Raw genomic sequence first — 144,179 nt, 5'->3', positions numbered from 1 at the left:
GATTTTATCACAGTACGGTTTTCAGGTTTTAAAATCATCAAGCTAAAAAGGAGAAAAAGGCTTCATGTTTTTACTGCTTTCTTTATTTGGCAGTGCATTACAAATTCTGAACAAGTGTATTAATGAATTCATCTGCCAACACAAGGTTGGGCAACAGACAGTTTAAAAATAAATACAAAATATCTTAGCACTTCCTATATTGATTACCAGGAAAACAATGACATCAGACTGAGCGGTATTAAAGGAAATGCACTTCACTTCAGAAGATGAGGGGGAGGCATCCCCACTTTCGGCTCTTAAAATAAATGTCTTATTGATTTTGATAGTTTGCATTGTCTTCAGGTTTCTTGTAAGTCTAGAAAAATACTCTAAGGCATTACAAAGTGCCTCCATATTGAACCACAGAATAATCTAGTTTCAGTACAAAGCTTCCTGTTAGTATGGTGTCAATAACATTAATAGCCACAGGCTAACAATTCCAACAAAAAGTATATTCTCCAATTGACTTTTTCTCTTTAGAGACACAGTGGAAGTATCAAAATACTTTCACATAGACAAAACTGATTGTGCTAGAGGATGAATTTAACACTAACTAAATATGCCATGTGTATTTTCTAATAATACATTGAGCATATGCAGTATAAATAAAAATTCATATACAGAATTCTAGACCAATTGTCCATGATCTGAATGGAGAAATCTTCTTTAGATGACTTTTTGATAGCCAAATGCCTTCATGACACTGAATAGATGAAGCACAGGTATAGATTAATAAGCTAGATAGAACACCTATGTGATGCAGGGTGGACAAAGATGAGCCTAGAACTAAATTCCCCCATGAGAAATACATGCAATGCAATGATGATGGTTGTTCAAATTTACAAGCCACGGGCTACCCTGATGTACCTGGATATCATACAAGTACAAAAGTGGAGTCCCATTGCACCTCCACAGCAAACTGCATCTTAGTACTGGGCTAACAGTCCTTGTAGAAGAGCAGAAGCTCCAAAACCAGTTTTGACAGATGCCATATTTGCAAAAGAACATAGCTGTCACCTTCAGAAAAATTGTTTTCCACAAATTATCTTCATGTAAGTAAACAAAACTGGAAAGCATTCTGTCATCATGAACAAAGACCATGGAAATGTTTTACTGTGATGTCAGGTATTAAGAAGCATACTGTGCAGATATTATGGGCATAAGCGATAGCACAAATGTTATTCACATAGGATAAGTTTACATCCATTTTTTATCCATTTTCTTCCAAATAGATTTTCTACTTATAGGAAAATAAATGTCGTTTGTGATTGGTGTGCTCTGGAAGCCATCACAGAAGCAAGACAGCATTTTTAGACACAAAGAAACAGCCACAGAGTGCTGCTAAGCAGAATGTTGTGCTGGACTAAATTGCTCTTGCATTCTCAGACTTCTGAAAATACAGGAGCTGAGAGTACACTCCAGAGTAAATAGTGTGCTAGCGAAGTACCTCAGGGTCATTTGTCAGCCCTGTGTAAATTAACCATTGGCGAGAAAGAATAGATAGAAGGTCAGGAACCACTCTGTTCCTAAGCCAGGTCAGAATAATATTTGATTACAGGCATCTTTTGACAGGAAACGAATTATTGGGCTACTTCTCCTTAGATATAAATTAGTGTTCTCAACCTTCCTAATGCCGCGACCCTTTAATACAGTTCCTCATGTTGTGGTGACCCCCAACCATAAAATTATTTGTGTCTTGGTTCCTAAGACCATCAGAAATACGTGTTTTCCGATGGTCTTAGGCGACCCCTGTGAAAGGGTCATTCGACCCTTGAAGGGGTCACGAACCGCTGATATAAATAATAGCAAATAATTGTTATCAGTCCAGTTCCCTTTGATGACAAGAAGAGCACACAAAGCAGTGTAATAAGTCATTGGTTAGATAGTAGGGCATTTGTGTAATAAACATACAGTAAGCTGTGCTAAAAATGGCATCACAAAATCAATAATGGCACGACTATAGGAAAACCGGGAAACAGTGGTGCATCTATGGGGGGGGGGGGGCTATGGAAGGTCAGGTGGGGACAGATTTTGGTCCTCCTCCTCACTCTGACCCTACCCAGCCAGCACAGTGGAAGTTGCAGGGCTGCGCCTCTTGTGCATTCCTTCCCTTCTGGTCCCGCACCCCTCACCTGTGGTGCAACTGTGGGAGTGGGGGTCAGGCTGCCAGCAAGAGGCTGAGCAAGGCCAGCAGTAGCACCCCTCGCTGAACTCCCCTCCACTGCCATACCGCCATGCTGCCACTCCTGCAACCACCTGCAACCACCAGCACTGCTTGGATAGAGTGGAGGAGAAGGTTTGTTGGGATTGGTTTGCCGGGGCAATGGTGTGGTGGGGGGCAGTTCAGCAGGGTGTGGGGGGAGTTCAGCAGGTGTTGGGCACAGTGTTTTATTTCCAGCCTCCAAACATTTTATCTGCATCCTCTACTTCAGTGGTGGCGAACCTTTGGCACTCCAGATGTTATGGACTACAATTCCCATCAGCCCCTGCCAGTGTGGCCAATTGGCCACGCTGGCAGGGGCTGATGGGCCAATCCTGTAGTCCATAACAGCCTAGGTCTCAGAGTGCCCACCAATGCCTCTAGCTCTATATGCATCCTCTATTTTTGTAAAAACATTTTCAAAATGTTTTACTGTGTGGAGGTCTTTAAACATTTCCCGTCACTCTCTGCAGTTCCCAGACTTCCTCCTCAGCACCATTTTCTCACCTCACTCCACTATCTCACCTGTTTACTTCTGTCATTTGGGGGGGGGGTATACTTTTGAAGGTACAAAGATGCAACCTACGAAGAATTGCAGCATGAATTGCAGTTTTGTAGCAGCGAAGCTATGAATCCATGGAGACATTAAAATAAAATGGGAGAATCACAAAATGGCAGCCAGGAAGTTTTTTCAAGGGGGTGAGTGTGGACATCAGGGGAAATTGAAAATGTTTTCCAAACCTTTTTTAGTGACTTATGCAGAAAGGGTCACTTGTCCGACCCCGCCCTTTTTAAACTATATGCTTTCTCTCATCATTGGTGTCAGGCATTAATATATCCTGTATTACATATCTAAGCTTCAGTTCTGTCATAAGCTCGCAACATAGCTGGCAAAAAAGCTTGAACGTGATGCTGGGCACGTAGAAACTCAACTGGCATAAAATTTAAACTAGCCCTTAAACACATCACTTAATGTACTATACTAGTTCCAGCACTACATTATTAGTGGGTGGGTGTGTAAAATGTCAAGTCTCAGCTGATCTGTGGCAGCCCCAGCAAGGGGTTTTCAAGGTAAGTGATCAAGCAGATGTGGTTTGCCATTGTCTTCCTGTGCAAAGTCCTCCATGTTATCTCTCATGCAAGTACCAACCCTGCTTAGCTGCTGAGATATTATGAGGTTGGGCTATACTGTGCAATTCCACATATCTGCTACATTATTACTAGGCAGTGCAAATGCAAGAATGTCTCACAACTGTGTATCCTTGCTCATAAAATTACCACCAGAATTGCTGGCACAAAAAAGGTTTTTTTTAGATGTTGCCATTATTCAGATTTATTTCCAGTAATGATCTCTGTGAACATATTTCTGTCTAGGAGTAAGATCCACATGCTAGGATTTGGTTTGCACAAGAATACAAAAGCTTAAGCACATTTCAGCAATGTCAGCTAATAATATAACATCCAAATTGGCCCTAGGTTCCACTGGAACTGGCATTTACACTTTCAGAACGGGAAGGGTATAAGGGCTCACTCAGACATGCTCAAAGGCTTCTCCCATTTCTGCTCTTCCCCACAATTATGCATCTTGTGTTATAATGGATGTCATGAATGAAGCTGACTCAAATTTCAGGGGAAGATTGTTGGATCATGCAGGATATGTGTGTTGCTGCAAAAAAAGAGAGAATTTCAAAGCTCTGCTAGTTTGCAGACAATGAATGTTAGGACAGTCTTTGTCTGAATAAAAGAATGCCATAATAAGAACAACCCTTTGTTCTGCATAACTACCCACAAGTGGATTCTCATTAATGATGATCTCCTTGGCCTTGTGCTTTAGCCTTTTGGGAATGAGTCTATTCAAGAAAGATGAATGACACAGCTTTTATTGCCCTTCAAACTCCATGCATGTTTGTCTATAGATTAGGAAGTTGAACCAAGCATAGTAAGGGTCCTTGACTGTTACGCTTATTCCATAGAGCTAAATACAAATTGCAGGCTGAGCCAGGAGTTGAGCAAATGTGAGTCAGAGCCAAGAAAGGACCTTTCATCAGCCCAACCATGTAGCTTAGCCAAAAGATCTAAGCCTGGAAGTATTACAAGATTGGCTGCTAGACATGAGACCAGGGAACTAGCAAGAAGCTGTTTATCCTTGGGCAGAGATTGGTCCTGTAATGTGCCAGTTCCAAAACACAATAACAGTTACACCCTCAGTAATCAGGGGACTTGCTTAAGAATCGAACAACAAAGTTTCAAAATCTCATAGAGAGGAAATCTCATTTGCTTCAACCCTTGTGCTTAGTTGGAGAAACACAGTTCTGAATGTTCTAAAGGTTTGGGAAATCTGTGGCGTCAGAATATGAAAGCTGAGTTCTCAAATGGACAATCCAAGTCAGGGCAAAACATTATTTACACTTAAAATGACATTGGTGAAAGTTTCATTTGATTTAATGCAACTTTAATTCAAAAGTGGATCTGAACATGGCCCTACCAAAGCAAACTCTGATTTTATTTTTATGACATGTGTGATGCTAACATGCAAGGTGCTATCAATTTATTTAATTCCCCCAAATGGCCAAATCTGTGGATACTTCAAGAGACTGGAGTCATGAGCAGAGCAGGCAGATTGTTCTACAAACAGGTGAACGCTCCAGTTAGCATAAAAAAATCTGAATCTTTAAAACAAAACCTGAATCTTTAAAAAGACAAGTACGTGGGAGTTTAACCCTGTCCCCAAAAATAACAGAAGCAGCTCCTACAGCTTTAAAAAAATGAATACAACCCTTCTGAGTGGCTGCTGAGCTTATTGCTAGGGCCATTTCCTTGCACTGGCTGACGAGAATGGCTGGGTTGAAACATTCCGTTGCCCGACCCAGAAAACGCTAGGACCAGTCCAGCATGGGCTGGTTCTGGGAAGAGGCGCTGTGGAGCACCGGCGCCCCGCTGACCCGGCTTGTCCCTGGGCCTCCGGCACGTCGCCGAGGCCTGGGGACACACCCCCTGGCCCTGCGTGCCTGCCGAGGTGAAACAGGCCCAGAAGGCGTCCCCAGAGCCTGTGGCCCCATTGAAACCCAAGGGACAAGGTAAGTGTCAACCAGTGGGGAGGCGGCGTGAAACGCTGCTGTTGTTAAGCTTCGGCAAGCGGACTTCACTTGGCCAGTATTCCGAAAAGAGCAGCTTCCCAAGCGTTCTGGGAATCACGCTCCGGCTTCAGGCTGCGAGGGAAGCTGACCTGGAGGCGGACATTTACCGTCTCCAGGCCATGTCATTTTCTGCCCATCTTGAGGCGGCCTAGGAATTTACCACGAAAAGCGGATACTGGCAGAGGGGGTTCCAAGCACTTTGGTTCCCTGTTGGTAAAAGGCAGGAAAAGAAGGGGGGGGAGGGGCAAGAAAGAGGTTCCTTTCCTGGGCTGATTTTGTTTTTGAGAGAGGATTCTTTGAGGCTAGGCCTAGCAGCAACCACTAGGCTACAGTACTTGATACCTCTCAGCTAGCATGATTCTGTCAGGACTGTCTACTTGCCACTGTTCAACAGCAGCCACCCCAAGAAAGCCAGTGTAGGGCAGTGGTTACTGTTTCAGACTATAATCTGGGAGACCATGATTCCACCATGAAAGCTCCACCATGATTCCCCATTCCACCATGAAAGCTCATTGGTGACTTTGGGCCAATCATTTATTCTCAGCCTAACCTATCTTACAGAATTGCTGCAAGAATAGAATGGGGGAGAGGAAAATGATATAGGCTGTGTGGGTGCCCGTAGTGGAGAAAAACAGAGTAAAAGTGAAGAAAACAACAATAAATGTAGCTAAAGATGGGCACATATAAAAGATAGGTTGGTTGGTAGGTGAGAGAAGCACGCAAGGAAAATTACATGGGTGTTGCCAGATGGAGGAAGGAAATAGTGAGAGGATGTAGATACAGAAGAAAGTCTTCCATAAGTCTTTGTGGGTTTTCTGCTGTGGGTTTTCTACGACTGGGACCGTGCAACTCAACCATAGTTTTCCTGGGCTGAGGCTTTCAGGAGAAGGGAAAAGAGGGACGGGGAATATGGTGAGGGAGCAGACTTTGCCCTTTCCCTGTCTGCTGCATCTTCACTGTGAATGCTCACTCACCCACACACAGTGCTGCTAAGGATATTGAACAGAATTCTCTATTGGTAACAATTTTTGACAAATGAGAGCAATGGTGAGAAAGAAAAACTGCTGGTGATAATGACAAATAGTAGTCTTGTGGATTGTCTGCCAGATTAGGATATGTGTTCAAATACTTGGTCTTCCATGAAATTTGCTACTGTGACTTAGGGCTCGTCAAACTCATTGAGTTCCAAAATGGAGGAAGGAAGAAACAAGCTGAGCTCCTTAGGTGAAACATGGGATAAAGTATACTAAACTGAAAGAATAAGAGCAAGAGGAAAATGTTTTGATTCAGAAGAAGTGATAGAAAGAACTTTAGCTTTTAACAAGCTTGAGAAACTCATCTCCCCCTCATAGGGGAATCTCATCTCTCTCTCATGGGAGCGGGGAGTCCTTCAGCCAGGCCTGGATCTCTGCAGCAGTAGCTGCCATTAGAATGGCCCAAAGTGACCATTGTGGCAGGGGTGCAGCCTGGGAGTACTGCCAGCATCTGCTGCCTCCATGACCTTCCATAATCACATTGTAAAAACATTGTCTGTGCGCATGCAGACAACGCTCTTTCAAAAATTTGGGGGGATTTAACCCTCTTTTTTCAAATTTCAGATTTTTCTCTAGATTCAGTGGTCCCCTAAATCTTTAGAAGAACCTGTTGGGGGATTAATGTGCCCCCTATCTTGTCATTATTTGTGGGCTTAAGTATCCACAGGCAAGAGGAACTTTTCAGAATTATATAAATATACTGCAAAGTAGCCCTATTAAAGTCAGTGGTATTGGTCCTTAGAAAGTGGACAAACAAGTAACCATCAACATATGTGTGAAAATGTTTCCTACTGGCCCATATTATGCCAGAACTGTGTGTAGTTTTGTTTTTAATAAATCTCTAGGCTGTTTTTCTATCTCCTTATTTAACTGAAGTCAACTAAGGTGAGTGTTACAGATCAAGTAATATCACATTCCATGATCTTTATCAGGGCTCAGAGCTCCAGACTTTGAGGAAATGAACTGTTTATGTGTATTATGAAGTGAAAGTTACCCAAAGTGTACCATTCACTAAAATATGTCACTGGTGTTTTTATTATCTGCATTAGACAGATGCCAGAGACATAAGGGCAATAGATTTCTATGCCTCCCTTCTACCCCAGTATTTCCTCTCTTTATTGCAAAGGGTTTTTCTTTCTTCTCCCACCCTCCTTCTACTCACCATATACAGTCAAACTTACATTCTCATAATATTTTGACTAGAAGGATGAACTTATTTCAATATATCCCATTAAGTTTGTGTGTTTTGTGGCTTTTGTACACATGTGATTTCCTCTACAGACTTTCACCACAATTCTGCTTACAGGAACTGAAGCTCTTGTGGGTTATCTTGTGCAATATTCTGAGCCCATTTCTGAGTTTCTAAATTCTTTTAAACAGTGATATCTCAATCCAACTAGTATCCTATGCATACTATGTAGGTATTTACTGTTTTTGGCTCACTGGAGTTGTGGTGATCAGAGCAGTGCGTGCAGCAGGCCTGGGAAGGAGACATGCCTTAAATCTTTGTCCTGGATCCACCAGAGAATTTCTGCACATACAGGGAGTGATTTCTGCCCTCTCTCTGCTGTTCATAGGGGTTCCATGAGTATAATTTCAGTGGTTATTGTGAATTGGATGATGTGTGTGTGTGTGTGGGGGGGGAGTTGTACTCCTTGGACGGAAAGACTTCTCTCTGTGGAAACCTTCCAGCTGATTGAAATCCATAAGCCTGATCCTAACTTCCATTATTCTGGTCAATGATGAGGGTAAAAATATTGTGATAACTAATAATCAATTGTTCTTGTTCTTTTTAATTGAATTCAAATTAAATATTAAATGTATTTACCAAATGCAACAATTTTCATTTCAATGTATTAGATAGCTTAGTTTCTTTTCTCTACCTGGTTTCAATGCAATGAAGAAAGCAGATATCTGCAGATCCTTTGCAAATGCGTCTCTGCCCACTCACAGAAGAGCATACATGGACTCTGGATCTAATCATTTGTATTTTGAAAGCAAGGCTTTTGTGGTTCATAGATGAAAACATTTGCTCCAAATTGAGATATTGTTGAATTTCTTTGCTGTGTGAAAAGTTAACATGATTCTTCTAATTCTTTCTCAAGCATATGCTGCAACCAGCAGTGCTGTAGGAATAGTAGATAAATATAAAACACCCTACATTCCACTATAAAAGGGAGAACAGAACTCTTTTTTTGATCAAAGGCATGCTAAAGTGGAACAATAGTCCAGTTACCTTTGGAACCACAGGGTGTCGCTGTTGATCCATGTCAAGCAGGTTTCAAATTTATAAAAGAAAAACAACTTGAGAAGTAAAGGTCCCAAAGTTGTTACCAACCAGAAAAAATATGATGTTCCTTTAAGCTTAAAGGGATATTATATATCATGTGATGCTGTTTATCTCCAAGCCATGAAGACTTCTTGTGCACATTTCCACATCTTAAGCTTCTATTTTTTTTCCCTACCAGGTTGCTGGCAACCCTAGACATACCACTTTTATTAATGACATAGTTTCTAAGGTATTTGCAATGCTTGTTTGAAGCTCTTGTAATCTGCCATTTTGTCATTCAGAATTTCTATTAGGGCATACGAACAAATATTTAATCACTGATATCAGGTCATTTCTCAGGAACAGTGCTGTGTTAGGCAAAATTTCATTTCTCCACAAAGAGATACCTAACCTACAGATGATAAAACCATGTTGATTAGAATACAGTTGTCTGCTAACAAGACGAACAGTGGTGGGCTGGTGCCAGGGATGGACTAGGAAGTTAAAATTACCCAAGAGCAAGCCCAGCTGAGCACTGAAGGAACCACTCACCTCCAATCTGGCCAGCAACACTGACAAAGGTTGGGACTCACACAGTGCCCCTCCCACAATGCTGCCAACCAGCTGGGCTGCAAGAAGAGACAACCTGAATGGACTCAGATCATTGTTGGCACTGAAGATTCTGAGCCAAGTAACCCTCACAGTGCTGACAGAGCTGCGGGCATTTGGTTCTGCTTGCTCCTGGTTTCCAGAGGCACTCCAGGTCACTGTCTAGGGGGCACTTTCCCAGGAAAGTTAAATGGCCACTCCACCCTCAGCCAGTACTTTGTACTAGACTTGCCATCAACACAGTTTGGAAAGGTCTGCAGAAATCCCATAATCTTCTGTGCTTCCACTTAGAAGTCAGTCATTTTTATATGATTGTTATTTATTTTTAATTATTGTTATTCATTTTATATGCTTGTTATTTATTCTTGGGATGTCTATAGTCTTGTCAGAAGCCCAGGCTGCCTGCCTGCCTGCCTGAGAGACACAGTTACCATCAAGGGCAGAACTTCCATTGTCTACTCTGCCCCTCGCCTCCAAACTCTGGAAGCACTGAGGGAGGCGACCTTCTGGAGTGAAGGTAGTAAATGTTTGCCTGGGGGGAGCTCTTACCACCACCTCTGTCCCACTGACCATCCTCTAGGCTGTTGATAGCAAAAAGTGTAGTTGTTTCATTTCTTCTGATCATCTCAGGACCCAAGCCAACAATGCAATAATAGGTTTACAAAAAAAAAACCCCAACTATAATAGATATAAAGACATTTAAACCAGCCTGAGAACACTTTATGCCACTCACCCACCGGTATTCCCACTCAGGTTCAGACAACTCTAAAATATCTCCAGAATAGCTCTCTTTTACAGCCTTTCTGGAAGGCCTCTTTTGAAAGGTTATTCCATAGACATGGGGGCCAATGAAAAGGATTGAGTCTGGTCGGTTGCCAAATGTGCCGTGGGCGGGATGGGTATTGACAGTACGCCCTAGAAGGGAGAATGAAGTTACCACATGGAAACATCCAAGGAGAGGTGGTCCTTCAGGTATGTGGGCTCTGGACATTATGAACTTTAAAGATAAGCACCAGGGCCTTGATTTGGATCTCAGAATAAAAGTAACGTAGTTCCATCAGTCAGCCTGAGATAATGAGCAGGCTGCAGTATTTTGTACCAGGCAGCTGCAGTTTCCAGATGGTTTTCAAGTACAGCCCCCATAAAAAGTGTAACAGTAATCTAGTCTCAAGATTACTAATACATGAATCAGTGTAGCATCTGCAAATAGGAGGACAACTTCCTAACAAGATAGATCTGGGGGGGAAAAGCTTTCATGTGAACCCATCTCTCCAACAGAAGACCAAGATCCACCAAGATCCCCAAGATCCCTTTCAACAAAGGCTGCATACCTTTGTTGGATGGTATGAAAAACAATCAATTTGAAGTCATAGCCCTTTAAGCCACCATCACCTCCGTCTTGTGTGGATTTAGCTTAAATTGGTTCTCCCTTAACCACTTGACTGCCCCTTTCTGACACTGGACCCAACAAAGACAGCCATAGTGGGTGGCTAATTCAAAGTTGTATGACTTGAGTTTATGTTATTAATGATTTTCTGTTGCTGCTGCTTTTGATATTGTAAGGTGCTTTGACTCCACATGGAGTGCAGAAAAGTGGGCTAAAATGCGCAAATAAGCAAATCAATAGTCACTTTTAAAAATCTTTTCATATTAACTACTTGCAGAATAGCAACATGGCAATCCTTTTGTTTATAGACTCACTCATTCCAATGATGGCAGTCACATGCATGTGAGAGGACCTTTGGAAATGTCCTTTTAAAACCTAAGATTTGTGTGCCACTTTTTGGGATTAGAGGTTACTTTACATGAGGTTGTGAAGGAAAAAGTGGACAAATGGCTATGCAGTGTCTCAAGTGTCTCAAGACTCTTTGTTAATTTATTTTCTCTTACCCAGTTTACTGCAACTTCTACTCATCAATTCAGGACACACTATAGGTGCTTATTTAATATCATAGAACTGCATGTAAACAGCTTACTGATGATATCCAACCACAAAGCCATGGATGATCTCACTCAGTGATTTCATATAAACGTCAAATAATCCTGGTAATAGTACCACCACCACCGCCCACCCTGCTATGCCATGTAAAAAATCCAAGGAGGATGACTCAGAATCTTTAGTAGTGCCTTTCTGTGTCCTTCAGGACAAAAAAACTGAAGAGTGAAAATTTGTGATTTCGGCTAAATGTTCTGAAAACCTTGACAGAATTGAATAATTGACCATATCAAAAACCACTGAGAGGTCCAAAAAGATCAACATGGAATAATTCCTCGTTTTAATTTGTAGACCATCAAGAATATCAGTGAATGTCCCTCAAGCAATATAACATGAAAGTCCAAGTCACAGCAGACACTAGGCTGTGTCTGTAATATTAGTCTTTATCCTACCACACTGTTCCTATCAGCTCTTCCTAAATTGCCTTTCTCTGGTGGAAGTAAGTCTTCTGAGAGAGTAAGAGTCACTTTCATTGGAGAAGGACTGCTTAGGAAAAAGTAACTTAGGTTGTTCAAAGGCTTCAAACCTTGCCACACAAGCTGAGAGTTCTGACTGACCCAAGGTCACCCAGCAAGATTCCGTACCAGAGCAGGGAGCTGAACTTGGGTCTCCCAGATCCTAGTCTGGCACCCTCACCTCTGCACTGCACTTGGCCACAGTTTTATTCTTGTGAGTGAAACACACATGCATGAGAACTATTTAAGCAACCCAAGATCTTAAAACCCAATGTGTGGTGCATCAACAAGTGAAACACCATATGGGGTCTTTTACTGAAGTGATCAGTTGACACTTGTAAGGCATGGCAACCTAAACGGAAAAATGAAAATGTGCTGGTAGATTCTCCATAGAAATCTGCCATTTGGCTATATGAAAATGGAGTTCAGCTTGTCAATAAAATCCCCTGTGACAGAAATCACTGCATGTCCATCTTAGTCTTAATCTTCTGTTGTGTAGAACAGAAGCTACAGGATTGTTATAAAGATGAGTTCTATAATGGATATGATATACTTTGCAGTTAAACATCTTTAATAAAATTTTAAACAGAAATGATAAAATGAAATTTCAAGCAATGAAACATTATTAGTAATCTGATTTTATCTTATTAGAGTTATGTTGCTCATTCTTAATGAACTATTACTCCTTCACAGAGAAAAGGCATATGTATTGGGTAAAAAATTAGTTAGTCTTCACATGCTGGAGGAAGGGAGGCATAAAAATGGAGTAGATTGGCTGTTCCTAACGAGCTGTGATTATGCAACCCACCCATACTGAGGCCTTTTAGAAGTGAACAGGTGCATACTACCAAGGGAAATACTGGTGTAGGTCTTTCCATTATATGGGATACCAGAGAATGTTCCATCAATCTTATACCTTGACAATGGGCTGGGAGAAGGCAAGACCAGGAATAAGCTTGAGCAAAATAATAATAATAATAATAATAATAATAATAATAATAATAATAATAATAATAATAATAATAATAATAATAATAATAATAATAATAATAATAATAATAATAATAATTCAGGAAAGATTTGGGTTTCAGCCAATCAGGCACCAAAAATCTAGAGACTTGAAATATCCCAGGGAATAAAATCTTCCCTGATTATCCAAACAGTAGTGTTTGCCCTTTGCAGTTCTGCTGCTGAGGCCCAGCTTACTTCTCCCTTCCCCCCTCATGTATCTAAAGGTGCAAAAATTGGCATAGTGCTCTGCAAAAGTTCTTGGAGGGACTGGACTCAAGTCTTCATATCATCATAGCTTCTGTGAATTCTCATATGGAAGTGCACATGCATGTAGACTTGCTAGAGATTTTTCTTGAAAGCCAGCATGGTGAAGTGGTCAAGAGTGGTGGACTCTAATCTGGAAAATTGGGTTTGTTTCCCCACTCCTCCATAGGAAATGTGCTGGGTGACCTTGGGCCAGTTACAGTTTTCTCAGAACTCTCTCAGCCCCATTTACCTCACAGGGTGTCTGTTGTGGGGAGAGGAAGGGAAGGAGTTTGTAAGCTGCTTTGAGACTCCTTACAGTTGAGAAAAGCAGGGTAAACATCTAGCCTGCTCCTCTTCCTCTCTCCTCCTCTTCTTCTTTTGTAGCACTTTCTAAAATACTAGGAGTGTTGCCTTTCCCCTTCTAGGCCAGACTTTCTGGTCTCTTTTTCTAACATCATACTTTGACCTGAGATTTACATCACAACATCAGTTGGACCACTGGTTGAGCCTGAATTCAGGGTTTTTGGGAACATCAAATGTGTCCTGTAATAGGAATGTCTGTACGTTCCACTTCAATGATTTGATGCAACTGCATTTCAGCACCAAACAGTTGAAAGAAACCCTGAACTATTTAGTCCTTCTCATAGGGCTGTTAATATATAATCCATAAACAAACCCCTTCAGAGTCAGGCTCCCTTACTGTGACAACTTTTAATTACACATCTCCCAATAACCCTGCAGACAAAATTATTCTGACTTTAAAGGCTGAGCAGGTTATCCTTTTTCATGCTGGGCACCATGAACCATCTGATACTTCAGCATTTGGGAAGATTTCAGCCCATAGAGATTCAATTAATTTTTCATATGCCCAGAAACAGATTCAAGATGTTCTCTCTCAACTCGGACCAACAGATCTATGCTCCTATCTAAGTTCTAGATCTGCAAGCAGCTGACTTTAAATGTGCCAAAGGCATAATTGCAGTCATATGTGTTCACTAACACAGATGTGTTGGAATCCAGCAAAACAATCCCTGGAACACTCAGCATGTGAGTTTCAAATGCATATTGACCTGCATTTGGAAAGGGTCTTCAGATTATTCCTGCATCCTTGTTACAATATCTTGTAAAAGAAAGAGGGTTGGAGCTGTTCTATTTTGTATGCAATCTCAAGATGTTGCAATCTCTGGCAGTCTTTTTAACTGCAAGTATAAGTGTAAAGTACACCTACTATTAGTGAAGGTGGGCTATTGCAGTCTTAAACACTGTTACATTCTACCTACTGTCAATTGAAGTCAATGGGATTCGGAGGATGTAAATGCATTTAGGATTGCACTGTCTTTTACTACAGTCATTGTGACCAAGAAAGCTGCATTGGGAACTTCTGTATGGACTAGATGGTTTCAAAGGATCGCCATTTCTAATTGTTGTCCGCTTTCCCCACTGTCCTGAAAACCATTCCTAAAATGTTTTTTTAAAAGGAAGCAATTTCATTCTAATGTGGTCAGAAAAGGAATCATGTACATGAAGGAAGTGTGACTCTTGGGTAGAGGTCCCTGACATCCCATGGGAAATTGAGTTTATCCCTGACATCCCATGGGAAATGTTGGGGGGGGGGGGTGTTTCTTTGCCTAGGATGGTGAAGAGTTGTGTGATTCAGAATAGACAGTATCAAACTAGGCCCGCTTTTGTACATGCAGAATAATGCGCTTTCAATCCACTTTCAATGCACTTTGCAGCTGGATTTAACTGTGCTGAATAGCAAAATACACTTTCAAACAATTGTGAAAGTGGATTGAAAGTGCATTATTCTGCATGTGCAGAAGGGGCCTCAGTAGATCAAGGATCACACCTGGTATGAGGCAGCTTCATATATTCATGCTTATTGTCAACCTTGGTGAAGGTACCATAAACTCATGTTCCATGAACCTCAGCAGGCAACCCCCAATGGCCTATACACAAGAGATAGGCTGTATGTGTACTCCCAGGTTTTTTGGGGGGTGGGGTGGGGGCAGTTAGTCTTGGTGGCAGTTTTTTTAAATATCACTTTATAATATAACACTTTTTACTTTTTACTTTATGCTTTTTCTTTCTCTTTTCCTTTCTCACATCCAGTCAGGAGACACAGTGATGGTGTCTGGTCATCTGGGCATTTTCCAGGAGATCCTTGGTCTAAGGAAGTTTCCTAGCAAAGAAAGACACCATCCCATCTTCCAATGGAAACAGTGCTTTGGGGTTTTTTTTTTTGGGGGGGGGGTTGCATGCTTATTTCATACTTCCTTGTACAAATGGTCATGTGATAGTCATCAGAGTATTGGTTTTCAAGCATGGTACACAAATGTAGACCATTGGCCATTGGTATTATATACTCTGACTGGCATTAATTCTTCATGGCAGAAAAAAGTCTAGTTTTGGAAACCTTCAATCAAATTTCAGTTTTCTCTGATGTTTGAATGTGGGCACCAGGACAAATTGAGATTTCTTTCTTTCCTACAAACCAGGATTCTGAAGTGGACCAGGATTAAACTCTGATCAGCTGCTAACATTTACATTTTCAAAGGGAGAATGGCCAATTCTAGCTGCTCTGTTATAGAGCTGTTGGTTCACCTTGAAACATTTTTGCACCCAATGCCCTGTAATCCAATCATGTCTGCAATACATCATGTACTCCATGTTTAAGACTGTACAGGATACTTTCTTCTCGTGCGTTAAATAATTTTTTCTCCTCACCCCTACTGTTTCTTTGTACTGTATTTCATGGGGTAGTGTGTATATGTGTTACATGTTTGAATGGGTTTTCCCATTGTAATGACCATCAAGCTGATTAAAAAAACCCTTCAAATCTGTAACATAACAAGATTAAAGAATGCAAACACAGGTTTAACCAATCAAGTTGATCCAAATACAAATCCCAATTGAAATTCTGTGAATAGCTGTAATTCCCAGTTTAGTTGGATTCAAGTGTGATTGGATGATGCTTCTTTTCCTACCCTTCCTCTGGACACATTTTGACCCTGAGAGGGTAGGTAGTGCCATGGAATATACATTCCACACTGATTTTACAGAAAACCTTACTTGTAACGAAAAACTGGAGAAGTTCTGCCCTTAGGGAACTTGGCCAGGATGCCTGATCAGTAGCAATGTAGGGGTTAATTACTCTTATTCCTCCCTCCCTGTTTTTGTGAACAGGTACAAAATAACAATCCTAATTCAAGTTTCCTATTCCTATATCACTGTGATCCATAGCAAAATTTCAGCCTCCCATAACTCCTCCCACCTTGTTCTTATTTCTTTGGTTGTAAATTTGCCTTTTCCGTGACTTCTCTTTACACATGATGCGAAAGCTTTGAACTCATCCATGCAAGGACTGATGGTTATTGTCGGCAACAGCATCGAACCTTTCAAAACACTACTCATCTACTTTAGTGTGCCTGAATACTTACCATCCTTGGATAAATTTCTGTTCGTAACTTAATGAAAAACTTTACCTTAGGGGTTCTCTTTGAATCTTGACTGCATGAAGTTACCATTTTTGATGTATATATTCAAATTCAATGTGCTAGGAAGTTGCTCACTAGAGTTATTTAAAGCTGACTAACTTTAAACTGGAGAGGGCTGTCCTGTTAAACAAACTGTTGGAACCTCGTCTTGTTGTGTTCTGCAGTTTTCCAAAACAAACATGTCTGAAAGCCGACTGCTTCATGACTGCACTGCTGACTTCAGACAGCTTTAAATCAAATTTGCAAAATCATGATACACACTGCTTTCAAAATGCACACTGCTTTTCTTCTAATGGATAGAGAGGGCTTAGTTCAAAAAAATAAAGTGGTATACGAGAGGTAGATGTCTAAGGCCCCTTCCACACATGTAAAATAATGCACTTTCAACCCACTTTCAATGCACTTTGCAGTTGAATTTTACTGTGTGGAATCGCAAAATCCACTTGCAAACAGTTGTGAAAGTAGATTGAAAATGCATTATTCTGCGTGTGTGGAAGAGGCCTAATTGAACTAGTCTGCTCTGGACCTTCAAAATAGTTCTTTATAAGCAGTTTGTTTTTAAGGACAAAGGTGTCTTAGATTGAATCTCCTTAGATTGAATCTCCTACACTCATTACACAACAATTCCTCTTAGGAGCAGCAGTGGCGTAAGAGGTTAAGAGCTCATGTATCTAATCTGGAGGAACCGGGTTTGATTCCCTGCTCTGCCGCCTGAGCTGTGGAGGCTTATCTGGGGAATTCAGATTAGCCTGTACACTCCCACACACGCCAGCTGGGTGACCTTGGGCTAGTCACAGCTTCTCGGAGCTCTCTCAGCCCCACCCACCTCACAGGGTGTTTGTTGTGAGGGGGGAAGGGCAAGGAGATTGTAAGCCCCTTTGAGTCTCCTGCAGGAGAGAAAGGGGGGGGGATATAAATCCAAACTCTTCTTCTTCTTCTCTTCTTAGAAAATACATTTTATGATTGAGGGTTTCATTTTTCTTTTATTTTTTTTTCAAAAAAAGAGGATGCCATTGAAATCAATGTCACATTAGTTAAAAGGACTATAAAGCTTTACTTCCGTTGCTACAGGAAATTATGTTGCCAAATATATTTGACATATAGTGCAAATCTGTCTAATTTGTCTTCAGTGGTCCACTGTGATAAGGGAAAAGGGGATGGAAGAGGCAAGAGGATCTTGCTAATTTGTTTGGCTTCATAGCCTAAATCTCCTTAAACTTACTAGACTTTAAGTAATCTCCATTGAACACATTTTTGATGTTTGATGAGACTGAGGTTTTTTTCCCTACTGTGTGTGATTTTGCCATTTTATTTATTTATTTATTATTAGTTTTAATATACCGCCCTCCCCCTGAGGGCTCGGGTTAGGGTTAAAACATACATTAAAACATAATTTAAATACCAAATAAAAACAGAACCCATTTAAAAATGTGGATGGCATCTGGCTACCCCCCTCCCTCCTTGTGCCCACGAAAGGCCAGATGACACGGTAGATGTATTTTTAATCAGGCTGGCCAAACATCTGGTGGAACAGGTCCGTCTTGCAGGCCCTGTGGGAACTCTATAAGTCCCGCAGGGCCCTGATCTCCCTAGGGAGCCTGTTCCACCAGGTAGGGGCCAGGGCTGAAAAGGCCCTGCCCCTCGTTGAGGCCAGCCTGATCATTTTTGGGCCAGGGATCACGAGTAGGTCCTCCTCCGAGGAGCAGAAGGGTCTACCGGGGCAATATGGGGAGAGGCGGTCCCTCAGGTATGCAGGTCCGAGACCGTGAACGGCTTTGAAGGTCAAAACCAACACTTTAAACATAATCCAGAACTCATTCGGCAGCCAGTGCAGATGGTATAGGATCAGTGTAATTTGATCCCTGCTCGAACTGCCAGTAAGCAGCCTGGCTGCTGCATTCTGAATGAGTTTTAATTTCCGGATCATGGCTAAAGGCAAGCCCGCGTAGAGCGAGTTACAGTAGTCTAACCTGGAGGTGACCGTTGCATGGATCACCGTTGCTAGATCAGAACGGGAGAGGTACGGGACCAGTTGCCGTGCCTGCCGCAGATGGTAAAAAAGCAGTCTGGGCCAACCAGGTGACCTGGGCCTTTAGCGACAAAGCCGGATCCAGGATCACCCCTAGGCTTTTGGCCGATGAGGCAAGCTGAAGCGCCTCACCATGCAGCATAGGCAGGCCAAAGGACTCCAGACACTCTCCTCGACCCAGCTACAGGACCTCTGTCTCTGTAGGATTTAACTTCAGCCAACTCGCACTCAACCAACCAGCAACAGCGTCTAAACAATGCTGGAGAGCATCAGGGGCCGAAGACGGGTGGCCCTCCACCATGAACATGCGCAGAAGGGGCCTGAGTGAAATTTATTTCTGTTACAGCAACTAAACTGTTGGTAATAGCTTGCATAATCATATGACTAGATTTGAAATCTGAACGTATGATGATTTACATAAATGTCAAACTTGGATAGTCCTACAAGAAAGAAACTATGAAGTTTCTAGTCTTGCAGGCTGATCTGGCAGTAGAGCTAATTGAATGGTTTGATCAAAGGATGGATGGATAAAAGGAAGATGGAAGGAGTACTTCTTATAAGCCAGTCTTGTTATATTGTTATAGTTTTTAAATATGCTACTGCTGCCTCTATAAATGTGTCTTGTTTCTGTGCTATTAGTATGCTCATGCACTCTCATCAGATCAGAGAATAATCACTTGAAAATGGAGGAGAGAAGCAAATGTGCAAAAAGTATGATACAACTGCATCTTATGCTATGCTGGAGCAGTCATAGGATAAATGAAATCCACATTTCCCTTCCATCTCTGTGGACCAGCACTTATGCATGAACCACACGTCAGACAGGCCCAGTGGAAGGGAAGAACAACAAGGATCCTGGTTGGGGCTCTGTGATTTTGCACAGCAGGCCCAAATGTTAGATAGTGCCTTTTTGGCACTGTTGAAGTAAACTGTCATTATTTAACTACTGGCTGAACTTAAAAACAATGCTTTCCAGAGGTCTATTTTAAGGTGTTTTGGCATGCAGCTGCGTCCTCCCCACTGCACCCAGCCAAAAAAACCCCCCTTATTATGTTCTCAGTACTTAACATGAAATGTACCTATTTTCGTTTCTGTTCACCATTGGAAGATATGAGGCTTCTGGTGGTTCAGTGTAGACATCAGCAGTGGATGTTAAACACAATGTAGCACTGGAGCTAAGTAGAAATAATTTTCAGGTCAATGGATGGATTCAAATGGAAGGCCCCAAATAAAAATCTAGTTCCACATTCTAGTTCACTGTATTAATTAATTTGATGTTCAAGTTATTCCTAGAATAATCTGAGCAATCAAAACAGTGTTTTTACACATTTTTTTCAATGCTTTCAATAAAAGCAGACCATTTTCTCAAGTGGAAGCATTTCAATTTATTTCTTGTGGTGGTTTGTCCTCAAACTCTGACACACAAGAAAAAAATATAAACCTCTAAGAGAGCAGTGGTGGGTTCTAATTTGAGCCATTGTCAGAAGAATGCATTGGTAACCTGAACTCAAAGCCAGGAAACTGAATATGTTGAAATCAACATCCTTATCTCATTATGGAAAAACAATTTCCATGTCAGTCAACGATCCCGTACATTCAAAAACACAGACAAAGACAAACCGACAACAACTCTTGGATTCAGGTGTGAACAAGGTTGCTGCCTTACTTTGGGAAAAGCAATTACTTTGATTTGAACCAGAAGAATAGAATCCAGTTCTACATTCCAAGTTTCAAACTCACAGGCTTCATCTGCTCTCCTACTGCAGAATCTGAAGAAATACCTCTCACTCTGTGTGTTTGTTTGGGCTGAATATTACAGTAGCAAAAGTTTCACATGAAAATGGAAGCTCGATTGCCCTCTGTTTCTCTTTCATTTGCTGAAGCAGCTTAAAGCAGTACATGTCCAAGGCAATTACCTTCTGCCTCCAGAAAATCCTGATGTAGAGGTATAGAAGGAGGAAGAACAGTCATTTTGCAGCTTGTGAGAGACTAGTATGACTCTGTTGGGGAGGCAAGTCAGCTGATAATTCTGATCAAAAGCAAAAGCATACATGCACCACAGTGCCTGAACATCTAAAATTGTCTTATAACAGGCCAAACTAGCTCTGTACCCTGAGGCAGCAGCATTCCTGGGTTGCAATCAGAGAAAGGCCTTTCCAAATATCTGCTGTGTAGAATTTTACCTAGAAATCAGGGATTGAATTTAGGACCTTCTGCTCTACCATTGAGTTTCTGTAGAATGTTTCCCCAGATTATCCTGTAAAAGTAGAATTTTAAGATTGGTGTACTATTGACTTAAGTACGTTTAGGATGTTGGCATGGGAAATCTCTGTAGAAATATAGACATTTTTTTAAAAGACAGGCTTTTTGCACATCTGGACCACTCTCTATAAAGCAATAAAGTATGTGCCATACTTTCCACCAGAAAATCCCATGTTCAGTCCCCAGCATCTTCAATTAAAAAGATCAGATGGCACATGATGTGAAATACAAAGACCTCTAACTGAGACCTGAGAGAGCTGCTGTCAATAAGTAGACAATACTGACCTTGACAGACCAATGATCTGGCTCAGTACAAGGCAGCTTCATTTGTCGTGTGTGGGTCCTCACTGAGTAAAAACTGCTGAATACTCTTGAGGAAAAAAACCCAAATATAGGTATCTACAGAAGTCATCAGCCTGCCACCACAATGAAACATCAAGAATCTAGTAGGCATACAATGAAAGATCAAGAATCTAGTAGGCATACAAATCTTCCAATGCTGCAAATTTAGGTATGCCATACTAGAGAATGTATTTGTTACCCAAAGTGGTGAGAGTCTGACCCTTTTAAAGTTGGAGAATTAGAGAGAGCAGGCCTTTGGTTTAGTGAGGGGTTGGTCAAGCTCAGAATTTTGGTTGCTAACTTTTATAGAGAGTTGCATAAACGAGGAATTCACAGCGAAATATAGTTTGACAATTTTATTAGAGGGGAAATAATAAATGTAAAAGCTCACAATAATCAAAGCCGCAGAACATACACAAGGCACTAGGACGTATATTAGAGTTGAGGGTATAGGTTTAGAAAAACAGAGGAATTTGAGGTGGAAGGGTTATATGACTTGTTCCTGAAGAAGGAGTCTGGAAAAGCAAAGTCCCAGAACCCATACTGAGCTTCAAGAAGGCAGGGGAGAAAGCAGATGGCACACAACACAATTGTTAGCTCAGAAGTACTGGGCACTGAGTTCTGAGGGAGGGTCTATTTTATAGAGAAAATCGGGCCCTCTAGTCATGCTAAAACACCCTTAATCTCCCAGGACAAAGGGAAGTCATGCCCTTCCAAGGAGTAACAAAAACTGGGCATCAATTTAAGTGCTAAGTCATTAATCTAATGGGTTGAGCACTTAGCTTAAGTGGCTATGCTGAAGGTGCCTGAAAGAGGGAAGGTAGCTAAGTAAATTACAGTTGTAAAACAAAGTCAATATAAATAAGGTGGTCTTTAGAAAGAAGTTAGTCAGAGGAAGAAATTAAGATTAGTGTTGTGCTGGCAGGAACACTTGGGAGTAAACACATTAGCATGTTCTTTGTTTTAGCAATAAAGGCTGGAGGTGGAAATGGCTTCCATGACCAAAGGTATCGTTTTACCTTAATCCTTTTAGGAAGGGTGCGAGGCAAATATTTTGCAAGGCAAGTCCAGGCAAGATTTCTGTCCTTGTGGGTACATTAGCCAATGCAGAGAACAGGCTCCCCATCTTGGCACTGCATTGATAGGCACCCTAAAGTGTAGGGATGAGCCGCTGACCCAGCAGAACCGTAGGCAGAGTGCTTGGCATGCCGGCCCAACTACGGCCTTCTGGTCGCACCCGCTCCCCCATCCCCCACCCCCCCGGTGAGTCACAGGTCATGAACTACCTGGCTCACAGCCACCAGGTGTCCCAGACAAAGGGATAATGGGGCCCTTGCCCCCAGGTGTGGATTAGGCCCAGACACGGAAGCTTCCTCCTGCACGTACCAGCCCGATGAGATCATGCATCACCTGATGATCTCCCGGTCTCCCGGTCTCCCGTTCTCCCGTTCTCCCGGCCTCCCGCCGATCCACCCCTTTGCCCGCCCCCAGAGAAACCCTAATAAAAGGTGCCAGGAACTAGCATGCGGCAGAGTTGCCAGGATCACGGACCCCGCGCTCCCGCTGCTGGCTCTCTCCACCAGAATGATATCTCCGCGTCTCGTCTCCGCTCCTTACGGTGACTCCGCGGGCACGACTACACAACTGGTGCCGAAAACCCGAGAATCCTCGAGAGCCTCCCACCCTACTTCTACGATGCCAGCCTGGGAAAGGGTCGCGGTACCGGCACGTCCGCTGGATCCCGGTGCATCCAGGGACCCGAGTTCTAGGACACTCTCTCGTCCGGCCGAAACAACTTGAGTAGAGTATAGGGGGGTGGGGCTTGCAAAAGCAGGGCTTGATGACAAGCACGTTAAGCTGGAAGTGGAAAGCGCCAGCGGCGCTGCAGGAGTCTCCGTATTAAAGAGAGAAGGGAGCTGCGCAAATTGGTTGAGGAGATTGAAGCTCAATGTCCCATGGTACCCAGAAAGGGGACATTGAATCTTAAGGAATTGGGAAAACGCCGGGCACACTCTGCACAGAGAGCCTCGATGCGTACCGATGTCACTGCTACTGGACGTGGAGGCAATGCTATATGTTGCCATCCCAGCCTGCAAGGTCTATGGCTCTCCTGCCATAGATGCAGCCCTCCTTCGACCCTTCAGCTTCAATTTCACCTCCCCGGAACTTTCTCCCCATCCGCTAAACTGGTCTTCGTCCCTGTCCCTCCTTCTGCCTCCCTTTGCTTCCCCGCCTCCTTCCAAATCACTCCAAGCGGCTCGGCCGCCCTCCTCCCCCCCCCCCCCCCCCCCACCTTTCATATTTCTGAAGCCACCACACCTCTGTCCAGCGCCACGTAGTGGCGCGGGTTTCAAAACCCTAGCAGAGCGGTATTAGCCCGCGATCTGCAAAGAGGAAACTCCTGATCCAGGAAGGCGATGCCGCACATCCTTCGCCATGTGCCTCGATCCATTACACTGATCATGAAGGGGAAGATGGCGTCATCTCGGCGAAGGTGTCGAATACCGCCCCCCCTAGGTTACAACATTTCTCACTGAACTCCGCAAAGGCAATGCGGGATTCTTAGGAATCACCAGCCCCTAAGTGCGTGGCCAGAGGCATGTTGGAAGCAGTCGCGAGGAATCACCTAATGGTTCCGGAGGACTGGAAAACCACCTTCGCGATGCTCTTGAACCCCGCTTTGTGTATGTGGTCTGGGAAAGCGAATTACCGCCAGCAGTGCATAAGCAGGAGGAGCAGCCTCTGGCGGCGCCTACACCCGCCAGCAAGCAGCTTGACGGCTCGCGAAGCTTTCGCTAACCCCAAATGATCAGATGCGTTCTGCCGGAGGCCACCCCTTCTGATCACCCTCTGAGGTGAAATGCCTACAAGGCGTTTGTAGAAGGTCCCCAATGCCCGGGACAGCCAACCCAAAGTTTCTCTAGCATCCTGACAAAAGCCTCAAGGAGCTCCTATGCTGAATTTGTGAACAGGCTCCAAGAGGCCCTCAAGAGGCAGGTAGATCATGAGAATGGCTCCAGAGCGAGCTCCTTTCACGCATCTCGCCAAAGAGAACGCCTCCACTGGAGTGCCGCATGAGCGATCACAGGCCTAGGGAGGGACCCCGAACTGGCAGACATGCTTAAAGCTTGCCAGGACATCGGGTTCCTCCACCCACCAAGCCAGCTCTCCCTAGCCGCAGGCACTCTCCACTACCAGGGGACAGCCCCAGGATGGAAGTGCTTCCAATTGTGGCAAGCCAGGGCACTTCCGGAGGGAATGTAGGCTGCCCCGGGCGGGGGCCACCACAACCCCGATGGAGGGGGGGTCCTCCCCCAGGAGGCTAAGACCCCCAAGACAGCTCTAGAACCAGATGCCCCCAGAGTGCCAGAGAGGCTTCCACTGGAGAAGCCGAATGCCACGTCCGGAAGCTTCAAGGCCCGGGCATCTCCCCTGTGCCCAGGACCAAGGAGGAGATTACTAGGACAGCCCCAAAAACCGAAGCCCACATCCAAAACCACCTCCCTTCTCGCATTGGCAGAGTCTCACTTTCGCCTGCACCCAGCCTATCTCCCTTTTAAGTTCCCCCACGAGATTCTCGTTGCCCCGACCCAATATAGCGATCCCATCCCCACGGGGACCATTGGGCTGGTGTTACCAAAGGCTTCCGCCGCTGAGCAGGGATTGTTCATCATCCCAGGGGTCATCAACTCCACGCACCAGGGATCCATCCCACATCCAGAGTATATGGATACAAACATCCCAAGCAGGAGCTGCCCAGCGGAACCAAGCTGGCGCACAGCTGATCCTCCTGCCCCATGCGCTTGCTCCGGCCATCGATTCAATAAAGGCCATGCGAAGGCCCAAGCAGCTACCAGGGGACGTAGCCAACACTCACCATAGCAGCAGGTGGAAACACTCCATCGCCGGAAGCTCCCTCTCATACCTGGAGCTCACCTCATAGAAGGGTGTCCGCTCAAGGGACTGGTGTGGACGCACTGGCGCCGACGTGAACTCGCCATCAGAGGCAGCCGAAAGTGGCCTGATCGAGTGGCCAACAGAGGCTTGCCCGCCGCATCTGGGAGGTGGGGAAAACAGACCGTGAGACGGAGCACCTCACGCTCACCGCTCTTACCAGCCCGGAGACTCGAGCGACAGCTCACAGTCCGCCCCCATCATCCCTGGACATCCATGTTAACCTTTGGGGAAGGAGAGACCTCATGAGCCACAGTGTGTCAGGGGACGCATCTTCCTTGGTCTGGGATGGATAAATCCACCCCCGCCACCTTCCCCCCCATCGTGAGATAGATCACTGATCCCCGGACTGTGTTTCCCTGGACCCCGCTCTCCTGATTTCTACCCAGGAGCTGTTTCCCTCTCCTCCCTCCTTCTCCGTCTATTTTTCAACCAACAAAGGCGGGAGGGCCAATTGGCTGACTGGCCCTCCCTGGGTTAAAATCTGGGCCCATCCTGGTACCGCAGCACTGCCAGGACAGGCCCCCAGTGTTAGAGGGGAGGCCGCCGCCGTCAGCACTCTACTCACAACCCGTTTGGGTTAAGCTAGATCGCCGCCAGGACTGCATGGCGTCTTATTCCAGCGCCTGGCAACTCTACCAATACCATGTTAAAGGCCAGGCAGCGAGCCTAAACCGTACTTTAAGGAGTGGTAGGTTTCCGCAAGGGCGGCATTTCCCCAAGATAAACTAATCACAATCTAGGGCACCCCTACAGCTCCTTTGTGAGCCAACCACCAAGGTCACGGTAAGTGCATTCCCCTTTGCAAGGAAACCCTCCCCTTTGTGTTGTTGAAATTTTTACTCCTAAGTGCCTGGATCGCTTTCATTCCCCTGATGCATTCCGTGATCTCCAAAAGCGCTCTCAAAAGTCCTTTTTTGTACTGCAAATTAAGTATGCATACCCACAATTCCCTAATGGTCATTTCGCCAGTCCTCCGGGGCCCAGACCTTCACCTTTGACGCGCCTCTGATGACGCTCTTGAAGCTGACCTCCCATCAGGACGCTTACCCCTTGCCCTCCCTGTCAAAAAAATTTAAAGAAAGAGGAGGTGGCCCCCGTTTGCGCCATTCACGCAGGTGGCAAACTTGAGCAAACTTGATATTAACAATCACTTTAAACTTGATCAATCCGAGACTCTGAACTTGGTCGCCCATCAAGCAGCGTGCCGAGACCTCACCCACAAGGTCAGGCTCCCTCCCATAACCTGGGAAGGGGTGTGCTTCAGTCCCCTCTTCCTACAGGTCCCTTTGTGGGATTTCGGGACTTCGCCATGTCCGGCCAGCCCATGGAATGGCAGGAAGAAACCAACCCCATCCCGGGAGATGGAGTAGCAGATCTTCTTTGGAGGATCCTGTCCCGCGGCCTCGACCGGAATCCGCCCGCCAGCTCCGGACGGGTCCAACCAGACCCGGATGACCTGGGGGGGGATGTCAAAGGCGACTCACCAGCCAAGGCTTCGAGGGAGTTGCTGCAACAGCTGCAGGCTACCCCGAGACACCGAGGATCTCTGTGCTGCCATCTTTACGATCATCACTGCGCCACAATTCTGCAGTCACCACCATCCTCTGCCACCTGTTCCTACTGCCTCCTGCACCCGGGTGACAATCGGTCACCCCCTGAAGCGAAAGCCTTGGTCAGACCAACATCTGGGAAGGCGATTCCGCTGCCGCTGCCAACGCCTCAACCTTCTTCTGCCTGGGCCAGGTACCTAGGAGTAGGAAGTTTGCTAAGCTTCCCCTGCCTGCTCCCCGCTTGCAAAGCCCCCCCGGAGATTTCCTCAGGAGGAATCTGGCCTGAGCTCCTTTATGAACACCCTTCGTCCATCACTGGTACTCCATGAGCGCTGACTGGGGACCCATCGTTTCAAACCTCCTGGCCGGGCAGCTCTCTCCCTCCTCCTCACCAAAGACGGGTCGCCAACCACAACGGTCCAACACTGGGTGTGCCACGCGATTGCCGGGCGGTATGGATCGAGAGGTCGGCCCGAGCCCATTCCACCGGGCTCGCTGGCTGGAACTGCACGCATGTAGGGAGGACATTCCCCCCGTGTACGGGAACACATCCTGCTCCCCCAAAGGCTGGTTCTTGGACTTGCGGGGAAAGAACTCTTCAACTACATCCCTGCTTGACTCTCTCTGCCGGAACCTCTTTTGCTGTCTCAGCCTGTCCTCACCATCATCCTGCCTCAGGCTCCACCCCGGGAGCCTAGAGCGCCGCCGCCGCTCCAGCTCTCTCCTTCGACCCCTGCTTAGCCGGCCGATGCGGGTGCGCCTCTCTCAGTAGGCAGAGGTTCGTCTCCCTCGCGGCTTCCCTAGTGGGGAGTCCCTGGACTTGCTTCTTATAACAGCTTAAGACTATTGGCCGACTGGCCTGTGCTCCTTAAGCGAAGTCCATTAATTCCCCTCACCTCCACCGCTCTGGATGCCCTGGCCTCCTCGAAAGCAACAGGAATTTCGCTAAGGCGACTTTAGATAATCATGCCGCTATTGGATTATTTGCTGTTACTGCATCACCAAGGTTGTGAGAATGGTACATAATATGTGCTTGTTTTAATCTCTCTGATAATTCCCATTTAATTCATATGAAAGTGCATGAGTTGCAAGACGTTGTGTCTAATCTGAAATATGATGTATTGCCTCACTGGTGGTCACCGGGCCCTTCTTTGGAGTTGGCTGCGAGGGGGGGATGGGTTAAGCATTATTGTACAGTTCTTGCATTGGTTTGATTGTGTGCCCTTATCGTCGGATCTTGCCTTTATTCCAATGTATTTCTAATATTGCTCTGTAACGATGTAAGAAACCCCTTGACTTCCCCTTACGTGATGATACAGCAATCAAGTTCTCATGTTGCACAAGCAGCTTCGACCAGCTTGGGCAGAGTGCTGAGGAGGTGGCGTCCCTTTGTGCTTCACGTCCCCAACCACCCGACTTCCCTTCCTAAAACGTGAAAAAAGGAGGGAGATGTAGGGATGAGCCGCTGACCCAGCAGAACCATAGGCAGAGTGCTTGGCATGCCGGCCCAACTACGGCCTTCTGGTCGCACCCGCTCCCCCATCCCCCACCACCCCCCGGTGTGAGTTTCACAGGTCATGACCTACCTGGCTCTCACAGCCACCGTAGGTGTCCCAGACAAAGAGGATAATGGGGCCCTTGCCCCCAGGTGGGTGTGGGATTTTTTTCAGGGCTCCAGACACGGACGCTTCCTCCTGCACGTACCAGCCCGATGAGATCATGCATCACCTGATGATCTCCCGGTCTCCCGTTCTCCCGGTCTCCCGGCCTCCCGCCGATCCACCCCTTTGCCTGCCCCCAGAGAAACCCTAATAAAAGGTGCCAGGAACTAGCATGCGGCAGAGTTGCCAGGATCACGGACCCCGCGCTCCCGCTGCTGGCTCTCTCCACCAGATGATATCTCCGCGTCTCGTCTCGTCCTTACGGTGACTCCGCGGGCACGACTACACTAAAGATTGGCAGGAAGGGTAGAGCTGGAAAACATGGCTCCCCCAACCTACCATGGGTCAGTCTGGTAATATACTATCCCACACAGAGAAGTAATTTGCTTTACCTAAGGATTTTTTAAAATCACTTTCTGTTCTCCTTTCCTATAAGAGTTACAGTTGTGACATAATAGCTTACATTTCAAGGAAGCATGCAAGCTTATTTTCAAAACAATCTATATATTTAGGCTTTGTTAAAAGGATTCTGTTTGTTATGAAGAATCCAGCAACACTCCCTTCATTTCTTTGATGACTTGACTGGAAATATGGCAGCATCACCTATATATCATATTTTCCAGAGAAGGCTAAAAAATACTTAAGATCCTGAGCAAAGGGCTTGAGATCTTAACTGCTATGGAACATTCCTTTGTTGATGGCATTAAACTGATAAAAACAATTGATTCCTTTCTCATCTCCCTTTTAGTTAACCATTCCCTTAAGTTATTAAATTCAAATACATGAGCAAACTCTCAAAATTAAATAATATGTAAAATACGTTTTTTAAAAAATCTTCAGATAATCTCTGGAAGAAAAGACATAATTAATATTTTATATTTCATTCATTCCTTTGGTTCTCCAATGATTAATAAACCAAGGCTTCAGTATCTTACTTATATGATTTTTAGCCCATTTGCAGAATAGAAAAGGCTGAGAACTGACTATAGATGGGGTAGAAATACAGTCTACTATTTATACATTGAAAATATGAAAAATAAGCAAAATCTTCCAGTGCGGAAGAGACGGCTTTACATTTTCTTTAATGTCTTTATGCTGTAAAAGGTAATGAAAACCAGGCACGCTGATAAAATCTGTAGCTATCATTTTAAGTAGATGGAATTTTTGGTTTCTCTTGACAGAAATAAATAACAGAATTTAAATTCTTCAGATTACCCTCTTTACTTATGAACTTTTTTTGGTTAATAACTACTGTAGAAAAAGTTGGAGGATCCACATTTCAGTGAAACAGAACCTGAAGACAAAACAGCATATTGAATTTAGATCAGAAAGAAACATCCACGGAGCAAAACCAGAAGGCAAGTGAAACCCACTGAGAGAAAGGCCAAAGCAGCATGCTTTCAGTTAAACAAAAATCCTTCCTGCTATTTGCCGCTTAGTATAGGAGAACACATCCAAAAGAAAAGTTCAAAGCTAGATGTAATAGTGCTGAAGAAAAAGAAAAGTGGAGGGGAAGTGGGAGAATAAAATAAATCCTAATAGGAGACACCAGATGCATCAAAAAAAGAAGAAGAAAGAAAAGGGACATTTTGTAAATGAACTAAAAAGTGTAAAATGAAACTTTGAATATTACCTTTCTATGGACTGAATCCATTTTAAGTTAAAGCAGAACTTAGACACACTAATATACAGAGATGAAATTCCCACCCTGTTGAAGCTGATCTTTAGGGAAGCCTTCCCAAATCTAAGGTTGCCAACGGATCTTGAGAGAAAAAAAAGTCCTGTTCCTTTAACAGAAGCTTAATGTATAGAACTGGCCAGATGAAGCTTTTCATGGAATGGAGGTAAATAACATCATCTGGTAAATAATATTCTAGTAAGTCTTCATTAAAGGAACAGGATAGCTTTTCTCTGAGCCTGTTGACACCCCTATTTGACTCCCTGTGATCCCCTCCATTTCCAGTGGGGGTATGGAATGAGAGATGAGGAATTGTACATAGGATATGAATATATATCATGAGCAATCACATTTGGATCCTGTGCAGAAGATGGCCATGAATTCCATATTATTATTTTTAGTAGGTTAGTCTACTCCTGGCAATCTAATTCCCCCAGGAGTATTTTATTCTGGAATTTTGTGACTCTACATTAGATCGGTCTTGATCAGAAGTAGCTAATACAGGCCAATATGCAGTACCAGTAAGGAAATGGCCAGGGTGGAACTTCCCACTTTCTGCTTTCAGCCCCCAACAGAAACAGTACCGGTGGGAAATCTAAATTACTTTTGCTGCTGACTTTTCTGATGAGATATTAAAGGAAATCGATAGAGATAAAATATTAAAATGCATGGTAGAGTCAAACCACTGAACCATAAATTACTTCTGAAAGGAAAGCAGAAATTCCTCTAATATATATAATGCAGGTTTATCAAATGTTATAATTGTCAACATAATGGAATGTACCAAATTTTTTTACCAAGCTTCTCCAATTGAAAGTAGGATAAAATAAAAATAGACCATTTGGTTTGCAGCACCTGAGTGCTGGTTAACCTAAGGATATTTATCATTCACTGTCTTGCTGCTGATGTGAGCTACCTTCACTGAAAGGGGTTGTGATGGTATTGACTGAAGAGAAACTACAGTTTTTCATGCATTCCTATTCAGGTACCTAGTGACAAACTGAAAGGTGTGAATTTTGTCATTGTAATCTGGGGTTTACTGTTTTTTTTCTATGAAGGGAATATATCTTCTTTTAAAGAACAAAACAACTCTAGGGCAGCCAGTGCATCATAACTCCACATGGCATAGTTTGGCTTGATGTGTTACATGGAGTCACGATGCAAAACTCAACAAGAGGGAAGCAATTATCATCTAGCGCCAGCTGGCAGGGAACTATCCCCTGATTTCAGTCTGAATCATGGCTGACAGAAATTTGACTGGAGGCAACAGTAGTTTGTAGAGAGGAGGGGAATAAGTACAATAGTGAGACAGAGGTAGCATGTACAACACCAGACAAGTGCACTGCTGGTGAATGACCAGCTATAGTCTGCTTGAGTATAAGTGGATGACATCACTGGATGACATCACTGGCAGTGTCAGTACTGGCCACTTACTAGCAAAATATTGGCATAATGCTGGGTGAGGCATCTTCAACCTGTACTGTCTCCCAGCTGTTGCTCCCTGTAATGACTTTTTTCACTCATCACCCAATATTAGTGGTCATTTACTATGCTCTTTTGCCCCACTACTCCACCAACACCCCTTGGTAAGAGGGAACAGAATGACATGTGTATCTGCCAGCAAATTTCCATCTCCCCACAAATTTCCATCTCCCCACTTCACAATGAAAGCCAAGCTTATAATTTCTCTCTTTGTGCATTACTGCTTTCAAACAAATACCAACTGATAACAAATACTAATACTAGTATTAGTGCTAATACTAGTATTGTCACACACGTCCCATTTCCATGAGTGGTGATAATTTACAAAGTAATGCTTACTTGGGTTGATTCTTTATTGAGGAGAGACCACAGTGAACAAATTGGGATTTGTAGGATTTGCTTTATTTACAAATATATAAGTACAGCATAGTTTGAGGCAAAAAGGCACTCCTACAGGGTATCAGATCTGCTACCCCACATCAGAACCCCAATTTGATCCTCCACTCGCCTGGTACTCCAGGCAATTTAGACAACTCATAGCAGAGTCTGCTTCTTTCTGAAACTTTCTGTTCAAACCTTTCAAAATGCTGAGGCAGGAAATAAAATGTTTCCTCCATGGTGTTCCACAATGTTTTTATCCCCAAACATTTTATTTTCAACCTCAAAATGTTTTAGATGAATCCCCGTTTAAAATGATTCTCTAATGAAACATTTTTAAAATGTCTTCAGTTGCTGTGTGATCTATTGACAAAGTTTCCCATGCTTCTCTGCTTCCCTGAATTTCTTCCTCGGCACCATTTTCTGAGCTTAATCAGTTTCCCCTCACCTGCTTATTTGTAGCATTTATCTGTTTGTTCTTTTATTTTTTTGGGGAGCCAATCTTTGAAGCATCAAAGATATGAGTAGTATAGTACACAGCAGAAGAATGTGATGCACTGAAGCATTGATTCAACACAGAACTAAAAAGGGGGCGGGATCACATAATGACAGCCAGGAATCATTTTGAGAGGGTGAGTGCAGACATACATCATTGTAAAGGGGGAGACTGAAAACATTTTAGAAACTTTTTAGGGGATTTGTCTCTATGTCTCTTCCAAAAACTATGAACAAGCCTCTATGTTTCTTCCAAAAACTAAAATTGTACTTTCTTTTCACACAGGCCCACACCTGCACCTACAGGACAGGCCTCGAAGGCATTCACCTCTTCCAAGTCCTGTTGGGTTTTGGGTCAGAACCATGTCCTAAATTTTAAAGCCCATTTTGAAGCTATCTACAATTATTAAGACACAGTACCATTCCTTGTGTCATGTAAGATATAATAATCAGAATTCAAGTCTGTAACAATATGACAGTATCTGATTATGCACAAAAATATTTTCAGTGACCTGATACAATATTGCTGAGATTATTTCTGGTACAACTGCCCTTTTTCATCTTCTAAAAGATAGACTAAATTCTAAATGTAATACCTACGTTCAGCAAAAAGCAGACAGGGGCACAGTCCTACAGGGTGCATGGTCTTTTACTCAACCAAATAGGTTTAGTCTTTGCAGCATGCATTCATGTCTTTCTTTGTTAATTTACCCGATGGTGTTGAAATAAATGCATCCATCTTGCTCTAAATTAAAACCATAGTAAATGCTTTTCTATCCCAACTGCCTGCTGATTCACTGAGTGAGATCACTGGAGATGGTTTAATCTGAAAGGAAAATCCTCTTAGCTATTTTCCTAAAGACTTGCTGAGTGGGCTAAGTGCAGGCATTCATGTAGGAAGGGATAGAGGGGCAGCCATAGGTTTTATCCAAGCAATGATTTGCTGGAGAACTGCATTTTAAAAGCTATCTTACAGGATAGACCTTTTAGAGTGGTTCCTTGCAGTTCCAATAGTGTTCATCATGCTATGTTCAGGCAAGGAAGCAATCAGACGAGACACTCCCTTGATGGCAGAGTTACTTCAGCACCCCAAACCTATTGATTACACTGGAGTAACTCTAGATAGGATTGCATTGGATGTTATCTGGTGTTTGACAAAATAGATATTGAGATCATAATGTTCCACTTGTTTTCCCCAAACATCCCTGAAGGGATAAGTGAGGGTTTCCTGCTTATTTTGTTAAGTGGAATGGCTGGGTATGTATTAATAAATCATAGTTAGTGATATCAAGTAATAATGGGATTTCTCCAAATTAGAGTTCAATAGCTGGAGATATGTGTATATAGGTATTCCTTAGGAAAAATGGTCTTTTTTGCCTCTCCTGATGGTTTGTCAGATTAAATATTAGTATTATTTGAACATTTTTCTTTGCCTGTTGACATTACGGGCAATGTGGGCAAGATAAAATATGGCCAAAATTGTTTGGTGAAGGTGTCTGGGAATGTCATGCAGCTGTTTTGGCGCACTTTTAAGAACAGAAGTTGTTCATAGTTGTTGTTGTCAATCTTTTTAATATGTCTAGCAGAGATACACATAATCACCTAATTGAAAATGAAAAAGAAAACTGGAAAACTCTACTTAATGCACAAAGCTGATACACATTGACTTGCAGCCAGTGTAGCTTAAACCATCTTTCCGCAATGCAATTTACCTGATATCTTTACTAACGTTCGAGAAAAAAGCTTCTTCACCATGTGTGTATAAAGCTAGAAAATATTAATCAAATTAGCTGAAATAATTAAAAAGCTATATCAAATCACAGCTTCCCGAAAGGTTTTATTAGAAACATTAAATATTTATTTTGAAACCAATTCATATATTATTTTACAGGCAACATCATTTGTGACAAAAGATGTCTTTTATGCTACAGCAACACACTGGATAATTTACTTCCCTAAATGAAGTGCCAGGAAATAGTGGCAAATCACTGAAACAATGTATTGTGGGATATATAGAACAAACAAATTCATTGGGTAGTAACATGACAGATGAACAACTATGGTCAGTGCAACAGCAGGAATGCACACACACAAAAATCACCCACAGTCAATGATACTACAACACTTGAGCATATATTAGAAAGAGCAAACATACAAGCATTTCCCATGTTCTATGCTGATGATAGGTCTTAGTCACAAGGTTATTCTAAAATGGAGTTGTGTTTCTTTACAGTGATGTTATACTAGTTTCATGAATGGGAAAGAATGAGTGTTTTGTAATTTAAATGAAATGTTTCTCTTAATATTTTATTATAATTGCATAGAATTAGTAGGACTTATCTACATCTATGTACTTCAGTGGCAGGATTCTTTAGGCTTAGTCCATATTAACGCATACTGTTCCAGTTTCCTTGTGATCTGGCAGCATGGGCAGCAGCTCTGTTCAGACTCCCTCTCTTTCTTTCTCACTCTCTCATACCTAAGAAACAGAATGCACCTAATTACCTAGTCTCTGTTCTCTATAATTTGTGTATTCCCAGGAGTCCATTCCTCATTTTATGGTATCTTTTCTGTTCTGTCTCTCACACTTTTTTTATGATGATGTTGTGCAAGGCCTCATTAGATTATCTGTGTAATTTGGACTGGAAGCTCCTTAGGGTAGAGACCTCATGTCTGGCCTAATGCATAATACTTCATCATGCTGTTAAGGTGTCTTCTGGGACTGCATTAAAGAGGAATGGTATATCATTAAGGGAAAGCATCTGGTAGCTTCTGACACCTGGGGTATCTTCTGTAAAGTGCATTGGTCAAGTTTGTGTCTTTAGTACGTGGCCAGTTTTCCCATAATCTGCATCCACATACTGCAGAAGCCTCAGCAGAGAACAATACCCACCATATTCTACTTATATGCACCTGCACCTGCAGATTGTTTACAGATCAATTGCTTATTTTGATCCCTCCCACATCATCCTAGGCTTTGGGAACAGCTCTAAATGAATAAAAAACAGGAAACCTAACTAAGATTAGAGTATCTCATGTCTAGTTCAGTGACTAAAATCATACATTTTTGAACTTGCGCATTAAGAAGAATCCATTTTTAAAACTGCAACTTAGGTCTTTTCTGTGCAGCACAAATAAAATGTCCTGCATACATTTTTAAAAGAAACGTTTTTGCTTTTTTTGTTTGGATAGTGTGGAAAAATAAAGTGCTGCCAGTGAAAATGAGTCTTTTCCCCACCATTTTCTGCCACTTCAGAGATCCCCTGTGCCACCCGCCATTTGCTGAAAGGTTTCCTAGGGCTGTTTCCTCTGCTTGAATCACAGCTGGCCACTATTTCAGCCTGTAAAGTACACAAATAAACGTAGTTTTCCCGGGTGATGACATACACGTGCCGTTTTTTTCCGTTTTTTTGTTTTCAGTGATGTGTCTTTGAAGCTACAAAGACATGTCATTAAAAACAAAAAATAAAAAAGACTTGTGTGCATCATTGGCATGGAAAACTAAGTTTACTTGTGTAGTTTACAGGCTGAAATAGTAGCTGGCTGTGATGCAAGCAGAGGAAACAGCCCTAGGAAACCTTTCAGAAAATGGCGGGTGGCACAGGGGATCTCTGAAGTGGCAGAAAATAGTGGAGAAAAGACTCATTTTCACTGGCAGCACTTTATTTTTCCACACTATCCAAACAAAAAAAGCAAAAACATGGCAGTTCTAGTGCTGCTGCTGCCATTTCCCCTTCAGTGGCACTTGTGGAGTAGAGGGGAGGACTGATGTTATCCCCTTGTCCTTTCTCACTCCTGCCCTATCTGAAAAACCCTTCATCTCTCCAGGTCCCATGACCTTTATATAATTTTCCAGGGCTGCAAAATGGTAGCAGGAATGGAAAAAAATGTGGGTAAACTCTGCATTCCATGCATAGATAGTTGAATACAGGCCACTGGGAACATATGATGCCATCTCTGCTTCAACCTAACTGATATCCATCATGTGAGCTCTATAACCATGTCTGGAGTTGAATGGATCTGTATATAGTAATGCTTATGAGCAAGGCAGCAGTCAAGCATCCTCCTCTTGAGATGATGGATTGAAAAGTCAATCAGCTGGTTTTCCTGTCATTCTGACAGTAACTCCTGCATACTATTTCAGTGAAAAGCCATTTCAATGAAAGGCAGTTTTATTTTGTTGAGTAGGTCAAGATGGAAGCTGTGTGTTGGTTCAAAAAAGAAATAATGCTTCTTAAACGATGTAATCACCAAGCAACATTGTAACTATAGCCACAGTAATAAGACTAAGTATGTGAGTGGCATTTGTAAAGATTTGTCTCTTGTTACATTGTTATGCCACTTCCATGCCTTTTTTCCTTGTGGCCTCTCCCCCTGTTGGACTGAAGATTTTAAACTCCCTGGAACATTGACTCAGGTGTGTGTGTGTTTTTTGGCATGCAATGCACTATGAACATACTGTTATTATTCTTTAGTAGCTGTATCATGACCATCATCTTGTATAATATAAATAATATTGGTATGAGCAAGTTCCATGCAAAAGATAATCTCACTTTTGTTTAACCTGTTGCTTGCAAACATTAATTGGTTCCATGATTACTTCCACAAATTCCTTGCAGATATATCCCAGCCTTCACACCTTGGCCCCTTCCGCACATGCAGAATAATGCACTTTCAATCCACTTTGAAACTGGATTTTACTGTGCAGAATAGCAAAATCCACTTTCAAACAATTGTGAAAGTGGACTGAATGTGCATTATTCTGCATGTGCGGAAGGGGCCCTTGACAACTTAATAGGAGAACATTTCCTCAGTAGGTTTAATGTTCCCATAAACCCTAGGACCCTTTGACATTTGAATGCTTCCAACATTTAATCAGAGAACCACTTGAGGCCATGCTTTCATCCTCTGCTGAACATCAGAAGTACCCTTGGAAACCATATTGAATGGAAACAAATTTCCCAAACCAGAAATGAAGCAGGGATGGTCACCAAGTAAATTTACTCAGTATATAATATGCCTTTCTGTGAGATCTTGGGAAAAATGGGTGCTGACCCACTTAACAGGCAGAGGCAGGTCTGGGATTGCCAACCCACACCCCTGGTAATTGATTGGCAGAATGGTCTGTCAAGGAATACAAAGTCCAAAATGCAGACAAAAGTCAGGTCAAAAGTTCCCAGCCACAAGCAGACAGTACAGTCAGGGGTTAATCCAATAAGTAGAACCCAGGTCTGGTCCAAAGTCAGGCAACAGATTTTAAGATTCAGGAGCACAGTTCCAAAGCAAGATTGTCTGCACACACTGATCTCACACTGACCTTGGTCTTAAAGCAAGCTTAATTAGCCAGTTGTAAATAGATCCACCAGTAATTAGGATAAGTGATTTTAGCTCAGATCTTTCCTCTTCCTGGATGCTGTAAAGACACATCATTGTAGTTTTCTGCTTCTTACAAGAGAAGAGAGAAGAGTAATTCTTTGCCTGCCATGGCTCTTTGCCTTCTCCTTTTCTGAGAGTCAGGGGAACTGTGGTAGGTCTGTAAGAGGGTCTGTAAGTAGGTCTACCCATACTGATAATTCCTGTCTTAAGGGTCTTACTGAAGGGCTAGTGGTAGTACTGGCGAAGGATTCATTCTGAGAGGACATTCTGCTTCACAGGGGCCTACCTTACAGAGAGTGTCAGCCAGTGTGAGTCACAGGGACAGGTTATCATCTGATGATCACTCATGCTCCCTTGCTGATTCAGGGGTGCTCACAACAGCATCCTCCCTCCCAGAACCCCTCCTAGCATGCAGATCGGAACCTGATTCCTGCAGATGCTGGTGATGAAAATGTGAAAAGGCCAAAGCATGGACATCAGCAGCAACCTCTCAAGATTGGTTCCTCAAATCTGTGAGATGTTAAAGCTGACCACAATGGAGCTGTGAGCGTAAGACTTGAACTACCTCTTATTCCTTCTCACCTACTAATACAAATAGTGCAAGAAGTGGAGGGGGGGGGGGATGAGTTGGCACTGCAAGAACCAGAAGGGAGCATTGGAACAGTGCAAAAATGAGGGAGCTGGAGGTGGACAGGGTTCAGTTGTTCCATACAGGGTTCAATATGGTAGGGGCCTGTCAAGTAGGCACCCAGTTTGTGTGATGGTCATCATTTCTGAAGATGCTGAGTTCACAGTCTTTCTTCAGTAGAGTCCCTGTGAGGTAGGTTGTTAGCCTGAGAAACAGCTCCAAGCCAGTGCAAGTGGGTATTAAGCATGTAAATCTCTCAAATGTCAGCGTCATCTCTCACAAATCACCCCCACCCCCAGCAAAACATACATGGCTTCCTCCCAGAGGCGTAGATAGGGAAAATTGAGTCTGGGGCAAAATCTGTGTTTTCTACCCCTCCCTGTATGGGTGGCCACCCCCCCCTTAACAAAAGAATGATTTTTTGCACCAAGTCATCTCAAAGCCACCATCACATAATAGAACATGCCCCAACTCACAAATCTGCACACCCAGGACTCCCTAGTTTAAACAACATTGAAAGTGATGCTGTTGGGGGGGGGGGGATCCACCCCACAAATCATGTTGTTTAAACTAGGGAGCCCAGACTCTCCTTTTAAATCCTCTATAAAGGGAGAATCCACCCCGAAACAGCATCATTCAATGTTGTTTAAACTAAGGAGCCCAGATTCTCAATGGTCAATTTATAGTAGATAGAAATTGAAGGGTAAGGCAGCAGGACAGATTAAACAGCTGAAAAAGCCATCAGTGAGAAACAACGTTCTGGAGTGTTTTGAGATATCAAATGTTTCAGTGTTTTCAAGGGATGCATACTCTAGAATTAAACCTATGCAGCTGAACCATCTGTACCAGCTACTGCTTTATTGATTTCAAAATAAGAACATTTCTAGGAACCTGAATCTTATTTTAGTTTTAATTTCCTTGTTTGGTCCTCTTCTCAGCTTCCTGATATTTTAAATTATCCAAAAGTAGGTTTTGCAGGACCAAATTGAGGGGGTGAGGTGGGTAGGAGTCCTGGGTGGGAGGGGAGAGAGTGCAGTGGCAGGAGGTGGGAGAGGCTCAATTACCCAGCAGAGATGGCTTGTTCTGCAGCTTGCACACCCTGTTCCTCCAATTAGGCTACTAGTAGGCAGAGGAGACTCAATTGCATGGAAGAGATAGCTCATTCTGCAGTTGTCATGGCTTGTTCCCTTGGTTAGGCTGCTGCTAGAAGGTGGGGGAGGCTGAATTGCCCAGCAGAGATGGCTCATTCTGAAGTGTGCCTGCTCCATTCCCCCAATTAGACTTCCATTAGTAGATAGGGAGGAAGGGAGGGGAAGACTGCAAGCTGCAGAGGGGAGTTGCAGCCTTTGGTAAGAGAATCTGCTGGGCGAGACTATAGTGGGTGAAGGGGAGGGGAAGCTTAATGTTCCTGAGATGTTCAAAGATGTCAAGTTCTATGCAGTGGGAGATATAACCCTCCCCCCTAATCTTCCTTAGCCTCACTAATCTCCCCCCTTCCCCCAATGAGGCATCTTCCACTCTTCCACCTACAGACCTTCCAATTCCTTGTCTTCCTACCACCACTTTCAAGGACCGCTAGTAGCTGTGGTAGGTTTTGGGCACACGAGATTTGGGGGAGGGGGGCTTAGGGTAAGTTCAAAACACTCATAGGGGAAGATGAGTTTGGGGGGCTAGTAGACATTAATGGTTTTAAATGTCTGATATGTCTGCCGGGGGAGGGCGGTTTATGAACCCAATAAATAAATAATAATAATAATAATAATAATAATAATAATAATAATAATAATAATAATAATAATAATAATAATAATAATAATAATAATAATAATAATAATAATTTTCCATCATTTTCTTGTGCTCTGCTGAAGCACATCAAGCCCTGAAGCTGCCTGGAATGAAATGAGCCCCTCTGATGCTTTAAAATGGAGTGCTGTGTTATGCTTGACTTTGCCAAAGGCCACCAGTAGACTTGCTCCCTCATCCAATAGGCTTGACCTTCCCCAAAGAGCCTGATTTTACACCTTGGGAAAGGAGGGGGCACAAGAACAGAGGGCGCATGTGCATTATGTGCCATTAAGTTGCTTCTGACTTATGAATCAAAGACCTCCAAAATGTCCTTTTTTGAACTATCGTGCTCAGCTCATGCACCTGAGGGCTGCAGCTTCCTTTATTGAGTCAATCCATCTGATGGTGGATCTTCCAATTTTCCTACTTTCATCAGTGTTTCCTAGCATTGTTATCTTTTCCAGTGACTACAGTATAGTAGCTTCAGTTTAGTCATTTTAGCTTCTATATCCTTTCCCAAGAGAGAGAGTACTGGGCTTCCTCAGTAGAAAATAGTCCCTTGGTGTTTGGGGTGAGTGGAGGTTTGGAGGGGGCTTGGGAGGGCTGGTGCTAGGCCCAGCAGGGCAGAGGTTGACTTGCTGCTGCTTCCCTGCCAGGTCTGGCTTAGTGTTTGGGGTGGGGAGAGGGTTAGTGGGGAAGAAAGTAGAGGCAGATGAATTCACAATTCTTCTTATATCTTTTGGTGGGACAGAGTATAGCAGCATAATTACCAAATAAAGCTTTTCTTTATTCTTCATAGCAGCATAATTACCAGATAAAGCTGTACTTTATCAAGCTGTAAAGGAAGGTGAGATGTGTTTGGTGTTTTCCCCTGTCAAAATTATGTGTGCTATATTTTTTAAAATGTCTGGGAAAAGACTGAGCTGAAAATCTTTCTGCTTAGATTGGGTTTTTATTTTTGCAGAGAGGATGAGGGAATATTCAAATATTATAGATAAACAATTATGCAAAAGTGTATTTATTCATGAAAGTGTAGTTATTCATGAAAGCTCATAGAGGTCAACATAATTTATTCTACCATTTCAAAGGATTGTTGAATATATACCATTGATTACATTTATAGAAAAATACGTAGATAATATGTGGGTGGTATTATTTTGTACTTTTACCCTCCCCCCCTTTTGGAAATGTGGATCCCTCCCTGAGGTTTTGAGAACTGAATGGATAAGATCTAAGAAAAATCAATTTGAACCATTATTTTACATATTATAATTTCAAATATGCTTTTGAGTGCTTTTGAGTTTCTTTGGCATTTGGAATCCAGTCCAAGATAAACATGCCTTAGCCTTCAGAAGTCTTGCAGAGTGAATATATAAAAGATACTACACTGAAGGGAAAGCTGTGTTTACTGGAGCTAGGAATACCTAAATCAGGAGGAATTTGGGAAAAACTGGTCTGGAGAGATGGGATTATTTTATTTTATTATTTATTTATCATACTCATATTACCTCCCCACTCTTTCTCTAAGGGTCTCAGAACAGCTTAGGTTTGGTTCCCAGGTGGTCTCCCACACAGGCAGCTTCCATGGCTAGGCCTGCTTATCTTCAGCGACTAAATTTATCTTCAGTCTTTCCCGAGATTAATTTGATTGCAACTTCTTTTCCTCACAGAAGATGGCAGCATATGAACATAGACAGCTAAACATCACAAAGGAGCTGAAAACTATAAAAAGAGTCCGGTTGAAATATGGAACACATTTAGGGTAAAGCACAGTTGGTCTGACAGGATAAAAGGAGGATGAATAGATAGTCTGATAAAACATATGAAATTACCAAACTACACAGCAATAGCCATATGAGCAAATAAACTAAGTATGTTTTCACACTGATGATCACAGCCACAAGAAATAACATGCTGGACGCCATAAGCCAATTTCTTTTATTCCTCCAGAGTAGGGGTGGGCCAATATCAAGCTTGTGGCATCTGTATTTTTAAAAAAACCCACAGAGACCCAGGATTTGTAAGCTGGAGCCAGACACAAAATGGCCACTCTTGGATGGAGCCAGTTACTAAATTATTCTTTGGGCGTGGAGCCAGTTATAAAGTAGCAGTTTGAAACACAGTTAGTTGCTTTACCTGGTGAGCCACACATTGGAGTGATCTGCCAATTTAATCATATCTGAATTATTATACATCAGGAAATTAAACAGCAAATCCTGAAACCTCAATGTTAATAGGAATGATGCATACATTCTGGACCAACAGATTCTGTCAAATACTAAGTCCTGAGGACTTGCTCTGCTGTGCTTTCAAATTCTAACCTTTAATTCACTTCGTTGGGGAGACCATGGTTCAAACCATCACAAAGCAATGAAAACGTGTAAGTTGCTTTGGTTCACCATCGGGAAGACCAATGGGGTATAAATGAAGTAAATAAATTAAAAAGTATTCATTTCCAAGTAAACATTTTGAGAAAGTCACACCAGCCCATCTGTCCTAACGTTTCAGGCTGCTGCTGAGAGAAATTTAAATGCTAGACTTAAACTTAAATGGTAGACTGAAAGTTTCTGTGCACAGAATGTTTCTGGGCCCTGGAAGAACCATCTCTCCAGAAGAATCAGATGTCCAATTTTTGATTACTTTTCCATGATGTTCTTTTTGATTTTAAGAGAATCCCTGGTTTTGGTCTATGATTGTGGAACAACCCCCCACCCCCTTAAAATCATCTCGGTCTCTAAATTTGAAAATAACAAAATATTATCCTGATTATCTTACGAAAGTAAATTTGAATATGTTGTTTGACTTTGTCTGTACATTCAAAATTTGACAACAGTGAAGGGAACTAATTTGTTCAGATGCTATTTGTAAACTTTCCAGTTGAGGAAAAAGGCACTTGTCTGGTGTGAAAAAACAACTACCTCTCCCCCTAGAAACAGTTGCTCTTCTAGGTCAAGACCAAGGTTATTGGCGGGGCAGTTGAAGGGAAAGTATGCAGCAGCTGTATTTGAATGGCAATTAAATAATAATTTTTAGAAGCCCTTTCCTATCCCCTCCTTTTTATTAAATACAAACACAGAATATTATATATATAATCATTATTTCAGATTACAGATAAGAAGGACAATAAAGTATTTATGGCTGCCAATTTCAATGACTGTGGATAGATTAGAGGTAGTAACCATGACCAATTGACTTAGGCTTATTTGGTAGTTTAATTAAATACTTATATCAATATAACAGTTGGTGCTGAATTCCAGAAAATAACCAGAATTTTGTTGAAGTTTTTTTTTTGCAGGGGAGGGGGAGAGGGGGAGGATTCCTAACTGGACAGTATCTATTATGGAGTATGGAGGACTCACTGTGGGTTATATCTGGAATCCCATTCACCACAACCCCATCCTGTCAGAGGGCATAAAACTTTTCAGGTCTAGTGTGTATCAATATTGATATTTGCCAGCTCTAGTAACTGCCAGGTGGGCCTTGGGGACCCAGGGGTTTATATAACCCCTACAACATTTGATAAAACATACCTTTTTAAATTGCCAGCTTCCCCCAACTTCACTGAATAATCTACTGCAAAACCTTGATCTGAAGTATTCCATAGAATTATCTCAAATAGTATCACGCAGCTCTAGTAAACCTATGCTGCATGAATTAGGGTTCAGGTGATATTAAGAAGAGAAGAAGAAGAAGAGTTTGGATTTATATCCCCCCTTTCTCTCCTGTAGGAGACTCAAAGGGGCTTACAATCTCCTTGCCCTTCTCCCCTCACAACAAACACCCTGTGAGGTAGGTGGGGCTGAGAGAGCTCCTCGAAGCTGTGACTAGCCCAAGGTCACCCAGCTGGCATGTGTGGGAGTGCACAGGCTAATCTGAATTCCCCAGATAAGCCTCCACAGCTCAGGCAGCAGAGCGGAGAATCAAACCCGGTTCCTCCAGATTAGATACACGAGCTCTTAACCTCCTATACCACTGCTGCTCCTTAAGAAGGAACTGTGGCTGAGTGACAAAGTACATGGCTCGCATGAGGAAGGTTTCAGGTTCAGCCCCTTTGCGCCTCCAGTTGAAGTGTCTCTGGCAGCAGTTGTGAGGAAAGACCCTTCAAGAGGCAATCAGAAATGACAGCACCAGAGGCTCAGTATAAAGCAGCTTTATCATGTGAGACCTCAAATCAAATTCTACCATGGAAAAATAAACATTTTATTTTTTAGTAGAGGGATTATAAAGTGAGAAATGTTTGGAGCCCCAGAATGTAGTTTAGCGTGGAACCCACCCTGGGAAACATGAAACTATTTATTTTACAACATATGCAACAGAATGTGCAGTAAAATCCTCACCCTACGTGAAAATGTTTAGAGTAGAATAGTCATCTGTACAAATGTGCTGCCTGTCCAACATTTCCCATGAATTCATCTTTAAGAATCTTGGTGAATGATTCATCCTTAATGGAGCCACAAAGCACAAGTCCTGATTGCCTTTGTGGCCTGAGACTACATTCCCAGTTGGCATGCTCACTGTAGCTTCACAGATTTTGGCTGATGCAAAAAGAAAGTGCTGTGAACCTATTAACTTTGGGAGAGCCAGGTCAGTTTATATTGGCTGAAAACGGGGCTCCTTGCAGTCACTTCCAGATAGACGATACTATAATGATAATATTTTAGTTGTTATATCTCTGAAACCAGATGATTCTACATAGCCTAGGCATATTTTGTACGTATAAACAATAACAGACACAGAGTTTTCTTGCCTTGTAAAAACACACCATTTGTATATTTCAGTTTAATGAGCAAGGAAAGGGTTGCAAGGTGCAATTACACAAAATATATACTGTGCTGATTAGGGGTTCTTTTCCTTTAATGTTCAGAAGAAGGCTTTGAGTTTATGTTAAATCTTTCTCTTTCCTTCTCTAATGAGTTATGGCTTATCTGACTCAGAGCACAGAAAAGATACAATTAATCTGGGGGTGGGGGAAGCTACAGTTTAATCAGTAAGGGAAGAATTTTCTTTACAAAGGAATGAAATAAAGTCTTGATTGTACTAACATTTTCCCAAAGGGAGTTACCTTCCTTCAGTGAAGAACCTTGCAGTCAACAAAACTAATCACTTGAGAGATCGCAGGAAGGATCCTGCAGTGTCATGGGCATAGTGTGCCATCTGTTCTCTGGTGTTGCATGGAACCTTATGTGAGATACACATGATAGGAAGAGGTTTGATCAGATAATAACACATTAGTGTTTGTGGCTATGTGTGCATGAATGTTTTGCCAAGTCTGGCCAGGTACTTTAGGGCTGGCTTGCCAGGCTGGTTTGACTTGGATTCTCTGATTTGACATTGGTTCTATTGGGCTTGACACATCAGTCCTGGGTTCTACTTGGCTTCTGTAGTTTGATTTTGGTTCTACTTGGCCTGCAACAGTGTGCCTTGCTTTTGTTGGAATCTCTGTTTGACACTGACTGTGTTAGACTTATCACATTGACCCTGATTCTGCTGGGATTCTGTGGTTTGACATTGGTTCTATTGAGCTCATTGGTTATGCTTGCATTTGAAGCCTTATGGCTAGTGTTGGTTGTTATCCCTAACTTGGAGCCCATGGGTGCCATAGTGCTTGCCAGCAAATCTCCTGGTGCCCAACATTTGTTTCAGCCAAGTGGGCTGGGCCTATGTGAAGGCAGGACCTGTGATTTGCTGTCTTCATACAAATAAAGTTGCCCTTTCTCCTCTTTCCTTAGTTGTCTTCTTGGTGTGTGTTATTTCATATCTCCCTTTTTCTAGTATAGATATTTGGATGGGTGTGCTTGGTTCAGCCTTGTGCAACAGCCATTTTATTTATCTGTTTGCTTGCTTATTATTTATTTGTTTTATATGCCATCCTTTCCCTCATGGTCTCAGGGTGGCTTACAACATTTTACAATAAATGTCTTAATATATTAAACCTGGTTCTTGTGGCAATTAAACTATCGCAGACAGAAACACAAAAAAAACAAGAGTCAAACAGAATAAAGAAGGATGGAGGCCCATGATGGAAAACCATACTAGCTTCAACTGTGGAGTAGCACTATTTTGCAGGCCCTGCAGAACTGAATCAGATCCTGCTGGGCCTGGGTCTCACTAGACAGAGCATTTCACAAGGTTGAGGCCAGGACAGAAAACAACCTGGCCCTGGTTGAGGCTAATTCGATATCTTTTGAGCCAGGAATCACTAGAAGGTTTTCGCTCACTGATTGCAGTGGTCTGCAGGGGAACATACCAGTAAGGAAGATATGATGGCCCCACCACCCTCTTTCAAAATGCCAAAGATGACTGCTGGCTCAAAAAGGTTAAAATTGTCTGTTCTGCAGACTGGAATAATCAGGACTACCGTTATTTATATCCTTCCAGAAGGCAGAATCCAAAAATTACTCATTTTTTTAGGCGCACATTCCTAAATGAGTCTGAACAGAGGCTGGCAAAAAGGATTTATTATATGACAGGGAAGCCCATGCAGTAAGCTGTAGGGCCACTTAAATAAGCTTTTTTCTGACTGGGATGATACCTGCCACATTGGGAGTAGAACTGACAGGGATACTTTAGGGGCAGTTTTTGTTTTTGTTTTCTCCACCAGATGCTAATCTGTATTTCAAGGAGAGCAGATGGTATTCATACTTAAGCAGTCTCATTTTGCCTGCCTTTTGGAGAACTTTTTGGGTTCACAGGTTTGTGCTGCTTCCTAATCCATCCCCAAACTTCTTAATATTGGTGATATGTTTGGCCTGCTTAGCAAATATTAAATTGGTAGTTCCATCAGCTAACACTAATAAGGAATAAAGTTGCATGCTATGCCATGGAAAGCTGGAGTTAGTAATCATGGTTGTCAGGGGGGAAAGACTGCAATACAACCATTAAGTGAAAGAGAAACCAGGTGAGGTTTTACAAACTGCTTGTGTTCCTAGAAAATTCTAGTCTGGTGGAACTATTTCTTCAGCACCCACCACTAATGGTTTGATAGTTTTGTGCAGAGAGTGCTTTTCTGCACATGACAAAATCCTTGACCTTTTTATGGATCACAGAGTGATTATAGTGAAAGGTTGTCTCTAACCAGAGACCCTGAGATTGATCACTTTAAATACAGCAAAGTGGAGGCTTTTTAAACTGCTGCTAATATAGAAGTGCTGAGTAGGATCAGAATGTGGACATTTTGAATAGACACATACAACATGCCTTTCTCTTATAACTCCATCAGTGTTTTGATAATGATATTTTATTTTATGGCTGCTACATTTTGCACTGTGGAAATATTTTGTTTGATGCATATCTAGCTCTCTAGAAACAGCTAGGAAAGAAAGTGACTAGGAGCTAACAGTAGCAGTAGTTAAGAACAAGAGGGGACTTGCAAGGCCTTGCAGTGGGCATCTCAGTTCCCACCCCCCCCCCCACACTGTTTTGTCTTTTTCTTTCCTGAAAGCCCCCATCAACTGCCTAACATTCCTATACCTGCTTTCATCTCTCCTTTCCACTCACCAGCCAACCTATCTTTATCTGCTCCTCTTTCTTCAGATTTTCTTCTTTTCCTTCCCCTGTAAAAATCTGGTCAATTTGTGTGGTACCAGTCATTTGGCCAGGGCCCAGTTGTGTGGTGCTGGCCAGGCTAGATCCAGTAGCATGGTAGAAAACCTGCAAGAACTTGATAAGGGCACCTCTTTTCCCCATATCCCTTCCCACACTATTCCCTGCTCTTTCCCTCCTCCTGGCAACCCCATATCTCACCTTTTCTTGCTCCCTTCTCTTTTTCTCACCTACCAACTTTTCTACCATTTATCTGCCCCACTCTTCAATTATATTTATCATTTATTTATTTATTCAGCTTATATCATCCCTCCTCATGTAGGCTCAGGGTGGCCTTGAAGGCTAGTGAGATTGTTGTCGTTGCCCAAGAACAGTCACATTGGGCATTTTTCTTAAAGTTACAGATACTGCTTCTATTATTTGGGGTAGGTGAACTCCCCAGAGGGTGTGTTTTTTAATGATCCCTGATTTTTCTGCAAACCTGAGGCTTTTCTCATGCTTGTGGAAAGATGTGTCTTGCCTGTTCATGTTTTGGATTTAAGTATTCATTCATCTGTCCATGTGGAAAATTAGATATATTGATAGTGTATGAAAAGCCAGATGTATGAAATATGTTTATGATACAGGGATTTTAAAAAGTGTCTATTTCAGCAAAGAAACATTATTGTTCATGAGGCTGGAAGGATTAAGGTTGCAATTCTGCCCCTCACATACAAATTCTGTGAGAGTCAGTGGAACTTTGCTGAACAATAGACTTATGCATCTGAACACATATTTGTTGGTATGAATCAATTACCCCACTAATTGCAAAGGTTAAATCTAACACACCATGTGAAACATGTTTATTCAGAAGTAAATCCCACTGATTTCAGTCAGTTTTCAAGTGTTTTTAATTGCAGCCATTATCATTCTAGAGCTGGTTGTATGCAAGATAGAAAATAGATTTTAAGGTGATCCGCCCTCCAGGAATACACCATTTGTGTTTCCAATGCAGACAATTTTGATCATAATTACATATCAGTGAAATATTGCTAAGCATTGTGTTATGTTAGTAATAATGTTAAGTTGCCATTTAACTGATTAATTGTTGATTAGAACTTGAAATTGGTTGAATGATGGGAAATGATTCAGAGAATTTGAGAATACTGTACAGGAAATTATGCTCTGGGGAGTTCTTTCCCAGTCAGCTGCACCAACAGAATAGCCCACTGGGGATTCTTAATTATCTTATATACTAGGGCCACAATTCCTACCACATTTCACTATTACATAATCGTTTCAAGAAAAAAAAACTAGAGAAGTTGCCAGACATAGATGCTGGGAAAACTTTAGCAACTAAAACTACCAGACCATGGCCACACAGCCTGGAAAACCTACAACAGTTAACTGTAGAAGAATTTCAAGTTTGGTTGTAAGCCAAGAACATGGAACATAAATTTGGGTCCCAGGATATCACATTTAAAAGCCCGACATTTGTGCAGTTAAATGGTAAAATGCAGCATATATTGTGGAATTGAAGGCAACGCACGTATCTTAGATGACAATATTAGTGACCGCTTTTCTCCTTTCCCCATCTTTTATCCCCTTACATTCCTCCTGCTCTTGCTTATCTGGTTGGTCATCTGTTCATAGACAGCCATTTTGGTGATGGCCTTATTCTGTTCTTTGTTGGAAAGCATAGATATTATTCTCTTCAGCTAAGGAAAGAGAGAAGGTTGCTTATAACCTGATGCAGGTGGTTTGGTCATCTTGTTTACATGACGTTTGTTTACATCTTGGTCATCTATTTACATTTGATTCAAATCCCCCCACCCCCCAGTTTTGTCTTGCTGAGTCTGTTACAGCCATTTTTTTCTTTCTACAAATAGGCAGCTTGTATTTGTTGACTTTTCTTCCCTTGCAAAGAATGAATTGCCAATTTCCGCAATGTTACGAATTGGTTCATGAAGTGCACAACTTTAAAACTTTCCTTGAAGAGATATGCCTTCTTGAAAATGCACTTGGTGGTTCATTACACTGATGACTGTGAGCCTTATGCTTGAGAAGTTGGTGGAGCCAGTGATATTATGATTCCTGAAACGTCAGAACTTCCACGCCTGCTTGGACAGAAATCACCACAAATTTTACTTCTTTAATGAACTGGAGTACACTTCTCCAGTTGATTTCTTTTCCACTTTTTGGAGTTCCAGAAAAGAAATCAAAACCTAAAACACTCACAAAAACACAACAGTTACAATACAAATGCATAAGAGATGTTATTCTTCTTTCATGCTGTTGTCTCATTCACTAGAAGATGATAGGAAAAATCAACATAAGACTAGTGCCTGTAGTCTCAGTGAAATGTAACTCCTTTGACATTTCTAATAGTAATGGTCTCATTTCTCTGAAATGAAAACACCTTCCTCTCAGGCCCATTGCCCATGCAATGAAAATTCCTGAGAAAACTTGAGACAACAAAAATAAGCATGCCTATTGCAAAAGCTCTGCTCTTTTTTCTTCTCAGTGGGAAAAAAGAAACTTGCTTTAAACAGATGGTCCTCACAAAGTAGGATTGGAATGAATCTGCTAAAGGAAATCATCTTGGGGATGTAAAAGCTAGTGGACTGCATGATTTTAACGGTCATTAGGAACAGTAATAAATACTTCCGACTGAAAACAGCAATGAAAAGGAACGGCCCATGCTGACATGCTGCCTCAGCAAGAGGAACAGCATTCTGACAGCCAGCATGCTATAATGGCCAGAATGTCAGACTAGGACTAGGAAGATCTGGATTTAAATCCTCACTTAAGGACAATATGTATCTGTCAGAGGAGTTCCTTGACTGGATCTGCAGACATCTTATTGTCCCTAAAAATCTACCAAAGGGGAGTCTAATATGAAACAGGACTGGGAAAGGAGAGCAGGTTTTCTTTTCCCTCATCATGCCCTGTCACTGTTCTAAAATTATACAGGTTGTTTGAACTTTGGTTAGGTAAAAACACATGCATGATATGGAGTCTTATCTTTTTTCCCCCTGCATGGAGGCTTAAAGCAAACCAGGGAGACATATTGGATGGTGCAGATTAGATTATTTTACCTTCTCCAGACCCACTGGAGAGCCTGCACCCTTTCGGTTTTCAGATGTTTTTGAGTCCCTGGATGATCTTTAAGAGATTTCTGAGTCTAGCCTGAAGTTTGAATTCACCCTTTGTGTTGTTAATTGTACAGTGTTCCCAGAGAGGGAAGGGAGATGAGGAGGAGCGGAGGTTTCTCCCTGAGAAGCAAATCAGAGTGGACAAGGGGAAGGGATAAGTCCTCCTGGGATCAAGGAGATTAGGATCAGGAGGGAAAGGGGAGAGGATTAAAAAATCAGAGCAGAAAGTGTCATACAGTACTTGATACTATAGTATAAATGTCCAAAGCAGCTGTAGAAGAATTCAAGACTGGAGAACAGACTGTCTTTCCTGAAGTGTTAGCTGCAGAAGAGCAATCTTGGGAATTGAACTGAATCTGCCATTGCAGGATGCTGTATTACATAGTTTTACCCCAATTTTTTACTATTTTTTAACAGCGGTGGAGGAAATAGTAGCAGAGGATCTTTCATGGCAGTGCCACGACAGTTAGCCCTGCGCAGAAGAACGTAATGGTAAACCACTTCTGGCCAATCCTTATCTCAAAAGCCCTATGATGAGACAGTCCAAAATGAAAAATGATATAGTGATGGAAAATTACACCCCCAGGCCCAGGTTGGATGGCACTCAATTAGCTACTGAGGAAGAGCAGAGGACAAGTACAAGTAGCACTATTCTTAATGATGTGACTGGACTAAAGCTGAAAGGACATTCAGTTGTTGACATGAATAGATGCAAAAGGAAAGTCCAAAGATGTTTGACACAGACAATAAGAGATGGATAGATGGTCCTAATTATGCACTTGACTAAATTTCCAGATGAATAATGAGCCGTAAGACAGCTACAGGATATATTTATGGAGGAATCTGCATTGTAAGGTTAGCAGGGAGGTTCTAATGAGTCAGGAGATGGGTTTCTGGAGGATGCTGAATAATAAGGGAGATTCCTGAACAACTCAAAAGGTTAAGTTGTTATCTTGCAAACCCTGATCATTAACTGCAGCCAAAAGTTGATGAGGCTCAGGGAGGCAGTGAATGGACCCATTGAACAGTGTGGTTTAGAGTTACCAAAGGAACCAGGATATTCCTTCTTGCAGCAGTGTATGCCTAAACTTAATCCCTTGATTTACAAAACCTCACTCTGTACAGCAGACAAGACATTGCAGCATCTGAGAAAACAGTTGAGTTTGAAAGCAACCTTCCTGGACATGGGCTCCAATCTATATTACCACCTTTGGCATGTTTAGGACCAATTAATGTGCTGGTAGTTTTAATCCCAAAACTCCAGTTTCATCTGGGCCACCCTGGGCAATCACTTTCTCAGCCTATCCTACATTTAAAGATTTGGTGAGGATAAAATCAGAAGGATACTTTTGCCCTTTGAAAGAATATTGAGATAAAAGTATAATTCCACAGGGACAGATTTTGAGACACACACAGAGAGAGACTCTAAGTCAAGTGATGGCAGGTGGGAAGGGGGATTATGAAATGGTAGTATTTATTTACTACTGAGGTGGAATGTGGCCTATTTAATGTGGTTAGGATTCAAAGGACCTCCTTACATTCACATAGCACTTTCAGTTAGGATGAGGACCTATTCTCATCAGTTACTGAAGGCTGAGCAGATGTGATAGACATACATTCCTGGTACCATACTGAGATTGCTGTAATCTTGCATTCTACACCAGTACAGTAATGTAACCAAGCTTTACCTAGGTTTGGTTCCAGTAACTTCTTAAGTAACACAACCACAAAGCAAAAGAGTTACTGAAGAAATTCAAGAAAAGGTATTAAAAACAAGGCACATAGTTCTGTAGTGGTGAAGTGCACAAAATGACGAAAAACCACTTTCCTGAATCCTAACGAAGAACAGTTGGCTCATAAAGCAAAGTGTTCCAGAGTTTAATACAAATATCTACAGTAAGGTAAAGGAGAAAAGGGCTCAGGGATAAGGATTCTTCTTTCTTATAGAAAAATACTGATCCTAACACCCTGACCACTTCAACCAATCACTGGGCAGTATTCATGGAACTTTGCAGGGTGAGAGTGAGTTCCCCTTCCCATATCAGATTCATGGCTGAACTAATTCTCCCATTCATATTAGTTACAATAATTATATTAAAGAATGAGGTCTTCATTAGTTACTTCCTGAGTGTATTAGTGATTTTTGGCATTGTGGTTAATATGCATATTTGCCATGTACACTGTGTTTTACGTTTCTTATTGCATTTATAACCTTGTTGGTTGAAACTAGTTATTATCTTTACGCTCATTGAGCAGGAATTTCAGTCTGGATTCCACATACTTACCAAACACTGTATTTTACTCCAGAGCAGATCTTTGACTGCTTTACTTCTTCCCATTATAGCCTTTTCTCTGAAAATGAAATGTAGTGTGTTGGGTTGGGTTGAGGGGGGTGGTGGAAAGCAGAATGAAGGGCTCTTTGGGGTTGGTAATCTCCCTCCCTTTTCCTCTCACCCACCCTTGAATAATTCAAATGTATCCTTGGAGTTTAGAAACATTGCTACTCAGCACAATTTTTAGAAAAAGCCAAAGGAAAAGCTTAACTCGTGAGCAAACCTTTTGAAGAGTCAAAAGAAGATCTGATCTATCATCAGTATGAATTAGTTTAGGAATAAGCCCCAATTTCTCAGTGCAATACCCATCGAAACATTAAAGAAGTGGGACTAATTTCTGCCATTAACCACTAGAATTCCTTATGCTATGAAAAGCTCCCAGCTGCTCCCTCCAATCAGCACAAGCTGAGCAAAGCAAACAGCCTCCATTTGTCTTTCCTCCAGTTGCCTTTTTCATCTCTCCTGCTGGAAGGAACATGAAAAGCAGGTCTTGCGGTGAGTTCTCCATAAGTAGTTTGTCTTTATTTTTGCTGAACAATTTTGAATCCCCAGTTTTTTATCTTTGCAAAACCTCTGCCCTGCTGTCCTGGGTATCCAACTTCTTTCACCGTGCTGAGTATGTGATCTTATTTCAGCCAAGCAGTTGCCACATTCACACAATTATAATGATTGTAGATGCACTGGTGCACCAATCAGCCATCCATTTGATAATGTGGGCTGTCTATTCTACACTCCACAGTATGTGTTGGAACCACAGCTTTAACCCCAGACATTTCTCAGGCATAGGAAAGATGAATGCATCTCCTACATTACATTAATCTTCTATTACAAAGCTTTCATTCATGTGTTTTAAAATTATGTTATCAAAATCACTCTTTTAATCTGGATTAAGCATATGAAAAGGAAATCCTCTGATTCTGCTTTCACAATCAAAAACTCAGACTGTACTCCACGCCCATACTCTGGGGCACATCCCCAAACACACTTAAAATGGATTGATTAACTTTTAATATGTTTTAACACCTTTTTTAAAAAATCATCTTTAGGGTAACAAATATATAAACCAAAAATGAGCACTCTGGGATGCTTTCAGAATCCTATGTTGATCTGTGTGTTTTAATCCTGAATAGTTAACCTGCAGAGTCTTCACAATCACTAACGTGGTCTAGAAGCATAGCACAATGGCAGGGGAAGTACCTTGAGAATTATTTAGTTTAACTTTCTGTATTAGCAGGATTCCCTTGCATTCACCATTCTGTGTTAAAATGAGTGGAAGCCACCTCCTTTTTTCAAGCTCTTAACAGACACGAGTAAGAATGGAAGGAAAGCTGCAGGTTAAGCAGTCCATGCTGGGGGATATGTTCCTGAAAGGCCAGACATGCTAACTTTTGATCACTTTGATCCATAGTGCAGCCAGTGTAATGTAGTAATGAAGGAAAAAGAAAGAAAGAAAGAAAGAAAGAAAGAAAGAAAGAAAGAAAGAAAGAAAGAAAGAAAGAAAGAAAGAAAGAAAGAAAGAAAGAAAGAAAGAAAGAAAGAAAGAAAGAAAGAAAGAAAGAAATCCCTGCAACATAAATTGGACACAGGAGGACAGCTGTAGACTGAACAGGAAGTGCTGGCCCAAGGCTAAATGAAACAGCTGTTACCATTGTTCTGGATAGAAAGTGCCTTTGCAAATTCCACCAGCCCAGAATCAGAAAGCAGATGTTAGTAATTACAACACATGAAACAAAGGGCACCAGATCAGGCAAGTGACGAAAAAGCAACGGGACCAATAGATTTATTGCTCATTGCTGCAGAACAGCAACTACCAAGGCGAATGTAACAAGTGTCAGCATTTACTTCTTCTTCCTGCAAAGTTCACACTAGGGGTGTCATCACTCATTGTCTTCCCACATCGAACTTGCAAACCAATAACCAAATGATTTGAGCATTATAAGATGAAGCTGAAAGAGCTCTGTCATTTTTCAAAACAAAGCCTACTGTATTTCACTTCCCTGTAAATACAAGTGGAAGTACTAGCACAGAGGAAGAAGAGGAGGAGTCTGGATTTATACCCCGCCTTTCTCTCCTGTAAGGAGACTCAAAACAGCTTACAAACTCCTTTCTCTTCCTCTCCCCACAACAGACATCTTGTGAGGTTGATGAGGCTGAGAGAGTTCTAAATGAACTGTGACTAACCCAAGGTCATCCAGCAGGAATGTAGGAGTGTGGAAACAAATCTGGTTTACCAGATAAAAGTCTGCCGCTCATGTGGAGGAGTGGGGAATCAAACCTGGTTCTCTGGAGTAGAGTTCACTGTTCTTAACCACCACTACATCATGCTGGAAGTGAGCCTCATGACAGAAGAAAGGTTCTGTAGTGGGCAGAGTAGAATGTAAAGGGAACAGTGTCATAGGATCCAAGCCAATGAATTCATTCCATTTTTCTTCCATCTTCTTTAAGTAATTATTTCATCCCTTTTTCATTTAACAACTCAACTCCCTCCCTAGCTGGTTTCTTGCTCCCAATATATTTGAAGAAAAGCATATTGTTTGTCTCAATGTCTTTACTAATCTGCCCCTCAAATTCTCTTTTTGCTCATTTTGTTGTCATCTTATATGTGATTTGCCAAAACCTGTGCTCTTTTCTGTTTACCTCATTCAGGGAAACTTTTCACTTTGAAGGAAGATGGGGTTTTTTTTGCCAGAAATCCCACTAAGTCAATGTTCAGAGGGGACAAATTTCACCTTTGGAATAAGTCCTAGTAACAATAAAATGTATGGGATAAGGTAAGAAAACAGGAATAGAATGAGTCCAGGGCTTCTGCTCAAGGAAACTACACCACACAGCCTCACTAACAAACAAAGGGCCCCTCCGTACAGCAGAGGCAACTAGGGTTCGACTCGTGTCTTTGGAAATCATTACCTGAGCTTGACTCCTCTATTACTCCGCACAGCAGCTGACTCGTGTCTCTGGAGCCGAGTTCAGAGGGCGGGATTACCTCCTCGCGTCTTCCGCTCCTCATTCCCGATTGGCTGCTGTTCTATGGCCACTAAGCTAGTCGGAGTCTGGATAATAACTGATCTCATGTTCGCTTCAATGGCTAGTGGTACATATAGAATTCTCCATAGGATTACAATTCCTTTTGTTGGAGTTGTTCCACACTATATATCAAGGAATCATCCCCAAATCTATATGCTAACAGTGAAGTTAACTGTGTATCCCCTTGTGCAGTGAAGTTAACTGTGTAGCCCCTGTTGATTGGTTCAGTTTAAACAGCCTTGGATTGATATTGTATTACACTGACCCCCACTCTATTGGGTATCGTGGTTTGTTACACCAGAAAGTTCCTGGAAGGGGGAATATCTTGATGGGAATTAGCTGTTTGGGCCTCATTAGTCTTACTGGTGCTCAGGATGCTGTCTCTCAGACATGGTAGGCAAAGAACAATCTACTACTTTCCTATTGAGCATCCCATCATGAAGTCAGCCAAAACACTTTGTGAAATTTAATACCACTTTCAATGTATATTTATTCTTGCCTTGGGATACAACTACAGACTTGGATGTATACCAATGTGATATATATTGCACTGGGTCATTACTTTGAAAGTATTGCTTAAAGAATCACAAAGTGTATTTGGGGTTGAATGAAGATGGGCATGAGGCCATTTCGGGGTGGGGGTGGGAATTTTGGGACGTTGGGCATTCTGTTTCTATGTTCTCAATCCAGGAAATCACCCAGGGAATGTGTTGGTCTTCCTGTCCAAATGGTACACTGCAGACATAAATAATGACCATGTAGATATAACACACCACGTGAGAGACTGTTTTGAAACATTCTATGTGTAACTCTTGCTATCTATGAAAGCTTCTTCTGCTTTAAAGCAAATCATGCAATGGGGAGAAAAAAGAACGTCGAAGTATACTCAGAGTTTCAATGGCCGGCCTTTTTGAATATAAGGCAGATAAAGCAGTGGTGCAAGCTGTTATTTTTTAGAAGAATGTTTTGGCTTGACATCCTTTGGGAAGCTTCTTCATCACTTTTGGAAAATATGATCAGAAAAGAGCAACCCCCATAGCAAGGAGCAGAGATTATAAGAAAGGTTAGTCCAAAGGCAAGCCATGTGTTTGCCATCTTGGCTCCTGATATGGAAACCATATGCTTAAGTACACCAGGCAACCATACTTAATATAACACTCTTTTTTATTATTAAACCTGGTTTTATAAAAGCTATCCACCACTCTCTGCGCTAGTGACTTCCAGATAGGTCACATATTCTTCACTGCAACTATCATTACATATTTGGAGTAAATTAGACTGCCAGATAGACTGGTTCTGATTATTACTGCAAAGGAGCAAGAGGGCATCTTATTTTTCTCCTGTGCCTCTGATAAATTAAAAGAACTGTAATGGGTGATTTCTGCAACCTGCAAAGGGGCAAGCCCATCTGTGACTCATTTAGCATTGCTTTAAAGAAGATTTATTTGATTAATTCAGGCAGAATATTGAGAGAATATAGGTGCACACCCCCCCCCCCCTTTCTTTTTAGGCCTACTGCTCAAGACTGCAAAAAGAAAAGAAAACCCAACCTAGCGTATGCATTTCAAGAATGAAAAATTGCCTTTGCTATAAGAGCAAAAAAGTTTTTGTTGTTGCTGTTTTGCTGCCTTGGTGGTGAGATAGTGGCTTACTGCCTGGCCAACTGGAAGAATTCAACTCAGGAATGGCTTTAATATCCGATAGGCCCTGTGCCACTATAAAGCACTGTACAGAAGAACCTCTGAGAAAATGGGTTGGAACAGCTGCCCCATGACCCTGTGATTACAAAGGAGCAAATGGGGGAGCATTTTGAAAACCCTAACCCTTTATCTCAGATGAAATCTTCTGAAATGAATGACACACCCTGTTAAGCTATCAAAATCACTAATAAGGATTACAAAATTCTCTGCCTCCACATTTCATATGCTCATTTAATACAGTAATGAACATTGTATGCATAATTTAGTTATCTTTTTGGTCACAGTATTAGGATGGATAAAACGCACTGAAGGGTTTAATCCCCTCCCCCTATGGACTTGGGCAGGTGTCTCACTTTCCCTTGTGTCCCGCTTCCCACACTGTTTCCTGTTTCCCCCATCTTCTTGGCAGCCCTCATATCCCCACATTTCCTGTTTCCTTTTCTCCTTTGCATCTTTCAACCAACCAACCTTTTGTCTGTATCCCCATCTTTAGCTACATTTATTATTTATTTACTTCATTTATGCTCCATGTTTATTCCCCTGAAGACCCAAAGCATGTTACAGCAGTCTCCTCTTTTTAATTTTATCCCCACAACAACCATGTGGTTAGGCTATGGTAACCTTGCCTATGTGGTTAGGCTTGCCTTGTGTTTAGGCTATGATAACCTAGGCTATGGTAACTTGCCTATGGTAACCTGCTGAGCACTTTGGCAGTGTGGGGATTTGAACCTGAGTCTCCAAGATGGCAGTCTGAAATTCTTACCACTTACTACACTAGCTTCATGGGGTGGCTGCTGCTGAACAGTAGCAAGCAGCAGGACATGGGTGAGTATTGTGAGATACATGGTATAGGTTGCTTGGTGGCTGCTAGTGGGCCTAGGCTAGCCTCAATGAGTCCTTCCTCAAAGACACCTCCCCCCCAAAAAACCCCCCAGTGCTGGAAATTACCTTGTTCCCTCCCCCTACCTTTTACTGGTAGCAACCAATCCTTGAAGGTGGACAAGAATATTGTGGTTGCCTAGCAATTCTCACAATAGCTATTGGAGACATTCATTTTTTTAAAAAAGCTACAGGTACTGCTCTTATTATTTTAAGGGTTTTTAAATTGGGGTGGGATTTCAGATTTTTCTGCAAATTTGGGGTTTTCTCAGGTTTTAGAAATATCTGCCTATGTTCATGAATGCAGTCACAAGATTACAAATCTACAGGTGGGGCTGTGTTGAAAATTACATATATGAATATATTGAAATCTGCTTTTCTATTTTTATATTCTCTCTACAATTATATAGGTGAGAGAGGCCATGGCTAATGGCAACCAAGAAAGCAGAAGTTCAGTAGGCTGATCAGAAATGGCTGGTGGGTGTGATGGAGAGTCGTTGAAAACCTAATATCTTCCTTTTAGTCAAATACATATTTTTCTTATGGGTATAGATTGTAATTTTTTAAATAGAGGACTTTCTGGAGAAATAATTCAAAACTCATCTTTTAATTTTTTTTAAAAAAAGAAATCTACGTTTCTTATGTTTTTTTTGTTCCTGGTGGCCACTAGTGACTTGATCCTGAATCTCTGGTGCTATGCATCTCAGATCAATATGTATAGCAGCCAGGACTGTGAAATGGATACCCTCTAACAATTCAATCCAAAGAGGGGGGTTGAAGTCACACTGGAAACAGCAGAAGGGTTGTGCCAGTGTCCATACCACCAACACCATGCAAAGTGGCACAAATGCTGGCACTGAGGAACTTATCTCACTAGTTAGCTGCCACAGCATCCAAAACCTGTGAGCTTGGCCCTCACACTGGTGTGGAGGGGGCATTTCATGGGCATTCCCAGAGGAGGAATTATCAGGCTGAGAATGCTCCTTCTTGTGGCACAGACTTAACACCACCAAAAAAAGGTGGTGCAAGTAATTTTTTCCAATGGGCATTCCCAGGGGAGAAAGGAGTTGCTGCTCGTATGTGCCCATGCGGCTGATTGCCTCTTTGCAGGCAGTGCGGCAGCACCATCCCTGAATGCCGTTCTACCACCTGCACTTTGGACTGGGCTGCCCAAGCAAAATATGCATAGAGACAGTCTTAGGTGAAGTGAAGCCATAACTGAGCAGCATTTTGCAGTCCAGGGATTTACTACGATATGTGGAAGAGATGCAAGATGTCACAGAGCAGAATAAACTAAAATCCTCAGTAAGTCCAAATCAGACTGCATAGCAAGTCTGATCTGTAAACGTTTATAAGGGAAAAATGGTTTTGTCACATCACATCACCTGTTTCGGTCTAAATTGAAAATAAGTAGGGTAACTTACAGTTTGAATTTACTGAGTTCAGAGCCACCTTCGGTCATGACTCTCTGTGGATTGTAGGTAGGGCATCCCTCTGTTCTTGCATTCCCATGGCAAATAGCCCTGCATTAGGAATTAGAGTCATTACTTAATACATTAGCAATTAGAGTCACTACTTAATCAATTTCACAGTGAAAGTTCCAATAAAGACTGACATTACAGGCCCAACTGGTCATTTTGCTTCTCTTCTGCTAGGACTCTGTGTTGGTGAATCCCTGCATTACAGACCCTAGGTTCAGGCCCCCATTACCAGGCTGAAGTCTGACATACAATATGTTTCCTGGAGGAATGGTATGAGGGGAATGGAGGTAATATTTTCCACTGCTTAAGAAGAGCTTTCTGCGCACCAATGAGTGGAGCTAGCTCCAAACTCCAGTGCCTTTATCTTGCCTGACAAGCAAGAAGAATGAAGATCAAAAGCAAATGAAAATCAATAGGATTAAGGTATTGAAATTCTTCTGTTTTGCCACAGGCTGTCACTCTACCTCCACATACTTAGCAGCTGGAGAAGATTTCTCTCTGGAAGAAAACAGATAAAACCAAAGGAAGTGGCTTGAACAGTTCAGAAGTTTGCTCTTCTGTTTTTGGTTGCCCATTTTGAAATTCCAAGAGATTCCTTGAAATCTGAAGTAACACAAGTATAATTAAAAAATGATGAAGAAATCTTAATCTTTATAATATTCATGCTGTGCTACAGGGGAAAAAACTTAATTGCCTGGCTGAATGTAACGAAGAAGGTGCATTTAATGGTGGGTTTAATGTTACTTGGCTTTGAATACATAGATTATTTGAATGCCTATGTAAATGTGCCTTATGCAGATGTGTAGAAATCAATGTGCCTTATGCAGATGTGTAGAAATCAATAAAAACATATGAGAGTGTTAAATATTGCTGGGTCATCCCCTGAACCATCAACTGAGTTCAGTGGAAGACTGAGCCTTTGAATTTTCTTCCTTGGTCTCCATAGGCCTGCTCCATCCATCTAACCACACCGCCACACTAGCTATCTTGGTGAGTCTTCAAAATATTTCCATCCATCCCTACTAGAGACACTTACCTATCCTTCAAGGGTCATTGCATAGTGAGAAAGTGAGTATGCCTCCTCCTTTGCTCCATATTTGGCCTAGTTCATTGAGATGCTTATTAAATGGAGGAATGAGAACAAATTCTGGCTTTGATACCCTGGAGCTTTTCCATAAGCAGAAGGATTTCCACCCAAAGAGTGGGACTTTTTTACTTCCTCCTGCAGCCCAAATTCTACATTCAAAATGCTGTTCTTGATGGTCATATCAGAAACAACACTTTATGCTAATTAGGGTGTAGCATGGGTGAGATACTTGACAAATGCATTATTCTACTGGTATTTGAAAAACTATTTTGTGTTGCCTTACTTCCATTTCTGAACCAGGCTTTTATGTCAAAGCACAAAGAGGAAAGACAAACTGGTGTTGAGGCAACAGATAAAGGTTGGATTTAGATATCAAAATAAACCAACCTTGTGGCTAATGTTTTTTTGATTCAGGTTGTCTGAGGGCAGTCCAAATATGATTTGTTGGTTGGGGCTATATCGAGATTCTAATCCTGCCAGGAGAATTACACCTTTCTAACCCATTAATTTCAATGTACTTTCAAGGTATAATGGTGCTTTGGATGGCACTGTAAACCACAGTTGGCATCTGGTTTGTTAACTGTGTTCTGTACTAATTGTGGCTTGTTTTTACGTATGAATTCGTAAATCCCACTATGTTCTGTAGCATTCTCCCCAAATATAGCTGAAGAATCTTGTCAGTGAGACAGACAGGTTCAGAACTTCTGAACAGGAATAAGGTAATGTTTTCACCACTAGGCACGATAGTAGATTTTCAAAGGTACTCAGCTAGCAGACAGATATAAACAATTGTCGTTTTAAACATTAGGCAGTAAATCTACATACTTTATCTGCTTCCATATCTGTGCCATTTTTTAGGATCCGGCAACCAATCAATGTTCTGTCAGGTAATTCGTATTGGGTGTTAAAGAGCCACTCTTTAGCTGTACAAGGCTTCTTTTGTGGTCCTTTATATTCCACCCAGTACTACCTGTCTATCTCCCAAGTTTCACCCTGGTTTCTCTGAGGAAGCTCTGCCTTTTGGGTTTCACATGCATTGATCTGGCTCCCAGCAAAATCTACCCATTCTTAGACTTCTATGCATTGGTTCAAGACTTCAGTAGACTATTCCTGTGAAAGTGTTCATATAGATTTTTAAAACTGGGAATTTGGAAATGCCTGCAGGCTACATGATTTCTTTAAAAGGCCAACAGACCTATATTACATGTATAGTATGGCATATGTATGGAGACAGGTTTTGCTCTGTTAGCATTGGATTTGGCCTATTGCAGCACAAATTAGAACTATTGCAGCACAAAAATTGAAAATCTGATTTTTTTTTCTAGAAGGACTTGTAGAATTGTTCCATCAGAATCAGTATCTAGAATCTTATTAAGCTTGCTTGTTTGATCCCAATGTTACAATCAATGCTATCCCAACAACGTATTTATTTTAAAAACATTATTCTGTTTTAATTTTCAAAATTTCACTCAATTTTGCTCAGTGCAAGGATAGACCAGTGCTGGGATTTGGGGCACGGCCTTGAAATGGTGGCCTCGTTTCTCCAGGACCAGGGACAGCCAGTGATACATGGGTGTCAGGAATAGGAGATGTTCTGGAGGCATCCACTTGTTTGTGGATGTTATTTAAATGTTATTTAACATTTACAAGTGTCCCCTGGTACAGCTTGTTCAGAGCTTTGGGCTGAGTTGTCACCAATATACTGATGACACTCAGCTTGTTCTGCTGATGGATAGCCAGTCAGCCACCACCCCAGATGTTTTGGCACAGTGTTTGGAGGCTGTGGCTGGCTAGTTGAAAAGAATAGGTTGAAGATGGAGGTCCTGTAGCTGGGTTGGTGAAGTCCGGTAGAGGTTTTCCAGCTGCTTAGTTTTGGCAATGTGGCATTACATCCAGCTGCGTCCATTAAAAGCTTGGATGTGACCTTGGAGTCCTTCCTTTCTATGGAGGTCCAGGTCACTAATACAGCAAGAATCACCTTTTACCATCTTCGACAGGCTAGGCAGCTGCCACCCTGCTTATCCCGCCCTGACGTAGCCACAGTGATCCAGGGAATGGTTACCTCCAGGCTAGACTACTGTAACTCACTCTATGCAGGCCTGCCCCTGAGACTGACTTGGAAGGAGAAGAAGAGTTTGGATTTATATCCCCCCTTTCTCTCCTGTAGGAGACTCAAAGGGGCTTACAATCTCCTTGCCCTTCCCCCTCACAACAAACACCCTGTGAGGTAGGTGGGGCTGAGAGAGCTCCGAGAAGCTGTGACTAGCCCAAGGTCACCCAGCTGGCATGTGTGGGAGTGTACAGGCTAATCTGAATTCCCAAAGAACCCTCCACAGCTCAGGCGGCAGAGCTGGGAATCAAACCCGGTTCCTCCAGATTAGATACATGAGCTCTTAACCTCCTATGCCACTGCTAACATTGGAACAGAATGCAGTGGCCAGACTCCTCACAGGTACATCTGTGAAAGAGTATATAACTCCTGTGCTCCGGCATTTGCACTGGTTGCCTTTGGAATTCTGAAGCAGGTTTTGGTTATAACCTTTCAGACCCTGAGTGGTCTGGAACCATCATATCTACAGAACTGCATCACTGCATATCACCTACAAAGGATGCTTTGGTCCTCCAACAAAAAATTCTGGTAGCCCCTGGCCCCAGAGATGTGTGATCAGCCTCAACCCAAGCCAAAGTTTTTTCAATCCTGGCTCCAGCCTGGTGGAACTCTCTATCAGCTGACTCCAGGGTCCTGCAGGATCTTAAACAGTTCCACAGGGCCTGTAAGATGGCAATCTTCCACCAAGCCTTTGGTTGAGGGCAATTGTGTGTCCTGATACCATCTACTGGTCTCTCTACAATGTGCTATCTTCAATATCACCTGCTCTTGATGTTACCCATGCTTGAATAGTTCCGTGACAGCTTGTGTGTGATCTGGGCTGGGTGGGTTTTTGGTAGGCCTAAATGTTGATCATCCTTTTAATAATAGTGATATTTTAGATATTAATGGAATTGTTTTATAATCTTTGTGTACTACCTTGAGCCTCAAAGATATAAATGTAATAAATAAATAAAATTAAATGAAATATAAGCACAATTTGCAAGTATTGTCGAAGGCTTTCACGGCCGGAATCACTTGGGTGCTGTGTGGTTTCCGGGCTGTATGGCCGTGTTCTAGCAGCATTCTCTCCTGATGTTTCGCCTGCATCTGTGGCTGGCATCTTCCTCTGAAGATGCCAGCCACAAAGTGGCAATCAGGAGAGAATTAACAGACAGGCTCCTGGCTGCAAATAATCTACAGGTTTTGGAGATTCTAAAACAAAAATTAAATTCCTCTGCACTCTGCAACAAAACTCATATCTATAATTTTCTTTACAGTTCATCTTGGGAGAAAAATTACGCCCAGGTAGGTTCTAACCAGCTGCATCTCACTGAGACCACCATAACCTTCAACATTCTTCCAGATGTTTCTTGTTTGTCAAAAGGAAGTTACCCTAATTATGGTCACAGTGTTTTTTTTTCTTTTTTTAATTATGAAAATAAAGTGTGAAATTAATTTGTGTTAAATACTCCTGTGTGCACTATAAAGGAGAAGATTTGTTCAAGCAAACATACCCAAGATCAGGAGGGTAAAAAAGGGAAAGCCACTGAAATCTGACTTAGATCCAAATGCTACAAGGAAAGGAAGCAAGAGGACTCAGCTGTCATCCTTCCCTAGAAATGACAAGGAGCAGGAACAATAAGTTCTGTTACAATTTGCTGTCTTTTTAAAAAGCCTCTTTCCTCCTATTATGATAGTAGACTCTCCATTGGCATCCATTTACTTAACTCAGGCCCCTTCCGCACATGCAGAATGATGCATTTTCAATGCATTTTTCAGCTGGATTTTGCTGTGCAAAATAGCAAAATCCACTTTCAAACAATTGCGCAGAAGGGGCCTCAGTATCAGATTTGTTGTTCTTGTTCTGGGTAACATTCATGCTGAGAACTTGCTAGGTTAGAAATTCTTGTGTTTTTTGGCAGGACTAGCACAGTACAAGATATCCAGTATGTACCCTGTTGCCATCAAACCTCTGCCTGGTTAGCCTTTTTCCCTTTTCCCCTACATTTTAATCCCCAAAAACAGTCACATGAGGCCTGTGGAGGCTGAATGTCAGGAAAAGAGGAGCTTATCATCATGCTCGCTGGAAAGAAAGGCAACCTTATTTTATTTGATTTATTTGATTTGATGTATACTCCCCCCTTTCCTGGCAAAATCCAGGCTCAGGATGGCTTACAAGATAATTATACATAGCAATCTGTATAGAACATAGCAACATATATAATTGTAATTATTAAAAATTTTAAATCTGTCCTAGCATTTTAAAAAATGGTGCCGTGACAATGATTTCTTCTACATACACTTCCATTTACATTAATTTCCGGGAGCAGTAAGAGCAGACCCAACAGAGATATGGGGAAAATGTAAGACCTGATTCAGCAGAAAAAGGAGGGAGGGGAGAAAGCGAGGGAAGCCTGCTGGTGTAGAGGCCGCCACTGCCTTCAGCCATTGGCCTGGTGGAGTTTCTCTCTTTGCTTCTTTTCAGACATTTACCAAGAAATTTCTACTGATGAAAATCCCCAGTTTAATGAAATAATTAGGACTGCTCTATAATGATTTCTTTCCTTACTTGGAAATATTTTCTGGACCTGTGCACCGACTCCTTCCTTTTTACCAGTAAAGGTTAGTGTTTTTCTTTCTCCAAGTCCCGGTAGTTTGTTTTCATTCCAGTCCCAAGTCCTTCTACTGAAGTGTAACATTATGTTTCTCCCTACTTCTTTTCTCCTTTGGATATCCAGGTACTATTGTTTGGGTTGCTGCCATAGTCTCTGGCAGTCTGCACTGTTGATCTACTCCACACTATCCACATCTGTCATTGTTGAACATCAGTCTGTCTCTTTCCCTTAGATTATTGACTCCCTGGATGTAAGAAGAACTTTGCTTTGGATTTGGATTTTTTGCCAGTACATATAGATAGCTATAGGTAGCCTTGCTTTTCCCACTTGCTCTGTCTCCCTAAGTTTTTGCTTGACTGATATACATTACACACTATATGTATATGGGTGAGGGGATGAGTGTGTGAAAATATTTGCATTTTCATGTGAGATTTCAACCATTAAATGTATTGCCTTATATTATGATCACTGCTCCAATGTTCTAATTATTCTCTAAAAAGTCACCTCTGGTTTCACTTCACTCAAGATTCATCTTCCAAACCTGTGTAAAGAACCATATCAACTTGTCAAAGATCTTTTGCCCAAATAGGGTTTGCTTCCTAAAGCTGGGTGTACTAAAGCCCAAGCCAGCAGTTTCTATTAGTAAGACATAAAGGAAAGGGTATAACTGTAGGGTGAAGTTAGAACAAAGTTGAAAAGAAAAGCTCATTCATATGGTGTCCCTAAATATACTTACCTATATATTCCTAATCACACATGGTAACAAACCTATAATCCTGTGGTGCTAACAAGCATTCCAAAATATGCTATTTGCCTCTGCGAAATGCTAGCCTGGACCACAACAGTACACAGACTGAGATTGCAAACCAGAATTCTCTCACTATAGCACAGGATTGTGGGATGTACTCAGTAGTGGGATTCAGCAGGTTTGCACCACTTCGGCAGACCCAGTTGTTAAATTATTTGAATCCCACCACTGGATGTACTCTCAGTTTGCATAAAGTGGTGTCAGATTAGAAGGAACATGCAAGTCTCATACACTCCTTCTGCATTTCCTGAGATCCTTCATGGACTGAGAAGATACTTCATAAATTCGGAGTATGAGGTCCAATGGTTTCGACATGGTTCTTCACTCTAGGTTGAGCCATGCAAGAGATCATGAAGACGTTTCCTGCTGTTCCTGAAGGGTAGGGTATAGATAAAATGAAAAAACAAATTCACATAAGGTACTAGCCAAACCACAAGCATGCAAGATCACAAGCTATAATACATTGTCAGGCATCTATTTATTCGGTGCTGCTTTTGCTTTCCTGGAAAAAATTATTTAACTGTAGCTAAATCCATTCTTTACATTCTTGCCAAAAACCTTAGGTCTCAGAACCAGATAGATCACCAAGTCTATTCAGCTTATTATGGGTATCAAGGCTGGATGGGAAGGACCATTCTGAAATCATTCCCTGCATCATGACAAACACTGAGCACCATCAATCCAGCAGTATGAAAAATCCAGCTATATCCTTCCAAACATATTTCAAGCGTATAGAGTGACTCGTGAGGTATTTGAGCAATATGGCGGCAGGGACAGTAGCTGTCTCAAAATTCTCCTTTCAATTCTTTGACTTTTAGTTTATCTGCTGCCCTCCCTTTTGAGATAACTGTGGAAAACAATTCTGTTTTAATTTATGAGTTTGGGAGGAAGGACAAGTATCTTGGAAACACTGGAATTTCAAGCTTGCAAACAGAAGATTTATGCTCTTAACAGAAGCTGATTCTTAATTGCCAACTGCTGGTTACATGCTGAGTGGGAGAAATAAAGAACTGAGAATTTATATACTACCTGAATTAAACACTTTTTGTTGCTGCATCCACTGAGGTTGAAATCTCCTCGAGCCTACAAAGATTGAGCTTGTATGGGTTCATACTTCAGCATTTGATGAATCTCTATACCTTCTGCTTGCTTATTTGATTGATTCCCACAGTATGTCTCAATTTTTTTAAAAAAAATGTGTTCTCCTTGGAGCGTCTTCCTTTCTTCCAACTTGTGCATAGAACTTAAAATTAATGAGTTTTACCCATTGAAAGAAGTGACCCCAAGTGGTGGGATGATACCTTTAAGTAATAGATTTTCTGCATTGGAACTGGAGGGCTTTGAGAAGGAGACTGTGGAACTGGAGCAAAATGATTCCTGTCTCTGGTGCTTCCCTCTGTGTCCCAGTTACTCCCAGCAGTAGGATCCCATTCAAATCAGTTTGGAAAAATGTCTACTTCTACAAGCAAAGAGAAAAAACACAGTTTCAGGATATTTTGGATTTTTTAGCCCGGCAATGTTTGCTAACTGCCAAGGCTGTGATTTGCATCTATAATCAACTTGCTTCAGTGGAGAAAAAAAACAATGGCTTGAGAGCCCAAGTGGACACACTTGGCAAAGAGTTTGCAGCTGAAGCTGTTGCTGCCTCTGATCTTTGACTGGTATACTTAATGAAAGATCCCCACCCAAAAGGGAAGGGGGCTCCTAAACAAGTAGCCAATAAGACAGAGAGCATGACTAGATCATCCTTAATCCAGAGCATCTCTACAGATTGCTCACCTGCTAACAATCCTTATGACTGCAATAAAATATTACATGCTAACCAGGTTATGTTATGCATTGGTCAGCTTGCAGAGAGATAGGATACAATTCATAAAGCAAAACTATCCTTGATTGAACTGCTACATACCCTGCTTCCCCGAAAATAAGACATGCCTTGAGAATAAGACATAGTAGAGGTTTTGCTGAAGTGCTAAATATAAAGCATCCCCCGAAAGTAAGACATTAGCAAAGAAGTATTATTTTTTGGAAACATGCCCGTCAAACAGAACCACCAGAGCATGTGCCGTAGCTGTGGGCCAGGAAAAATAAGACATCCCCTGAAAATAAGACATAGTGCATCTTTGGGAGCAAAAATTAATATAAGGCCCTTTCCGCACAGAGGCAGAAGGGCTTGGGTCGGCGTTGCTGATGCCCGACCCAGTGGCACTCAGAGACCATACTGCATGGGCGGTCCCAGAAAGAAGAACTGGGAGAGAGGCAGGCGTAGCTGAAGCGCCGTTGCCTTGTCGACTGCCTGCTCTCCGGCCCTCCCGACGCGTCGGCGGGGCCTGGGGACCTGCCTCCCTGCCCTCTTGCGCCTGCTTCCAGCGATACGCGGAGCGTCATGGGGGCATGTCAGGCAGCAAACAAAGGTGAGGGAGTGGGGGGGGGCGCCTGGGAAAGCCGCTGCCGTTATGCGACAGCGGCTTCCAGCCCTGCGTTTCCAGAAAGGAGTCGCAGCTTCCAGCACTTCTGGAAAGCTGCTCAACTTAAGCGCCGGTTGAAGCGACATGAGGGAAGCGGCTGGCGGCTGTGAAGCAGCTGTTTTAGTCGCGGAGAATGGTGTTGGTCTGGGGGCCGGCGTTTTTTGCGTCCCAGGTGCGCCATGTCCGCTCATCTTGAGCGGAAAGGGCCTAAGACACTGTCTTATTTTGGGGGAAACATGGTATTGACCTTCGTTCAGTAGATGAAGTCTATCTTCTGGTGACCTCCCATCTCTATTGGAATAAGAGTGCAAGCAAAAGGGGCCAGTAGACCAAAACTGAAGACTTCTCTGAAAATCTGGTGAACTGTGCTCTACTTCTTTCTGGTCTTTATTCCCTGGTTACATACCTTATATGTCAAGCTAAGTGAACTTCTAATGATTGCCATCAGTCACTTGCTTTACCAGGTATAAAATCATGGATGGATGGATGGATGGATGGATGGATGGATGGATGGATGGATGGATGGATGGATGGATGGATGGATGGATGGATGGATGGATGGATGGATGGATGGATGGATGGATGGATGGATGGATGGATGGATGGATGGATGGATGGATGGATACATTAATAAATATTTGGGCGGATTAGTGGAAACTTTATGACATTCATATCTTTAGACATAGAAGGCTCAATCCAATTGCTTGTTTGGTCAGATTGTAATTACGTTCAAGCTATTTATATTTTTGATAGGCAAACTGGTGGCCTTCTTTGTGTTAATCTGTATATACCACCAACTACATCTGTCACCTATTGGACCAAATATGGTCTATTTTTTTTAATATCCTAGAAAAGGCAGAGACACTATCCCCTGGGATGGACATTTTGCTGTCAGGTGATTCTAATATCAGAACTAGCCAAGATAAAAAAATTACATCAATAAGGTGCAATTCATTTTGGAAGAGGCTTGGTATATCCCTTGGGCTTAAAGTTCTACATCATTCTGGAGTTATGCTCCTGAACACCATCTTTAGAATTGGTCTCTGTTCATAGTATCTATAAGGATTCTTCCAAGAGTTTCTACTCCATTTTAGCCTTGAGAGGTGCTAGTGTGATTGACCATATCTTGTTTTCCTTGCCTTTGTTTGATAGAATCACTGTATTTGGTACCCATTATAGGTCTGAGAGTGACCATTTACTATATCTATAAACTTAGCCTCTCTATGTAATATTTTCAATCTAGTCACGCATAGAATTCAGTGGAATGATCTATGAGATACCAGTACTAAACAGTGCCTTAATTCATTTGATTTATTAAATCTTAGAGTGCAGCTAATCACAGATATCGCAAATGTTATAAATGATTTCAGCAATATCATTTCCTTGCTGAACCCTTATTTGATTATTCAAAGACCTGCTACCCAGATTAATTTAAGGAAAACCTCATTTGGCCAGGATTGTAGAAGTATGAGAAAAATCTGTCACCTTCAAAGAAAAGATAGATTAGATAAAAAGGTAATGTTATACAAACTGTAATTCAGCTTCATAGCCAATATAAATAATTCCTGAAGTGGGAAAAAATCCTGTTTAACAAATCCAAATGGGATGAATTTGCTTTCACAATCACAAATAAAAATGTTTAAAAGTTTTGGGAATTGATTGCCCAAGGTCTAGCAGTTGGTAATTTCACAGACTGCTCCAACCCAATTGAAGTAATACTTCTTTTTTGCTTTATAAATCCTTCAGGCACTTTTGCGTCTTTTGAATATGTGTCCATGATTTGGACGCCACTTTGCCAGGACCCGAGTTTACCTGCAGCGTGCTAAAACTGATTAATGTGCTGTAGGAAAGAATTTTGAGGGGAGGATATGGTTACCACCCTGAGTTATATGTTTTAAACTTACACTGATGGTTCCTATTTTCGTTTATAATGGCTGCACTTTTAACAACTCATGTGCGGCACGGCCTGTGAAAAGTGGGAACAAAGAATCATGGTTCCCATCTACAAAAAGGGTGATGATTTAACAGACAGGGTTGAACTTTTAAACAGAGACCGGATTCGTATCGTTGGGACTGGCGGAGGCAAAAACATTGGACAGTTCGGGCGGTGTGATGGTAAAATCCCGTTAACCTTTCAACTTTCTGAATGCGCTATTTTAGAACGGCTGGCCAAAGTATGACAAGTACAGGTGGAGCTCAAATGTGTTGGGAGGCTGTGGAATGCCTTCCCCTGTAAAAAAAAAGCACGAACTTTCCCAATGGCGAACCATTCCATCTAACCCAGGATCGGGTACTCATTTACCGGTTCTTCCTCCCTAACAACCAGCGGCGATTGGCAAACCTGGCTGTTGCCAATCGAGGTGAGACTGAAAGCCTAGGAAGCAAGCACAGGCTTTGGTGGCAGAGGAAGTGAACAGGCGTGGCCACATGTGGAGTTTCCAACTCTGGGTCAATGAACGGAGATTTGGAGGTGCCAACGATGTAACTGCAATCAACGGACCGTTGGGACGGTTCCTCCTCTCAAACTACACTCCGGCACATGAACGCCGGGCCGGATGAAACACTTCACGCCTGGCGGGCGCATTTCATGCCTTCCGGGGCCACGGTGGCCCAATCGTGGTTGAGGGACCCCAGATGGCGGGCAAACAATTACTGCTTATTACTCGTTTAAACATAACATCCAAATACGCCATGGCATCTAAGCGTGTCTGTAATGCACTGCTGACCCAGCAGCACGTGGTAGAAACGTTGGCACCAACGGACCCTCGACTTCAGTGCTTTTAGCACACGCCCTCCATCATCCCCAACGGAATCACGGTTCATGAACTGATTGGCTCTCCAGTAAACAAATTGGGATGACCGGTCGTACCCAGGCGAGGGATTTGAATGAACAACTTCGACTCCTCTCCGCGCGTAGCCAGGTAGAGATCACTGCATCTGCTGTCGGTCTCCGACCTCCGACTCTCGGAGACTCCTCGTTCATCCGCACTATTAGAATCGCAATAAAAGGTGCCAGGAACCAGCCGCGGGGAGATTAAGCAAAGACGCGGTTATAAACCCATGACTGAACGGACCTCCGTGCCAGATGTTATCTCAGCGTGCCATTTCTTTCACTGACCAGTAGATTAGGCCTTGACAAACTGTTTGAAACCGCAGAATCCCTCGAACATCATACCCTGCTCACCGTCGCCTACAGGAAGAACGTGCCGATACGAAGTCCGCTGGATCGGCGCATCCAGGAACCACGAACGGTTTCGGTATGGCTTTCACCATGAATGGCGCGATCCAGAACCAGTCCTTTCGGACACCTTCCCTATCGGAACGTTTTGGTGGGTGATACGGAACTGGCTTGAACTTGATTGAAACTTTGACGAACTGGCATTAAGCGAAATACCCAGATACCGTGAAGAGGGAGGAGCTTCGGCATTGGTTGAGGAGATGGAAGCTCAATCCATGGTACCCAGAGGGGGGACATTGAATCTTAAGGACTGCAGGACGATAGCATCATAGCGCCTCTTTGAACAGAGCCTCGTAACGCCCACGATATGCGCTACTACTCGGCATTGGAACCGTGTTTGCCCATGTGGCAATCGACTATACGAACACCATGGCTCCTGTACGCAGGCGCTCGCTTCGATCTTTCACATTCAATTTCCAACCCGGAATTTCTCCTCCATGTTAAATTGGGGCGTATCCTCCTTCATACCCTGCTTCCTCCGCCCATTTCAAATTGCGAGACGAACCAGCTTCTCCTCTGCTCCGCGTTCCATTTCGAAGCCACCGCATTTTTTTCAATTCCCGGCGTAATGGCGCCCGGAGTTTCAAAAAACTCTAGCGGGATAGGCGTGTACATACGATCACGAAAGAAACTTAACGGAAGAGCGATGCCGATATTCTCACGTGTTATTCGCGTCACATCACAGATACGGTACGAGGATGACGAGACTGGTTGGCCAGTAAACGCCCCTTGAACTATAACCTCTCCACCGAGCTCGATAAAGCCATGTCGGATGTAAGATCGCAAGCCCCCTTCATTGACGTAGGCATACTGGGAATGTCGCGAAATTCACCTAATGATTCGGGCGACCCGGAAACACACCGTATCGCCAGGCTACGGTGGCCTGCACAATTTGTGATCTGGGGAAGCGAGTTCACGCCAGCAATACATCGGAGAGACGCGTCCCGGCGCAACCTTCAACGCCGAACGATACTTTTACCGCCAAGCCCTAACGATCAGATTGTCCCTTGCCTGAGAGGCCACCCTTCACGGTCGCCTCTGATGCGCCCTATAAGGCATTTATCAAAGTCCCAATGCGGCCAGCAAAATGGGTTGGATCCACCATCCGGCAAAAAAACCCCAAAGAGCCCTAATACCGGAAGGTTTGTAAAGACAGAGCTTCAGGAAGCTCTCTCTCAAAGGCAGAGTGGACCGCGAAAGGCCCAGAATGGAAGCTCCTCATGCGCCTCGCTAAAGAAACGCCTCCACTGGAAGTGCGCAAACAATCACGGGCACAAACAAGGATCACTGAACTAGCCGACATGCCAAAAGCACCTGGGACGCCGGATCCCTCCGCCCACCAAAGCTAATACCACCTCCCCTCGCCCGCCTTTACTCTCCACGGCGGGAGGCAACCTCCAGAATGACTTTACTTTAATACGGCAGACCCGGGACACTTCCGAAGGGGAGTGTAGAGCAGCCAGTGGGGGGGGGCCTACAACCCGATGGAGGAGGGTCCTCCCAAGAGGAGAGCCGCCCAAAGACCAGTTACTTACGGTGCCAGAAGGCTTTTCCATTGGAGGCGACTGCCGATCGGGGAAACTTCAGCGTAGGCGTCTCCCAAACTAAGGACCAAGGAGGAGAATAGCCGACAGACTGAACACCGAATTGCCTTAAACCGCCCCCACTTTCATTGGTATCACCAGCTCCGCGTGCACCCAGCCCATCTCCTTCGGTTCCCCGCGGGGTCATAGCCGGCTAACTGAGTACGGCGACCCCATCCCTACCGGGACTATTGGGCTGGGTGCTGCACTAAAGACCTCCATAGCTGAGCAAAGAGTGTTCATCATTCGAGATTAATCGACTCCACGCGCCAGGGACCCATCCATCTCCAAATCTGGACCCGAACATCCCACGCCCAGGAGTTGCCACAGCGGAACCAATACGCTGGCTGAGTCCTCCTGCCCCATCGTTGCCAGCTGCCGACCCAATAGAAGGCTACAAGCCGTGGCAGCAGCCCGACATGGGGCAGCGCAATACCTACCATCGCTGGCGGTGGAGGCGCCTATCGGAACTCCAGCCCATACCTGGAGCTTCGCCATAGAAGGATAATATGTTCAGGGCCTGAGTACGTGGACACCCGAGCTGATGTTGCCGTCATCAGAGCAGCGGTGGCCCGACCAGGGGTACGACGAGCTTACCAGCACATCTGGGGGGGTGGGGGGGGAGACAAACCGGACAGCGAACAGAGCATCCAGCCAGCTCCCGCGGTCAACAATGGGGACTTCAGCGACGCAACAGTCTGGCGAAGATCCCTTGCGTTTTAGACATCCATGTCGAAATCTCTGGGGAAGGGACCTCATGAGTCAGGTCAAAGCGACTTTGGTCTGGGATGGGTAAGGCCATCACAGATCGGCTGATCCCCAATTATTGCCCTTCCGAAATTCCCTTTTCTAATTTCCGTTAAAGAAACTGTTTCCCTCTCCCCTCTCTTCTCCCTTCTGTTTTCGACCAGTGATGGCGGGAGGGCCAGTAGCTGACTGGCCCTCCCTGGATTAAAATCTAGGCCCGTCCTGATACCATAGCCTTTTGCCAAGGACAGACCCCAGTTTAAAAGAATACCGCGCAAATTCACCACTAGGCTCCAGCTTGAAGCCTCCAGTGAGTGATGGTATCGCCAGCACCATCATCACTTCTAAGGAACGCTTAGCGAAACCGCCCCTATAAGGGAGTGGTTTTGTGAGTGGCATTCCCAAGATAATTCAATCACGGTACAAAAAAATTTTGCACCATCCCAGCCCCCCCCTCTCGTTTGGCCCACCAAGATCCACGGTGGTACATTTCCCTTACAAGGAAAACCCCCCCCCCTCTGCATGTGGAGATCCTCTGCCTTCCAACGCGCTAAATGCCGTGTTCCCCTGAAGCACCCATCCCCAAAAGAGCCCGAAGCCCCTTTACGTGCTACTTACTGATTAAAGCATGCATACCCACCACAATCCCCAGACCATGTTCCGCTAATCTCACCGAGGGCTCCGGACCCTAAGCCTTGGCGCACCCAATTGGCGGCTCACAAGCCAATTCCCACCAGGTGCGCCTACCTCCTGCCCTCCCTGTCAAAACAATTAAAGAAGAGGGTAAAGGCTGACTGATGGGGATTGCATTAAAAGCAACCTGCAAAACTCAGAAGCCTTCTTATATTAAACCAGCCGCTCTAACCTACCAACTCAAACAAAAAACTCGATCTATCTCCCGCCATCAAAACGGCTCTAGGAGCCTGGTACCTGGGGACCCGACCCTCCCATAACCTGGGAGAGGGGTTGTGTTTTCAGTCCTTCTTCCTACGGGTCCCTGTGGACTCAGGCTTCGCCATGACAGGCCAGCCCATGGAATGAAGCCAGGGAGAAACCAACCCCATCCGGAGATGGAACACATCTCCCTAAAGGATCCGCCCAGCGGTCTCAACAGGAGCGCCCGTCGCCCAGCGTAAAGACCCGAATGACCGCAGGGGAGAGATCCGTGACCGCCGAGCCAAACTCAAGAGCTGCTGCGTAGCAAAGGCCACCCTGAGACACCCGAGAACCTCTGTACGGCTCTCTTTGCAATCATCACTGCCAACTCAGCGGCCACCATCCTTGCCTGCTCTGCTGCCTCCTGCGCCAGCGGCAATCGGCCACCCTGACGAACTTTTACCAGACCAACTTTATCTGGGAGCAATTCGCACGCGCTGCCAGCGTCTGGGTGATCCCTTTTGCCTGGGCCAGTTACCTAGGAGTTGAGGGAGCTTGCTGAACACCTGCCTGCTCCCGTCTGCAAAGCGCCCAGACTTCTAAGCCGAGGAGTCTGGAGTTAAGCCCTTCATGAATGCCTCATCCATCGGGTACTCTATGGCGCCGACTGGGGACCCGTCGTTAAAACCCTCCCGACTGGCGCTCTCTCCCCTTGTCACCAAGACTGTATGGCCCCAACCACGAATCCAACACCTGCGCCCGCATCACGGCGCAGCCATGGCTTGAAGAACCGACCCGGGCCCATTCATCGGCTCGTTAGTGGAACTACGCACGCGGAGGGCATTCCCCGGTGTTCGAGAACATCCCTGCTCCCCCCAGAGGGGGGGGCTGGTTTGCTGGACCTGCCCGAGGGGAGAGAGCGTTTAATTACATTCCCGCCCGACTCTCTGCGGGACTCTTTGTTGCCTCAATTAGCCTCACCATCGTCATTACCCAGGCTCCCACCCCAGGGGCCTGACGCGCCGCCCGCCCGGCTCGCTCTGCCGCCAGTCCCTCCTGTGGACGGCAGCGTTAGCCCTCTCAAAGCGGGGAGTTTGTCTCCCTTACTGCGACTTCCTTAGTGGGAGTCCCCGGACCATGCCTCCTACAACTAAGACCTTATCGGCTGACTGGCCTGGCCCTATCGCGAAGTCTATCATCTACCTCCACGCTCTGGATGCCCTGGCTTGCCTCCGAGCAGCAGGAACTTCATCAGCGACCTTAGATAATGGAGTGCAGCTATTGATTTACTTGCTGTTGTTGCATCGCAAGGTTGTGAAAATGTACATAATATGTGTTTGCTTTAACCTCTCTGACAATTCCCAGTTGATTCGCTATAGAAAGTCACGTGAGGCTGCAAGAAGTTGTATCTAATCTGAAATATGATGTTTTTTTGCCCCATTGGTGGTCAGCCCTCTGGAGCTGGCTGCCGGGAGGATAGTTGAGTGCTATTGTGCAGCTCTGTATTGGTTTTAATTATATGCCTGCGTTATCGGATCTTGTTTAGTTCAGTGTGTGTCCTAATATTGCCTGCATAGCGTGTGGCAGAAGCCCCTCGAGGTTTTGCCTGCCCGCAACCAAAGTTCTAATGTTACACAAGCTTAGCTCGGTCAACTTGACCAGAACCCAGCGGAGGAGACAAAGCGTCGCTTTAAATCACCCTAGCATTTCGGTCCCAGCCACTAAAATGTAAAAAAAAGGAGATGTAGTAATGCACTGCTGACTAGCAACACCGTGGTAGAAACGTTGGCACATAGCGGACCTCTCGACCTTCTGGTCGCTTACACCGCACCCCTCCTCCTCATCCCCTATGGAGTCCGCGGATTCATGAACTGTCGGCTCAATTTCACGGGAGCCTGTAGGGGACAATGGTCTTGCCCCAGCAGGTGAGGATTAGGCTCAGGCGGCTGCACGGCTCCTCTCCTTGCGGTAGCCAGGTGAGATCATGCATCACATATGATGATCTCTCCCGACCTCCAGCTCCTTCCCGGAACTCCTCCGTTCCTCCCTCTACTACCGCCCCCCAATAGAGATCATCGCCAATAAAGGTGCCAGGAACCAGGCGGGCCGGAACCAATGCCGCAGCGGAAGATTAAGCTAGGAACCGGACCCGGACCTCCAGCTCCGCTGCTGGCGATCTCCACCAGATGGAGATGTTATCTCAGCGTCTCGTCTGGTTCTTGCAGCGATAGCCATTAAGATTGACTACACTTGTCAAGCTAGAAGACTGGGCCAAACAGTCAAATATTTTTACCCCAGAACAAGCCAGCTTTCAAAAAGGTCATAGTACAACTGGTCATTGTTTAGTCCTGAAGGCTCTTATTGAAAAATATACTAAGAAATTCAAATGCCAGCTTTTTATAGCTTTTGTGGATCTCACTTCAGCCTTTGACTCAATTGATCATTTTAGGTTATAGTATGAACTAGATAACACTAATATAGATAGAAGATTATTTAGGCTTCTAAAAGAGTTGAATTCAGTCTTACAATTAAGATCAGAATGGGCACCCAAGGACCCAATATCCCTTACTGACCCAATATCCCTTATGAATGGGGTTAAACAGGGTTGCCTTCTGGCCTGTTTTTTATTTAATTTTAACGTTAATTACATTGTACAGAAAATGAACTTAAAGATTAACTGCAATAAAACCAAAATAGTAATCTTTGGTAACTCCAAAACAAAGGCTGGATGGACTATAGGCAATCATAACGTGGATTAATGTCCTTTTTTTAATATTAAGGTTTTATTTTTCAGGCTTCCTTGTTTTGGCAGGTGCACTTAAATGCTACTCTTTGGGTAGCTCATCACACATCAGGTGCTATTTTAATTTTTTCCCCCCATTCCATTGGTAGAAGGGGGCACCTTGTTGTTCTAGCATGTAAAGCCTTTTTAGGCAAGGTAGTACCCCAGTTACCTCAAAGAGCTGAGATTTGGGGGTGGAACTGAAAAATCCTGATTCAACTAGATACTATTCAGAACATCTTCATCAGAAATATTTTAGAATTTCTCCAGGGTACACCAGCAACACATTTAAGAATGAAGGTGGGTTTGACCTCCATTATTATGCAGGCCCATCTAAAGCTCCTTCACTTTTATATTAAGCTGACAAATGCCCCTGATATTCAGCTGGTTAAATAAGGCAACCAGTTTTATTCAAAGGAGAACTACTGAACAAAAAAATATTAACTTCTATTTTGCAATTATATGCCTTACCTGGTCTTGAAATAGAAGACGGGACCTTATTAAAATGCGTGGTTAATAAGGAGACATGCCACAATATTTACTTAATTAAAAATTCAAAGCTTTCTGTTTGGTATCCTCATGTTAGCACACAAATATATTTTCATGGTACCTATGGCTCATTCCGCACACGCAAAATAATGCACTTTCAAGCTGCTTTCACAACTGTTTTTGCCATTCCGCACAGCTTCAAAGAGCCCTGAAAGCAGCTTGAAAGTGCATTATTCTGCGTGTGCGGAATGAGCCAATCAGATATTTCCAAAGCTCCATTAAGAAATTTTACAAATGCCCATATTCAAAACAGTGCCCTCAGCTTTTTTAAAGAGCAGATATAATAAAAGCCTTTTGGCTGTATGCGTCTGTCTTTATACATACAGTCATGTAGAGAATTTGACTCATCTTCTACTACTGTCCACTGTACAGCTCTATCTGATCTAGGTTGAACCAGGCTATTCCACACTCCCTTGGAACTGATGAGAAGCACATCAATTTCCTTCTGGCAGACGTAGATCCTTCTGTTACTCATTATGTAACCTCTTTTATGTATGCTTCAACTAAACATAAGGTAGAGACACATGCATTTCAACCTCTCAAAATAGGTATATTAGTTATATTTGTTTTAAGGTGATGCCAACCTTTGTCTAATTCTACAATTGTTTATTATTGTATTTGTTGTAATTTGCAATGCTAAAGTCTGTGACAACATTTTAATAAATTGCCTACTCATAAGGTATTTGGTTTAGTTCATTGAACTGCTAAAATGAAAAGCTGGCTATGAATCCCATGGTGCAGCTGGTGAAATTCTGCATTATATAGGCTTTAAGTTGTGCCCATTAGTCAACATGGATCTTCTTCCAGCAAAAACTGCAGAAGGCAACAAGCAGGTCAGGAGGCATCAAGATAAGAGCACATAGCCCATGCTTTGACTCCAGAAGAGCAAGCAATCAAGAATGTGCACCACATTACATCTGCTATTACAAATACTAGACAGTGGGAAAACCTTTTCAGTTTTTCCATGGTATCTCTCCAACACAGACTGATTTGGGGTTATTTCATTCTACAGACTTGCCATTTAAAGCCAAATCCCACATTTTGGAAGATTCATTCATAAACATCTGTGTGGCAAGAAGCCAGAAGAGCTCCTTCATCTGTCTTAAGTTCACTGGAACATCCAACTTGGAATGGTTCTTTTTTTATCCCCCTTGTGTATTTCTAGCCAGAACAAATGTGATCATATTTTAAACTGTCTGTGTGCTTTCATGTGGTATTTTGGCATATTGGTGCCTGAAGTGTCCTTAATTGTTGCTGTAATAATAAAACCGGCATCCTTTGGCTTGAAATAGCATTCTCTAGCTTACGCTGCTACAATTCCCATTACTAGCAGGATAACTGAAATTCTTTAGCAATCCCAAATTTGAAGCAATTTATTCTAAATCATATTACTCAAGGGAGAATGTTGTACAAGTGTTTAGAATAATTATTATCTTGCTGGAAATGTGCTGAGGTTTATTCCAAAGTGATTCTTGAAAAAGAAATTCTTTATGAAATATATAGTGTTGACATTCTGGACCAGTTGTTTTCCAGAAGATTTTGACTCTTTAATGCTGAGGAAATGAATTGGCACATCTCTAGCTTAATGCCCTACTTAAATATTGAAGGCCCTCCTTATTGTGCTTCAAGTATAGCAAATTCTTATTGTTGTCTTGGATCAGTAAATAGCAAAGGATGATGGGAATCAATGTAACTGAGATAATTATCAAAATCCTGTGGGTTCAAAAGTAACTAGAGCAGGTACAAAATCCTGTGGGTTCAAAAGTAACTAGAGCACCTTCACTGTGAATTACTTACATTTAAAAATGAAGAATTTGCTTTTAGTCCACAGGTATAGGATTTCCTTTAAACTATTTAAATAACCATATAAAAATGTGTTATTTTCATAATGAACATTTCTTTTTAACTAGTGTATCTTGTTGAAAATGCAACTTATTCACACATATATGTATGTATTTATAAAAAGATCTGATCTGGAATCCAAAATGTGTCCTTCCCATATAAATCAGTTCACATTGATTCATTAATGTTTTTCACATGTATCTGCCCAATATGACCATATACTACATTTTTCAGTAAGATCCCACGCTCATGGTGTGTGCAAGATAGTCCAAGCTTGATGAAAGAGGCAGCTGTTCACTATTTATTTTTATCCTCTTTGTTAGATGTATGGCCACGTACCCCATACATTACATACCATCCTTCTTCTGCAGATAATCAGGCAGAGCTCTTAAGTTAACTATAATTCATTCATTCTGACTGCACAGTGCCGTTCTTTCATCAGACACATGTGATCTTGTAATTAGATACTGTACTGGATAGCAATCTTAACTTTGTCGTTTCCAGTTTCGATCTTCAGTTTTTACCAGTGTAGTTTTTGTATAGGATTTCATAATGTGTTGACCTGGAATAGTAGAAGACTAGCATAGTATAGACACCATTACAGTAGCCTTATCAGGCTATATAAGTAAGAAAGATGTGCCCAGAGTGGAGGGTTTTACCTACCCAACTTTGTACAAAGGGATGATAATGTCTCAGTGACTGTTTTGTGATCCACCTCTTGCTGTTTTTCACATGCAGTCTTGCATTTCACAGATACAAATTTTCCTGCAGTTGTATAACTCCAAACCAGGGATGGGCAACTGGTATCCTGAAGATGACATGTGCCTTCTATTATCATTTTCACAGGCCCCCTCCTCTCCATGAATCAGATTGAATGTGCAGGATGCTTCTTCTCACCTCGCAGATACCTCTCCTAACTGGACATGAAGGGCATGGACAATTCATGGAGATTTATCAATTAGTTTTTCCTTTAGAAATGTCTTAAACCCAGAGACTTCCTTGGAGTGGCTTGCAAAGCAGAGACAGTATCCAGTAAATGGCTGTTAGACATTTGGCTCAACTTCCTTTATTCCTCTATCAAACTCCAGTCAAGAATCCATTGGTGTCAATGTAGTGTAATAGTACCCCTGGAAGAATGAGGAGAACCACCTCAGTGAAGTATCTCTTACCCCCATGGAGGCTAGGAGGTCAACCAGAACCAAATTTTTCACTGTGTTGAAAGCAACTGATGGACCCAAAGGATAAATTGGAGGAAGGAAAATAAGATATGCACTGGAGGAAGAGGAGGATACAGTAAGGTCTGTTCGACAGTGGAATGCACTACCTTGGAATGTGATGGAGTCTCCTTCTTTGGAGGTTTTTCAACAGAGGCTGAATGACCACCTGTCAGGAGTGCTTTGATTATGTGTTCCTGCATTGCAGGGGATTGGACTTGATGGCCCTTGGGGCCTCTTCCAACTTTATGATTCTATGCTAAATACTAGCTAGAACCTGCAAAGACTTGCAGGGTGAATGTCCCTCTCTCTCCACTATTTCATTCATTGTTGTGTGTTTACGTGGGCACATTTGCAATCAAGGCTGCCAACTCCAGATTGGAAAATTCCAGGAGATTTGGGGTAAGAAGCTTAGCTATAGCAGGATTTGAGGAGGGGAAGGTCCTCAGCATTTATCATACATTGACAAAAAATGTATGTGTGTAAATAAAATAGTGTGATTGTTTTATTTACACACAGTCTGGTGGCTTGCCACTGCTACCCTGCTGGGCCCAGCTTCTTCTTTTGAATGCTTGCAGAATGCATGGTGATTGGCTGGAAGTGAGTCATTGCCACACGTTCTAAACTTTAGAGAATTATGTCTTAGGATGGTTATTTTATTTCTGCAGGAAACACTGCTATACAGTTAGACTAATAAAAAATAGTCAGCATATTCAATTCATATGTTATTGTGAAATACATTTCATTTCTCACCCCAATTTGTTACTGCTATTTATTGGGAAATGCCATTGTAATAATTTTATTCCATGAAATTTCACAAGAACTGTTTTTTAAAAATAAATAAATATAAAGGTCCAACTAGATGACTATATTATATTTTTAAAACGAGAAAAATTACAGGACATCCAGTGAAAAATCTTTGGAAAAGTAAATGAATTATCAACCATGCTGAACAAATTAATTGTCTGGCTACCTATTGCAAAAAGAAACATCTAAAATGAATTATAATAAGACAAAAATTACGGTTTTTGGTAAATCTAGAATTAAGCATGGATGGTAATCATGTAGTTGAACAATGTCCTGTATTCAAGTATCCTGGCATTACATTTCAAGCATCCTTGCCTTGAGAAGCTCACCTAAAGCCAGTCTCACCTGATGGAAGCCTTATTGAAATTCTGTTACTCTAAAGGTAGGCCGTTTCTGCACGGCGTCGCTGGGGGTTGGGCCGGCGCATTCTGCGCCGACCCAACCACCCTGGGACCGTTCACATGAACGGTCCCAGAAACAGCCAGGACGACGGCGCTGCGGAGCGCCATTGCCCGGCCGACCCAGCTTGTCCCTGGCCCTCCGGCGCATCGCCGAGGCCTGGAGACACACACCCCTGGCCCTGCGCGCCTGCTTCAGCGTCGCAGGGCAGGGGGCGTGTCCCCAGGCCTCGGCGACGCGCCGGAGGGCCGGAGACCAGGTAAGTGAAGGGTTGGAGTGGGGGGGGAGGGCGTCTTGGAGCCTCTGCCGTTCGCACGGCAGCGGCTCCAAGCCGGCGTTTCCCAACAACCTTGCTCCCTGAGCGAGGTTGGGAAATGCCGGCTTCGCGCCTGTCGGGCGGTGCGAGGATGGCACGGCTGCACAGCAGCTGCGCCCCCTGTGCGAATGGCTCCCTGGGGATGGCGTTTTTGCCATCCCCAGGCCACCATAAAACGCCCATGCAGAAAGGGCCATAGACAGTTCCAGCTCTCAAAATGTTCCAGGGCAAAGTAATATCTCACTCTTTGGTAGAAGTTTTGGGATGGAATATGAAGATCCTGGATTAGCTGGAGATAATGCAAAACATCCTTATAAGGAAAATTCTTGGTCTCCCCCAGGAAATCCTGGCTTCCATAGAGGCAGACTTACCATCAATTTCAATGAGGGGGCATCTGAGACTATTAAAATATTACACCAAACTTGAAAATATCTCAGATATGCATTTGGTCAAATGTGGCTTTCAGTTCCATTGGGAAGAAAATCAATTGGTCCACCTGTTGACTCCCATCTTACAAGCATATGCATCACCTTAAAAAAGGGTTATCAATAACATTTATAAATGGCTTCTAGAGAAGGATACATCCTGTGATATTGAATTGATTTGAATTTCAAAATCCTCATTATGGCATACACAGCTCAAACACACCAAATTTCTATCTCAGTGCTTAATGAACCTTACAAATCTGGCTCTAACGAAAGCTTTTATGAGCATGAGATTTCATACCATATCCTCTGTACTTTTACAGGGAAGATTTAATAGTCCCTATAGATTTGAAGTTTTGTCCACAATGTCTTAATCAGGTTGAGGACCTTATTCACTGTATATTATACTGTTGGTGGTATGTCACAATACATTTTAAACTGCTTCAAGTCATGGTACGTTCTCCTGACACTTACAAGAATTGTAGTAAGTTTCTCTTGGCAGATGCTACTCCTCTAGTTACTCTTATAAAAGTTGCTACTTTTGCCTTTTTTAATCATTTATTGTTTCTCAAATAATTATAGGGCAGCCTATTTAAATATGTCTAGGTTTATGGTTTATGGTCTATTAGCTTATTTGTTGTGTGTAGGTTGTAACTTTTAGTATTGTTATATTGCTGTATTTTATCCTTTCATATTTTGTCACGTGCTATATGCTGTTTGTTATATGTATGTCACTGCAGCCTAAAGCGACAACACTAAAGTACATTCATTCATATATTATTAAAAGCAGGTGAAATAGAGTCCTTTAGTACAAACTAGAGGACAGACTGGGATTATATAAAATCAGGAATAATTCTGCTGTAGGCTAAGGTTCCAATCTTGAATTGCTGGAAATAAAAGTAAATAAAATGAATCTCAGTGGGACTTCACTCCAAAGAAACACAGGTCTGCAGAAGCAAAATGTCTTCAAATCAATATTCCAACATTCAGAGTTAAATTAAGAAATATAAAACAAAACTTGCCACTGTCATTGATCATCATAACAATGTGACATCCACTCTAGCCATTTTCAGTGTTACATATCAATAAGATGCATTTATTATTTTATTTATAGCTTCTTTCCATATGATTATAAACCACCAGACTATCCATGAGCGGACAGGAAATGAAAGTTTCTAATCTTGTGCTATCTCATATTTACAGTCAACTTATTCCAGTACGAGTTTGTCTGTAGAAAGTTTCTTTTTCCCTCATCCAAAAAGGGAGGAAGTGGAGACAATGTGCTTTTTCAGTTCACTGGCAATAAATTGTATGTTTTGTGTGAGTTAACAAGTTAGTAATGATAACAGGCATGGATGTTCTTTTAAAACTTTCCAAGAACAGAGATGTTTGTAAAACCAAATCAAACGTATATATGAAAGAGGACAGTACCTTTGATCCAACTTACTATAGACTTCTATAGAGAAAAAACAAATTCTGCTCTGACAATCCTTTATCTTATTTCAGTCTATGTTCACACAGTCAAAAGATTCATTGGAAAGGGAAGAATATTACATGCTTTGAAAAAAAGGCCCTCTACAATGAAAGGCTCCTGCTTATTTCCATATTGTTTGCAAACGAGTGACTATCTAAATAATATTATTCAGTTTAAGCACATAGTGATCTGAGAATGATTCAAGATGATCCTTAGCAATGTGTAGCTCATGAAGACATGAAGTTGTCTTATTCTCAACCACTGGTCTATCAAGGTCAATATTGTCTACTCTGCTTCATAGCAGTTCTACAAGTTCTCAAGTCAGTTTTCAGATCACCTCTTACTAGATCCTTTGGAGTTAAAAAAAATCTGGAGATGTTAGGGATTGAACTTGATACCTTCTGCATCCAAAGCAGGTATGCTACCCTTGAGCCCTGGCTTCTCTCATGTTTCAGAACAGTGGCATATACTTGTGTGATGGACAAGAGGCTGTCCAACCCCTGAATGGAAAATCAGCCACTCAAATGAGCTCACAGGAGTATTGCTCCAGATCCAGTCCCCTTTGAGAAGAGGGATGAGATGTTGGAGGCAATGAAGGAGAAGGGGAAGTTGAGTTCTGCCTCAGAGAGAGAGCAGTGACAGCTCAGGTCTGACTCAGGAAAAAGCAGACAAAATGAAGGGTACTACGCCTGGTTAGTGGTTAGTTCTATATCTGGAAGAGAAAAAAAGTGCTTGATTGTTAGGCTTTCTGGTCTTCAGCAGAATTGTACATCTGATGATGTACAGTTTAGTCTGACTTTGGGGAGAGGGCAGACTGGTGTGGGTGGAACCTGTGTGTGAGGAAGGACCCAACCAGGTGGCTAGTCAATAAAAATCTATGCCTGACAGCATTGCAGAAATGTCTCTGAAGTCGTAATCAGTTTTTGCGCCTTAACCAGGTTTCTACTTTGTCTACCTGGAGACCTATGCTGCTGGCTTGATCCCTTACAATCAGCCTGTACGTAAAATAATCTTCTTATTTATTTATATATTAATCCAGCCTCAGTAATCAACTTGTACACCACAAAACTTACCTCACAACAGCTTATATATTCACTACCTGTAGAACACCTGGAAACAGAGGGGAGGTTTATAGTTTTAAAAAATCTAGATCCTAAAAATCTTAGGCTGATGTATGTATCCCCTCAGTAGAGAAAAAAGCTTGTCACAATTTGGAGAGCTGAAGATCCAACATCCAGTCTCTTAAAATTCCATGTAAGGTTTTAGGGTTTTAGGGTATCAGATGTTGGGCTAGACCTTTCTCCGCTTCAGATTTTGGAGAGCAGCTGCTTGTCAGAGTTAATGATATTAAAATGTGGTGCTTTTTTTGAGAATAAAAATTCTTCAGTAATCCTTCATTTGCAGGGGACAAACGTTGAATGGTCACTTCCATTGCAAGAAACCCAGCATTCAATTCAGTTCAGAATTAGTTAAATGTGATGCTTCTCCCTACCTGGCACTTTTGTTGGTGATAAAGCTGTTGAGTGAAATGGAATTGTGTGAATGACATTGAAACCAACAGGACAGAAAGACTATTAACTTCCACAATGTCTGAATATTATTTTAGTGCAAAATGGGCAACATCTAGGCCAGGCAGTTCTAGAACTGATATGTGCTGCAAGAACTGGCGTTTGGTAGTGGCAACATGTGCAACATATGAAAAAAAAAGAAAAGGACACATTAAGAGCATCTGTAAATCTCTTTATTTGGAACTATGTACTTTCACTGAGTCCAGTTTTCTCAACAGAGCATGAACTCATCATTTTGCTATGCAGGGAATTGCAACAGTCTTCTTGATAAGGCTGTCCACTTGCCCAGATCTAACAGTTTCGCTGGATTGAGATCTACATGAATTGGCCTGCAAATTTTCCCACCACACCAGTGACACACATTTTATGCTTCAAAACCACCAAAAGCAATTTGGAGACAATAGCAGTTTCTTGCGGTGGTCTAGTAGAAACACAGCCTGCCAGTATAGTATTTTATTGGAGTAATTTACCCAAAAAAGGAAAGTCTTTTATATTCACAGAGAATTATAATAGGCAAAGGGTGGGGGAGCCATAACAGTGTGGGCTAGTAGACAGTATTCATTTTCAAGCCTTCTTCAGCCATATGCTTAGTAGATGGTTCACACATGAGCCTAAGAATGTGCTCTTACATGGTAAGGAGCCTCTGGGAGCCTGTCATGGTGCTTGGATCAAATTATGTATCAAACTACAGCTGTTCAACAGCACTTAGTATTTTGGTGAACAAAGAAAGCAACCACATATAATCATTAACACTGTTCATGAGGATAAAGAGATTTGCATATCTGATGTAATGACTGAAAATCGACTCTGGACATTAAAGTTCACAACAGTTGTGTCAACAGCATGCCTGAAAAAGTGAGAGCGGGTGGAAAAGAGAGGAGAAAACTTTAATATTTCCCTCCAAAAGTGGAAATATTTATACATTCAATTTGAACTTTCTTACTTGCTTTCAACCTGGGGGTCAGGACCCCTTTGGGGGTCGAACGACCCTTTCAAAGGGGTCACCTAAGACTCTCTGCATCAGTGTTCTCCATCTGTAAAATGGATAAATGTTAGGGTTGGGGGTCACCACCACATGAAGAACTGTATTAAAGGGTCGCAGCATTAGGAAGGTTGAGAACCACTGGTACAGACATATTTTAAAAACACATTCAGTCATTACTCCCTAGGAAGTTTAGTGTAAAGAGAAAGCTATCAGAAAACAAAGCAGATTCCACACACACACATCACTGCACAAAAATTCTCTGTTTTGTATTCATATGTAGAATCCCCAGATTGCTTTGGCAAGGGATCCATTAGCAATTGTGGAAGTAAATAAATTACCATCTTGAAGATCAGCTCTTAGACAGACAGACAGACAGACAGACAAACAGACAGACAGACAGACAGACAGACAGACAGACAGACAGACAGACAGACAGACAGACAGACAGACAGACAGACAGACAGACAGACAGACCATTAGGACACAGTACCTTTACACAGCTTCTGTTCCTTACAATGCTGCTTGGACGGAAGAATAAATCAATCAGAAGAATAAATACATCAATTTTGTAAGTCTGCAAAAAAAAATCTTTCACAAATCTTTCTGGTTTCATGAATATCTGATTGGTTGTGCAGTTATTTCAGACCTCCAGAGATAGTAAAGAATTGTTTTATCTGCATGTCCACATCTGATTTTCATGCTTTAATACCTTTGATTTGAACTTACTTCCTCTTTGCCACTTGGCATTGGCTATCTTCAAAACTGAATTTTCCCCTTCTTTCTGCAGGCTGAAATGCTTGCCTTGAAAGTGAATTCCCAGTTTCATGACAGTAAAACTTTTTTACCATTGGATATTTCAGATCAAAGAAGGTTGCAAAGCAAGATAGAACTTAGTAAATAGAAAGTGATCAATTTCAGCATGGTATCAATAAATTTGTGTAGGATTATGACACTTGCATTCAAAGAATGAGATAGCCAATATTGTTGACAAGTTCCCATTTTTGAACTGATAGAAAAAAAGGCAAAAGATGCAAAAAAAATTAACATAAAGTTTCTGTTTGAAGTATGTTGTACATAATACAATTTCTGATGTGTTTAGAGATTTTTCATCAAGAAAGCTTTTATGCAATAGTTTATAAAGTCTCTTGGAAATATGGCAGAACACTATTACCTCGCACAAGTAGTAGTAAGGTAATACTTGTGCAGTATTACAATTGGTAGCATTGTAAGGTGCAATATTACCTTGCACAACTACCTTGCACAATTTCCCTGAGGAAGAATCTCAAAACAAATTGAAAAATTTACAGCATTGTTCTTGCTGCAAAGAACTGTCTACAAAACATGTGCTTGAAACTTTTCTCTTTGGTTTCTTGCCTAGGGAAGATCAAATGTTCCTTATTTGCTTTTGTCTTCTATTTACTGAGGCTTTACCAACAGTTTAGGTCCTCTGCTTTTTGCTGTGATTCTGGAGATGCATTTGTGCTTTTGTGATTCTGGAGATACATTTGTGCACTTGTGCCTTGTATCCATGCTGCATAGTTTTTAGATGTACAGTATGCCTCATTTATACATCTATAATGCTGATATATTGATGTTCAAATAGTTTGGAAATGCATGTTCTTTTTTTTCTTCTTTTTTGGGGGGAATTTTGGTATGAGGACACAGAAGATAACCCAAAAACAAAGAATCATTATTTCAATTTGGACAATGGAGAAAAGAAATCAAGACTTGGATTTTTTGAACCAAGCCAATATGGATGAGTCATTTAAGATGGGAGGGGGGGGGCAACTCTATCATTCTTTGGCAATTGGTGCATAAACACACACACATTTACACACACTACTACCTGATTTTAAATTAACAACATATTTCCTAGAGAAGTGGTAAGTTTTATTTCAGACTCTCCCAGCATAGAATTCTGGCTTGTCTGGTATTATAATTCTCAGTCATCAAGAATCAGACACATGGATCAATTTCCTTACATAAAACTTCCCAAAAATAAAAGTGGAAGTTGTCAGACTGTTTTTGCTGAGTTTATACACTCTCTGTGCATTCGGCCTTCTTATGAGCAGCTGCTTATATTGAATGAAGCTTTCCATTCACATCTCACTTGAGGGAATGGCAAAACTGCCAGTGTATTTTGTATTTTGATGGTGTTGGATTGCATAGAAAATCTGGTCATCATTTGCCATTTATAATGATGGTTACTGCCTAGGCTGTCCATCTCTGCTGTTGAACAAAGCCGGTTGCCAACTAGATGGCCAGTTTTAGAGGAATTTAAGAGACCAAAGGTAAAATATCAGGGATAATCTCACAATCTTAACAATGTTTTCTACAATGTATGTTAATTTTACTCAATAGTGCCTCTTATAGGGTCGGCAGACATATTTAGATACTTATATGTGAATTGGTAGACAGGCATAAATGGAACATTCACATATCCTGTATTGTTCTATATAGAACTAGAGGGGGGGAGGGCACACAGGGATAATCTTTCTCTGGGGGGGACCATGGTGCCTTTTGATGGTCCTGTATGTACCAGTGCAAGATTTTCTCTCTACCATCATCACCCAAGCTGGGTGTATTGTATGAATACAAGCATTGTATGAATACAAATTGAAGCCTCGTAGACCCCCAAGATGTCCCTGCCCATAACATTGTATCTGCTCAGTGAGCCACACACTGGAAAATAACTCCACCAAATATATTCCTTTCCCTTAGGTGCTATGGATAGATAAATCAGCAGTCCATCAAAAGCAAAAACAGTAAACCTGTGCAAAAAGGGGGACATTGCTAGCAGTGTGTTAGAGCAATCTTTATTTGCTGGGTGATCACAAATATCAAGGGGATGCAACATTATTAAAAGCAGCTTTCTTCCCAGGAATTCAACAACATTCAGTATAGTCGGTGAAAGATGAAACCTTTATAAATTTTTGAAAAAAATCTTTTTGGGTCTGGATAGAAAAGTAAATCCATTATGACAGCTAAAGCTTATGTTAAATCCCCTTGCTCTCACATCAAAATAAACAGACTCAATCAGATTTCATTGTTTTAAATAAACAAAAAAAATTATTTTGCTCTTTTTGAGCCAATAGCAGTTGGATTTTATAGGTGTAGGCAGATCTGCAATCAGAGCTGGATACAAGGATGGGACTGGGGGAATTTTGCACGGGCATTTCCAGAGAGCTTGAGGAGTGATAAGGCATCTGCTTGTCCCAGGTTCAATCCCCGGCATCTCCAGTTAGTAGGTGATATGAAAGACCTTCCTCTGAAACTGGGGGGTGGGGGGGTGCATCGGGCAACCCAAAGAGACAATGCTGATCTTGATGGACCAAACATCTTATTCAATATAAGACAGCTTCATATGTTTATAAAGATAGTTGCTCTACCTAGCAGCTATAATAACCTTTCAACTTCTTGGCACAAAATGAAGCTGCTGCAAACATTTGCTTGAGTTCATTTATAACTATGGTACTGCTATAGAATTACTTTCAGATGTTTTTATTTAACAAATCCCAAAACGTTTAGCTAAGGGCATGGGGGTGGGGAAATAAACTGACTAGTTCTCGCTGACTAGTTTTATTGGTTGATCTGTCGATGTCCATTGATTAGTTTCTATATTGTTGTTGGTTGAAAAGGGATAGGAGAAGAGGAAGGGAGTTACAAATGTGCTTTGTGCTTTGCAAACACAATAATTCTTCCAAAGAATTTGAGGGGAATTGCTATATTTAGAGAATGCTGGATGATCCTAAAACTCAGGTTCAAAAAATTCCTACACAAAAGATGATTCCATACTAGAATGAAGGCGGCATGCAGATTGTATTGTATTGCAATAATCTCACACAACCATTTCTCACGGTAAATGCAGGCCATTGCATGTACACAGCCAATTATTCAAACTAAAGTCACCACCTGTTGTATATTTTAAGTGGAAGTACATGATACAAGATTAGATCCAGATTAAATTTATATTTTCCACTGATTCTCCCTACCTGCTGCAACCCCACCCCCTTTCTCAGGATCTCTTACCTGTAAGAACAGAGATCTAACGCCTCAGGGAGATGGGTTCCATTCTAGCCTCTGAGTCCATTTGCAGAGAGTTTGGGATGGGGGAAATTATTCAAAGATGAAGTCTCTGTTACGCATTCTAAACAGAAAGTCCCAAGAGAACACTACTTTTATCAAGTATTTTTCTGAACATCTTAACTGGCTAGCCTGTGATTTCTACATGGAAGCCCCTTCTACACAGGAATTTGATAACATCTTCAAAACAGACTTCGGCTATACAATTTCTTCTCAACCTCTGGAGAGAGGGTGAGCACAGTGGGAGACAGCAGCTCCCAAGAAACTCCAGCCCACTTCTGATCTGAAGCTGTGAGGGCACTGGTAAGAGAACAGTAGTCTCAGATACAAGGGAGAGAGGTGGTTTTTAAGATACTTCAAAAATCACCAGGGACCATTTATAATTTGCAGTTTGTCCTGCACCCCATTTCATTACCTGCATTCTCCCCTTAGAATGATTGTTTTTACAAGGAACTCCTGAACAAATTACTGATACCCACTTCCACTAACTGTGCTGCAACTCAAAAAGTTTGCACTCTTGCCTGAAAACTGACAAAATAATGTGTTCAATCTTAGATGGCTTTTACAAACTGGACCAAGCCCTCCTGCACTATTGTGATACATATAAGCTGTGGTGCTGGGATAGTCACATTTGGGTTTGGATGGATTCAACTGCTGCCGTGATAGCAGACCTTTATGTAATCTGTCATCTGCTGTGTCTCTACATAAATCCCATTCTAGGCTTTCAAATTATCTATTGTTTTAGATCATTCTAGGTTGGAAAAATGCATGGTTCCTTCTTGTCTGATTACTCTTCTCCCCTTCCATCATTTCATTTAGGAATCAGGCCTTCTGATTGCTGTGGCATTTGTGTCCAACTAACAAATTATTTCTTGATGCAATCATAAATAAAGTTCCACCATTGTAAGTCCACTGAAGTCCTTCTAAGTCAGTTGAAGAAAGTCTAACTCTATTTAAGATGAGACCATTACTCTGTGGGTGTTACACATCATTCGATAAGCAATTCTGTCAAATCATTCTCTTTTACTCATATATCCTTACTGAACAGCTCATGATCATCTGTCCTGGTTTTAAAGTACTTTCTTTTATAGGAATAACCCATCATTCAAACTGAACTCCCCCCCCCTTTTTTCATGACCACTATCTATTTGCCCTGCTTGAAATTAAGACTAGCTGTCATATAAATGATTATGGAGATCCCTTTTTCTTTTTACTCTTGATGTATGAGGCCCAGTAAATGTTTATTTTGGATAGTTCAGTGGCACTTGATTGGAGCAAGGGAGAAATGACAATGCTGCCCATTAGAGGTCTGCCAGAGCAAACCTCTGTGCCCATTTTGGAGCTTCAGGCCTACCACAACACTGGGGCAGGTCAGTCACTCCAGGATGAATCTAGCAGGCAGGCTGTTTGCTCAGTATTGTACTGTGAATCCTTTATTGAGTTTTCATAGAAAACAGTTAAACTAAGCACAAAATGCAAACAAACCATAATATTTCTATAATGCCCCCCCTTCTGCCTATTATAAAAGGGATCCCTTTTTTGCCATCTTCAATTGTGTCTTCTTAACACAATGCGTCTGATATGAAATATAAAGAAAAAGAAGAAAGTAAGATCAGATACGTTAATGTCATTGTGCACGCACAACGAAAATACAAACAAAAGGATCGATCATAAAGCCCCTATGGGAAATAGAAGTGACCAAGCCTCAGTTAAACTTGAGGGAGTTCACCAGACTGGATTCCCACCCCACCCCTCCACCCACAGGGTAGATGCAGACACACACACACACTGTAAACAGCCTTTGGTATTTTAAAGCAGGCAGACACCAACAGATCTATGCACACACACACCCCTCTGTGGAGCGCAAAGTCTGGGGCACTTGGAAAACGCTCCGATCCATGGGCTTGCGTCCCTCACTTTTGCACATAACCTGTTGCTGTACATCCAGCTTCAAAGTGATGCGCAGGTTCCCCTCCGGCGGCCATTAGCTGCAACGCAACCCGGGAGAAGGGTCTCTTTCTCCCGTCGGTTTTAAAGGGCCTGACGGTGGGACCGGTTCCCAGCCTGTCCCTAGCCCTGCTCAACCGCCGCCTTCGCCTCATCTCGTCTTTCGGGTCTTCCCACCGACTGCAAGGCGGCTTTGGACCCGCTGGCAGTTGACGGCAGATGAGGATGTGGCTCAGAGACGGAAGAAGCGAACCTGCGAGGATCGATCTTTTGTCTTTGGGGCTATAGCGCCAGTCAGTCCCAGGGGTTCCCAGGGCGCCTTCTGAGCAAAGGAGCTCTCCGTCGCGCTTAGGCGCTTGCTCGGGAGTAAGTGCAAAACTTTCTTCCCCAGCAAGCGGACTGGGGCCACTAGCCCAACGCGCCGGTCTTTTCCGAGCTCCTGGGGTTGGGGTCTCTCATTTCAGCCGGGGCTGGAACCGATTCTGTTCCGAAGCGGACTGGGCAAAGGCGCTCCGCAGAGAAGCTCAGAGCCTCCTCAGGAGTCAGAGGCCCTCCGTGGCGCGGTCGCCGCCCAGATACCTTTTCCTTCCTCAGCCCCAAACTCTCTCTCTCGTTGGAGTTCCCAAAATCCCGGCCCACGAAGCAGGTGACGCTAATCCCCCCCCCCGCCCCCGACTGTCGTGGGCCGACTGTCGTGGGCCACCACGACGCATAAGCCGCACGATCCTGGGAGACGCACCCCGGCTGTTCCCGCCGATTCACCGATGCGTCGGTCCGTCCAGCCGGCTCCGTGGCCGGGCGGCGGGCGGGCGGGCGGAGAGAGGGGGCGAGTCTTCCTCCTCCTCGGCTGCGCTCCCGGCTGGCCGGCTGGGGCTGGGCTCGCCTGAGGAGCGGAGGATCGCGCTCCCCTCAAAGCTGAGGATAAGAGCAGATCCAGCAGGCGCCCTGCTTGGATTATCCAGCATTTCCTTTTATTTGATGGTGCCTCAATGCCTATGGGGGGCGGAGGAGGGGGCGCACAGAGGACGAACACCTAATGCAAACCAGATCTCTAAAGGTCTAGCCGGGATCTCGAGTCATCAACCCGCCATTAGATCCACCGATATATTAAAAAATCACTGTAGTGAGCAATCCAAAATAGGCTTCAGTAGCGAATTGAGAGGGGTTTCACTCTTTGCTCTCCACAGAGGGGGGTGGGTGCGCTTAGAATTGCCCTACGCCTGCGTTTGTACAGGGCGTGGGAATGGGAGCGTTTCGACCGTCTTCCACTGACAAGGGTGCTATAGAAGGCTACAGTGAGCTCGGTTCACTCCACACCCAGTCAAGCAGGGGTGCTCCTTGTTTTCAAGGCCGTTTTCTTAAAGAGGTCAAGGGACTCAGCAGTCTCATTCTAAAGACGTGGCGATTTAAGGGGAATTTGTAATTAAGAGGAATTTGGAAAGGGTGGCGTTACATCAGTTTGATAAAGTTGGATGTAACCGCGCAGGAAATGGAAAGGGGGGAAATGCAACGTTGGGGGAGAGTGAAAGGTTTGTTATTTCCAATCCCCCCTCCCCACAAACACACACCTCCCTTGCAGGATAGTGTTAGAGAGCAGCCATGTTGGTCTGCAGTGGGACAGTTAGACTCAAGTCCAGTCGCACCTTAGGGACCAACGAGGTTTTCGGCTCTGAGTTTTCGGAAGTCGAAACTCTGTTCATCCGATATTTTGGAGGGAATCGTCCTAGACACGACCTTAGATGAAGCGAATGCTCTCTCGGAGATCCCTGAAACTGGCTTCCTTCAAGTCAACGTGTCGAAGGTCAGATGCGCTACACAAAACACAAACAAGCGCACAAGTAAACTCCGCGCTGAAGGGAAGAAAAGCAAGTAACACTCACTGGGCTACCACGTTTTCATTTCAGAACTTTCCTTGTTCACCTTTTGTAAGTCTACAAGAGGTTAAATTACTGTCTGTAACCATAGAGTAGAATCCTTTCATTAAAAAAATATTTTCCACAAAGAATCCATTATAACATAAAAGCTAAGAGCATCCCACAGTCCCGCTCCCATTTATCTTTTTTAAAAAAGCATTCCCCGGCATATTTAGGACTGGGATATCGACTGGGAAGTTGCCTTAGCGTGTGTTGCGGGTATGGGGGTGTCCTTTACTCCCAACCGCCCTGCGACTCTGTGTAGTCTACACACTGGCATAAATCCTTGCAGTCGGACTCGAAATGTCTATTCTTGGGACGCGGGTTTCACTGAAATCAGTGGGCTTCTTTCCAGGGGAACGGGGTTAGCAATCCGGCGCAAAGTGACTGCCTTCTGCCCTCAATAACTCTGCCTAGGATTGCTTTGCTGGGGTCGAGATTCCGGAGGCTGAAGCTTCAATGCCCAGTACAAGATGGGCCGAGGATCAACCTTGGGATAAGCGCCCCACGGGGTTTAATAGACCCTGCCCCAGAAGCACTAGGATAGACGGTACCTGGGGAGATTTGAGGGCCACGGTCCTCTCCTAGAATACCCTCCCCGCCAAGAACATAATCCTCGTGGAATAGATCTAGGTCATCTACTCCTGAGTAATTGCACTTAAAAACAAAAGGGCAGAGCTGAATAAAGCTGGTGCGCCCCTTTTCCCTGCTACCGGCCCCGCCTTCTTTATTGACGCGATCTGCCTTCGAGGGTTACGAAACTCCAGCGGGCTGAGAGTTCGAGTCCCCCCTGCAACCCAAGGCGAACGTCCAGACCTGGTCCCGATCTCGCCTCTGCAAAGGACCTCTGCTAAGACGTCAGAGGAAGAAGGGCCCCTGTGGGCAACTGCTGGCCCCATCGAAATTCCTGCAAGCCGGACCTCTGAGATAGACCCACAAGAGGTCCGGCCCCGGGGGTCCCCCTCAAAGCTTCCCACTTGAGGAATGCATTTGGGCTGAGAACCCACCAGCGAGAGGCAATCCGCAGGGGTTGTGCTTTCAATTCAGCACACATATGTGTCTACTCATAAGATGCCACTACTAGCAATTATATACTCGAAGTCCTTGAAAGATGCAAGATTTAAAGCGAAAGGCAAATTAATTAATAGCCTAAATGACCCTTTAATGTGCTAATATTGAAACTCTGCTTCAGAAGCGGGTTGACTTTTTATCTGAATGTGGCTGGAAAGGGACGGGCAGGGAAGAAAGAGACAAAGCGGCCCAGTCTAAACACTAGTCCACTCTGAAACCCCTGATGCTTGTCGACTTCGACCCAAAGAGTGCGATTTCCACACCACCTCCCCATTCTAATATTGGAACCCAAATGTGATTACAGGGTAACTGAGATAGACAGGATCCATTGACTTCAATGAATTTCTTATCCCTGTTTAGGACTGCTGAAATAACTTTCAACTGAAGTAATGGGATCTGGAAAGAGGGAGCTGGGATTAGAAACAAGAGAACAAGGAAACCCTTGCATCAAAGTTACTATCCCAAATGGGCATAGAAAGGTGATAGGATAGTGCAGTCCAGTCGAGTCCATCATCTGATAGCATAGCAACTTGCAGAAGGGGCCTTGGCTCCTGCCTGGTGGAACCCTCTGTCAGGTGAGACCAGGGCCTTGATCAGTTCTGCAGGGCCTTCAAGACAGAGATGTTCCTCTGGGCCTTTGGTTGAGGCCATTCCCTGGGTTAAATATTTCATCTGAAACAGCCGGCCTCCCATACCTATGTCATATCTGGTATATATCTTCACTGGGGCATTAGCCACCCCCCCACAAAATAATAATGATGATGATAATAATAATAGAGTGTGGTGAGAGAGGGAGATTAGGCCTGGGATGTACCTTATGGTGACCATATATATTTGATTTTTAGAATGATATTGGATTGTTTTCCAATTGAATTTATACTGTAGTGTTTTACCTGTGGTTTTCTTGATGTTACATTAGATCGAAATGTATAAAGTAAGCTGCCCTGAGCCCAGCTTCGGTGGGGAATTGGGTGGGGTTGAAATGTAAGTATGTAAATAACTAAGAAAGAGAAATGCTGAAAATCATGTGGGGCAGGGGGAGGTAGACAGAGTTTTTAAAAAGCAAGTTGTGTATTGGGATTGTGTATGACTGTGTGTGAGTTCCTGGTCCCCTCATTTTTCTTTGCCCAGCTATGTACAAGAGACCTCCTGAGTCTGTTCTTGATTAACAGAAAGTTATCCAAAGGCCACGCTAACAACTTAAAGTACCTTAAAGCTAATTTAATTTCTATGGCTTTTCACAAAGAAAATATTTAATTTGATTTTTTTTAAACTCAAAAACCTGTTGTTGCTGACAGTCTCAGGCCCCTTCACAGAATTTCAGATCCCCGTGAGACTTGGGTTAGGAACAGTCAAACAGGCTTGAACCCAGTTGAGGTTTGTGTCTAGAGCACAGTTCACTGTCTCACGAGATCTAGAGAGTCTTTCAAGAATTTAACAAGAAGAACCATCCATAACAAACCCCGTTAAATCAATGGATTTGTGCCATTGACTCCAGCCAGCTAAAGTGTGCAGAAAGCCTCACAGCACATTCTGTCAGTAATTGTTATCACAACCCTGTAGGGTAGATCAACATTATTTTCATACCTCAAAGGGTGGGATTGAGACTGAGAGATGTAAATAAAGCATATAAATGAGCCATCTAGCAAAAGCACAAGAAAACATCCTTCACATTAAGTTGCAGAAAGAAGACATCTTCGGGTAGATATTCTAGTCCAATAATGAAATACAAGCCCTGTAAATAATATGGATTTCTTTTTCTTATGGGGAGGGGATGAAATATATGTTTACAATATACTGAAGCAAGGAAAGCCGGCCAGCATTTTGTCGGCTGACGACCTTTTCAAGCCGATAAATGGGTCCAATTCATATCCTATAGAAGATAATGAGAAACACAACTCGTCGTGACATCAGTTATTCTGGACTGTCCCCACAGGTCCGACGTTCTTCTCAATCTGGAGGACTAGAAACCTTGAAGGAAATCTCCGGGATCAAGAAATTTAACAGACTACATAAAGGGACTAAATAATGTTTGGACCAATTACCAAATTTCCCGGTTGTTTTAATTGTGTCATGAGACCTCCAAATACCAGCTGAGCAGCAACCGCCAAAACTATAGTAAACACAACAATGCAATGAAATACGCCAATGCCCGCACTTCCTTGAGCATTTTCATAGACCTTATCCGGCTTTCTCCTGACCAGTTCCCAACAAATAAGCCCTCCAGAGATCCTAAGAGAAGTTACCAGAGGAGGACTCTTGAGTGCTGGGAAGCTAGACTGAAACCGAGGCGCTTGCTCGCAAAGGACACGGACTGGGACAAAGTGAAAAGTCCCCAAAGCGAAGGGGAAAGAAAGTCACTCCCAATAGCCTTTCTCGAAGGCATTCGGGCCGTGCAAGGCAAAGCGAGAACAGACAGGAGGCAGCGAAACTTGAAACCGAGACGCCGGGAAAGAGGGATGGGAGGGCTTAGCGCATCTGGCGAAAGTCAAGGCTAAAGAAGAGCAGAGACCGGCTTAAACGTTCCGGGCCCCTTTTGGGATGCCCGCAGAAACGCGGGACGGCCACCGGCTGCAGTTCAGGAGAAACTTTCAAGAAGCTGCTCCTCGCGAACCATTCCTTGGGGAAGACCTCCCTGTTCCAGTGAACGGGTCCATCTAGGGCACCAGATTTTTGGGTCGCAGGAAGATTTCGGGGAAGGAAAAGGTAATGCGTCACTCCCACAAGAACGTGAGCGGCGCCCTTTCCAGTCCCTTTAGCGGAGCTGATGTTCGAGGGGGCGATTTGGTGCACTTTAGCTGCCGAAAGTTCTGGGTGCCCCAAGTACACAGCAGGTACAAGCGAAGTCTGTCTACACCGATGACTTTGGCAGCGCATGTCTACAGAGCCCTCCTGAAGCCTGCACTCAACGGGATTTATTCCCAGGACTTTTAGGATCGCACTGTTAATCCGAAGGAAAAAGCGGATATCCTCACCCAAAAAGATTTCCTGGACAGTGTGCCTTGTCCTGGAACTGATTTACCTATTAGTGGGTTTAATTCGAAGTATAGATGGACGGCAGGATTGTGGCGTTGTTAAGGAAAACTTTTCAGGCAGAGTTTGAAAGGCCTGAAACCCAATAAAAATGCCATCTCTAGGATCCGAAAAGTGGATACACAAGGAAAGTATTCACCATCGATGACGTGCATTTGAATGTATCTATCTCTCTCCCACCCATAATATATGAATAAAATAGAGTACAACAAGTATGAATTAATACTGGCTTCGATTTTGGAAATCATCGGGGGATTCTGTACTTCTAGTGCTTATTTTTTAGTTGTGCACTTTACATCTCCCACATTTATATGGAAATAGTTTCCACTGAAAATCACTCTGAGTCGCCTTTTAGGATGTGGTATTAAATTTCCATCACATACTCTAAAAATGAGAACTCTGCACTGAAATCTCTGACCCAGACAAAGTGACTTTTGAAAAAAGACATTTTTGTAAAATAAATTTATCATTTTCCTTCGGATTCTGAATGTTGACATCACATTTCTATTAATAACATCTTTATAATATAAAATGGAAGGCTTTAGATTGGTGTGCATGTTAGGATGGGAGAGTCTAGGCCAGAAACAAAATATACACAGGAAATAATTGGCTACTTTGTTTTTTTCTAAATCTCTTGTCTACTGCAATTAAAGAGATTTATGTTCGAATTTTCCAGGCATTATCCACTAGGCGGCACTCCATACACATAGATTTTGTTAAAGGTTGAAAAAAGACGTTTTATTCAGAAAATACTTTTTATAAAGTCGCCTATTTAATGTCACACCCTTAAAAATAAAACATTTTTGTAATAAACCCACTTGTTGGAAATATGTAACTTCCAAGTTCATCAATAAAAGGATATGAATTAGCGACGGCATGTTTTCTTTTCTCTCTCTCTTTTAAATAGACATCACATAAGAGATATTTTATCCAGCCTGTCAGAACTGGATATATTTCTATTTAGGGTGTGTCTTTTCCAAATGAGGCGAATGAAGAATTTCCATACAAAATTTGAGAGAGATGATTTATAAATAGAGGCGTCTGTTCTTAAAGTGATTTGAACCACATTTGAAACTCTGGATCAAAATAATACCAAGGCCAACGCTAAATTCGGAAAATGTCTTGAAATATCTTAAATGCGCCGGGCAGACAGAGCAGCCCAAATTGTGCTCAATACAGCGCCAGCCCAGACTAAAATTTCAACAAGTGGATGATTAAAACCTTAAAGAGTTGGGGGTTTGGCCCGTCTAATGTTCAGCCATCATCTGACATTTGCTTCCTAGGATGCTGTGATAGGAGATCACAAGGGCAATGAATCCAAACCTCCAAATCACCCTTCAAATCCGTGAGGTATGCAGTTTAATGCAATTGACCAATTTTGTTTTATGCCGGATTAATCACGGGCTACAATCCAAGGCACATGCGGCAGAAAATAAACCGAATACACAGCTGTGAAAAGGAGGGGGCGGAGAGAGGTGTGGAAGAACATGCCCAAACCAATCCCAGTGCTTGTGATTTGACTCCGAAGAGAACGAGGAGTAAGCTCTGCAAGTGGGAAAGCCCACAGACTTGATCCGAAGTAAAGGCCATTTAAATCAACGGGACCCCCTTCAGCATTTTGCTTAGCCTCCGAAATCAACAGCCACTTTCATAAGCACACAACCCGCTATTGACCACTCCCTTTCGCCGCCGCCCCCCCCTTGCCGGGCAACCCCCCCCCCTTTAATGCAGACAGACTGGGGCCTCGCCCTAGCCTAGTGTCCTGGGATGTCGGTCATCTTTGCGGCGCATGGACTTCAATAAAGGCCACATTTGCGTAAACCCTCATTAGTGCGTTTCAACCCTGCGATCCTCAACAAAGTTGCGAGTCTGCTGGGGAGCTTTACTCTGTTCAGGATTGCACTGGTTGGATCCCGCCTTCCTGAGGGAAGAGTGAGCTATCTAAGGGTCAGCAAAATGTGCACCCCCTTATCCTCCAGCCTCTCCGCTCCACACACACCATTAAGATGTACTCATAAAGGCAACCACCCGCTTGTCATCTGCCTGTCGTGTCCCCTTCCCAGCCGGCTACCTTAAGCTCTGAGCTGTGCCTCCTTTCACATTATTGTGGAGATGAGCCCCAAAGGCCATCCGGGGGTGGACTTGGGGAACCCTCATTCCAGGACTTCGGGGTGGGTAGATAAGCTCTAAACGCAGCCTGGATCTAGAGCGGGAACTCCCTGACTCGGTGGAGTTTATTAGATGGCAGGCCCTGCCCACACCAACCGAGTGTCCTCCATCAAGGAGGTGCGAAACCGCAGTGACTTCGAAATTCAATGTACACACTGCTCCTCCTGGTAACACTGACCAAAAGGGTTCTGTCCAGTGAGTTACTGGACGTTCTCACTCAGTTGCTGCGGATCAGGCTAGAGGAGGCCCGGTGTGTGATCCCGAGGCACTTGAGCAGGAGTTGCTCCTCCTCGGCCTGCGTGGTGTGTGAATGGAGAAAGGGGCTTGCCGCGAAGAAGGCCGCAGGACCGGACCTGCCTGTCTTTCGACGGGTGCCGCTGCCGCGCCTCCAGCTTTCATCCCGCCGTCCCATTCCCTTCCCGTAATCAGTAACCCGTCCCTTTTATTCCCAGCACGGTCCAGGCCTGGCTGGCGTCTGACCTGCCTCTCAGGAGCTGCGGGGAACCCAGTCCCGCCGCATCAACCACAAAGAGGGCTCGAAGAAGCACGCCTAAATCCATGTGCCGAGGGAGCGGAGCTGGCCTGTGCATGTCAGCCCCTCATTATTCCCTCCACCCCAAGCAGAAACCCGCAGCCTGTCCAGTGGGTGCAATCCAGAGCCGCCCAAGTCAGTGGAGCCGACTGGGACGCCGAGAATTTCACCCCTCTGCGTAAAGAAGCCCATTTGGAGGCCAGCAGGGAGGTCTGGGAGAGGCGGGGGTGGGGAGAGGATCCGGCTGGATCTGGGCCCAGGTGTCCGGGAAAGAATTCGGAGGTCCAGAAATATACACCCCAGGGCAAAGATGTCTGGGGAGGGGTTGGGGATCAGAAGGGTCCTTGGGTCGCTGACCAAGCCAGAAATCCTTGCTGGAATCCAGCTCCCCCGGCCAGCTGCTCCAGAAGGGCCCAGCCAGGCATTCAGGGCGCAGAAGCAATCCCACACTTGGTCCCTGTTCCCTTCTCCGCAAAGTCCCCGCAGGAGTTTCCTGGCGGGCAGCAGCCCTCTTCCTATCTAGTCGGATTCACCAGCATTGGAGGGCCGGAAGCACAGCCAAGAGGCCAGTGCTGATGGTCACGATCCGCCCAGGAACGGAAGTCAGTTTTTGTACTAAAACCCGTTCCTCGCGACGGCTTGAGGCTTTCAAACCTCAGCGGCGATCCGGATAGAAACAAGACCGACCCCAAGGCAACCGACCAACGGGCTGCCTTTTCTAATTGGGGTGTCTAGACTCCCCACCCCCACCCCTTCGGTTCATCCAAGGGGTCCGCCCTGATGCCTTAGTCTTCACAGATCTACTGGAAGAAGCTGCAATCCGGCGAATGGAGCTACTGAAAGAATGGCGACCCTTTGCTAGGAGCCGGTTCAAAGACAGCAAGCTGAGAGGCGTCTTCCCCTTTCTCCTCACTAGGGCGACAAGGCTGCATTTGGCTATGGCCACTGCTAGTTCAGATCCTTGACACGCAGCAAATGGGTCGCGGTTCTAACTTGGCTCCAGGATCTTAAACCAAATTGCAAAATTAATCTGCCCGGATAGCTCACGGATTGCAATTAGGAAACCTACCGAAGTAAAGCGCGCTGAGATCTGAGGCCTGGCGATCAATCTGAGTGTACACCCCCCTATTCTCAGTGGAACTCTCGCATAAAGGATCGCACGCTCAGGAACAGGCTCGGCTCACCCACACTCCTGTTTAGGATTGCGTACAAGAACGGTGAGCCACCCACCCAGAGAATCCACCGTGAATCCTATGGAGTTGCAATGAAAGAGATTCGAGCTCCTAGACGTGACCCCCGATTTAACTGAGCTACGGATTAGGAAACAACATTTTCGACTGTCTACATTTCCAACAATTTAACACCCCCAAAGTATCTCTCTCCATTCATTTTCCAGAGCAGTTAAGACTGAGACAAGGAGAGGAAATGTTCTACTGCAACTTAAATATTTAAAACTAATGTCAAAGGGCGGGGGGGGGGGGGGGAGATTCAGTTGGTGAACCAGAGAAATATTATTGGGAAATACAGAAGCAGAAAGCTCCTTTCTTTAAAACATCTGCTTAAATAAAATATTCCCTTAAAACTAAAAGAACGATTATGGCCAGCTGCTCAGGAGCCTATAGTTTAGGGAGGGGGTTGGGGGTTGGGGGTTGGGGGTGGGCTTCATTTTCTAGCATGTTGTGGCAAAACTGTAATCTGGGAAACAGAAGGTAGCAAATCCGGGCAGGTTTAAGGACACGATAATGCACAAGCACATATGCTCAAACGTCTGCCTTCCTATATATATATTATATATAAAATGGATTCAAAGGCTTTCCTTACATTTCTATCTTCATGGACTTGAAGGAGAAATAGATTGGATCTCTGCATAATTAATATCAATCCTAATACAAATTTTACCCATATGCAAAATCTATGTTTTCGCGTATGTGTGTAATATGATCATATACTTTAAATCAGCATTTCATACATGTATTTTCTGTATACATGTATTTGTATTTTCTGCATGTAAGGAAAATATTGATGGAGTCACACACATAGTTTTCAGTGACTTGATTTTTAGGCCCCGATTTTCTCTTTCCACTCACTGGCTGCGAGTTCAGCACTTTCAAGCAAAGAAACAAATAAATTGAAGACACCGTGTCAGCAGCTGCAGAAAATGTATCTATTCATATTAATACTAGAATTCTTTATTTATAACAAAGAAGAAAAGGGGCAAACGGGCAGGGACTAAGAATAGAAAAAGTTAAAATATTTTGAAAGAAGGGTTTCCCTTTCCCTTGGATCAAGCAAATATGCATTGACAGAAGCAGTTTTGCATCTTTCAAAATAAATCACACCGTAGCGTAATAGATTTAAAATACGCCAGATTTTTTTTAAATCATTAATTGTAAATGTGAAAAATACCTGCTGGTACTTCACTTTAGAAGCGTGTAATTGGTAAAAATAGGAGGCTGATGAATAGATAATAGATCCTTAACTACCAATAAACAGTAAGCAGCAGCCAGAAGTATTACGATGTGATCATAATTATTCGACAACGGCAGCCAATGGGAGCCGGAGAACACGGCCCTAAAAATCGTCCCCGAACTCCTCGGCAATCTAGAAAACACGGACAAGGCCGGATCCGCGGATGAGTCGCCCGTCCCCTCGCAAGAACCTTGGCTGCGCGCGTATGGCAGCGCCGTTGCGTGGAGGGAGCCCCCCCCCCATTCATGCTAGCCAAAACAGCGCAAAAAGGCACTGAACCCCCTCCCCCCCGCCGCCAAGCTCTGCTGAGGACCGGCTTTGGGACGAGGGGGTCTGTTTGGCCCAATCCCGGTCTGTGGAGGCTCTTTGGCCAGGGCCAGCAGCGGTCCCCCGTTGACTGAGACTCGCTTTGGGGGATGCCAGACGCCAGGACGGCGGGCTCGAGAGAGGCGCCTGGAGGGGGCGAGGGAGCTCCTACCTTCCCCGGCAAGGGGAAATCGATCACGACGACTCACTCGGGGAGCCAGATTTCCTCTACAGCCCATGCGATCCAATCCTCCCCCCCCTGCGCTCCACCAGCCCCAGCATGAGTCTCCCCCTCGCAGCTCCTCCCCCACCCGTCAGATCCCTTCCCCCGCTCCTACCTGACTCCCGGCGGGACTCGACGCGGCGCCTCTCGGGACCTCCGCCTGCTGCCGCGTCTCCTCGCGTCTGTCTCCCCCCGGCCGCCCGTCTGGCTGGCTGGCAGCGGCAGAGAGTCCGTTCCAGTCCGGACCTGGATCCGTCCCTCCAGGATCGCGCCGGCCAGAAGTTCGCCTCTCCCCTCTGACGCACTTTAAAGAGTCTCCCCCTTCAACCTCCGGGCGAGTAATAGCGGCCAATCATCAAGCCATTTACCAGGCTTCAGAGGAAGCTGTTTATGTGATCCTGGCGCTAATTAGGCTCATGAACTAACAAATCGTTTGCGCCACTTCGGGCGAGGGGACCCGCTCGCCTCCATGGAGGGCCGCCGCTGGACTTAGCCGCAGAGGAGGACAGACCCAGCAGCCCCGAGGAGAGGAGCGCGGACCGGAGCCGAGCGGAGTAGCCGGGGGTGGGGGGGCCCGGCCGGTCACAACTTCTCGCCCAAACTTTGCTGGCGGCGGATGCAGTGAGCGAGCGGAGGAGCGCGCCTCCCTCTCGGGCGCGGGGCCCTTTATGTGGCCGGCCAGCTCGCCTGCTCGCCCACCGGCCAGCCTCTGCCCCCCCGTGGATCTAGGCGCCCCCGCCGTCTCGCCGGGACCCCCCGGAGCAGCAGCAGCAGCCGCCGCGCCCGGGCCAGGGGGCCGCCGCCGACCGCCGGGATGTTCCAGCCCACCCCCAAGCGCTGCTTCACGATCGAGTCGCTGGTGGCCAAAGACAGCCCGGCCTTGCCCGCCTCCCGCGCCGAGGAGCCCATCCGGCCGGCGGCGCTCAGCTACGCCAACTCCAGCCCCATGAACCCCTTCCTCAACGGCTTCCATGCCGGCGGCCGCGGCGTCTACGCCAACCCGGACTTGGTCTTCGCCGAGGCCGTCTCGCACCCGCCCAACCCGGCCGCCGTGCCCGTCCACCCCGTGCCCCCACCCCACGCCCTGGCCGCCCACCCGCTGCCCTCCTCGCACTCCCCGCACCCGCTCTTCGCTTCGCAGCAGAGGGACCCCTCCACCTTCTACCCCTGGCTCATCCACAGATACAGATACCTGGGCCATCGCTTCCAAGGTAAGGGGCCGACGGGGGCCCCCCCCGGGCGGGGCGGGAACAAATGGGGTGGGGAGTTTCACCTCTGGGCATCCCCCCATTCACATAAAAATCGCCCCTTCCCCAATTTGTAGGATTCTAGTGGTGGGAAGAACGAAAATGGGGTGGGGGGTAGAGTGAAGGGGCAGCCGTGGCCAAAGCTTCTTACTTCAAGGGAGGCCGCATTGGAATTAATCGACGGGCTACGCCAGAGTAATGGACTCCTCACCTACAGCTTTAGGGAGGGGGGTGCCTTCCCCCAACTGTTAACTAGTTTCAGCGTGAGAAACGCCGGGGGGGGGGGGGGGTTTCTTGTTAAAACGCCTTGTAACCATTCGTTTGCCGCTGCTCCCCTTTGCGTGAACTCCCTGTCAGAGGAGCAGTGCGGTGGAGCTCAATGTTGGATTGGGTCTTCCCTTCCTCGGAAACCCAATCCTCTGCCCGTGCTAGGGGTTCAACGGGATGTCAGCGCTGCCCCCCTTCGGGAAATCAGCAACCAATTTTCTTGCCGGGGACAGTTCAAACAAAGAGGAAGCCCCTCGTCCAGAGCAAACGTAGGTTTTGTTGTAGATATATCGGCCTATTTATTTTTCAGCAAAAAACCTCCCGGGCGAATGTTGCTTTTAAAAATCCTACAAACTAGTTTGGGCTTTAATTTTTTTCCCCCGTCGGTCGGAAAACTGTACAACCAAATATCTCAGCTGTCTCTGGGAAGCTGTGAGTTAGCTGAAGGGCATTGCTAACATTTTCCGTTTTAAAAAGTATTTTTTTGGCACGGGTCGCAGGGAGAGGGGGGGGGGGAAAGCTGGGGTTACAAAGGACGTTTCCAAAACTGAGGTCCTCTTGTCAGTTCAATGGGAATTTACTGGGGAGGAATTCCATTGAGGAGAGTGGGATTTCATGCTTGGGTCGCCCTGCAGGTAAAGGTCCGACTTCCCCCCTCCCTTTCCCTTCTAAATCTGGAATACCTCCAGAAAACGTAGGAAGGATCTCGAGAAGGATCTGCTCGGGGACGCAAACTTTCTCGATTTCACTTTCCCGGCTTTTACGCGAGCGAAAGAGGAAGGAACAAACTGGGGTGGCTCGCTCGGCACAGACCACTCGACCTTTTGCAGAGCAGGTGTGAGAGCGAGCCATTTGGCCAGGGACAATTCGCAGGCCAAACGCTGAAAAGCCATTTGAAGCTTGATGGAAAAATAGGGCCGGCCATCAATCAAGTGGGTTCTCCTCCCTGCCGAGCAACCCTAAAACATTTGTAGTCCTTCCTGGCTAAAGGAGAAGAAGGAGACAGGGACGCGTTAAACTTTTCAAACCCAAACATTTCACATTCGGCGAAGAACGCAGAATCCTTTATTCTCAGATTTTATTAAACCTTTCAAGAAAATACACACCACGTACGGTATTATGGCCCTGCAGGGACAAACGCAGGTAATCACACACATTGTTCGTTTCTTTTCAATTGGACCCTAGGCCTGGTTTCCAGGAAAGGGGGAGGAGATGGCAAAGTGGGTTCTTGTTGTTGTTATTACTATTATTATTAGGCACTCGATGGCTAATGGCGGGTTTCGTTCGCCCAGTCATTCTCCCCCCTCCCCCGCACAGGTTGTTGAAGGGCACCGGAGTACAGCAGGGCTTTGCCTGCCGCAGTTGCCCCCGCTTGGCTGAAACAACAGGCTCTTGGTGAAAGAACTAAAGCACGAAAATAGGCAGAGCCATTCCGGGGAAAAGGGGGGGGGGAGTGAAAAGCCTTCTCTTGCAAAGCTTCCAGTAATTGACAAATTACGACAGCAGCGGAGGGCTCTCTCCCCGCTCTGTTTGTGTGTACGTGACCTGAAGAGTTCCTCTCTTTCTCTCAAGTTCAAATTCCAGTTTATGGGAGAAGGCTTCCTTCCGGTGGCATCTTTTTAAAAAAATATTTCCTGAAACTGTTGCGAGCCCCAGCATAGCTTCAACTGCAAAAGTAACCACAGCCCTACGCTGGTATATGTATATACATATCGTATTTTTCTGGCTGCGTTGTTCAAGGAGAAGGGTGCGAAGGAGATAGAGTTGGAACTAGATTCCTTATTTCCTTTATGGAAGTGTTCCCCCCCCCCCAATAATCCAGAGTCGGCTTCATTCAATGCGCACCTAAACTTAATTTTACACACTCGGGGATCGCTGCACACACTCCCCCCAAAACTGAAAAGAAACCACCGATGTGGCGCTTGCTTTTACTGGGGCAGCAGGAGGTGAGTTGATCGTATTCGTTGCGTTCTGCCTGTGCTGGGCGCACGTCTCCTGCCCCCCTTCGCTTCTGGGGAGGAAGCAACCAAACCACCCCATTTACAGTAACTGGAACTGATCCCCCCATCTGAGGGGCCGGTGGGGAGTCGACAACAATGGGGAAATCCCTGTCTGCCCCCTCCCCCACTTCGGCAGGCCCCGGCTCCGTCATTGATCTCCGTGTCTCTGTATTCTGTCTCGCGATCCAGGCAACGAAGCCAGTCCGGAGAGCTTCCTTTTGCACAATGCGCTCGCCAGGAAACCGAAGCGGATCCGCACCGCCTTCTCGCCGTCTCAGCTGCTGCGACTGGAGCACGCTTTTGAGAAGAATCACTACGTCGTCGGGGCAGAGAGAAAGCAGCTGGCGCACAGCCTCAGCCTCACAGAAACTCAGGTAAGGCGAGCCAGCTGCTGCGGTGCCACTCCGGAGCCCTGAGCAAGGCCGCAGCCTCCCCAAACCGGTGTGAGACCCGGAGAGATTCCAGTTCACCTGAGAAACCTGTGCCGGGGAGACCCGGGGTGCATTCCTTGGGCCGCATTTATTTATTTATTTTGATACAGCCCAAACCCAGTCATGACCAAGAGGGGCCTTTCTGAGGAGAGCCCCTGGGGAGTCTTTGGTTCGAGTCGGTTTTTTTGAAATGTCCTTTTGCAAATGTCACTATTGCGACCCATTCTCAGCCAAGAGTCTGGCGCCAACTCCATTCATGGGGGCCGATAATCTTAAAGACAGGGCTCTGGACTCAGGGGCTTCTCGATGTGGCTGCTGCGGTCTCTCCCTGGCCAGAGGAAAATCCAGGTGGAAGTTGGGTTTTTGTTTTCCTGTTTTAACGAACTCCATTTTGAGTTGCAGAGTTTTAAAAGCATGCATTTCTTTTGTCGGCAAAGCGATTTGTTTGGTTTCTGGAGATGCCTCATCCGCCAGTTTCGAAAAGGGGGGGATGGGGAGCGTGCAAAAGAGAAGTTTGCTTTCGTGAAGGGCCTGATCTGGTTTGGGAAAGGGAGAGGCAGTAGAATATTTTCTTTGCTGTGCTAGGACCTTGGGCAGTGAAGGATTACAAACGGAAGGCAACATGAATCTACCTGAAAAGGTGTGAGACCCTCTATTTAGTTTACATGTTTTTAATTTGAAGGGATCATATAGTCCTTTCCCCCTTAACATAGATCCAGCTCCATACCACTACACGTTTACACCCAAAGGAGTGTGGTGAAGCTCTTTTACAGCCTGATCCCTTTTTGCTTGGAGGGGAGCCCCTTGGATTCCTGTGCAACTTAGCTGTAAGCAAAAGCATTTCGAGACCCGCCGCCAGGTTCTGCCCAGGTGTGCAGAGAGGCTTTTCTCTGGAAGTTGAGTCCCGCGCATTTTCAGTGCTGTTGTTCAAGACGGACGGCATCGGAGGCTAAACCGGCTTGAATCCAGTTTAGCAATGTGTGAATCGGGTTGTTTGTGCAAAAAAAGCTTGCAGTTTCTGAAGTGCTGCTGATGCCGAGCGCTGGTGTCCCACTTACACCCCCCCCCCCCGCAACCGTGCCAGCGAAATACGATTATGAGGGTGGGGGTGGGAGGGAGAGAAGGGACTTGCATTAAAAAGATGGCGAGGAAATCAATCCGGTTGAGAGAATGACATGATTTGACGATTGCTCGGAGGAGAAACTGCGCTTGGTGTCTTGAAGAGTGTGTTAGGGGTGGGTGGGTTTCCAATTAGTATTAAAGCGACTTCGTTGGATCGTCCTCCTTTTCTCCATGCGCGCGCCCGCGAGTTTAGATCCGGACGGTTCACTTGATTTTCACACTGTTGTCCTTGTTAAGACTTCATGCTCACCTCGCCCGATTTACACGTACTTATTTGTTTCCAAGAGGGTGCAGAGGGCCTGTGCTTCGGGACCTGGCTCTGCTTGGGGGGGGGGGGGTTTGAGGAAGTGAGGGGGGGACACCTCTTAGTTCAAAGTTCCCCGTAAACAGTAACGTTCTTTGGTCGGATTAAGTTGTAACACTTTCCCCTGTCCCCCCTTCCCTGTCTTTCTTTGGGGCGGAGGGAGTGGGGGGGGGGCAGCATTAGAGAGGTTGGCCCCTTTTGTTTTAAACTGTCTCCCCCGTCAATGGCGCGCCCCTTTGATGAGGTCCGCCGGGCGCAGGCTGGTTTCCCCCGGCAAAGCCGTGTTTCAGGTGGTCTTTGTGCCGCCTGATTCCGAGGCCGGCCGGGCTCTATTGTGGCGGTGTCAGCCCCCACCCCCCGCTCCCCTTCGGAGCTCGGCGTGGAGAAGTGAACCGTCCTCCCCTCAATTAGCCGGCTGAAAAGCGCATTAAACTCCCCCCTTGTTCCCCGCCCGGCGCTTTAAATGGGGGGCTGGAGGTGAATGCGAAAATGCGGGGAAAGGGGCGTTTGGCAGCGCACGGCTTCTGAAGGGGCAGCGGAGCGGGTTAAAGGAGCTGATTAAACCAGCCCCGGTTTCGGATTTGCGCGCCCCCCCCCCTTTCCCCTTCGGTGCTGCAAGGCCCTTTATCAGGCATTTTCAGGCCGGAGCGCAGAAGGAACCGGGTCGGGTCCCCCCCCCTTTTTTTTGAAGCCGTGTTTACCTTTGGTCACAACAAGGAGTGCGTGCGCGCCTCTCTCTTTGGAGATAATTTCGGGATCAATAAGATCTGTAATTAAATGACTGACGGGGTCAGCTGGTTATGTTTAATTCAGATTTAGGCAACCCGAAGCAAATGCGCCGAGGCTTCCCTCTCTCTCCCTTTCCTAGCCCGAGAGGACTCGAAGGGCTTTCCTCATGGCCACCGTCCCCAAACTGTCTCTGGGAAACGTCTCTTTCGGTTCCCTCGGCTCTCGGGCACAAAAGCGACGAGAGGCTGCAGAATTCGAACCTGCTACTTAATTAACGGAGTGATTCTTCACATTTTAGACCTCATCAGTTTTCAGTCTTTGATTTTTTTTTATTATGAAGAATTATCTCCCCCACCCTGAAAAGATTGTTCTAAATTAAACAGAAATCAGAAAGAGAAAAATGTAGAAGTCATCAACCCCATCCCTCTCATTCCCCCCCCCCCCTTTCTGGATTGTTTAAGCGGCTTTTCTAAAAGTCGGTGCAGAAAATCTGGGTGGGAAATAATCATTTTGCGACTGAACCCAGATACTGAATTGCATTAAACTGGTCATGTGTGAAAGAGTTGGGGTTAAACAGGCAACGTTTGGGTGCCGGGGTGATTGTTTTTATTTATTTTTTTTTAAAAATAAGCATGACAGCTATGTGACAGGTACGAAAAATTGAAATTGTGGAGTTCATAATGAGATTCTGGTATAGATGCGGAAGCCAGCTGGTTTTAATTAATATGAAAATCAGAGGTTTGCTGAAAGAATAAATATGTTGACACGAGATACTATATGTAGAGCATAATAGGACAGAACGCATCATTCATACATGCATGAAATATTGGATAACTGTTGTGGCTCCAAGCGTACATTGCTACACATGTGGGCAGATATTCACTTTTATAGCAGAAAATAAACAGTACACGTTGTTATGCATAACTCCATATTAATTGTGTGAACATGTTTGCCACACAATAATCCCACGTGAGTGAGGCATAAGCAAACTCCAAATACAAGAAGCTGCACTTTGTGCTCCTTGGATAGGCAATCTCTTTCTTTTAACATTCATACCAGGTATACACAGGAACTCTCTAGCTTGGGTATTCAGCAAAGCTGCGCACCTGCAGGGGGAAATATCCCCAGCCCATATCCCGGTTCTAATAACAGTTTACGGAGAAGTAAGCCTCAGCGCTCTCATTTGCAAGCAAACAAAACCACGATGGTTCTGAACAAACTTACTTGGGAGTAAATTCAATTTAAATCCAGAGGGCTTGCTCGTAATTACAAGTGTTTCAGAATGTGAACTTTCCTAAACTGGCCAATTCCTCTCGTGTAATAAGACTACTCTGGAGTAAACGGTCCGTGTCTGTCACCTGTATAAGGCGTACGACTACCAGACCGCTGCATAAATCAGTATGGGCTGACTATGTCCTTACTTCAGTTTTCACGTGTTTAAAATCCGCTTTCCCAGGCGATCCACAGAGGCTCAGAGGAGAGGGGCTTGAACTTAGAGTGACACTATGATTCGGAAGGGTTTCCTTCGGATTGAACAGTATTGATTTCATACGGAATCTCGTGCCACAGTCGGGGTGAAAAGCTGTAGGTCACGAGTTGAAATCAATGGGGACATATTTCCAACGACTATGCTTAAAATCCAGGATTAGACTTAAACCTCAAATTACTGCAGTTTAACTGAATTGTTGAGTAGCCAGGCAGTTGGACCCCCTAAAGTCAATGAGACTGCCTTTGATCAGGTTATCGTTTCCCCAGAGAACTGGAAATCGCATTGGTTTCTATAGAACTTGGTTCCAAGGGAGCTCGCAGGCCGTCCTGACCCTTATTGTCTTACATTCAAGTTCATTTTCTCTCTCTCTCTCCCCTCCAAGCACCCTGGCACACACTATACTCGAAGACTAGGCTTCTAAGACTTCCATTCTATGTTGAACACACATTTACCAAAGAGTAAATCCCATAGAACTCAGTGGGGCAACTCCTGAGTAAACTTAGTCGGGAAATATGGCCTCTTTTCAAGAAGTATGGCTTAGACATGGTGCTTGCAAATGAACGTGTGCGAACTTAGACCCTGGGAAACACGGAAATTCATGAACTATCGATAATCAGATCTAAATACCTAAATACCTCGCCCCCAAAATATGTTGTCCTGAACTTTTACTCTGAAAGGTCCGGGAAAGTTCCTTTTGATTTACTCTCCACAGCAGGCATGTGTAAGATCAGGGCCTGGCTTTCACGTGAGCTTGTTTTACTATGGTAGGCATGGTTAAAGCAGTGGGCGCCCTCGGCTCGAGGTGTGTTTGTATGTCTCTCTTTCTCTCCACAATCCAGATGTGTAGCAGTTGCATAAAGCATTCTATGGCCAAAATAAAATAAAAATAAATCCCACCCCGGGAAGAGAGCTCTTCCAAAGCGATGTTCTTCCCTCTCTGGGCGAATTACATCTACAGAACACGCCCCCTCCCAAGCGTAAAAGCCGTCTATTTGGGGGTGGGATGAGGGCCTAGAGATCGGGCCGGGCCGGTTTTCCTGTGAGTGTCTCCACGGGGCTAACGCCAGCCTCTATTTCCCCTCCCCAGGTAAAAGTTTGGTTTCAGAACCGACGGACAAAGTTCAAGCGGCAGAAGTTGGAAGAAGAAGGTTCGGACTCCCAACAGAAGAAAAAGGGGACTCATCACATTAACCGGTGGAGACTCGCCACCAAACAAGCCAGCCCGGAGGAGATCGACGTCACGTCAGACGATTAGGGCCCCCCAGCCTTGGCCACAGATGCAGCGGCAGCAGCAACCCCCTCTCCCCTCACCGGCTGGCACTTACAGACTTTCCCCGGGAGCGAGAGAGCGAGCGAGAGAGCGACGCACGTGTTCCCACCCGGGCTCCTGACAACCCCTGGAAAGTGAGTGGCGTGGCAGGGCGAGGGACAGAGCCGGCAGAGCGCCTTTAGAGAGGGCGGGCGCTAGCCCGCCGGCCAGCCAGTCAGCCAGTCTCAAATCAGCCCCAACCGTGGCCTTGCTGGTCCAGTACAAAAAGTGGGGGAGGGGGATCCTGTCCATCAACGCCAAACCACCGAGACGAGATGATTGACAGGCTCAAAAAAATCGAATTGCTCCATTTTTTTCTTTTTTTAAAGACGCACGCAGGCCGCCCCACATCACACAGACTACCTTAACGGGACATCTTGCATTTCGTAAAGGGATTTATTCTGATTAAGAATTTCTCTCGGTGGTTAGGAGAGAAGGTTCCACACCCAGCCAAAATCTACACACTTGTTCCAGAAACTTGAATTGCATGCTTTTGAAGAGAACTTGCGGGAGGGTGAAGAAGGGAGAAGGGTTTTTTGGTTTTGTTTTGGTTTTGTTTTTTAACCCGGTTGCTCAAGACAGGCAGGCATAAGTCGTATTTTTGTTCGGGTTTCTTCCCCAAGACAGGTTCGGTGTGCTTTTTAAATTTATTTTACGAGAAACTGTGCAGTCTGTAAACCTTTTTATGATAACTTCTGGCGTCAACGTGGTTGTGAACACTCAATGAAGTAGCAGTAACAAATTTTTCTCTATATATTTTTGCTTCCCCAATGGAAAACCTTTGAAGAAAAAGGATTGGGTTAGGGTGGGGGAGGGAACCCTTATCACTGTTGCTGCAACATTGGTGGTGGTGGTAGGGGAGGCATTTAAAGCAACTAGTCCTCATGCTGCCATTTTTGGTTCTTGCGTTTCCCCTCCCCCTTGCTTCCTTCGGCGGGGCTCTTCCCAGTCAGGGTTTCAGAAGGATCGGGGATCTTGACGATCTCTTTTCTAGCAAGGACCACAACCCAGGCCCGTTTTCATGGGGGACAAATTTCAAGCACTGATTGTGATGGTTCAGATTATAGAGCTACTAAAAAAAATGACAAGGGTTTCCTTAATGTCTTCTTCACCAGAATGTAAATATTTTTGTGTTTTGTGTTCTTAATTTGTTAGAATTCTAACACACTATATACTTCCAAGAAGTATCTCAATGTCAATATTTTGTCAATAAAGATTTATCATTATGGCCTAAAGTTTTTAAGCAAGATTATTTTTTCTCCAGGGGTTAATCTAACCCCCTCCCCACAAGGGGCTTCAAGCACCTGAAAGGCCCATACTTAGTGCTGGCATAATTGACTGTCTCGAAGTAGGTATACAATTCATGGGGGAATCAAATATTTATCAGTGATAGCCCACTCTTATTCCTCCCCCCCCCCACACACATACCTTCATAAACAAGCTAGGGCTTCTTTGAGATCATGTTTGCATGTAGTCTTAATCTTTGAAGTGTGCGTCTCAACGGGTTTTTGAAAAACCACCTTTTTAATAAGATAAGTTGAGCTCTTTGGAGAGCCGAGATTGGTTCTCATCCTCGCCCGCAATGGATGGCAAACCTGGGTTTGTTGCTGCGGCTTGGCAGAAAGGGAAGGCCCCTTAGATCAGAGTTCGATGTAAGCCAGGGAAAAGGCTACAGGCATAATGCGATTTACTTTCTAGCTGGTGATTGGGCCTTGCCCAGCTGTTGGAGGGCAGGCATCTCCTGAATCCAAGTTCCATATCCAAATTGTACTGTAGACAGTTCGGCTTGAAATCGAAGGAAGGCTGCAGGTCGAGAAATTAAGTCTTACTGAAACCCCACAAGGCTTTCCTTCGATTGTTTAAATACACTGTTTAAATACAGTCAGTACTCTTAAATTTATTCCAGTCTGGCATCACCTAACACATTTTCCCTTGGAAGTAAAGCCCCGCCAGCGGGGAGAATCCTAGAGTTCCGTGCGTAAGGCTAATAGCAAAGGAAGTCATTGCGTTAAGGCGGGATTGCAAAAACTGAGTCCGGGCTTGCATTTTTCCAATATGATTGTTTATGCTTTCCAAGAGGGGAGGCTTTCTAAAGCGAAAGGGGATGCCGACTTTAGCAGTTAAGGGGGGAAAGTTTCCCCTAATCCTCGAGAACCTTAGCTGGCTTTCTGGGGGTACCCCGGTCGGTTTTTTTAAATCATGCTTCATTTGCTCTTTAGCCTGATAGGCTGCATTAATCAGTTTTCTTCCCATTGACAGCACAAGCCTCGTCTGCTGTGTTCAAGCTACAAAGACTTTTTGTGGAAGTGCAAATCAGTTTAGGCAATTATCATACCAGGAATATGAAGGGGAAAGAGGAGCCCTTGCCCACTGGTTCTCCTTTAATCTCTTAATCCGTGGATCCAGGGGGGCTGGTTGGACATAATTTAGGACAATCTGACTACCCTTTACACTGCGATAAGGCGAAGTTACAATGCCGTCGCGAAAATACCAGCTTTGTTAAACACCCGCAGTTGAAAAGTTCAGTTTAAGCATTCCGCGCACGTGCTGCCACTATAGGGCTCTATGGAAATTCGGTTTCAAAGGTCCGGTCGGATTCTTCCTTCCTTCCTTTCTTTCTCTCTCTCGTTTTTAATTTTACCCCTCTTTTCTCCTTTGGATCTTAATGAGTGACTTTCCACACAGAGCAGTTTAGAAATAGTAAGGAGGCTTCGTTTGCTAGATCCGCCCCCTCTCTCCCCCCTCCCCGCCTCTTTCCACTTCAGCTCTGCCGGTCTTACTCCTTAGGTAAACTTTCTTTTTAATTCATCTCCCTCCCCCTTTTCTGAAAACGTCGCTTGAAATAAATCAGGCAGAGAATTTGTTTGGGTATCTTTAAATATCCTCCCTGTCTTACTTTTTTAAAATAATAAAAAAGTGGCATATCATCCAGTTCCTAGATGGGGGGCTTTCTGACTAGAAATGGTTTCCCATCTAGATTTTAAGCGTTTTCTCTCCCTTGCAGGATGCAGGAGCAATTTCTTTTTTATTATTATTATCTCTCTTCTCTCTCTCTCTCTCCCCCCCCCCCCCCAGCCTTAAACCGCAAAGGAGGAAAAAAGAAAGGAGACGGAAGGGAAGGGGGAATTAAGCGTCCTATGTAGCGTAACAGCAATAAAATCTTCAGAGAATGCTATTAGCTTTGGGGTGGGGGGAAGCCCTAAAAGCTTTATTACAAACCCAGCTTTGAAAATAGGGGGGATTAGGAGTCTGAAAGAGTCCCACAATGGCTAGAAGAAAAGGTTTCATGCTAATGAGGTTAATGCCCTTTGTATCTGAGGACTCCACAACTTCATTACCCGCTATCTCAGGCTCCACCAAGCGGCTCAGAACACCGCAGCCCACTCCAGCTTCCCCCTTCCCTGCCGAAAGAAGGATTTGATAGCAGCTCTGTTCAAACTAGATAATTATATCTTTTCAAGTCGGAATTAAGATAAAGAAAGTGAAGCAAAAGGCGGCTTGCCTTGATCCACTGCAAACAATTTGGGCGCACTTTTCTCCTCTCGCTGGCTGCCCCCCCCCCCCCGCCGCAATAGGCAGGACGTTCGGAATTATTAAGTCCTCATTTGCTTTATTAATTCATCTCTTTAAAGTGTCCCGGATTACCGTGGCTGCGGGCGCTGGCAGGCGGGATAGCGGTGAACTTTGCACCCCCTCCATATGCACCCGGGCCAAAACTGGGTCCCAAACTGATGGGAGACTTGAAAGGCACGGGGGAAGGGGAAACAGCTACGGATAGGGGGGGGGGGTATCTTGAGGATCCCGCTTGCCCAGGAGGTGGGAGTAAAACGTGGCTTTTGTGTTGGCTACAGAACTTCATGAAATGCAAGCATTTCGGCTCGCCTTTGCTTATCTCTCCCCCCCCCTCCCGCCCCAACACGCGGTTTGATGTCTGTTTGCTCAGAAGACACTTCCAATGAACTCAGTTGAGTTTATTCCCAACTTTGGACTCTAAATAAGGCTACTTCTCCGTTCCACTGAGTTCCCCGGCAGTGAGCCGGCCTGTCGTTGCCGTCAATCTGAAGTGCAAAATCCAGAGGTGAACCAAAGGGGAGATGCTTTTCACTAGAGTCTTGGTTCACTTTGTCCCTGAACAGAGGAACGATCTGGGAAAGGCCTTGAGCTTTTTGTGGGCCTGGATGGGTTTTCCCTTTCAGATATCCTCGTACAATACTGAGTTCCCCTCCCAGCAGGAAGAGCCAGATCTAGAGTTTGTTTTGGGGCAAAAGCACGAAATGACCTCCCTCAAATTATATATATAGTTCTTCGTTATATATAGTATATAATCAGCAACTCTTTTAAAAGATATAATACATTATGTTGACTTCTATGGTTAATGAATAATTACACTTTTACATTGTTTAATCTATCTTTAATGTTTGACTATCCCCTCTACCCCTCTGCACACCTAAAAATCCAACCCAAGGAGAAAGTTTTTAAGTCTACCCCTTTCCTGGATATTTTTAAAAAATATAGCAGGCATAATTTTGACAGGGGACATGTCAAACACACCTCAGGCTCCTTTGCAGCCTCATAAAGCCCCCCCCCCAAGTTTTATCTGATAATTATGCTGCTAGAAGCTAAAATAACTTAACTGACACTACTGTACTTTAGTCACTGTAAAAAAAAACTCACTGGAAACGACAATAATGCCAGGAAATGTTGAAGAGGAAGATCCACCATGAGATGGGTTGACTAAATCAAGGAAGCCACAGCCCTCTGTTTGCCTGACCTGAGCAAGGTATTTAAGGAGATAATGTTTTGGAGGTCATGGATTCATAAGTCGATGGTACATAACCCAGGTGAACAGACCTTCTGTTCTTGTCCCCCACCCCTTTCCCAAGGTTTAAAATCAGGCTGTTTGGGGAAGGTCAGGCCTATCAGACAAGGGGGCAGGTCTCCTGGTGGCCTCTGGCAAAGCCAAGCAGAACACAGCTCCATATTTAAGATGGAGGGAGAGAGAAGAGCCCGTCCTCTTTCCTCTGTCTCCACCAACTGCACACTTGCCGCACCTCAGAAGAGTACAAGGCTGGGGGTGGGAAAAAGGAGCACATCAGGCATTCTGAACTGTTAACAGTCACCAGCCCCCCAAACTCTTTTCCCTTGAGAGTGTTTAGATGTGCTCTAACCCCTCCCCCCCCCCTGTGCCTAAAGTGGTCCTTGAAGATGGGTAGGAAGACAAGGAATTGGAAGGTCCTGCAGGTAGAAGAGTAAAAGGGACTGGAGCCGGAGGCACGTGATTAGTGAGGCCAAGGATGGTTACTTGGGCTGGGGGGGGGGGCGGTCTGTGTGTGTCCCACTGCATTTTTAAACATCTTCTCAGGAATCTTTAGCTCCTCTTCTTTGCCTGCCATAGTCTGGCCTGAGTAACAGCTGCAGCTTCTGTCATACCCCACCCCTCCTAGCAGAAGCCTAATCAGGGAAGAGGGGGGAGTGCAACTCTGCTGAGCAGTTGTGCCTCTCCCCCCTCCTGCAGTAACCCTAATCCTTTCTGCCTACTGCCTGGGGTTCCTGTCCCCTGTTCTGTCCATTCACTCCCTGTGGCAGATATTTAGAAGTCCAGATGTAAAGGCCATGCGATAGAAGAGTTGGTGCCTATTGGCCAGGCATGCACTTCTCCTGACTTCCAAGTAAGCATACAGCCAAGCACATCTGCCCACATGGGCTACCTGTGCCCAGGCAGCCTGTTTGCTGTTCCTTTTCTCTACAGCTGCCTACTTTTCACATGGAGATAAACTGGTCTAGGATAGATATTTTCAACCGGGAGCTCGCCGGCAGACTAATATGGTGCAAAAAAGAGAAAGAAAACGGCAGCTGCACCCTTTATGTAGAAAACCAGCACCTCAGGGTGAAGTCTTTTCCTCTGGTGTAGTGTTCTAGAGGCTGTTTTAGTAAGCCAGAGCTTTCTTCCCCCAGACCTCTCACCTGTAGTTGGAAACGGTGCAGACCAGGCATAAATTTAGCACCCGGGTGAAAACTTGGCTGGAGATGAAATGCAGTGGGACGTTTTCCAAGCCATTTACGCTGGCTGGATGCCCGCATGTGACAATAAAGGGGCACTTCTCCTTTTTAATTATGGCTTCACTGTTTGCATTGGAAGTTAATGTCTGAAGAACCGTAATATAGCGCACAACAAAGGCTAAGATGCCCGGGGAGGGGAGGGAAGGGGAGGGGACGGCGTCCAGCAGTGTACGCGCCTGTGCAGAGTCCAGCCAGACATTCGTTCACGCCCGCATCGATGTTCTCGGGGCTTGATCGTCCAGGCGTTCACGTGTTTCAAGAGCGCCGCTTTTGGGGAGCTGGGCGGCGATCTCCTCAAATGAGTTCTGTAACTTTGGGCTGGCTGTAATTGTAAACTTAACCAAGGCAATCTTGTGGACGAGCCCCACTGAACACATCTGTACTTACTTTTGTGTAAGCATGCACAACATCTAGCCACACATGGCTCATTGTTTTCGACCACTGGACTTCGTATATGGTTTCAAGTAAAATTTGCTTACCAGACAGACCCTGTTTTGAAGTTCAGTTATAAGTTTGAGAGTTCTGTGGCTGTCCCCCTCCTTCCTTCCCCCTTTCCTGCAAAGAATATGAACAACTGGCATAAAAAGAAGGCGAGATTCCAGTTTCATTGGGGGTGGGGGGTGTCTATGTGTGTGCCTGGAAATGAACAGGTGGGTTGCCAGTGACTCCCAAATCCACTGGATAGCAAGGCTAAAGCCCCTTGCGCTCTTATCTCTGAGCAAACCTGATTAGATTCGGTGGCACTTACTTATGAGGAAACATAGGAAGGCTTGAAACTCCCGTGAAAACGTGTTTGGGTGTAAACAGCCTGGGATCAAGAGTGCCAGAGGGGTTTGCAGTTTCCTGGGTGTGTGATCGGGGTTCATGTGGAAGTGGCCTGACTCCGGATTGAAAACGAGTGGCGGGTGAACAGCGTTTCTTTCGTCATCTTGCGCGAGATATTGGAAGGGCTTTCCCCGGAATATCCCTGAACAGTCGGACGGACTTTCTCGGTCTGTCTGGAGCTCTCCGGAAATGAGTGATCTTTCCGATTAGGCAAGGAACCGCTTGGGCGTGAGGAGAGGAAATGAAAGGCTGCTCCTCGAGCGCTCTTCCCAGCCCGGGCTCTCATCCCTTTCCCCTCCAGTGTTTCATAACTACTTAGAGCTAATAATAAATCAATTGATTTACCCCCCGCTGGGCCATGAAAGTGGCAGTTTAGAGAACCTACTGACCCTTAGCAATAACCTTGCTGCTTGCCAGGGCTTGTCCTGGCAAGGCGCTCTCCGCCATTGGCGAGGTGAGGGGTGGGGGCGACCCTTGAAAGCGCACGGCTGTATTTATCGGAGCCGCTGGGCTTTTAATTGGCCTTTTGCGATTAGCGCCAGGGCCAGGAAGCCAGATGTCAAACTGCATCCCTTCGCTACAGATGCTGCCGCACAACTCATTCCGCTTTCCTGATGCTTGTCTTGCTCACTGCCTACTTTCCTCTCCTTCCGGTCCCCACGAAGCATGAACATACCAAAAGATCGTATCTGTACGATCTTGGTGCCTTAGAACCCCGCGCTTTGGGGGTAAGGATCTTGACAATCGCCACCCCCTCCCCATTTTTTTAATAAGTTACTTATTCGGTGAAGCCACGGTGTGTTTGGTCAAGAAAGACACAATATGCCTAAAAGATCGATCCTCAGATCTCTCCAACCGGTAAAGTTTAAGGAACCCATAGGCTGCAGTTCTGTTTAAACGTAGTTGCTTTCTTGTCTTACACCGAATCCAAGGTATTGTTCAAAATCTTAGTGAATATAATTTACAAGTTAAGCCACAGGAGGGTTGGAAGGATTGTGGAAGTTCCTTCTAAGAAATTAGGGGCGACGCCTGTGATAGTACGTTGATTTCTGCTGAATTTTCTTCCAGGTAAATATAGATAGGACCATATTCGACCCTAGCTTCCTTTGACTTCCAATTAGAAAGGTACCGGCTTGAAGTGTATACATGCACGCGCTGGCCTGATGGGAGATGAAGGGCAGGGAAATCCGAGAGGCTGGCGCCTATATAGGACTGCTCGGGGTCGCCAAAGTCTTAAACCTAAACTCTTCTGCTTACCTGGCCGCTGCCGCTACCCTGGAAAACTCTAACCTTCGGTGTGGAGTAGAGGGTGTCAAAGTGGCGGCTGTCATTTGAAGCTTCGCCTGAATTCAATACGCCCTGGCTGGCAGGTGCCTCCGTGACCTAGGAGCTCACAAAGCCTTTTCTTTTCCAAATCAACACCTCGGACCATACTCTGGTCCACGCGAGGCTCCCACCTGGTCGTGGCGCCTGAGCTCACCATGCAGGGACTTTTAGGATCCCTCCCCCCACCCACACACTTCAGGTCAGTTTTAAGGGGTCGCTGGAAAGGGTGGCTTATTGGAAAGGCAGTCTTCACAGCATTAAGGGGGGGGGGAATCTCAAGGCCACAGGTGAACTGCGCGCCCCCTATAGGATCTCCCGCACCCACATGCGCATCTGACCCCGTTAGAAGCACAGTCAGAAGGAAAGGGCCATGGAGAGCTCTTTCCTCGCAGATGATCTTCCTCCGCGCGTCGTTATCATTCCTCTGCCCGCTTCCTCACCTGTTTCATTGGAAGCCTCGTTAAAACCAACGGGACTTCCATGCATGCAAACACAAACAAACACAATCAGGCACGTTTATCCTTGGAGTCCTGATCACGGTTCTTTTGCATCTCCGGGAGGAGAAGCCCACTCCCCCCCTCCTACAGTTGCCTCTTTTACCTGGTTCCTGCCACCTCCCCACCCAACATCAGCTTTTCCGTCTGTGACACTCCCCCCGCCCCCCCCCAATAGATAACCCGAATGAACAGTTCTTGCATTGGTCTGCATTGCAATGCATTTTGGAGCAGTCGGCGGCTCTTAGGAAACCGTTTGAAGTGACCCCCCCCTCCTGTCTCCCTCCCGCTCTTCCTTCCCCTCTACGCAGGGGGAAGCCGGCTAATATTTATAGCTCCGCTCTCCATTGCACTCGGCTGGACCTGACGTCAAGCAAAAACCACTTGATCCAGCCCGCTTCTGAAACTGATCTTGAAATGAGAGAACAGCCTCTACACAATTCCCATGGCCTTGACATAAGGTACAGCGATAAATATACACCACTAATGAGCAATTACCATATAATCACCTTCCAATTAGTTCGCATAATGATGAATTAAACATTCTAGCCGGCTGGATTAGGTTTCTTACTTTGTATATTATTTACGAAGGCTAGCTTCTGCCTAGCACCCAATATCAAATGAGATAGGGGATTTTTCCCCCCTGTTAGGGTGATTATACATTCATATCAGGTCCTCCTTGGGGGCTTTAAAAATAATTATTTATTTCTCGTTGTTGTCCTTACCGCTAGCCCACGGAAGTCCGCGAAAAGGTATGGGCCGTCCCGTCCATCCGCCTTTTGGGTTTTTGATGCTTTCATGTACAGGAAAGAAAAGAAAACAAAACACAAGAAGTCTTCCAGCCCGCCAGGCACAACCCACCAGTAACTTCCCATTCATTTTAATGGGGAGGAGGGGAGGGGGGGGGAGAAAGAGAGAAATTGCGAACTAGCAGAGAGCCAAATATCTTCTGCGTGTCCCACCCCCGCCCTTGTGCTATTATTTATTTGGTTGAAAAGCATTATTCATCATCAAAGTCCGGAGGTACAAGAACCTCCCCCCTTGGAATGTGGTTGTGTGTTTTCTATCAGTACAATGGAGTAAAGACCAAGTTTCTTTGAAATGGGAAGGAAGAAAGAACTTCTAAACGTCTGCCGAAGACGCGTTAATGGCTTCTTCTGCGGGCCAAATGGCCCCTTTGCAGGAGAACTGGGGAGTCAGACGGTAAGAGTCCAGCGGCCAGGGATCAGCCGGCTCGGAAATTTGGGAAAGAGAAAGGATTACGCTTTCTTCTGTTCTTCTCTCTCCCTCTCCCTGCCCCCCTCCCCCCACGCTTTCCCCAACTCGGCTTTTATTATAACTTAAGGCAGGGAAGTGGGGGTGGAGGGCGGGCGTAGTCATGTAGGTTTCTTAAGCCTGAGATCTAGAAGCCAAACAAAAGTGGGGCTTCAGTGGTATTCTGAGAGTTGTTATGGGAGACTTGTTTGCCCCATTTTTTTTGGCTGCCCCAAATGGGATCAGATGTTAACACACACTCGAGGTTATCAGAGAACCGTTCTAGATCTGGTCAAGAGCAAAGATCTGGTCTACCCAGACTCCTACTCACGACTATTCAGAGAGGCTCACCGCAAGGAGTTGTTCTTGAGACTGGACTGGGGACTGGCTGTGTGAAAGTGCGGTCCGGTGTAACAACCTTGCGCACATTTTCCTGGGAGTAAGCCTCGCTGAATACTGTAGGGCTTACTGCCATAGAAAACGCGCAGGATCGGGCTGTAAAAGTCTATACTACTTCCCAAAGAAGGAAATGGACCCGATCCAGCGCAGTAAATCACCGGTAGATCCAGTGGATCCCTGTGGGAGAGGTTAAGCAGGCTGTCAGTTCCCTGGCTGGCTGGCTGGCTGGCTGGAGCCTGGTTTCCGTGTTCCGCGTTTCTCCTCCAGATGCAACTGTGAAATTCAAGCCCTCAGTGGTCCACGTCGAAGTCGTCGAGTTTCCTGCCGTTTGTTAGTTTTGAAGCTGACCTTCAGCGTGGTCCCAATTAGTCATCTGAGTGCAAAAGAAGCCCCTTCCCCATAAAGAGCTCAACTCACACCCTGGCTGTCAAACGATCCAGGCAACTATGTTGGCCCTAAAATAAGTTCAAAAGAGGGCGGGCTGGAAAGAGGACCCACAGACCAGCGTCTGCTCCGATGGCAAATGCATTGAAGAGGGAGGGAGACGGCTTCAGCCTTGTCTGAAAATACTGGAAGGAGCAAAATCAGACGTCGGGCAGAACAGGAAGAAAAAAGAGAGACGAAGGACAGGTTTAAGATCCTGAAGTTGTTCACAAGCTTGGTTTTTGCCTCTGTTCAGTGGAAAACGAGATCCACTGGATTCCATGGGACTTCTCTCTAGGGTTAGGACAGAATATATTGGACAAGTTGGGAGTTGAGACTTCCCACTACATCTGTGATGCGCATAGGGTAAGGCTACAGAGATGCAAGGCATACCTGACGGTTTCCTGGTTGTTCTAAAGAGCCAGAGATCGCTTTTAGTAAACTCAACCCTCACACACCGCAGCCCCCTCCTGTTTGCATTCACTCGACAGCAAATCCCACTGAATGTCAAAGAGATTGCTCCTAAGGAAGCGGTCATAGAATTGCTGCTTTCCCTAAAAGTTTCTCCTCTGGATAGCTGGGGAAGTAGTACTCCCACCCACTGAGGAGACCTTCGATACCCTTAAATAAACGCAAATATCCCGCGCTGGGAAGTTGTAACTGAGAAGTCGCGCGGATGTCGAGCTGTGCAGTCTGGGGGGGAAGATGTCCCACCACGCAAAAGCCCCATTCGACTTGGCTGCCTGACTCCCCGGAGAATTTTCAGTCGAGCTTGGGGTTTTTGTGCGTGTGTGTGAGTGTGTGGATTTCATACATAGCTTGATTATTATTTGCAGAACCTTTAAAAAAATCTTGGGGCTGGGACGGGGTTCTGAACTGGAAGCAAACTCCAGAAGTCCGCACTCTCATCCTAGCTGCTAGGATACAGCTTGGCTTATGCTTTGGGGCATTTGGGATCCGAGCGAGCCAGAGAGATGACAGCGAGATCCAGAGGATCCCCAAACAGCCAGAGATTCCCAGATAACGCAGCTCCTCGGCCAGTTTCATTCATAACCTCGCCCACCGCTTACTTGGCAGGTGAGTGAATTCATCCTCAGAAAGGTTGTTTTTGGTCAAATCGGGGGCTTCCTCCAACAAATATGAACAGCACCCTCAGGGTTCTTTTCTTCGGGGGCGGGGGGCGGGGCGGTTGAAAGCAATCTTTTCTCTCGCGCCACAGCATTTCTCATTTCGAGATGAATCCAATGCCAAGCCAGCGGGATCATTCCAAGAATCGTGAGGAAAGAAACAGATGTTTCCTGGTGCATCTGAAAATAGCAAGAGGGAACCCAAACTGAATAAACTGAGATGTGCTTAGAGATATATTTAGGTCTGCAGAAGTGGAGAGGGAGTATCGGGAGTGTGGTACATGGAGAGTCCAGTTGGGATCTGGGAGACCCCCTCCTCCCCTCAAGAAAGTGACCTTGACCAGTCACTAGTTCAGGGTTGTCCAGGGGAATACAGTGGTATTTGCTACTGTGTCATATTTATGTTCCTACCTGACTACAACACTAATTTATTTGAAGGTAAATCCCACTTATTTGGTTGGGCATTGGTGTATGTGTGTGTGTGTGTGGGGGGGGGGGCAGTGCAAGGCTCCCAATCTTTGTTTCCGGTGGTCTCAGCAGGAGGTGCTCACCCAGGGAATGGAGTTTGATTGAACTCAGTGGGACTTGCCCAACAATTCTAAATCAGTCTACTCAGAATTCTTCTTCTGTCTATTCTATGGGGTTCACTCCAAAGAAACTGTTCCTAGAATTGCACGTTTGCAAGGTGTCTGGTCAGGGTAGCGGTTTAAACCCCTACCTGTAGTCTGTGGAACTTGGGCCCCTTCTGCACATGCAGAATAATTCACTTTCAATCCACTTTCACAATTGTTTGCAAGTGGATTTTGCTATTCCACACAGCTGCATAGTGGATTGAAGGTGGATTGAAAATGCATTATTCTTCATATGCGGAAGGGGCCATGGTCGCCAGTGAACATACACAGAATTTGGTTTCAGAAGGTGCATGAACCAGCTGAGGCAGATTCCAAGACAGATTGATCTGTGCCCCCCTCCCCTCCCCCCACCCTTAGAAATCTTCAGGACAGCCTTAGCCTCGCTGCTCAGCCTGGCGATTCTGGATTACCTGTGAATTGCAGTTCTTTCTTTCTTTCTTTCTTTCTTTCTTTCTTTCTTTCTTTCTTTCTTTCTTTCTTTCTTTCTTTCTTTCTTTCTTTCTTTCTTTCTTTCTTTCTTTCTCCCCCCCCCTACCTTGTGGAAAATAATTTTTCTTCATTTCAGCAGAAGAACTCTCAAAGTGCTGTGAATTCTCTGTGAATTACTCTTAATTAAGAATTGGGGTAGAGGGAAGGGCTGCTACTCAATCTTGCAAGCCTCAGTTCTCAAGAAAGTGGATGGAAGTTGCTGTTACTTCCACTTGGGCAGAGCAGAAATTTTGGGTGTTTGTAGGATGCCAAAGGAAAACTCAAGTGTCAGTCAATCACAGATAAGGTGGCGACTCCAAAGTCCTTCATCTGTCCAAACATCTGGAGTGCATATAAAATGTCTCCCCTAATGGTGTATGTTGTATGGACATTTTCCTCCTGCAATTGTAAGGGGGAAATTCTTGATTATTTTCGAGCATTTCCCACTGGATTCTTTTCAGAGGATCTTGTCCTCTACACTCTCCAATCCTGTACATCAGAGGCGATGCTGAGGTATCATGGTGCCGGCTGACCCCTGTTTCTCCTAAGGATCTGGCAGGCCATTAGAAATAACTCCAATGAAATGGTGAATCCTGTAGCCCCAGAAGTGCCATACATGATGGAGGACTCCCCCTTTGGTGAAGTAAGGTGGAGAGCCTCCTAGGTCGATCTCAGCCCTGTTGCTTTTAGTGGGGCAAACTGGGTTTTATTTATTCAAAATGGTTTACAACACTCTCCCTGCTCTGTTTTATTCTTAATAATCTTGTGAGGTAGGTTTGGCTGAGCGTTTGTGACAGGTTCAAGGTCACCCAGTGAATAACAGAGCGGGGGTTCAAATGGGGTCTCTAAGATCCTAGTACAACATTTTAACCTCTATACCACACTGGCTGTCAGTGTGGCAATTTAGGATAAGCTAATAAAATGCCACTATATTCCATGGGACATATTTTCTACTGTTACGCATCAACTGGAAGTAAAATCCTCTGATTCCAATTGAGCTGTACAGGCACCAATTGTCCACAACCTGAAGACAGTATCATAGAATGATTGGTGCCCATAGGTCAAATGTTCATCCTTCCATTTCACACAGTCTTTGACTCAAACAGGCTGGGGTTGAAGCTTAAATCCAAGCACATCTGAGTGCTTGTCCCTTTTCATAATTAGCTTAGTTCTTAGGGAAAAAGCAAATAGCACCTCAAGGTTTGTCCTGTTGGATTTCCAGTAGCACCAAGGCAAGAAAGCTGAGGAGAGGCTGTCTTGATGCTGCCCCAGCAAGCCATGCTGTGTGTCTGTGCTTGTGTATATGAGTCTCAGCATCTGATTACTGCCTCTTTTCTTCCTTCCTCTCCCTCAGCAATTCCTGCTCTGGTTTGGTAAATGACTGTAATTATATGTTTTATGAAAGGAGGGGGAAAAAAAGCAAAAAAGCGGCATCAAATAATTTAAAGCAGTTCAAGTGGAAGGTCTGTCAATTCGTTAAGTAAATGATCCTGTGTTTATTCAGATGTTTCACCCCATAATTGTTGTCTGGAGGGAAAAGCTCACAGGCTAAACCCCAGCCAGTCTCCAAGGCTTAGGAGGAGATGGTGATTTGGGGCTGATTTATTGAAACAGAGTGAAGATGACGGGGGAAGGGGAGGTACCTTTCTTTTCAACCGGGCTTAGGTGAAACTTGGGGCCATTGCCAAAAGGGGGTGGGTGGGAAGGAGAGAGAAAGAGAAATCTGCAGCTCTTTACAACTGGCTCCAAACTGATCGGACCCTGATTCATTGTTTGAACAGGTTGAAAGTCTGATAATGAGGTTTTGATGAATTCTGAACCAATAGTCTTTCTGCAAGTCTGATAATAATACTATCTGGAGTTGGGGAGAAAGGACATAGGACTGAAAGGGATGAGGTTATTGTAGGACTGTCGAGTTCCCTCCTCCCCTGCAGCTCCATAGTTTGTCTGCTATAACCCACCCATCATTCAATCAAGAATTTTATTGGAAAAAATGAACAGGCAAAATGATGCAAACTCTTCCCTCATCACACTGGGATTACATAATGAAATCGATTGGCAGTGGGTTTAGTGGAGAACAAAGATAAGTACTGCACACAAAGGGCACTTAACTTATTCACGGCCAAGAGATCTGATCATGGCAACTGGCTCATTTGTTGTGAACAGGAAATTAAACTCTTTCATGGAGAATAGATCTGCCAACATCTGTTCACCATGATGGCTAAATAGAGCCTCCATATTTAGAAATAGTATGTCAGATGCATTTTTATCTAATTCAACAGAGGTCTTTTTGGACAAAAGATCAAGATATAAAGACAAGGTAATTGAGAGAAGTTCTCCAGCTCTATCTGATGACTTGTTAACCCATGATACCAGCATGTTGGATTGGGGACTTGAACCCAAAATCCTTATTTTAAGCTCCATCCAGTTTGTTTGCATCAGCAGAAAGTTGACTGGCTGGGATGGAAATAAATCTGTGTTTCCAGTCAGCACATTTATTTGAGTTATTTTAAAACATCTATAAACTATCTTCCCCTAACAAGTAGGCTCAAAGCAATTTATAACACATGTCAGGGTATATATATACTAAAAAAAAACAAACCACCATAGCAGCGTTAACAGTCTCACTTGAGATCCACAGCCATATCACAGAGATCAGAGCAACAAAAGGTTTCATATAGTACAGCTTTATTTGCTTCCTTAAAGATACAGGCAACGACAGGAAGGGCAGCAGATTTTTTCTGTATTGGAAACCTGTTCCAGAATATTGAAGCCACCACAGAAAAAGTCCTGAAACAAGCTCCACAACTCTGTCCTGTCCTCTCTATGGGAAGAAACACTGAGAAGTTTTGGAGATGAACAGCGGTGGTTGTTGGATTTATAGTGGGAGAGATGATGTTTCAGGCACCACCAGGTTTTGAAGCGATTTAGAAGATAAAAACAGCATGGTGAATTGAACCAGGAAATAAATAACTCAAAACTGGTGTAGCATGACATAAGGAAATTATTTTGTTTAAATGTTGGTTTGGGTTGCCACATACTGAATTCATGGACGTTTCCCTGCTCTTCAACCAGTGGTCATTATTTTCATTTGAAACTGATTTACCTGTTTATCATCCTGCAATACTGCATGCACCCTAGCATAGAAGCAACTTTTGCATTCATTGGCTATGTCATGTCTGCCATGGGACATCTCTGTACACTAGTGTATATGTTGCCTATTTTTTTGTTTTAATATGTAAAAATCCATGTTGAAGATGGGGCTATACATTTCTCCTCTGATGTGCTAGTTTTTGTTTGTTTGTGGGGGCTTCTATACGTTCATTGCCTCACATTTTCCACAGTCCATTTTTCCACCTCAACCTTTCATCACCTCATTATTATTCACACTTGGACCAGGCTTTGAATCCAGGTCAGATTAGATGGTTCCATATATATTCACTGTCCTGTATCCACAGGTCGAATATTTTCCCCAAAGTTGTGTAGGAATGTGAAATCTTTGCTTTCTTAACTTTATAAAGAAGGGGAATACAAGAAAGATTTCATTCTTTTTTGTTGTTGTTGTTGGTCTGGTAGTAATGTCTGAGCTTACACAAGGCCTTACAAAGATGACCTGGGTAAAAAAATAATAATTGTACAACGGCTGGATGCCCACAGTAAATTGGTTAGTCTTTAGGGAGGTACAAGTCTTCTCATTGTAATGTGTGTAAGGAATAAATGGGAAAAGACCAGCACTAATTCTTTCTTCATCTTCTTCATTAAAAAAAATACTTCACAAGATTACTTTTCATTTGAAAGGGAAACCAGTTCCAGGGACAGCAGTGCACGGTGGAGGGATCTCAGTGGTGCATTTTGGAGACCACCCTAGAAAAATGCTAATGCCACAAAATATTTGGAAACTTTTCCAGGCAAGGTCAAAGGTCAAGTAAAGCCCAAAAGATTGTTTCTGCAATCTAGTTTCAATTCACTGTCAGTAGTTGGAAACATAAGCCTCATTAGTCTGGTTCATTTTAATGTACTTTAACCTCAGCCTTCTTCTTTTTTTAAAAAAATGAGACCAGATCCAAGAAATTTTATAAACAGTACATCATGCCCACTTTTCAGCTTGGAGTTTGTCCCTGCTTAATTAAATAAATATATAAAAACCAAACCTCTGTAACCAAAGTCTACAACTTCTCCTGGCATCAATTTTTACAAAGCTACAGATAGCGGACTTGTGGGGATTGCCTAAATGCCCTGAAACATCTCCCCCCTTCTTTCCCCTTTTTTGTACTAGCCTGATTGAAGATCATGGAGGAAACTTGAGAATTTGCAATCAGTATTTTGTGATATTTTGGTTGGTTCTAACAAACTTCAACCATGCTCTTGTTTTCATAGTTAGAATGGCTAATGTGCTGGTCAGTTGCCTTCAACTAGGGGGCTTTCTGCACTACGAAGGGAGCTAAGGTCAACTTGGTTCCCTTCAGTGGGGGGCGATTCCAGGCTGTCTGCACAGCAACTTACTTGGCCCCCTGGAACCGAGCTCATCTTGGTACCTGTTTCGCTCCTCGATCGTGATTGGAGCTTGTGTTACCATGGGAAATGGGAGCGTTCTTTTTTTTTTTTTTACAGTTTTTACAGTTTACAGTTACATGCCCGCCACGACTCTCCCATTCTGCGCAAGCCACAAAAGCAGCTCCTGATTGGTTGAACGGATGAGGTGTCGTTTCGATGAGTCCGCACTTCGAAGCTTCAAAGCAGTATCGACCTTGTTCCAGCAGAAAGGTGCAGTTCATAACTGCGACAGGGATGTCACAGTTCTGAGGGGGGGAGGGGGACTGAGACAAAACAACATTGAGCTCAGTTGCAGTGTGGATACACTGAGGTGAACCTAGATAGAAACCAGTACAACTCTGTCAGTGCAGAAAGCCCCTATGAGAAGGAGAAGAGGAGTTGGTTTTTATACTTTTCTTTCTCTACCATTAAGGAGTTTCAAGTGGCTTACAATCACAATTCCTTCCCTTCACCACAACAGACACCTTGTGAGGTAGGTGGGGCTGAGAGAGGTCTGAAAAAACTGTGGCTAGCCCAAGGTCACCCAGAAGGCTTCATGTGGAGGAGTGGGGAATCAAACCCCTTCCTCCAGATTAAAGTCTGCCACTCTTAACTACTCTACACAGTGGCCATAATTTCATTGACATAGATCCACACATTCTTGCAGTCATATGTCAACCACTGCTTCTCATGCTACAGATTAATTAATTTCTATATTCTCACTATTAAAAATTGATTAAATGCTATTGCTTCAAATTCTTTGAAGGAGTCACAGTGACACAGTTCTTACCTGAAGTATGTGAAAGGCTAATAAGGGCCATTTACTTATTTGGGAAATCCTTATGAGCAAGCATGGAGGTAGTTATTATTCGCAGTAGTTAACTACAGTAACTGGCAGAAGAAGGGAAAGACAGTCTTTATACAACTAATGATGATTTATGTTTTTGGACATTAATTCCATTTACGACCCATCCCATGTGGTATATTAATTAATGAGTCTCAGTGATTTCAGAATGTATACAAAGTAGGGTTGACTCAATGGTTTTTAGTGTATCCCACATTCAATATAGAGAAAAGACAGAAGTCTAGAATAAACTTTCCTTTATAATAGATAACATATTGATCTGTAATTTTAAATAGAAAAAAGAAATCCACATTCATATAATTGGATGCCCCTTAAACCAGGAGTCCTATGTGATCACCTAGTTTACCTATATGGTTGGGCCAGCCCTGCTGTCAAGTAGGTGCCAAAGCCCAGTGATAATAACTGTTAAAACTCCACTAAGTATATACGTATGTATGTAGAAGCACCACATACATTTGAAGTATGGCTAATATTGAATGATATGTCCATGATGACCCTGGAGTGTACTTAATCCAAGTCAGTCAGCAAACTGAAGGATGCACCAGCAGTGGGTGACCAACCAGCAAAAATGCTGAAGGCAAAATTGCTCACTATATGCTCATTTTAAATTGCAAACAAATCATCAGTACAGCTGTGCAGGGTCCTTGACTGACGAGGAACTTCTTTTGCATTATGAGAAGGGTAAATTCAATATTTTAAGCATATCTTTGTGTGTGTGTGTGTGTGTGTGTGTGTGTGTGTGTGTGAAATTCTAATGATCTATCATAATAATAAGTTTGTCCTGCTCTTCCTTGTGACTATATGTGGAGATCTAGTGGTTTTGTAAGTGCTGTCATGGCTATTAAAAACTTCTTTCTTCCCCTAAAGAGCTCTTTCTCTGTTTCTCTTGCACACAGGAAATGGTTCTCAGCAGGCTTCTTTGAATTAAAGGCCAAATTCATGAACAAATTGCACATATGGGTTTCATTGTTTCCATACTTGTTGCATGCATACAATTGAAGAATAACGAGACTGTGCTCTTTAATATAGAAGGAGGAGTTAGAGTCAATTTAAGAAGTACAGGTCAGAAATTCCTCCCCTAGAATGAATGATCTTGGGCCTAACATCAGTGAGCCTTAGAAATTGTCCCTCTGTAACATTAAGGGGGTGGGGGGGGGGGGGAAGCAACATGCAGGAAATAAATGAAGAGTAAAGCCATTCAGTAACATGACTGGGAATCTCTTAGAGGTAACCCAGAATGGCAGCTTTGTCCCTTGGAAATCTGACATGCTAATATTAAAATGTTATCACGATGACAGACTGTACATTTGTGCTTTCATCTTGACCTTTCATTTTCAATTTCAAGATACAGATGTGGCTCCCAAGAGTGTGCATATGTCTTTATTTATTTATTTATTTATTTATTTATTTATTTATTTATTTATTTATTTATTTATTTATTTATTTATTTATTTATTGTTGCATTTTTATACCGCCCTCCCCCGTGGGACGTGGGATCAAAATCTACTCAGTTTCAAATGCTGTCCTTAATTAACTTCTGTTCTGCCTCACATCATCTAGTTACTGATTTTGCCCATTTTATTTTACTTCTGCTAATTTTGGTCAGGATCATCCATGGCATTGAACATACCGCTCCCACATCATTGGAAGTTGTTCTCAGACACCCCTCTGCACTTTGAGATTTCACTAAACTTTGCTTAAATGTTTGTCCATTTTCAGGACTGGAATTTTTTTAAAAATGAGCACTGAGATGTTCAGCATGGATTCTTCAGGCAGGACTGAGGGCCTTGGCTCAGGGGTACAGAACATGCGTTGCCTGCAGAAGATCCCAGGTTCACTCTATGGCAGCTCCAGCTAAAATAATGCAGTAATAGGTGATAAAGGAATCTCATAGGGGGCAGTGATGGCGAACCTATGGCATGAGTGCCACAGGTGGCACTCAGAGCCCTCTCTGTGGACACGCACACACAGAATTCATCATGTGGGGGTGGAAAATCACCCCCCCCCCACACACAGACATCTAGGCTGGCCTGGGCCACTGAGCACGATGCGTGTGCATCATGTTGAGCAGGGAGGACTCTGGCGGGCCTGATGCTTGTGCTCCGGGTGGCTGCTGCCTGGGGGGGGGGGGCACAGAGGAGGCAGAGATGCTAGAGAGGCACAGAGCTGTGCGCATGGGACTTGCTGGAGGCTAGAGCAAGCTGGCCCTTGCTCAAGCGGGTGGGGCAGAGGAAGAGGGAGCCAATCATTTTTTTCTAAACTAAAACCTCAGCATTCAGGTTAGTAAAATGAGTACCCAACATACTGTGGTGGGGGGGAGGGTCAAGTGTAGCTGACAGGGGAAAGCAATAGCAAACTCCCCATAAACATGGTCTGCCTAGTAAACATCATGATGTGACATCACCCCCTGAGTCAATAATGACCCAGTGCTTGCACAGGGGACTACATGTTCATTACTGTTTGCCAGTGGGATCTTAGAGTACATATTGCTCTGACTGTGGATCTGAAGAAATAACAGACTAGCAATACAATGTTAAGCAGAGTTGCACCCCTCTGAGCCCTCTGATGTCAATGTCAAATGATGTCAATGGATTCAGAATGGTTTAACTCTGTTTAGGACTGCACTGTTTGGGTGGGTTAATAAATTCCATGCTTAATAATGAATGCACCCTACAACTAAAGGACCTGTCTTTTAGTCTGTTTGGTTTCTGAGTCTTTAGTAATTATTTCTTCAAGACTTTCATTGCTCCCCTGCAAAAACTTCTGGAAGTCTAGAAAAATGCTATAAAATAATTAAAAGGTAACATTCCGACAATCATGTACTACACAACACAACTTTCAGTACTGTGTGTCAGAGTAATCTTCTGAATGCTATAAAACTGGTCAGTAAACCTCTCACATGCTGACAAATCATCTTCCCATTTTTACATAGGTACGACCGTAGGGAATGCTGCTTCACAAGGTTGAAGCCAATGGTGCTATGAAATGGTATTAAGAAAAATGTTACAGGACAAAGATGCCAAGAAGGCGAGTAGGAGGCCTGTTAAGGCCTGGTGGATTTTGGATCTGGTTTCTTGCCAAAGGACAGTATACAAATCTCTCTTGGGTTCCATAGCCTTTGGCATAATAGAGGAACGTTCTCACTCCACGAAATTATGCTGCACTGATACCTTCCAATATCCAATAGTTGAGAGTTCTCAGTAGAACGTACTTATTGTGCTCCCCGTGGGGCCTTTTTATCTATCATGTAATCATGCATTTGCTCCTGATTTATGTATTTCTTTCTGACTATGCCAACAAAGGCTTATGTATATATAATATCCAATAAGGTTCAAATTGAATGAGATTTACTCCCGATTTCTAGCAAGTCCTATTTCTGTTCACAATTTCATATAGGCAGCAGCAAACTTTTTTTTAAGTTTCCCCTATAAAGTTCTTCTCTCTTTGTTAACCCTGCTACTCTCATACCTGGTTTTTTGCCTGTCTGCTAGCTTCAGTCCAGATCTCCTCAGGGCTACTTTACACTTATACATGACATTGTACCACACAGAAACAATCTCCAAGTAGGAAACATCTGTCATTTGCAAATATGGGATGACTGTTGATTTTGCTGCAAGTACAGTGTAGAAAACACACACACTTGTGCTGCATATGATGCATAATTTTGTACAGGGTTCCCTATACAGGAAAAGCAGCCCATTTCTTTGGAGCTGCTTGGTCTTCAGAATATCACCTGTTTCATTAGATGAGTTGATTTGTCTCTTGGTTGACTTATTAACTCATAATGTTTGGGCTAACAGAAGGTGGTTGCTTTTCTTCTTGTCCTCATTCTGGCTTGGACTTAGTTTTGATTAATATAACTTTGACATTGTGGTGAGAGTGGAGGAATCATAACGGGTAGCAAAGCAAGCAAGCAATTGTGTTCATGTCTGTATGGCTTCTATTCTTGAAACCAAGTATTTTGGAAGGACTGCATAATTATTTTAAACTGGCTGTTTCACTGGCTGTTATCAGGTTTCTCCTTCAGGAGCAAAAGCTACCAGACCATGGCCATACAACCCAGAAAACCCACAACAGCAAGTTGATTCTAGCTGTGAAAGCCTTCAACAATATATTGTTCCTTTTAAACTGCATCTGTTAACTTCTATCTGGAGGTTATTACCAGTATGGCACCTAAGCATTGTATCTATTTTCCAGAAATTCCCCAAACAAATGGACATGAGGATGAATTCTAACTGTGGTTAAACAAGAATGGTTTTTTTCCATGTGTAATAATTCCCAAGTGAATTGGGCAAGTCAAGACTGCAAGGACAGCTGGTAAGGCACAACAAATTACAACTTCACCTGTAGCTCTAACTCAGATCACTGTTGCAAATGTGCAGATGTTCAGGGGATTGCATTATACAACAGAACAATACAAGGGAATAACACAACACACAATGTAAGTCCTGGTGATGGCGGCTAGATAGAACACTCTGTATCTATCATACTTTGGCTGTTTTATGAGTATAAATTACACCAATGCAAACTCCCTTGGAGTTAATGTGTAACTCATACTGCCTTACGTATCACTTGCGCATCTGACCTTTTTGTTGGCTATATCTCTGTATTAAAAGCACTCTAGCTGTTGTGCATTCAGAAAAGAACGAGTTTCTGAAAATGGAGACCCTTGAACGCTCTTGCTCCTAATGGAAAGGTTATAGGGCCTAGGGCAACAATAGGGGCTGTCAGGGATTATGTTCCCGTTGAGACTTGGAGGAAGAATTGACTGCAGTTTGTCTTGAAGGGAGTATATCAACTATTCAGTTTGCAGAATATGGTACTGTGTAGCCGGGGTTTTCAGACTGTATTTCTAAATATCCTAGGGTTACTTGATAAGAAATCACTAATGGTGGACCAGCTGCCTGAAAAGACAGCTGGATCCAAAACAAACTGGGGCTGTACTTTAGATCATATCCCAGAATCCTCTACAGATTGTAGAGATATTGCAGACAATGCAACTGAATTTTTGAACAGGCAAATCAGTGTGGAAAAGGTACTGTAAGGATGCCATTGCTGTAAACATTCCCTCCCCTTGATTCATGACTTTCTGACCTATAAGTTCCTATTTCCTACTCTACTGTAGAAGTCAAGTCAATAAATTTGGCACTTTGATAACTGAATTAATAACATTTAATTGAATTTCATCGCACTCCTATTGTTCTGTGCCCTTTACTTCTTCCAAATTGTGGGATGTTTTTTGAACAGTCGGTTACACTGCCAGCTTCTTGTGAGGAGAGAGATTGGAGACTGATTATGTTTTTGTAATACCTGCTGATTAACGATTAAACAAATGTGGGGAGACTGTTAGTCTCTAAAAGCAGCATTATTTACCAGTATCCCCTAGGAGCTATTCCCTAAGGCTCCTCCTTGGCAGCCAGCTATACAAGCCATACTTTAGCCTCTTTCTCTGGCTACATTCTTTCCAGATTCCAGGATTTAATAGTCACCAGCCATTAGGGCTTCTACAGTGCCCATCGAGGAAGCATCATCAATGAACTAACCAAAAGTCGTCCCCCCAAAAAAGAAACCCCACTATCTTGGCATGTATAAGTCTGAAAATCATTTACTTTAGACTTTCAGAGTTCAACGATGTATCAGAAAGCTGTCATTAAAGAGCAGCTGAGGAAGGAGAATAATAAGACGATGGATTTCATACTCGCATCATTTCATTATTATATTCCTTTATGATTTATTTTCAGTTTCATTGCACTGTTGTTCATGTTTATTTGAAGTTACACCCAAAGTTTAGGGATAGGCTCAAAGTATTTTATGTTGCTTTGCTATGAAATGCATAAACATCATATTAATAGGCCCCAGAAGGCAAAAACAAAATAAAAATAAAAATGGCAGACTGATGTCTGAAAAGAACATACTCATTTCAATATGAAGCCCAGATTGAAATTTGTTCATATGCTCATGTGTAAAATATTTTAAAAATCTTGTCAAAACACTGAGTCATCATCTTTAAGATGTTGTTGTTTAGGGCTGTTAGAAGTATAAAGCCAGCTTTTCTTCCTTCTGTGGAACACAGCCAGGCTTGAGAGTAAATGTCTCCAAGATTCTCAGCAATGAAGATTCAGCCCCCTTTATACTTTTGATTGACATACAATTTTGCAATAAACAAATAAATAAAAAACAATAATCCAATCTCCAACTGGGATGCAGATCAGATTTTCTGAATTCTACATCATGATCTTTGGAATATGAAGGCTATTTACGTCCTTCTGGGGGAAAAAAATGCTAAAATGGCTGGATCCCCTGGAAATGGGGGTGGGGGTAGTCAGATTGCAGGATCCATGTTCCTTTAAAAGCTGCATGATCATGTTAGCTTAATTAACAAACTCAACTATTTATTATGGTTGAAGACCTGTAGTATACATAGCAGCACCATTGCTACATAGAAGGTTACAATGTAACCCACTGATCATGGGAAGATTTCTATTTTCATGTGACATACCTGTTTGTTTGAAGAGATGTGTGTATTTAGCTTGTTGAATTAGTAGTTTATCACATTGGTAATCCACCTTAAAAATTCTGTGATATTTTTAGCCTGTGGCATTCTGAACATTTGCATAAAGGGAGGGATGTTTTCGGGATCCTCCACCATCAAGTTCTGATTCTAAACTGCCTGACAGAACTGAGACTATCTAGCCATCTGTGTCTTTAATTATCTTCCTAATAGAGTACCATCGTCAGCTTTCTTAAAAAGATACAGCAGTAACTGAACCCTGTGAGAGATGAGGGAAGGACGCATCCTGATGGCGAAGTTTTTCTGTTTCAGCATTAACACTCCACAGTGCTGATTAACATTTGTAACAATCAGTACACATGGCAAGTACTCAGGCCATACACCACCTCACAACTGGGAGTACGGTTCGCTATATCATTTAGAGAGCCCCAGAGAGAGGAGCAGCAGGTGCAGTTGACTGTGCCAGCCAGAGCTACACATGTTTACTTCATCGCCATGTAAGACAGTAATAAACACCATCGCCTCTAAGAAATGGTTTTATGAGAAATATTTATCTACATTATTTATAGCCCGCCTTTCTCAAGGTGTATTACATAGAACAGGTCAAATACAATCCAGAGGATGGGACATCTAATAAGCAAAGTGACCAGGTTTGGATTGCAGAAATCTAAAATCAAGCAGAAAACTAAAAATGGAACTGAAGCAAAGCGTAAGCATTAGTGTGGATGTTGTGTGCCAACAGTGGTCATCAGGCAGGCCATCTCTTGGCTGTCTCCACACTTATGGTGGTTCGTCTGACTTTGATAAGAGCCCAGGTCTTTTCCATCATGACTACAGTTCTGTGGAATGGGCTCCCTTCTTTGGAGATCTTCAGGAGATGCTGCAAGACTTCCATGTTTGCCTGAGATTTTGGGGAAGTTTGATGGAGAGGGATTTGGGACTTGTTATTTTATCCTTGGTTTTAGCTAGAAACGTTTGTTGTAAGCTGCCTTGAATCAAGTGGTAAAATGAGATATACATGATAAATATTGATTAACTAGCGGGCCTGGCCACAGCCAGCTTCATGGCCTGGTGCACCAGGAAAAAGATGTTTTACCTGGCTCAGGTATGGACTTCAGGTGATTTGAAGGTCCGATTACCTGCCCACAACAGGGAGGGACGTCTTGTGAAAATTTGGGGGCGATCCGTCCAGCAGCTTCTGAGAGAGACCATCAGGGACAAACACACGTTTAGATTTTTATATATATAGATAAATGATAGAGAAATTATACAGTAAGATCATACTTACATCAACTTACAGTACATATTATGCACAGTAGTGTAGTCTATTATCCCTGTTCTTTCATCAAAGCATCTTTCTAAAACATTTTGTTACGGTACAGCCCTAATTACCTGTGTAAAATAGCACTCCTTAATTATTCTGCTTTGCATAGTTTGCAGAAAGTCAACAGAGTGGGACCTATCTGACCTCATCAAGCTGGGACATTCCGTAAGGTGCAGGCAAAAGCAAGGAATGCAACTGTATTGGTGGTTATTGATTTTGCCCATTTGCAGGCTGTGCTCTAATGAGCAAAGCTGTCACAGCAGAGCATGGACAAGAGGCAATCCCACAGCTATGAGGTAACAAGGCCATGGAGGGCTATGTATGTATGTATGTATGTATGTATGTATGTATGTATGTATGTATGTATGTATGTATTAGATTTTTATCCCACCCTTCCCCAAAGGGCTCAGGGTGGCAAACAACATCAAAATAATAATGATAAAACCATAATAAATATAATTAAAACTATCATATCAAACTTTCTAAAACAACCCTACCCAAGGTGACGATTTAACCATTTGACATATATCCTGCCCTCCCTGGCCAAAGTTGGGCTCAATATGGTAGTCAATATGATGAAGACAGTTTGGGAAATCATGGACAGTTAATGAACTGATTGCAGAATGGGAATACTATACATGTTCCATCTTGCCCCTGATAATAACCAAGCTGTGGCATTCTGCACTAACTAGAGTCTGAGTTGAGGGGAGATCTCTGTAGAATGCATTACAATAGTCTAGCCTTGATGTTACTGTGGCATGGATCCATGTGGCCAAGTAGGCTAAGTCAAGGTAGGGGGCAATCTTTCAGGCTAGACTGTGTTACAACAAAGTTTTTTTTTGGCAGCTGAATTCACTTATTTATACCTCTCTTTTGGTCACATGGCATTAGGAGTGAAGACAGGGGATATCCAGTTGCCAGCCGAGAGACAAGAGAAAAATGAGATGCTGCTGAATATAGTGACTTGGGATTTTAGCTGGTGGTCAGCAATGAAAATGTGTTAACCTGTTGTCATTATTAAGAATTCTTAATAATGTTAGGTCAGCTTTCTAAAAATCTCTTGTCTCAAGGTAAGTAAGGATTGTCTCTACGTGACTAGATATGGAAACTTTGTGAAAGATTCCCTGCCCCTTAGGCTGCACATGATTAACATGTTTGGCTAGTAAAAATGTTTGCCACCTGGTAACATCTATGGATTTATTTTGAAGAATGTGTCATACAACTACTATGATTCATATGTGAGTATATTCCTTCATGTTGAGCAACCAGACTATTCCCAGGAAGATAGCCATGTGGATCAAGTAAGTCTAATCTTGATGTCTCTTGGCACAGGTACTTCTTTTGCAAGTGGCTATTCGTGTGAGAATTCTGGGCATGAGACCATGTTTAGAAATGTTACATTGATAATCCACAACAAAGACAGATCTACATATGTGTATATGGTAGGATTTTCAGTAGAATGCTCTGGTCAATAGTGTAGAAGGCTGCTGGGAGATCCATCAGAACTATTCCTCCCATCCAGTTCTTGGTAGAAGTCATCAACTAAAGCAGCCTGTGTCCCCAAACCCAACCTGAAACCAGACTGAATGGGTTCAGAAAAGAATAATGAATGTTTGTTTACAACTACTACTCAAAGAAAGACATGTAGGTATGGAATAAACATATCTTCCTTCCAGAGGCGTAGCAAGGGAGAAAAGCAACTAGTGCACCGGTGCGTCCTTCATCCCCATCCCGCCCTGGAACAGAAACTCACTTCTGTATAGCTGTTCATTTTTGAGGACTGATGTCTTTTGTCATTCCGTTCTTCTCATTCTCTCTTTTTAATTTTTTTATTTACTGGGTGCTGCTATTTTAGTTTGGCAGAATGGTCTTGATGACTAAAAAGTATTTGTTAATAATCAGAGAGAACAGAAAATGAAAAGCAACCAAAAGCAACCTGCCTGGTGGAACGCTCTACCTCCAGCTACGTGGGCCCTGCGGGATCTTAATGAATTTCGCAGGGCCTGCAAGATGGAGCTGTTCCACCGGGCCTTTGGGGAGCCCGGCCACTGATGCCCCCCCCTCTTTCTAAAATCTGTGGACCCTGCCGTTCCCCCTCCCTCTTCTTTCCTCCCCCCCCCTCTTTTCTTAGGGGACTACGAGTAGGATGCCATCGGTAATTTTGATAGATGCTGCATTTTAATGGGGGTCGATTTTAACATATAGAGCCATATTTAATAACTATTTTAAAATTTGATTTTATTTGTGCTCTATCTATTTGTTTGTTCGCCACCCTGAGCCCTTCGGGGGAGGATGGTTTATAAATAATAATAATAATAATAATAATAATAATAATAATAATAATAATAATAATAATAATAATAATAATAAAAATAAAAATAAAAGCTCTTAGGTTTCAAGATCCTGGGCAAAAAACTCAGAAACAAGCTCTTTTATCACGGTAGCAGAAGAAAATGATACAGAAGTGCTAACTTTGTGGATTTGTGTATACGAGTGATGGTCCAGACTCCAGACATTCAGTCAAGTTTCAATCGGTTTATAGTTGGTCTGACTGAAGGAGCCTGAATCCAACACAGCATTTAATTTTTTGGGATGCGACAGGTTTATAAGTGGATTTCCATGGATTTTCAGTTGATCTCTCTTGGGGATAGTCAGTTGTCCTGTTGTATTCTGTGAAATCTTGTGTCCCACCAATACATGACAGAGAAGTAGCACAAGGCTGGCAGTTGGTAAGACAGGAAAAATAATATGAAGGGGCATGGTGTTGGATTCTCAGCTCCTACTCAGCCCACTTAAAATGACAACAGTTCTGATCTGTAAAGCAAGGACTCTTGAGTTCTGTTCCAATGGCAGCTTTGCATGGGATATTTTATTGACCCAAACATAGGGAGAAAATGACATGTAACAACCATGGACATGCCTATTTAGCTGCAATGGCAGCCAAGTTCCTTCGTAACATCTGTTTACACAATACTAGAACTGCCCTGACCATTTAGGCCAACTAGGTGGCCATTTAAGGCACCAGGCTCCAAGCGATGCCAAATTAGACCAAAGTAAATTTCCTTTCTCTATTAAAATACTAATATTTTATCCCTTATTTTTATTTATATCTATGGAGGTATTCATATAGTTCACCCACAATGGAAATTTAGCAGACCTAATAGCACAGCCTAGCCTGATATATTTCAAGTTCAGAAGCTACACAGGGTC

General features: G+C 43.9%; 1 protein-coding gene and 2 long non-coding RNA genes across 3 annotated transcripts; 2 read left to right on the top strand and 1 right to left on the bottom strand.

Moving 5' to 3' along the window:
- Positions 1–60,151: 60,151 nt before the first annotated feature.
- Positions 60,152–106,152, bottom strand: LOC125437901. Its single transcript, XR_007245274.1, has 7 exons — positions 105,946–106,152; positions 95,758–95,925; positions 92,114–92,231; positions 88,575–88,658; positions 68,113–68,270; positions 67,043–67,183; positions 60,152–60,251 (listed from the first exon to the last, which is right to left on the bottom strand). It is a non-coding gene; the product is annotated as an uncharacterized LOC125437901 (long non-coding RNA).
- Positions 64,599–66,451, top strand: LOC125437902. The gene is made up of 3 exons (XR_007245275.1): positions 64,599–64,693; positions 65,874–66,010; positions 66,127–66,451. It is a non-coding gene; the product is annotated as an uncharacterized LOC125437902 (long non-coding RNA).
- Positions 105,485–115,963, top strand: EMX2 (empty spiracles homeobox 2). The gene is made up of 3 exons (XM_048505950.1): positions 105,485–107,041; positions 109,534–109,718; positions 114,507–115,963. Exons 1-3 carry the CDS (start codon positions 106,645–106,647, stop codon positions 114,672–114,674), a joined length of 750 nt encoding a protein of 249 aa, XP_048361907.1. The 5' UTR covers positions 105,485–106,644; the 3' UTR covers positions 114,675–115,963.
- The last annotated feature ends 28,216 nt before the right edge of the window (positions 115,964–144,179 follow it).

Source organism: Sphaerodactylus townsendi, linkage group LG08, assembly GCF_021028975.2.
Source record: "Sphaerodactylus townsendi isolate TG3544 linkage group LG08, MPM_Stown_v2.3, whole genome shotgun sequence".
Lineage (NCBI taxonomy): Eukaryota > Metazoa > Chordata > Lepidosauria > Squamata > Sphaerodactylidae > Sphaerodactylus > Sphaerodactylus townsendi.
Note: the sequence above shows the minus strand (reverse complement) of the source record. Positions and strands in the feature narration are given on the sequence as shown.

What these genes read in the sequence shown, in the direction of transcription:
- EMX2 (XM_048505950.1), top strand. Translation starts at nt 106,645, where the DNA reads ATGTTCCAGCCCACCCCCAAGCGCTGCTTCACGATCGAGTCGCTGGTG. An exon ending in CCTGGGCCATCGCTTCCAAG is followed by an intron (nt 107,042 to 109,533) that starts GTAAGGGGCCGA and finishes CTCGCGATCCAG; the next exon opens with GCAACGAAGCCAGTCCGGAG. An exon ending in TCAGCCTCACAGAAACTCAG is followed by an intron (nt 109,719 to 114,506) that starts GTAAGGCGAGCC and finishes TCCCCTCCCCAG; the next exon opens with GTAAAAGTTTGGTTTCAGAA.